The sequence below is a fragment of the Capra hircus genome, chromosome 23, assembly GCF_001704415.2.
Source record: "Capra hircus breed San Clemente chromosome 23, ASM170441v1, whole genome shotgun sequence".
Lineage (NCBI taxonomy): Eukaryota > Metazoa > Chordata > Mammalia > Artiodactyla > Bovidae > Capra > Capra hircus.
This window is the reverse complement of record NC_030830.1, coordinates 20,677,318-20,816,159: the sequence shown is the minus strand read 5'-3', so window position 1 is coordinate 20,816,159 and position 138,842 is coordinate 20,677,318. Positions and strand designations below refer to the sequence as shown.

Here is a 138,842-nt window from a genome sequence, read left to right as displayed (position 1 = left end):
TTAACTACTTGCTTGTTAATCTGTTTTCTTCACAAGACTGTGAGTCTTTCAAGGCACAGGCTGTGTTTCAGTACTTAGCTTAATGCCTGGCACATAGAAGGGGCTCAATAAATACCTACCCACCTACAGAGTCAGTATCCTCGTAACTGTTTTCACAAGGATCATGCCCCCATCCCATACATTCTCCATACTATGGTCTTTTCAAAACAGAAGATCTCATCATGTCACTTCATCGTTTAAAAAATGGATCTCTACATACAAATGGCCAGTAGGTGCATGTAAAGATGCTCAGCATTGCTAATTATTAGAGAAATGCAAATCAAAACTACAACGAGGTACCACCTTACATGAGTAAGAATGCCCACCATTAAAAAGTATACAAAATAATAAGTGCTGGATAGAACATGGAGCAAAAGCAACCCTCTTACACTGTTGGTGGGAATGTAAATTTTTGCATCCACTGTGGAAAACAATATGGAGGTTCCTCCAAAAACTAAAAGTAGAGTTGCCATATGACCCAGCAGTTTCACTTCTGGGCATGCTGCTAAGTCACTTCAGTTGTGTCCGACTCTGTGCAACCCCATAGACGGCAGCCCACCAGGCTCCCCTGTCCCTGGGATTCTCCAGGCAAGAACACTGGAGTCGGGAGCCATTTCCTTCTCCAATGCATGAAAGTGAAAAGTGAAAGTGAAGTCACTCAGTCATGTCCTACTCTTAGCGACCCCTTGGACTGCAGCCTACCAGGCTCCTCCGTCCATGGGATTTTCCAAGCAAGAGTACTGGAGTGGGGTGCCATTGCCTTCTCAGCACTTCTGGGCATATACCCAGACAAAACTATGATTAAAAAAGTCACATGTACCCTTATGTTCATAGCAACACTATTTACAATAACAAAGACATGGAAAAACCTAAATACTTATTGACAGATGAATGGGGAAAGAAGATGTAAACATGGAACACAATGGAATATTCAGTTCAGTTCAGTTCAGTCGCTCAGTCCAGTTCAGTCGCTCAGTTGTGTCTGACTCTTTGTGACCCCATGAATCGTAGCACGCCAGGACTCCCTGTCCATCACCAACTCCCGGAATTTACTCAAACTCATGTCCATCGAGTCAGTGATGCCATCCAGCCATCTCATCCTCTGTCGTCCCCTTCTCCTCCTGTCTCCAATCCCTCCCAGCATCAGGGTCTTTTCCAATGAGTCAACTCTTCGCATGAGGTGGCCAAAGTATTGAAGTTTCAGCTTTAGCATCAGCCCTTCCACTGAACACCCAGGACTGGTCTCCTTTAGAATGGACTGGTTGGATCTCCTTGCAGTCCAAGGGACTCTCAAGAGTCTTCTCCAACACCACAGTTCAAAAGCATCAATTCTTTGGTGCTCAGCTTTCTTCACAGTCCAACTCTCACATCCATACATGACCACTGGAAAAACCGTAGCCTTGACTAGATGGACCTTTGTCAGCAAAGTAATGTCTCTGCTTTTGAATATGCTATCTAGGTTGGTCATAACTTTCCTTCCAAGGAGTAAGCATCTTTTAATTTCATGGCTGCAGTCACCATCTGCAGTGATTTTGGAGCCCCCCAAAATAAAGTCTGCCACTGTTTCCCTATCTATTTCCCGTGAAGTGATGGGACCAGATGCCATGATCTTCATTTTCTGAATGTTTAGCTTTAAGCCAACTTTTTCACTCTCCTCTTTCACTTTCCTCAAGAGGCTTTTTAGTTCCTCTTCCCTTTCTGCCATAAGGGTGGTGTCATCTGCATATCTGAGGTTATTGCAATGGAATATTACTCAGTCATTAAAAAAAGAAATAATGCTATTTGCAGCAACATAGAATGACCTAGAGATGATCATACTAAGTGAAGTAAATCAGAAAGGGAAAGATGAATACCATATGATATCAGTTATATGTGGAATCTAAAAAATGGCACAAATGAACGTATCTATGAAACAGAAACAGACTCACAGAACTAGAGAACAAGCTTGTGGGAGTTCCCTGGCAGCCCGGTCGTTAGGACTCATTGCTCTCACTGCCTGCCATGGCTGGGGATCAATCCCTGGTCAGGGAAGTAAAAAGAGCAGACTTGTGGTTGCCAAGGGGGAGGGGGAAGAGGAGGAAACAGGTGGAGGAGGTAAGTATTGGGCATTTAGGATTAGCAAAGCAAAGTATTATGTATAGGATGGATAAACAGCAAGATCCTACTTATATGGCACATGGAACATATTCAATATTCTCTGATAAACCATAATGGAAAAGAACATGAAAAATAGAAGATGTATAACTGAGTCACTATTTTGTACAGCAGAAATTAAAACAATACTGTAAATCAACCGTACTTCAATTAAATTAAAAAAAAAAAGAATCTCCAGAGAACCATTGCTGTTATGAAAAATACCTTGTCACGTCTAGAAAGCTCATTTGGTTTTGACCTCGAGGTGTCTCACTGTCCACTCATCGTCTGTTCCCCAGCAACACTGGCTGCACCTTACATACAGCATGTTCATTCTCTGCTTCAAGTCAGTTCTTGCTCATCCTTCTAACCTCTAACTTTCTTAGGAAAAGTCCTCCATTGCCTCTTTGTCTAAGACAATGCTTCCTTTTCTGTGTTCTCATGGCACTTTGGTAGTTTACTGCAATTGTAATATGGAGGATGTAATCATATTTATTCAAATATTGAAGTTATTTAGTTAATGTTGGTCTCCCTAACAAAATGCTATGATCATTATGGTTGAGATTGGATCAGGTTTTCCTCTCCAGTGCTTGGAATACAAAGTATGATATATGTCAGATAATGAAATAAATGGTAAGTGAAGGTAGGAGAGGATGATGGGTTGTCTTCCCCTAAAAGTATTTCTCCATTTCAAGAATAAAATTTCTTTCCTACAAAAACTGTCCTGGTAACATGGGTTGGAAACATTGATTCATCTAATTCCTTCACCAAGTTGAGACCAAGTATGGTGAGTTTTATTTCCTATGAAATGTCCTTCACTTCAGACTCTTTCTCACTTTTAAAAATTGGCATTCTTTTTGAGCTTTCTCTAGTCAACTCATTCCTGGTTAGTTTCACCAGCAGCTAACAGGCTTCACTGTCTCTACCTCTAGTTGCTAAGTTCCAAGCTGTTAGCATCTGCCATAAATTTTAGGGCTTTCTTCTTTGGGCCTGACTCTCCCTGGTTTACATCTTTCTAATATCTTGTTTTGTGTTGCATCACATATCCACTGGCCTCTTTATCAAGAACTTCTGTGTCTGCATCCTCCTATCAGTAAGATAGGATTTTCCATTACTCAGCAGCATTCATTCTCCTTTTCTCAATTATAGTATAAATTCCTGGGAGCAGGGACCATGCATGAGTGCATGCATTCTAAGTCGCTCAGTCGTGTCTGACTCTTTGCAGTCCTATGGATTGTAGCCTGCCAGGCTCCTCTGTCCATGGGATTCTCCAGGTAAGAATACCAGAGTGGGTTGTCATGCCCTCCAGGAGGTCTTCCTGACCTAGGGATTGAAGATACATTATATCTTCTGCATTTGCAGGCAGGTTCTTTACTACTAGTGTCCCCTGGGAAGCCCAGTAGGGATGACGGTTCTTTACACTATTTTAAGCACCACCTAGGTCATGAGTATATGGTTGTTTCCCAGGATTGTTGTTCAGTAGTTGCTCTCAAAACATGAGGACATCTATGTATTTCTCATGTGTGAGTAGAGGAGAAAATGCCCTTTGTGTCAACTACCCTGAAGAGATGAACGGTACTCTGCTTCTTGGAAACAATCAATTACACCTGAATAAAAGTTTTATTTGTGTCTGCTAATAATGAGTTGTGTAAGGTAGATGCTCTTCAACATTTTTGCAGTGTGTGGCATCCATAATCAAAGCCTTATAAGGAATCTTGTGATAGGCACAGTTACATTTTCTTTTCCACTGATAGCATCATTTCTCCCTTGTTTCTAACAAACTTTAAATGTTCCAATGTTAACTGACTCAGGATAAAGAGACTTAACACTTTCCTTTTTCAAGCCAAGCATTTTTAAATACGTGAGAACAGAGATTCTGAAACCTTAGCATGCTTAAGGATCATTTGCTGAGTCAGTGAAGTCCCAGATTCCTAGGATCCACCCAGAGGTTCTGATTGAAGAGTTCTGAGGTGGGACATGAGAATTTGCTTTTCTATCATTTTCCAATGTCAGATGATGTGGATGTCATTAATGTGCTGTGTAGAATTCAAATATAGCAAAATATATTCTTTTATCATCTGTATTGCTCTTTTTTGCTTTCATTTTCTCTATCCTTTTTCATTGAGAACTGAAAGAGATCCCACTTTTTACAAGATTAAGTCTTCCTGTACTCCTTTATCTCTTTCAGTTCAGTCACTCAGTTGTGTCCTACTCTTTGGGACCCCATGGACTCTAGCCCGCCAGGTTCCTCTGTCCATGGCATTTTCCAGGCAAGAATACAGGAGTGGGTTGCCATTACCCTCTCCACTTACTGCTTTAGAATATTACTTATTCAGCTCAGACAGGGCTGTAATTCTCACATTCCAAATCTCTCAGGTTATGCCTCCTTGACTATTACTGAATAGCCTCACTGTTACTATACCCACCTCTAGGTTTATATTTTATATCCATCTCTCAATTATAGTATAAATGATAGAATTATACTATTATATATATGTACATTTATTTAGAACTCTAGAGAATATATGGTTTACCTTAGGTCTCAAGACAAGTGTGGCTCAATATTGAAATTACCTAAATACTGTTTTAACACCTCAAAGTAATGAGGGTTTTCTAACCATCTTTAAAAGTTTAGCCTCAGATAGAGCATACCCGAAACCTGGTGAGTTCCTGTAGCCTTCTCCAGATGATGGCCCTCTTCTCTGATTTTAGAGCAAAGTCATCAAAAGCTCAGTGTCTCCATTCAGTTCAGTTCAGTCGCTCAGTTGTGTCCGACTCTTTGTGACCCCATGAATCGCAGCACGCCAGGTCTCCACTACTTATTGCCAATTACTTTTCAAACCGTTTGCCTTTAATCTTCTCTTGAACTGAGTTCAATCAAACGTTTGGTCTTACCATTCCACTGAATTCACTCTTGTCAATGTCAAAGTTCAATTCTCAGTCTTTAAATTACTTGACCTCTCAGTAACACTTAACAGGCTTGATGCTTTTTTTTCTTACCTCAAACATTAAAAAAAAGAAAAAACCCAAAACAAAAAAACCTTGCTTTCAGAATACCCTCCCAGCTCTCACTTTCCAGTGCAGACTTGTTTTCAGCCTGATTGACTGCTTGCTGCTCTTCCTTCTTCTTATTCACTTTCGTACCTCTCCTCTGTTCTGTCTTTTATGCTTCACATATCTATAAACACATAGCTCTCAAATTATACCTTTAATTTCAACTTATATTTCTAACTCTAGACATATATATTTAATTTCCAACTAAACATTTCTACCATAGCAGTTTTACCATTTAAGATATGCTCTTTCAGCTGGTTTGATTTATATACTGCCTTGGAAACGGATACACAAATCAAAAGAGACTTTCTACGTTATGTAGCCCACAAGTACAGAACTTGAAATCTCTAGGTCCACTTTGAAAGCTGATCCCATTACTCCATTTGGCACATGACATCTTCAACCCATGCCTCTGATTTCTCTAATCTTTACTCCGTAAGTGATGACGTTAGAAATATTTGTTCTATCCAATGTCATTGGTAGGTGGATGGGAAAGAACAAAGAATTTGAGGGCCTTGGAATATTCTGATGTACCAGCTAAAGACAATGCATTTAGGAGCTGAGCATTATCAGTCTTCATTTCTCTTGGGACCAGAAAGTGTTTGGCTACAAAATAAATCTTTCTGGCCTTAGAGACTCAGTTCCCATAGTTACTCATTAGTGAAAAACCTAGAGGAATTTTCTGTTGAGAAAGTTTCCTATAGATAGGGTTGAGGATGGAAATTAACAATTAAACTGAAGCCTAACATTGATTTGGAAGTAACTTAGAAAAATTACTTAAAACGCAAAACTTTTACTATTCACTGGTCTGTCTCCTTATATAAGAGTAACTTGAAGAGACTAAAATACAGCTACAATATGTCATATGTGTCCTTTTATTTTTAGTACTCTGAACTTTTGTCATAAAACATATTGAGTTTATAAAATTATTTTCATACATCTATTGATAAAGTCATCTCAGTTGAGACCTGAAATATATTAAATGGAGTTAGTACCTCCCTACTGTACTCTTCCCAATTTTTGAACCACAGAATAATGCAGCTTAATTAAATGTATCTAAACGTCTGTGTTTTCGGTAACAGTGTGTCATGCAGTGGTAGGTAACCATGTGCTCCTCTATAGTTTAGTTTCCATGAAGGTTAGATTATGTAAAAAATTCTGATCCATAGAAATTCTGGTCTGAGGTAGTTCAGGGTTAAGATGCCTTCTCCGATACACTTTCTTTTATAAACAAAACTGGAATTTTTTTTTTCTATTGTTCCCTTCTGATGCCAACGAAACATACTAATTTTTTTTAATGTATAACCTATTTTAAAAGGTCTTTACTAAATGGAACTTAAAGCTAATAAGATTTTACCTAGCCATTTTTTAAATTTTTATTTTTTTTATTTTTTATTTTTTTAATTTTAAAATCTTTAATTCTTACATGCGTTCCCAAACATGAACCCCCCTCCCACCTCCCTCCCCATAACATCTCTCTGGGTCATCCCCATGCACCAGCCCCAAGCATGCTGTATCCTGCGTCAGACATAGACTGGCGATTCGATTCTTACATGATAGTATACATGTTAGAATGCCATTCTCCCAAATCATCCCATCCTCTCCCTCTTCCTCTGAATCCAAAAGTTCGTTATACACATCTGTGTCTTTTTTCCTGTCTTGCATACAGGGTCGTCATTGCCATCTTTCTAAATTCCATATATATGTGTTAGTATACTGTATTGGTGTTTTTCTTTCTGGCTTACTTCACTCTGTATGATCGGCTCCAGTTTCATCCATCTCATCAGAACTGATTCAAATGAATTCTTTTTAATGGCTGAGTAATACTCCATTGTGTATATGTACCACAGCTTTCTTATCCATTCATCTGCTGATGGACATCTAGGTTGTTTCCATGCCCTGGCTATTATAAACAGTGCTGCGATGAACATTGGGGTACATGTGTCTCTTTCACTTCTGGTTTCCTCGGTGTGTATGCCTAGCAGTGGGATTGCTGGGTCATAAGGTAGTTCTATTTGCAATTTTTTAAGGAATCTCCACACTGTTCTCCATAGTGGTTGTACTAGTTTGCATTCCCACAAACAATGTAGGAGGGTTCCCTTTTCTCCACACCCTCTCCAGCATTTATTGCTTGCAGATTTTTGGATTGCAGACATTCTGACTGGTGTGAAGTGGTACCTCATTGTGGTTTTGATTTGCATTTTTCTAATAATGAGTGATGTTGAGCATCTTTTCATGTGTTTGTTAGCCATCCGTATGTCTTCTTTGGAGAAATGTCTATTTAGTTCTTTGGCCCATTTTTTGATTGGGTCGTTTATTTTTCTGGAATTGAGTTGCATAAGTTCCTTGTATATTTTTGGGATTAGTTGTTTGTCAGTTGCTTCATTTGCTATTATTTTCTCCCATTCAGAAGGCTGTCTTTTCACCTTGCTTATATTTTCCTTTGTTGTGCAGGAGCTTTTAATTTTAATTAGATCCCATTTGTTTATTTTTGCTTTTATTTCCAGAATTCTGGGAGGTGGATCATAGAGGATCCTGCTGTGATTTATGTCTGAGAGTGTTTTGCCTATGTTCTCCTCTAGGAGTTTTATAGTTTCTGGTCTTACATTTAGATCTTTAATCCATTTTGAGTTTATTTTTGTATGCGGTGTTAGAAAGTGATCTAGTTTCATTCTTTTACAAGTGGTTGACTAGTTTTCCCAGCACCACTTGTTAAAGAGATTGTCTTTACTCCATTGTATATTCTTGCCTCCTTTGTCAAAGATAAGGTGTCCATATGTGTGTGGATTTATCTCTGGGCTTTCTATTTTGTTCCATTGATCTATATGTCTGTCTTTGTGCCAGTACCATACTGTTTTGATGACTGTGGCTTTGTAGTAGAGCCTGAAGTCAGGCAAGTTGATTCCTCCAGTTCCATTCTTCTTTCTCAAGATTGCTTTGGCAATTCGAGGTTTTTTGTATTTCCATACAAATCTTGAAATTATTTGTTCTAGTTCTGTGAAAAATATGGCTTGATAGGGATTGCATTGAATTTGTAAATTGCTTTGGGTAGTATACTCATGTTCACTATATTGATTCTTCTGATCCATGAACATGGTATATTTCTCCATTTATTAGTGTCCTCTTTGATTTCTTTCATCAATGTTTTATAGTTTTCTATATATAGGTCTTTAGTTTCTTTATGTAGATATATTCCTAAGTATTTTATTCTTTTCGTTGCAATGGTGAATAGAATTGTTTCCTTAATTTCTTTTTCTATTTTCTCATTATTAGTGTATAGGAATGCAAGGGATTTCTGTGTGTTGATTTTATATCCTGCAACTTTACTATATTCGTGGATTAGCTCTAGTAATTTTCTGGTGGAGTCTTTAGGGTTTTCCATGTAGAGGATCATGTCATCTGCAAACAGTGAGAGTTTTACTTCTTTTCCAAATTGGATTCCGTTTATTTCTTTTTCTGGTCTTATTTCTGTGGCCAAAACTTCCAGAACTATGTTGAATAGTAGCAGTGAAAGTGGACACCCTTGTCTTGTTCCTGACTTTAGCGGAAATGCTTTCAATTTTTCACCATTGAGGATAATGTTTGCTGTGGGTTTGTCATAGATAGCTTTTATTATGTTGAGGTATGTTCCTTCTATTCCTGCTTTCTGGAGAGTTTTTATCATAAATGGATGTTGAATTTTGTCAAAGGCCTTCTCTGCATCTATTGAGATAAGCATATGGTTTTCATTTTTCAATTTGTTAATGTGGTGAATTACATTGATTGATTTGCGGATATTGAAGAATCCTTGCATCCCTGGGATAAAGCCCACTTGGTCATGGTGTATGATCTTTTTAATGTGTTGTTGGATTCTGATTGCTAGAATTTTGTTGAGGATTTTTGCATCTATGTTCATCAGTGATATTGGCCTGTAGTTTTCTTTTTTGTGGCATCTTTGTCAGGTTTTGGTATTAGGGTGATGGTGGCCTCATAGAATGAGTTTGGAAGTTTACCTTCCTCTGCAATTTTCTGGAAGAGTTTGAGTAGGATAGGTGTTAGCTCTTCTCAAAATTTTTGGTAGAATTCAGCTGTGAAGCTGTCTGGACCTGGGCTTTTGTTTGCTGGAAGATTTCTGATTACAGTTTCAATTTCCATGCTTGTGATGGGTCTGTTAAGATTTTCTATTTCTTCCTGGTTCAATTTTGGAATATTGTACTTTTCTAAGAATTTGTCCATTTCTTCCACGTTGTCCATCTTATTGGCATACAACTGCTGATAGTAGTCTCTTATGATCCTTTGTATTTCTGTGTTGTCTGTTGTGATCTCTCCATTTTCATTTCTAATTTTATTGATTTGATTTTTCTCTCTTTGCTTCTTGATGAGTCTGGTTAATGGTTTGTCAATTTTACTTATCCTTTCAAAGAACCAGCTTTTGGCTTTGTTGATTTTTGCTATGGTCTCTTTTGTTTGTTTTGCATTTATTTCTGCCCTAATTTTTAAGATTTCTTTCCTTCTACTAACTCTGGGGTTCTCCAGTTCTTCCTTTTCTAGTTGCTTTAGTTGTAGAGTTAGGTTGTTTATTTGACTTTTTTCTTGTTTCTTGAGGTATGCCTGTATTGCTATGAACTTGCCTCTTAGCATTGCTTTTATAGTGTCCCACAGGTTTTGGGTTGTTGTGTTTTCATTTTCATTAGTTTCTATGCATACTTTGATTTCTTTTTTGATTTCTTCTGTGATTTGTTGGTTATTCAGAAGTGTTTTGTTCAACCTCCATATGTTGGAATTTTTAATAGTTTTTCTCCTGTAATTGAGATCTAATTTTAATGCATTATGGTCAGAAAAGATGCTTGGAATGATTTCGATTTTTTTGAATTTATCAAGGTTAGATTTATGGCCCAGGATGTGATCTATCCTGGAGAAGGTTCCATGAGCACTTGAGAAAAAGGTGAAATTCATTGTTTTGGGGTGAAATGTCCTATAGATATCAATTAGGTCTAACTGATCTAATGTATCATTTAAAGTTTGCATTTCTTTGTCAATTTTCTGTTTAGTTGATCTGTCCATAGGTGTGAGTGGGGTATTAAAGTCTCCCACTATTATTGTGTTATTGTTGATTTCCCCTTTCATACTTGTTAGCATATGTCTCACATATTGTGGTGCTCCTATATTGGGTGCATATATATTTATAATTGTTATATCTTCTTCTTGGATTGATCCTTTGATCATTATGTAGTGGCCTTCCTTGTCTCTTTTCACAGCCTTTGTTTTAAAGTCTATTTTATCGGATATGAGTATTGCCACTCCTGCTTTCTTTTGGTCTCTATTTGCGTGGTATATCTTTTTCCAGCCCTTCACTTTCAGTCTGTATCTGTCCCTTGTTTTGAGGTGGGTCTCTTGTAAGCAGCATATAGAGGGGTCTTGTTTTTATATCCATTCGGCCACTCTTTGCCTTTTGGTTGGGGCGTTCAACCCATTTACATTTATGGTAATTATTGATAAATATGATCCCATTACCATTTACATTATTGTTTTGGGTTCGGGTTTATACACCCTTTTCGTGTTTCCCGTCTAGAGAATATCCTTTAGAATTTGTTGGAGAGCTGATTTGGTGGTGCTGAATTCTCTCAGGTTTTGCTTGTCTGTAAAGCTTTTGATTTCTCCTTCGTATTTGAATGAGATCCTTGCTGGGTACAGTAATCTGGGCTGTAGGTTATTGTCTTTCATCACTTTAAGTATGTCTTGCCATTCCCTCCTGGCCTGAAGAGTTTCTATTGAAAGATCAGCTGTTATCCTTATGGGAATCCCCTTGTGTGTTATTTGTTGTTTTTCCCTTGCTGCTTTTAATATTTGTTCTTTGTGTTTGATCTTTGTTAATTTGATTAATATGTGTCTTGGGGTGTTTCGCCTTGGGTTCATCCTATTTGGAACTCTCTGTGTTTCTTGGACTTGGGTGATTATTTCCTTCCCCATATTAGGGAAGTTTTCAACTATTATCTCCTCAAGGATTTTCTCATGATCTTTCTTTCTGTCTTCTTCTTCTGGGACTCCTATAATTTGAATGTTGGAGTGTTTCATATTGTCCTGGAGGTCTCTGAGATTGTCCTCGTTTCTTTTAATTTGTTTCTCTTGTTTCCTCTCTGATTCACTTATTTCTACCATTGTATCTTCTATTTCACTAATCCTGTCTTCTGCCTCCATTATTCTACTGTTTGTTGCCTCCAGAGTGTTTCTGATCTCATTTATTGCATTATTCATTATATTCTGACTCTTTTTTATTTCTTCTAGGTCCTTGTTAAAGCTTTCTTGCATCTTCTCAATCCTTGTCTCTAGGCTATTTATCTGTGATTCCATTTTGATTTCAAGATTTTGGATCATTTTCACTATCAAAATTCGGAATTCCTTCTCAGGTAGATTTCCTACTTCTTCCTCTTCTGTTTGGTTTGGTGGGCAACTCTCCTGTTCCTTTACCTGCTGAGTATTCCTCTGTCTCTTCATCTTGGTTATATTGCTGCGTTTGGGGTGGTCTTTTTATATTCTGGTAATTTGTGGAGTTCTCTTTATTATGGAGCTTCCTCACTGTGGATGGGGTTGTATCAGTGACTTGTCAAGGTTTCCTGGTTAGGAAGGCTTGTGTTGGAGTTCTGGTGGGTGGAGCTGGGTTTCTTCTCTCTGGAGTGCAGTGGAGTGACCCGTAATGGGTTATGAGACATCAAAGGTTTGGGGATAATTTTGAGCTGCCTGTATATTGAAGCTGAGGGGAGTGTTCCTGTGTTGCTGGAGAATTTGCATGGTATGTCTTGTTTTGGAACTTGTTGGCCCTTGGGTGGAGCTTGGTTTTGGTGTATGTATGAAGGCATTTGATGAGCTCCTATTGCTTAATGTTCCCTGAATTCAGGAGTTCTCTAATGTTTTCAGGCTTTGGATTTAAGCCTCCTGCTTCTGGTTTTCAGTTTTATTTTTACAGTAGCCTCTAGACTTCTCCATCTATACAGCACCAATGATAAAACTTCTAGGTTAAAGATGAAAAGTTTCTCCATATTGAGGGACACTCAGAGAGGTTCACTGAGTTACAAGAAGAGAAGATGGAGGGGGTAGTTAGAGGTAACTGGAATGAGATGCAGTGAGATCAAAAGAGGAGAGAACAAGCTATCCAGTAGTCACTTCCTCACGTGCGCTGTATAGTCTGGACCGCTCAGAGGTATTTACGGAGTTATATGGGGAAGAGAAGAGGGAGGAAGTAGACAGAGGTGGCCAGGAGGATAAGAGAGAGCAATGAGAAGGAGAGAGACAAATCCTGCCAGTAACCAGTTCCTTAGGTGTTCTCCACCGTCTGGAACACCCAGAGATTCACAGAGTTGGATAGAGAAGAGATGGGGGAGAAAAGAGACAGAGGCCACCTGGTGGGGAAAAAGGAGAGTCTAAAGGAGGAGAGAGTGGTCAAGCCAGTAATCTCGCTCTCAGGTAAACTTGGGTAGTGAAGTTTGGGTTTTTAAATGTACAAAATTGACAACAAATACCTAAGAGCAAAGATTAAAAATCTAGATTAGAGGTTGGATTTTCAAAAATACAATATTAAAGAAAAGAAGAAGGAAAAAGGAAGAAAGAAAAAAAACAAACAAGAATTATAAAAAAAAAAAAAAAAAACACAACACCAGCAACCATCCAAAGACTATATATGATGTTTGGCTTAAAAAAAAAAAGTCTTTTTTTAAAAAAAATAGTAATAGTAGGTTATAGAAATAAAAATTAGAGGAGAAATAGAAGACTTAACAAATAAAAAAAAGTTAGAAAAAAAAAGAAAAAAGAAAAAAAGAAAACAAACAAAAAAAGGAATGATTTTAAAAATAGTAGAAATATATCTGGCCCTTCTCTGATGTTGCGGGCCATGTGGGATCACTTCCAAGGTGGTTCCCTCTGTTTAACTTCTTCTTTTTGCTGGTTTTTTAGGCTCACTAGTTCAGTCACGCTGTGGGGAGGGGGGATGCTGCAAACAAATAGCACTGTCATGTGCACACAGTGTCTCAGCCCCGCTGGACCTGTCCCTTCTCGCGGCGCACAAACCGCTCTGGCTCTAGGATGCTCAGCCGGGAACCGTCTGGGGCCGGCCCTAGGCTGCGTGCACTTCCCCGGTCCAAGCCGCTCAGGTTTGGCGCTCAGGCAGCCCTCAGAGGCACAGATTCAGTTGGGACTATGCTTTGTGCCCTTCCCAGGTCCGAGTAGCTCAGGAGTTTGGCGAGCGCGATCGCTGCGGCTTGTCACCTTTTCTGCCGCTGCTGCTCAGCTTTCTGGGTGGACCGCTGGCGCCCCCCCGTGAGGCAGATTGTGACTGTCCAGCACCCCCAGAAGTCTTAGCAAAGAAGCCTGCTTGCAGTTAGGTAAGTAAAGTCTCTCTGGGTCTGCAATTGCCCCTTTCCAGTCCTTACGGCTCTGGCTGCCTCTCCCCGGTGGGGGATGGTCAGCAGCCGGCTTTTTCCGTTCCGTCCTTTGTTCTGTGCTCGGTCCTGGCGGTGTCTTATGTTCGAGCTTTTCGTGCGGTAGCTATCCCACAGTCTGGTTTGCTAGCTCAAGTTAGATCGTTCTGGTTGCGCGTGGGGTGTTCCTGCCCGATTCTTACAAAGCCCTGCAGCCCGCGCCTCCCGCGCGTCCCTGCCATGCCCCCCGCTTCCCAGTGGCAGATGCAGGCGTCTGTGCTGCTTTTCCGCTGGGGGCGTTACTGTTGGGCTTGTAATCTCTTGGTTTTAATTATTTCTTTATTTTTCCTTCCTATTATGTTGCCCTCTGTGTTTCCAAGGCTTGCCACCGACTTGGCAGGGAGAGTGTTTCCTGGTGTTTGGAAACCTCTCTTCTTAAAATTCCCTTCCTGGGACGGGCTTCCCTTCCCGGGACAGAGCTCCCTCCCCACCTCCTTTGTCTCCTTTTCCGTCTTTTATATTTTTCCTCAAAATATCCTCCTATATTCTTACCTGTATATATCTCTGTTTTACTTATTTATTATTACTATTAATTATCTGTGGTTGTGCTGCCCAGCTTGTGGAATCTTAGTTCCCTAACCAGGGATTGAACCCCAGCCCTTGGCAGTGGAAGTGCATAGCCCTAACCACTGCAGGGACACCAGGGAATCCTGTATCTCTAATAGTTGTAAGTGCTGGCACTCCCCATGGTTTCAGGTCCAGTGACACTTCCAAGAACTTAGAAAGTGAGGAACATAGTAATTCTTATCTATTAACTCCAAAAATACTTTAGCAGTTACTGTGTAATAGTTTTCACTTAGTATAAGCTTGATGACAGGTAAGGAAAACAAGAGAAATTTTGGATGAGTTCTTCATATTTCACTGATATTACATGATATTATATCACACTGTAATCTGTGAAAGTAAATATAGAAATAAAAAGAAAATATATTAAAAGGAAAAGTCTTGAAACTGAATTTTCAAGAGACCCAAAATTGAGGATAAAATATACCAATGGGCAAGAAAGGTATTCCTGAGATTTTTTTTTAAAGCTGCCTCCACTTATAACAATATTTTACAACTATCTTTGACAGATAGTTCAATTGACTTATAAAACATATTTGGAGTCAGAGTTCACAAAATTCTTTAGATAAACCATTGGTTATTTTATCTCTGTTAATTAATACTCAAAATATTTTTTGCTTTAATTACTTACTTGCTTCCAGATTGGAGAAAAACAAATCATGACATATATTATTTATCCCTTAAAAATATCCCTTAGCTCATATGTAAGTTACCATTTATTTTTCCAGTTGAGTAATCAGGGCCATTAATTAAATACCTTTAAATATTACAGCATAAGATTTTATTGTTCATATTTTAATATATAAACTTACAGGGAACACACACGTAAACAGACCTAAATACTATTCAATTACAGAGTTCATGGGTAACTAAGACAAATTTCTGTATCTAATTTTATTCAAGAACACAAAAGAATACATAACAAATCAGTTTCATCAATTGATATCCCCCAACAGATTCAGCATTAAGATTCCATGTCTGTTTGTTTAAGTTTCCATTATATTATCTAGAAATGCATTATTTAACAAAATATACTGGACTTACCCACTTACATTTCCTTTATATACTTCCTTCTATTTTTACAAATGGTAAACAATTAGAAAAGCAGTATGACTTCACATGTCAATTTTCTCTTTGCCCCTTTATGCCTCAGAAGAATTCTCTCGACTTCAGGTCAGAGTCTTCTCCTGATCCCTCTCCTCAAGGCCCCCTTCACTTCCTTGTTCCTCAAAGTATAGATCAGTGGATTTAGTACAGGGGTGACCACGCTGTACATAATGGCAATGATCCATTCCTGCTCCACAGAGCTACCTGTGGCAGGATGAATATAAGTGAAAACTACGGGAGTGTAGAAAAGAACAACTACCATGAAGTGGGAGACACAAGTAGACAGTGCTTTATGGAGCATGCTGCAAGAGTGGGTCTTGAAAAAAAGATAGATAATAATGTAGGCATAGGATAGAAGTGTTAGAAAAAATGGGCCAATGGCGAATGTCCCCGTGACAGTATTGAGCAGCCACTCATTGAGCTCAGTGCTCCCACAGGCCAACTCCAACAATGGCTTAACATCACAGAAGAAGTGTTGGATATGGTTGGAACCACAGAAGTTTAAGCGAGAGGTCATTACTGAGTGCAGCAGGGCATGGAAAAACCCAATGATCCAGATAGTGACAGCCATCTGGACACAGACCTGATGACTCATGATAAGAGGGTAATGAAGTAGTTTGCAGATAGCCACAAAGGGGTCAAAGGCCATCACGGTCAGCAACAGGGACTCTGTGCTGCCCAGGAAGTGGAAGAAATGAAGCTGGCTTATGCATCCCAAGAAAGAAATTGCTTTGTGTGTAGAGAGGAAGTTCTCCAGCATCTTTGGCAGAGTCACCGTGGAGTAGCAGATATCTAGCCATGACAGGTTTCCCAGGAAAAAATACATAGGAGAATGGAGTCTTGGATCAGAGATGACAATCATCAGGATGGCTGCATTCCCAGCCACATTGACAATGTAAGTTGCAAGGAAAACCACAAAGAGAACAGGCTGCAATACTTGGATGTCTATCACTCCCAGGAGGAGAAATTCAGTGACTGAGGTTTGATTCAGCATCACTTGAAAGAAAAGACAAAATAACATATGGAATGCAATCTCTGATGGGAACAGAGTCCCACAGCTGAGGATTTTCCCATCTAGACAATAATATTTTGAGGAACATTGCTATTTAAATAAGGTCACGTGTTGGTTATGGACTGTTACTGAAACATTTTAAGAATTAGATTTATCATTAATATTTGTCTTTCTTCCAGGATTTAGCCAGATTATCATCTTCTCTGATACAAGTTGCCCTTTATCATCCTAAATCAACTCCAAAAGCAGGGAAATTTTTAAGCACTCCACCACAGTGCTATCTCTTGACCTAGGAAGAAACCATCTGAAGTTTTTACTTAAGAAAAATAGATAATGAGAGAATAATAAGAGCTATAAGAAAATCTGAATAGAGAGGCAGACATTGGAGCACTTGCTATAAAAAGGAATCATTCAAAGTCTGGGAAATCTATGAAATGAGAAAGATTTGATTTGACTAGAATAAAAAAGTGAATCATTTCCAGATTCCCAGGGAACATTCCCAGAAAATGTCTAGGGAACATTTCCAGAGATCCCATGGGATTATCACTTTTGTAGCTAGAGAAAATTTTGCGAAATTATCTAACCTTGATTACATCTTTGTTACAGCCTGGCAAGGCAGGGATCAGAACCTGCCCCATGACAGGAGTGTGCAGCAAACCGCACCCCCTGAGATTGTCCTAGTAAGCATGCCCAACGGGCATACGTGGAGCTGAACTTGCTGTCTGTCAGCTTCACTGGCTGCCCCTGTGTCCGTCCTCATGGAAACAAAGCAAGATGTTCCTGATTAACAACAGAGCCTTAATCTTGATGGTGCGCTGATCAAACTCCCCAGTATAGCTATTTCCTAATGATCTCATGGACTGCAAGGAGATCCAACCAGTCCATTCTGAAGGAGATCAGCCCTGGGATTTCTTTGGAGGAAATGATGCTGAAGCTGAAACTCCAGTACTTTGGCCACCTCATGCGAAGAGTTGACTCATTGGCAAAGACTCTGATGCTGGGAGGGATTGGGGGCAGGAGGAGAAGGGGACGACAGAGGATGAGATGGCTGGATGGCATCACTGACTCGATGGACGTGAGCCTGAGTGAACTCAGGGAGTTGGTGATGGACAGGAAAGCCTGGCGTGCTGCGTTTCATGGGGTCGCAAAGAGTCGGACACGACTGAGCAACCGAACTGAACTGAACTGAACTGAATGAGCTGATGTGACTTCTGCCAATAAAAGTGAGGACTGAAAGGAGCCATTTTGTCTTCCTGCTATGGCGAGCAAGAAGGTCCCCTGACTTCACGCTTGCCAAATTATGTATATCTATGTTTCATTACGAGCCCCCCTCAACCCCTGGGTTTCAGGTCTTTCTCACCGGCTGTGCTCGACGCTGCACATCTTTTTTGTAAATATGGCTTCAGGAATTCAGGGTTGCCTTCCTTGATAGCCATGTCTATTTTGTATACTGTTAAACTTTATCACTCCTGATCAAGATACACATATATCAAACATCGTTTTTGGTTCTCTACTTGCAAAACAAAATTACATTTAAAAAATTCACTTGGGGACAAAATCTTTCCCTAACATCTAAAGAAAATGACAATGAGATTTTCTGTACCAAATATTTATTTCATTGCATCTTGAATATTTATTGATTACTTATTTACTTTGGAGACTATCTAGAGATATGGCAATAAAAATGTAGGCAACAAAGAGTCTTCATAATCCACAAAGACAAGGTTCATGGTAAGATAGGAAACAGGTCTAAATCCTTGACTTGTACATTGAATACAGGCAAGAAGACAGAGGATATGGGCAACTCCCCAGCCTGTCTCCTGGTTCATTCTCCTACCTGACTATTGAGTGTTCAAATTCATAGCTAAGAAGACTTATCAGATTGACACTTCTGAAAAGTAAATAGTAGAAAAATTTTTGAAAAATAAAGAGTAGAAAAATATTTGATGTGATAGTTTATACTGGAATTACAGCATAAGCTCTTCATCTTCTGAAGCTTCTTCTTTTTGAAATTCTGCCTGTCTGTTATGATCCACAGATCTTTAGATATTCAAAGCTTGAGAGAGAGTGTCCCTGGGGTTTGGGAGGATTATTGAAAGAATAAACAAGTTACCTTTCTATACCTGCAATATAAGAGAATTCTCCTTGGGGAATTTCTATCTTGAGTTCCAGGTTTTCCTTTATTTTCCTTCCTTACTCTGTTTCTTTCTTAGTTTCATAACCACAGACAGTACAGTTGTCAAGGGCCTCAGGATTTCTTTAATTACCTTTCATTTGCTGGGACAGAGATTTGGATGCACTTCCTCATGTTGAGGACTTCCATGGAAAAATGGAAGGAAATCGGGCAAGGACAGTTAAGGAATGAGGGCCAGTCGTATCCCATTGATCCATACAGAAAATTGATCATCATTAAAATAGTATACTCATTTATTACTGTGATTTTATGGAAAACAAAAAAGAGGACTAGGAAGAAGTAGTATTGCTTTGGTGCCTTCTAAATCTGACTATTCACCTCTGGTAGTAACATTTAAATATTTTCTTTAATTTTGGGATCCTCAAAGCTCACATTTATCTCTAGGAGACTGAGGCTGGTCTCTCCAATGTGTATCTTCACTTATTGCTGTACCCTTATGGCACCCCACCCCAGTACTCTTGCTTGGAAGATTCCATGGACAGAGGAGTCTTGTAGGCTGCAGTCCATGGGGTCGCGAAGAGTCGGACACGACTGAGCGAGTTCCCTTTCACTTTTCACTTTCATGCATTGGAGAAGGAAATGGCAACCCACTCCAGTGTTCTTGCCTGGAGAAACCCAGGGATGGGGGAGCCTGGTGGGCTGCCATCTATGGGATCACACACAGTTGGACATGACTGAAGTGACTTAGCAGCAGCAGCAGCAGTTAGGTAACAATATTCTTTCTGCTTCATCCAAGGAATACCTATATGCAATCTGACATGGATCCAAGCATTCTAATTATTGTTGTAAATGCCATATACTTTGTCCATCTATCACAGTTCATTTTTGTTGCATTGCAGTTCATTATATATTCATCACAATAATTGCTTGTTATAGTATGCTATGAATATAATATAAATTGAAGTGTTAATGCGGCCACAATAGGGAAAGTGGAGATGTGCTGCTTGCAAACAGGATGTTCTGCCAAGGAGATGGACACAGCCTTGAGATTAATGGTCCCTTGCAAATAAGGGAACATTCCCTTCTTGTGATAAGGGCTCTGGACAGACTCTGCAGTAGGCCGGAACTTCACTCCCTTTTGCTGTACGATAATATTTGTGCACATGCGCTGTACTGAACAAGTTTGGTCATACAGTCTGGAATTCTGCCCAGAGGGGATATATATAAATAAACCGCGAGCTCGCTGGCGCACACAGTTCTTATCCCTCTGGCCAGAGTGTATGTCTCTTGTGTGCATCTCGTATGTCTCGTATGTTCCGTGTCATTTCACTCGTAGTAACCAACATAAATAATTAATTATTGTGTACTCATTGTTTAAGTTATTGTTCTGATTTCACATGTTCATATTTCTGTCCTTCCTTGACAATCTCTACATCTTGAAAGGGATGCCAAATTTGCTGGAAGACTTCCTCTCTACTCACAAAGTTTCTTCAGATGCATAAGCCAGCTTCATTTCTTCCACTCCCCAGTGGCATGGGGACTTCAGGTAGGTGGCAAAGACCGAGATGTAGAAGAGGATGACCATGGAGAGGTGGGAGGTGCATGTGGCCAGGGCTTTCTGTTTCCCCTGTGCTGATGGGACCTGAGCTACAGCAAGGAAAATATGGGCATAAGAGCTTATGATGCAGAAGAGAGGGCTGATTCCTGAGTCCTGTCAGAACCATCATCAGGTCCTCACTGAGGTGGGCATCAGAGCAGGAAACCCTCAAGAGAGGTTTAAAATCACACAAAAAGTGAGGCATCTCTAGATTAGTATAGAATGATAAGTTAGCATCAAGCTTTGGGTCAAAGAGTCAGAGTGGGCCTCTCCCCATGACCCACCCACCAGCAGTCCACATCTGCAAGGAGTCATTAGGAGTGTATAGTGCAGAGGATGGCAGATGGCAGCATAGCAGTCAATAGCCATGGCAGTCAAAAGCAGGTTGTCCATATCAGCAAACTGCAAAGAAATATAACTGGGCCAGACAGAGAGAGAGACTGATCTCTACCACATGGATCGCTGCTCAGTGTTACGTGGTAGCCTGAATGGGAGGAGAGTTTGGGGAAGAATGAATACAGATATATGTATGGCTGAGTCCCTTTGCTGTCTACCTGAAATCTACATAACATTGTTAGTCGGCTATACTCCAATAAAAATAAAACTTAAAAAAAAAAAAAGTGAAAGTTGCTCAGTCGTGTCCGACTCTTTGCGACCCCATGGACTGTATAGTCCATGGAATTCTCCAGGCCAGAATACTGGAGTGGGTAGCCTTTCTCTTCTCCAGAGGATCTTCCCCAACCCGGAGATTGAACCCTGGTCTCCTGCATCATTTGCAGATTGTTTACCAGCTGAGCTACAAGCGAAGCCTGAGAATATTGGAGTGAGTAGCCTATCCCTTCTCCAGCAGATCTTCCCAACCCAAGGGTAAAACCAGGGTCTCCTGCATTGCAGGCACATTCTTTACCAACTGAGCTATGAAGGAAGCCTTAAAAAAATAAAAAATAAATAGAAGTAAATAAAAAGAAAAAGGAAAGGTATATAATAATATATTTCTCTGTCTATACAATGTATCCCCGTTGCTTATCCGTTAAAAAAGAAAAGAGATAAGCAACAAGGATACACTGTGTAGCAGATAGAATTATAGCCATTATCCTGTAATAACTTTTAACAGAGCATGATCTGTAAAAATAATGAGTGACTATGCTGTACACTTGATAGTAGGATAATTTTGTAGATAAACCATAATTAAATTTAAAAAAGAAAAAATTTATTACACTTGCTAAGAAACTAGATCTCAATTGTTCCCACAGTTACCCATTAGAGAAAAACCTGGAGAAAATTTTTCTTGAGAAAATTTACTATAGATAGGGTTGAGGAATAAAATCAACAATTAAGCAGAAGCTGAATAATGATTTGGAAATAAAATTAGAAAGATTCCTTAAAACTTCACAAATTTTTCCTCATTATTGCCCTGTTTCCTTAAGTAAGAATAGTTGGAAGAGGCATAAACTGTTACATATGTCCTTTCATTTTTATTGTTTTGAGAATTTCTGTCATGAAAATATATTGCAGTTGATTAAATTATTTTCATACATCTATAAATAGAGTCATCTCAGTTGAGACCTGTAACATCATTAAACAAAGTCAGTGTTTCCCTGCTGTACTCTTTCCAATTTCTGGATCACAAAATAATGCAGTTTAATTAAATAAGTGTTTAACCTTCTGTGTGTAGGGTGACAGTGTATCATGCAGCTATAGGTAATCATGTGCTTCTCTATAGTTTACAGTCTCTATGTAGGTTGGATTATGTCAAAAAGTTTGTTCAACAGAAATTCTGAGACAGTCCAGGGTGTAAGATATCTTCCCCCCACGTATATTCTTTTATTAACAAAATTGAAATTAAGAGGCCAAAAAGGTAGAGTCAGAAGATAGAAGAAACATGTGAATAAGATAAGAACCAAATCCTTTGGATTTACAAAAGTGAATGTAAACAATTTGAACAGTCTATCAGCTCAAAAGATTCTTTTACAGGCTTATTTGTCTGTACTCTATTTACAGTATTTACTTATTGGCTGTGCTGCCTGGCTTGTGGGATCTTAGTTTCCCAACCAGTGATGGAGCCCGGACCCTCGAGAGGGAAAGTGCAGGCTCCTCACCGCTGAACTGCTGCATCATTCTGCATCTCTCAGTAGTTTTAGGTGCTGCCCCACCATGGTTTCAGGTCCAGTGGCATTGCTAGGACTTTAGAAAGGGAGGAAAATAGTAATTCTTGTCAGTTAGCTCCAAAAATACTTCTGCAACTACTATTTAATAGTTTTTCCTTGGTATAATTTTGGTGACAGATAAGAAAAACAAGACAAAAAATGTTTATGAATTCTTCATATTTCATCAGAGGAGGCAATGGCACCCTACTCCAGTACTCCTGCCTGGAAAATCCCATGGATGGAGGAGCCTGGTAGGCTGCAGTCCTTGGGGTCACTGAGAGTTGAACATGACTGAGCGGCTTCATTTTCCCTTTTCGCTTTCATGCATTGGAGAAGGAAATGGCAACCCACTCCAGCGTTCTTGCCTGGAGAATCCCAGGGATGGGGGATCCTGGTGGGTCACCGTCTATGGGGTTGCACAGAGTCGGACACGACTCAAGCGACTTAGCAGCAGCAACTGCAGCATATTTCATTGGTATTACATCATAATATATCATGTTACAGTCTGTGAAAATAAGTGTAGAAATAAAAAAACTAAATAAAAAGGAAGAATTTTGAAACTCAATTTTCCATGACCAGAAATTGAAGGGAAAATCACATAATAATGAACTAGAAAGGTATTCCTGAGATTTTTTTCAAGCTGACTCCACTTTGAACAATATTTTACAGTAATCTTTGACAGGTTGTTTAATTGAATTATTAAATATCCTTGGGGTTAGAATTCACAAAACTCTTTAGCTAAACCATTAGTTACACTATCTGTATTAATTAGAACTCAGACTACTATTTATTTTAATTACTTGCCTCTCTGCTTAGAGAAAAAGAAATCATGACATACTGCTTAAAAATGTCCTTTAACTCATATGTGAGTTTACATTGACTTTCTTGTGGAGTCCATGACCCTAAATTAAAATCCTTAAAGTGTAGCAGTTTAAGGAAACAGTTTAATTTAAAGTGTAATAATTTTTAAAAATCAATTTATATTTTGGCTGTTCCATGCAACATGTGGGATCATAGTTTCTGACTAGGGACTGAACCTGTATTTTCTGCACTAGAAGCTTGGAGTCTTAACCACTGGGCCACCAGAGAAGTCCTTGAAACAGTGTATTGTTATTATTCACATTATGATATGTTAACTTGCAGGGAACACATAGGTAAACATACTTTAGTACTATCCAATATACAATGTATGAGTAATTGAGGCAAATTTCTGTATCTGATTTTATTCAAGAACACAAAAAATAGATAACAAATCATTTTTATCAACTGATATCTCCAAAACAAATTGAACAATAAAATTCAATGGGCAGTGTCCCATTTATTCAAGCTTTCCTTATATTAGGTAGGAATGCATTATTTAACATGACTTACTGAACTTTTCCATTTATTATTTTTTAATACATTTCCTTTTGTTTCACAGATAGTAAACACTCTGACAAGCAGTATAATTGCATATCTCCAGTTTCTCATTGCCTGTTGATTTATGCTGAGAAGAGTTCTCTAGACTTCTTCAAGTCATTGACTCCTTGAAATCACCCTCCTCAAGGCCCTCTTTACTTCTTTTTCCTCAAAGTATAGATCAGTGGATTTAGCATAGGAGTGACCACATTGTACATAATGGCACTGATCTGATCCTGGTCCATGGAGCTCCTTGAGGCAGGATGAATGTAAACAAAAACACCAGGGACGTGGAAAAGAACAACTGCCAAGTAGTGGGAGGCACACGTAGACAGTGCTTTATGAAGCATGCTGCAAGCATGGGTCTTGAAGAAAAGATAGATAATAATATAGAAATAGGACAGGAATGTTAGAAAGCATGAACCCGTGGCAATGGTGCCTGTGACAGTATTGACCAGCCACTGGTTGAGCTCAGTGTTCCCACAGGCCAACTCCAGCAACGGCTTAACATCACAGAGGAAGTGCTGGATATGGTTGGAACCACAGCAGTTTAAGCCAGAGGTCATTACTGAGTGCAGCAGGGCATGGAAAAAACCAATGATCCAGACAGTGAGAGCCATCTGGACACAGACTTGAGGATTCATGATAAGAGTATAATGAAGTGGTTTGCAGATAGCCACAAAGCGGTCAAAACCCATCACAGCCAGTAACATGGCCTCTGTGCTGCCCATGAAGTGGAAGAAGTGAAGCTGGCTTATGCATCCCGAGAAAGAAATTGCTTTGTGTGTGGAGAGGAAGTTCTCCATCATCTTTGGCAGACTTGCTGTGGAGAAGCAGATATCCACACATGACAGGTTTCCCAGGAAAAAATACATAGGAGAATGGAGTCTTGGATCAGAGACGACAACCCTCAGGACGGCTCCAGTCGCAGCCAGATTGACAATGTAAACTGCAAGGAAAACCACAAAGAGAACAGGTTGCAGTACTTGGACGTCTATCACTGGCAGAAGGAGAAATTCAGTGACTGATGTTCAATTCAGCATCACTTGAAAGAAAAGACAAAATAATATATGGAATGCGATGTCTGATGGGAACTGGAGTCTTCCTGCTGAGAATTTTCTCACCCAGACAATAATATTTTGAGAGAGAGCATTGCTATTTAAATAGTCCCAGCATCACAGGTTGTACAATATTTGGACCACTAGATTATTAAATATTATTATTTTTTCTTTAAAAATTTTTTATTTTTACTTCACAATACTGTATTGGTTTTGCCATACACTGACATGAATCTGCCATGGGTGTACATGAGTTCCCAAACCTGCACCCCCCTCCCGCCTCCCACCGCATATCATCTCTCTGGATCATCCCCGTGCACCTGCCCCAAGCGTCCTGTATCCTGTATCAGACATAGACTGGCGATTTGTTTCTTACATGATAGTATACATATTTCGATGCCATTCTCCCAAATCATCCCTCCCTCTCCCTCTCCCTCAGAGTCCAAAAGTCCTTTCTATACATCTGTGTCTCTTTTGCTGTCTCGCATACAGGGTTATCATTACCATCTTTCTAAATTCCGCATATATGTGTTAGTATACTGTATTGGTGTTTTTCTTTCTGGCTTACTTCACTCTGTATGATCGGCTCCAGTTTCATCCATCTCATTAGAACTGATTCAGATGTATTCTTTTCAATGGCTGAGTAATACTCCATTGTGTATATGTACCACAGCTTTCTTATCCATTCATCTGCTGATGGACATCTAGGTTGTTTCCATGTCCTGGCTATTATAAACAGTGCTGCAATGAACATTGGGGTACATGTGTCTCTTTCAGTTCTGGTTTCCTCGGTGTGTATGCCCAGCAGTGGGATTGCTGGGTCATAAGGCAGTTCTATTTGCAGTTTTTTAAGGAATCTCCACACTGTTCTCCATAGTGGCTGTACTAGTTTGCATTCCCTCCAACAGTGTAAGAGGGTTCCCTTTTCTCCACACCCTCTCCAGCATTTATTGCTTGTAGACTTTTGGATTGCAGCCATTCTGATTGGTGTGAAATGGTACCTCTTTGTGGTCTTGATTTGCATTTCTCTGCTAATGATTGATGTTGAGCATCTTTTCATGTGCTTGTTAGCTATCTGTATGTCTTCTTTGGAGAAATGTCTATTTAGTTCTTTGGCCCATTTTTTGATTGGGTCGTTTATTTTTTCTGGAATTGAGCTGCATAAGTTGCTTGTATACTTTTGAGATTAGTTGTTTGTCAGTTGCTTCATTTGCTATTATTTTCTCCCATTCAGAAGACTGTCTTTTCACCTTGCTTATAGTTTCCTTTGTTGTGCAGAAGCTTTTAATTTTAATTAGATCCCATTTGTTTATTTTTGCTTTTATTTCCAGTATTCTCGAAGGTGGATCATAGAAGATCCTGCTGTGATTTATGTTGGAGAGTGTTTTGCCTATGTTCTCCTCTAGGAGTTTTATAGTTTCTGGTCTTATAGTTACTGGTCTTACTCTGATCTTTAATCCATTTTCAGGTTATTTTTTTGGGTGACGTTAGAAAGTGATCTAGTTTTACAAGTGGTTGACCAGTTTTCCCAGCACCACTTGGTAAAGAGATTGTCTTTACTCCATTGTATATTCTTGCCTCCTTTGTCGAAGATAAGGTGTCCATAGCTGTGTGGATTTATCTCTGGGCTTTCTATTTTGTTCCATTGATCTATATGTCTGTCTTTGTGCCAGTACCATACTGTCTTGATGAATGTGGCTTTGTAGTAGAGCCTGAAGTCAGGCAAGTTGATTCCTCCAGTTCCATTCTTCTTTCTCAAGATTTGGCTATTTGAGGTTTTTTGTATTTCCATACAAATCTTGAAATTATTTGTTCTAGTTCTGTGAAAAATACCACTGGAAGCTTGATAGGGATTGCATTGAATCTATAGATTGCTTTGGGTAGTATACTCATGTTCACTATATTGATTCTTCCAATCCATGAACATGGTATATCTCCATCAATTAGTGTCCTCTTTGATTTCTTTCATCAGTGTTTTATAGTTTTCTATATATAGGTCTTTAGTTTCTTTATGTAGATATATTCCTAAGTATTTTATTCTTTTCGTTGCAATGGTGAATGGAATTGTTTCCTTAATTTTTTTTCTACTTTCTCATTATTCATGTATAGGAATGTAAGATATTTCTGAGTGTTGATTTTATATCCTGCAACTTTACTATATTCATTGATTAGTTCTAGCAATTTTCTGGTGGAGTCTTTAGGGTTGTCTATGGAGAGGATCATGTCATCTGCAAACAGTGAGAGTTTTACACCACTAGATTATTAAATATTAAAGTTACATGGTGTTTGTGGACTGTTACTCAAACACTTTTTAAAAATTAGATCTATCAATATTTTTCTTTCTTCCAGGGATTCAAAGCATGTTGCTAGCCTATCATCTTCTCTAATAACACTTGTGTTTTATCATCTCAAGATCTAAAAGAGAGTAAATTTTTAAATACTCCACTGTGCTGCTTTAACTTAACAAAGTAAGAACTCATTTGATTTACTTGAGAGAAATCAATGTATGCCAAAACCAATACAGTATTGTAAAGTAAAATAACATAAAAATTAAAATTAAAAAATAAAAGATTAAAATGATGTATCACACACACACAATAAGAGAAATCGACAATGAGAGAACAGTAAGAGCCCTAAGGATATTGAAATAGAGATGCAAACCGTGGAATGCTTTCTATAAAAAGGAAACATTTTAAGTTTGGGAAATCCTTGAAAGGAGAAGAAAACGATTTGATGTGACTAGAATTAAAAGTGAATTCAGTAGGGAACATTTGTAGCAATCCCCTGGGATTCTCACCCTTATAGCCAGAAAAAATTTGAGTAAATATCTAGCCATTATTTCACCTTTATTGAAGGCTGTTTTCCAGGTATTCAGAGTAGCTTTCCTGGATAACCATGTATGGTTTTTTTTTTTTTTTCCTTAAGCAGTTTTTTTTTTTTTTTTTGAGTTTTTTTAAATTATTTTTTATTTTTTAAATTTTAAAATCTTTAATTCTTACATGTGTGTATGTTTTGTATATTATTAAACTTTATCACTCCTGGTTAAGAGAGGCATGATATGCCAAACATCATTTTTGGTTCGCTACCCTCAAAACAAAACTGTTTAAAAAATCCTTGAGGAAAAGAACCATTTCCTAACATTTATTTATTTTATTTTATTTTTTCCTGCCAGACAACCTTTTATTACATCAAAAAAGCAACACTAGGCACTAGATTTTGCAAAACATGTTCTGACCAACTCTAAATTTCCTGAAATTAAATATGCATAACCACTGTAAGGTTTTTAATGAACAAAACAGTTAAATACAAACTTTCATATGCAAAATAGATTACTGTAGAACTGGCAACCTCAGAACCAAGTACTAAATTTTCTTGCACAGATTTCAGTAGGGGTGGAATGGGGAGATGTAATGCTAATGAGTATAAAACTTAATTTTGACTTCATATAAAGGAAAAAAAAACATTAAGAAAAAAACAGCTTTAAATTGAATAGTATCCTTTGAAATCAACAGCTCAGGCCAGCCCTTACATATCTGAGGTTAATACACAACCAGATTTGGGATCAAAATGAAGATTTAGGGTTTACAATGACTTCAAATCCAGTTTTAAGAGTAGCCAAGTCACCTCATTTCCAGAAAGGGAAGTCTCTTTAGGATGACTCCAACGCTCTTTTGCAGATACTTAGCTGGCCAGAGTTCCTGGGCCATAGTCCCACTTTTCCACGACACCATGCCAATGCTGTAGTGTGGACTTCCTCTGAAAGGCAACCAGAGCCCTAAACCACGGTGCCTCTCCTGGCACTGTCAAGCCTCAAAAGAAAAAAGACCTCCTGCTTCAAGTAGGCAGTTACTGCTCTAGCTGTAGAGGTTAATTAACTCTTCCTTCTTCCCCCCACTGACTTCCCTCAGGATCTTTAGCAGGGAACGGCAGCTTGATCAACATTCCTTTCAGAAATAAATAGTTCAAACAAGTAATTTAGAGTTAACTTTAAAAGAGCAGCAGAAAACAGCCACTGCCCATCATGTTTGCAAATGAGTGAGTGAATGAATACACGTGAACAAACACAAAGAAAAAACAAATCATAAAATAAAATCTGCACTTCCCACGTTCATAGGGAAAAAAAAATCTTAAAAAAAAAGTATTAATTAGCATATGTTCTTGTGTGGATTGATAGTCCAGGGCTCTGAGCAGGCACAGCCTTATAAACAGGGTTGCAACCAGCCCGCTGCACACCAAGTCAGGACCAGGGTGCAGAGAGAGGCCTTCATGCACTTCTGACAGCTCAGTACCTGTGAGAGAACAGAGGTGATGCAGGGACTTCTTAACCCACAATGCATGAGGTATATGGAAACGTCCATCCATGAAAGAACCACCAGCAGCTGGAGAGACGAGGCGGGGCATTCTCACAGCAACTGCTGATGAAGGATTTCCCACACCATCTTCTTCCGGAACAGAGGCATCTGGTGCTGAGTAAATGTGATAGGTTTATCCCTGGAGATATAATCTGCATATTTACAAGTAAACATTCCACAATTACTCCCGTTCAACTGTTGAAGAATCTCCTGTGGCTTCATGCTGTAGTGGGTCCATTCTAAAAGATTCAGGTCAATATTTCTTTTGGTCTTACTTTCATCCTGTAAATACTGAAGGAGAATCTCACAGATCCTGTGGCCTTTTTGTCCCATAGAATCCAGATATTTAAGACACCTTTTTCTTAGGTCTATAGCCACCAGGCTCCAATGTACCTTCTAATGAATAGGCACCAGAATAAGTTCCTGTTCAAAGAGACTGACCCCTTTTTCCATCTTTTCACTGCTTGGTAACCCCCAGACTTTAATTTTGGATAGAAGAAAGTACTGAATGCATAAAGTGCTGGATACCCTTGCCTTTTATTTCTTTCCACCAGGAGATTCATGTAAAAATTAATGACTTCATCATTGAGCCAGTGATAGTTCCTCAAGGTCTGGATATCTCCTCGAGTGATTCGTAATTTGAAAGCACTACTTAGGATCTCATCCTGTGGGCCATGGCCTAGAGCATTACTGATTTCCTTTTCCATGTCCTCTGTAAGTTCAAGAAGATCATCTGTCCTTTTATGTACCAAATGATTTATTTCACTGCATCCTGACTATTTAAAAATCACATATTTACTCTGGAGAACACTTAGAGAAAGGCAATAAAAATGTAGATAGTAAAGAGCCTTCATAATCCACAAACTCAATGGGGAGTCCATCATAAAATAGGAAACTAGCCCCGAATCCTGGGCATTCAACTTTAATACTAGCAAGAAGATAGACAATGAGCGCAACACCCCAGCTTTTCTCCTGACTCATTCTCCTACCTGTTTGAGTGTTCAAATTCACCGCTAAGAAAGCTTACCAGGTGGACACTCCTGTAAGTAAATAATAGAAAAACATCAAGAAAAATAAAGAGTAAAAATATATTTGAAGTGACAACTTATATTGGGACTAAGTATATAAGCTCTTCATCTTCCAAAACCTCTTCTTTCTGAAATTTTGCCTGTCTTTTATGTTCCACAGATCTTCAGACAAACCCTGAGAGAGAATGTCCCTGGGGTTTGGGAAGATCTTTCTATACCTGCACTATGACAGAATTCTCCTTGGGGAAGTCCTATCTTCAGTTCTATTTTTGTTTTTCCCATCATTCCTATTTTCTTTCCTTACTGTACTTGTTTCTTAGTTTAAGAATCACAGACAGTATAGGTCTCAATGGCCTACATTTTCTTTTTTTCCCCCAAACTTTAAACTTTCTATTTTAAATTGGAGTATAGCCAATTAACATTATGGTGGTAGTTTCACATGGAGAGTGAAGGGACTCAGGTCATACATGTAAATGTATCCATTCTTCCCTTCCAAATTCCCCTCGCATCCTGGCCAGCACATAACCCTGAGAGAATTCCATGAGCTATACATTGGGTTCTTGTTGGTTATACATTTTAAATATAGCAGTGTGTACACGACCATGCCAAAGTCCCTAACTATCCCTTCCCCTGGCACCCATAAGTTCATTTTCCAAGTCTATGAGTCTTTTTCTGTCACACAAGTAAGTTCATTTGTATCATTTCCTTTAAGAGTCCACATACAAAGGATGTCATATGATATTTCTCCTCTGACTGACTTCACAGTATTGCACTCTCTAAAATTATCTTTCACTTCCTGGGACAGAGGTATGGATACACTTTCTCATCTTGGGGACTGCTCTGGGAGATTCTATATAAAATGGAAGGAAATTGGGCAATGACAGTTAAGGAATGAGCACCAGTCACATCCTATTGATCTGCACAGAGAGATGATTATTGTTTAGGTATTCTACTCATTTATTACTGTGGTTCTATGGAATACTAAAGAGAGGAATGAGGAGAAGCAGTATTGCTTTTGTTCCTTCTGAGTCTGACACTTCACTGTTGGTGTTTTTTTTTTTTTAATTTAATTTTATTTGTTTATGTTTGGCCACACTGAGTCTTCACTGCTATGCACGGCCTTTCTCCAGCTGTGGTGAGCCCAGGCTACTCCCTAATTGTGGTGCACGGGCTTCTCATTGTGGTGGTGTCTCGGGTTGCAGAGCATGGACTCTGGAGGATGGGGGCTTCAGTAGTTGTGGTTCGCAGGCTCTAGAGCTTGGAATCAAGAGTTGTGGTGCACAGGATTAGCTGCTCAGCAGCATATAAGATCTTCCCGGACCAGTAATCAAACCTGTGTCCCCTGCATTGGCAGGCAGATTCTTAACCACTGGACCACCAGGACTCTCCTACTGTTGGTATTAACACTCAAATATTTTCTTTTATTTTGGTATCCCAGACCTCACACTTCTCCCTAGGAGAATGAGGCTGATATCTCCAATGTGTGTCTTCTTCACTTCTTGCTCTCTGCTTTAGTAGTAGTATTGTATCTGCTTCATCCAAGGGATATCTATATGCAATCCAACATCTATCCAAGCTTTCTAATTACCATTACAAATGCAATGTACTTTGTCCACCTTTCAATTGTGTTTCATTTTTGCTGAAGTTCATAATATATTCATCACATTAATAATTTCTTAATTATTAATTTTATCAGCAGCTTAACAGGCTCACTGTCTCTACCCTCTATTACTAACGCCCATGCCATCAGCATCCATGCCATCAGCATCTGAAACAAAGTTTGAAAAGATAAATATATACATGTAGCTGATTCTTGTTGCTGTACAGCAGAAACTAACACAACATTGTAAAGCAATTATACTCCAATTAAAAAATAAACTGCATTCAGGAGAGCCACCATGTTGACTCCTTTCCTGTCTCCTTGGCTGTTTACTGCTCTTCCTCCTTATTATCTACTTTTGTGCATCTCCTCTTCTCTGTCTTCTAGTTCTGTACTTTATATATCTATAAACAGATAACTCTCAACTTATACTTTTAATTTCAACTTATTTTCCTAACTCTGGCTTATCTATTAACTTCCAACTAGAGAGTTCTACAGTAGCTGTCTTAACCATTTAGATATTTTCTTTTAGCTGTCTTGATTTACATACTGCATTGGAACCAGATACACAAATCAAATAGACTGTCAACCTTATGCAGTCCCCCAAGTGCAGAACTTGAACTCTCTATAGTCCACTTTGAAAGCTGATCCCATTACTCCATTTGCCAAATGACATCTTCAACCCTTGCCTCTGGCTACCCCAATCTCTATAAACAATTACCTTGGGAGTATCCATTCTATCCAGTGATATTGGTGAGTAGATGGGAAAGAGCAAAGAAGCCAGGGACTTGGAATACACTGATGAGACCAGGTAAAAATAATGTCACATTATCAATCTTTATCTCTCTTGTGACCAGAAGGATTTTGAGGAAGAAATCATTTTGGCCTTAGAGATCAGTTCCCAGAGTTACTCATTAGAGAAAAACCTGGAGGAATTTTTTCTTGAGAAAATTTCCTATAACTAGGGCTGAGGAATAAACTCAATAAACAGAAGTCTAACACTGATTTGCACATAAAATCAGGAAGATTACTTAAAATGCACAATTTCTGTTTAGTCACTGCCCTGTCTCCTTATATAAGACTAGCTTGAAGAGACTGCCATTACAGTCATAACACATTATATGTGTCTTTTTATTTTTATTGTTCTGAGAATATTTGTCATACAGATACATTGAAGTTTAACAAATTATTTCATTCATCTGTTGATAAAGTCATCTCAGTTGAGACCTGAAACATTAAAAAGAGTCAGTGCTTTTCTGTTGTACTTTCCCCAATTTCTGAATCACCGAATAATGCAGTTTAATTACATAGGTGTTTAAGCATCTGTGTTTAGGGTGACAGCGTGTCATAAAGCAATAGGTAACCATGTGCTCCTCTACAGGTTACAGCCTCCATGAAGCTTGGATTATTTCAAAAATTCTGTTCAATAGACATTCTGTCTGAGATATTGGAGAATGTAAGATGTCTTCTCCCACACACATTCTTTTATAAACAAAACTGGAATTAAGTGACCAAAGAAAGTAGAGTTGGAAGATGGAAGAACCGTGTGAGTAAGGTTAGAACCAAATTTCTTGGGTTTACAAAAGTGAATGTAAAAAATTTGAGCAGTCCGTCTGTGACCTCAAAATATTCTTTTGTAGTCTTGTCTTATCTGTCTATATCTCTATTTTATTTATTTATTATTCCTATTTTTAATTTATTGACTGTGTTACCTGTTTTGTGGGATCTTAGTTCCCCAACCAGGAATTGAACCTGTGCCTTCGACGGGGAAAATATGGAGTCCTAAACACTGGACACAAAGGAATTCTGTATCTCTAAATAGTTGTAAGTATATGCACCCACCATGGTTTCAGATTCAGTAGCACATCTAGGAATTTAGAAAGTGAGGAACATAGTATTTCTTGTCTACACAGGTAGGCTTACTGTACCTCTGTGAACTAAAACTAACAGCAGTATTTGTTGTAATTACTTGCCTACTTGCTTAGCCTCCAAACATGCTTCAGCAATTACGGTTTAATAACTTTCACTTAGTATAGCTTGGTGACAGGTAAGGAAAGCAAGACAAAGTTTTGATGAATTCTTTATATTTCACTGGAATTACATCATATTATATCACATTACAATCTGTGAAAATAAATATAGAAATCAAAGAATAAAATAAATGATAGGGAAAGTTTAGAAACTCAATATTCATGACCAAAAATTGAGGGGAAAATAACATGCTAAAAGCTAAAAATGTATTCCTGAGATTTTTTTCAAACTGACTATACTTTTGACAATATTTTACAATAATTTTGACAGGTTGTCAGTTGACTTATAATACATCTTTGCAGTCAGAGTTCACAAAACTCTTTAGACAAACCATTGGTTACTGTACCTCTGTGAACTAAAACTAATAGCAATATTTGTTTTAATTACTTGTCTACCTGCTTAGAGAAAAATAAATCATGACATACTGATTAAAAATGTCCTTTCACTCATGTGTAAGTTAATATTTACTTTTCCATTTGTGCCCATGATCCTAAATTCAAATCTTTAAAATATAATGGCATAATAATTTTATTGTTCACATTATAATATGTTAACTTGCAGGAAACACACAGATAAACTGGCCTAAGCACTTTCCAGTGATACAATGTATGAGTAACTGAGGCAAATTTCTGTACCTGATTTTATTTAAGAGCACAAACATGACAGATCAGTTGTATCAACCAATATCTCCCAAACAAATTCAACTTTAAGATTCCATGAATAGTGTACATTTATTCAAATTTCCCTTATATTCCCTAGGAATGCACTGTTGAACACAACTTAACTGGACTTTTTCATTTGTTTTTTCTTTATACTATTCCTTCTGTTTCATAGGCTTCTCAAGTGGGACCAGTGGTAAAGAACCCACCTGCTAATGCAGGAGACATAAGAGACGTGAGTTCAATCCCTGAGTCAGGAAGACCCCGTGGAGGAGGAAATGGCTACCCACTCCAGTATTCTTGCCTGGAGAATCCCATGGACAAAGGAGCCTGATAAGCTACAGTCCACGTGTCGCAAAGAGTCAGACACAACTGAAGCAACTTAGCACATGTGCACTCTGTTTTACAAAGAGTAAACAATTTGAGAAGCAGTATAAACTCACTATCTCCAGTTTCTCATTACCTATTTATTTATGCCTCTGAAGAGTTCTTCAGATATCTTCAAGTCAAAGCCTCCTTCACATCACCCTCCTCAAGGCCCCTTTTACTTCCTTGTTCCTCAAAGTATAGATCAGTGGATTTAGTATGGGAGTGACCACACTGTACATAATGGCAATGACCTGATCCTGGTCCATGGAGCTGCTTGAGGCAGGATGAATGTAAACAAAAACAACAGGGATAAAGAAAAGAACAACTACCAAGAAATGGGAGACACAAGTAGACAGTGCTTTATGAAGCATGCTGCAAGAATGGGTCTTGAAGAAAAGATAGGTAATAATATAGAAATAGGACAGAAATGTTAGAAAGAATGAGCCCATGGCAATGGTGCCTGTGACAGTATTGAGCAGCCACTCATTGAGCTCAACGTTCCCACAGGCCAACTCTAGCAATGGCTTAACATCACAGAAGAAGTGATGAATATGGTTGGAACCACAGAAGTTTAAGTGAGAGGTCATTACTGAGTGCAGCAGGGCATGGAAAAAACCAATGATCCAGACAGTGAGAGCCATCTGGATACAGACTTTAGGATTCATGATCAGAGTATAATGAAGTGGTTTGCAGATAGCCACAAAGCGGTCAAAGCCCATCACGGCCAGCAACATGGACTCAGTGCTGCCCAGGAAATGGAAGAAATGAAGCTGGCTTATGCATCCCAAGAAAGAAATTGCTTTGTTTGTAGAGAGGAAGTTCTCCAGCACCTTTGGAAGAGTCACTGTGGAGTAGCAGATATCTAGACATGACAGGTTTCCCAGGAAAAAATACATAGGAGAATGGAGTCTTGAATCAGAGATGACAACCATCAAGATGGCTCCATTTCCAGCCAAGCTGACAATGTAAATTGCAAGGAAAACCACAAAGAGAACAGGTTGCAGTACTTGGATGTCTGTCACTCCCAGGAGGAGAAATTCAGTGACTGAGGTTTGATTCAGCATCACTTGAAAGAAAAGAGAAAATAACATATGGAATGCTATCTCTGATGGGAACCAGTGTCCCGCTGCTGAGGATTTTCCCATCTAGACAATAATATTTTGAGGTAGAACAGTGGTGTGTTAAATAGTCTCAGCAGCACAGATTATATAATATTTGGACCACTAGATTATTAAATATTAACATTATATGCCATTTATGGACTGTTACTCAAACACTTTTGTTTTTTATTTGACATATCTTTTCATATATATATATATATGCTTATATATATATAAACATCTTTTCAAGAGAAAATCTTTTCTTTTTTCCAGGGATTCAGAGCAAATTGTCAGCCTACCATCTTTTCTGATAAAGACTTGTCTTTTATCATCATAAGATCTAACAGAGGGTAAATTATTAAGCTCTCCACCACACTACTGTCTCTTGAGTTAGTACAAAATCATTTGAAGCGTTTTTAACCTAAGAAAAATTAACAGTGATGGAATCATAAGAGCTATAAAGAACTCTGAATGGAGATGTAAACATTAGAGTGTTTGCTATTATAAGGAATCATTCAATATTTGGGAAACTCATGAAAGGAGAAGGCAAAGATATGCTGTGACTAGAATAAAAAAGTGAATTTAGTTGGGAACATTTCTAGAAATTCCATGAGATTATCACCTTTAAATGCAGTGAGGATTTTGAGAAATTATTTAATGTTAATGCATGTTTATTGAAGGCTGGCTTTAAGGAATTAAGAGTAACTTTCCTTGATAGCCATGTATTTATTGTATATAGTTAAACTTAACCATTCTTGCTTATGATACACATATGCCAAGCATTACTTTTGGTTCTCTACTTACAAAACAAAATTGTATCAGAAATTCACTTGGGGTAAAAAACTTTTTCCTAACATTTAAAGAAAAGAGCAATGAGACTTTCTGTGCTAAATACTTATTCCACTGCATCCTAATATTTATCAACTATATATTTACTTTGAAAAATATCTGGATATATGGCAATAAAAATGTAGCTAGTAAAAAGTCTTCATAATCCACAAACATAATATGCATCATAAGATAGGAATTCAGCTCTAAATCCTTGGCATGTAAATTTAATACAGGGAGGAAGATGGAGAATATGGGAAACTCTCCAGCCTGTCTCCTGTTCTCCTACCTGATTGACTGTTCAAATCCACAGTTAAGAAGGCTTCTCAGGTTGATATTCCTGAAAAGTAGATAGTAGAAAAAATTTTGAATGAATAGAGTAGAAAAGTATTTGACATGATAGTTTATATTGGAATTACAGTATAAGATCTTCATCTGCCGAAACCTCTTCTTTCTAAAATTTTGCCTGTCTTTCATGATTCACAGGTCTTTAGATACACAAACCCTGTGAGAGAGTGTCCCTGGGGTTTGGGAAGATTATTGAAAGAATAAACAAGTTACCTTTCTATACTTGCAATATAAGAAAATTCTCCTTGGAGAATTCCTATCTTGAGTTCTATTTTTTCATTGGTCCTATTTTCTTTCCTTATTATGTTTCTTTCTCAGTTTCAGAACCGTAGACAGTACAGTTTCAAGAGCCTCAGGAATTCTTAAATTACCTTTCTTTTCCTGGGGCAGAGGGATATACTTTCTCGCCTTGGGGACTTCCCTGGAAAACTGTATAAAATGCTAGGAAATTGGGCAATGACAGTTAAGGAATGAGGGCCAGTCATATCCCATGGATCCATACAGAAAGATGATTATCTTTTAAATATTCTACTAATTTATTACTGTGGTTCTATGGAAAAAAAAAAAAGAAAAAGGGAGAAGTAGTATTGCTAAATCTGACTCTTCACAGTAATAACATTAAAATATTTTCTTTAATTTTGAAATCCCAAAAATTCATACTTCTCTCTAGGAGAATGAGACTTGTCTCTCCAAAGTATCTTCGCTTCTTGCTGTATCATTTGTGTTCAGTTGCTTAAGTCACGTCTGGCCCTTCAGGCCCCAATGGACCCAGCAGTCTCCTCTGTCCATGGGGTTTTCCCAACAAGAACACTGGAGTGCGTTGTCATGCCCTCCTCCAGGGGTCTCCCCCACCTAGGGGTCAAACCTGCATTTCCTGCATTGCAGGCAGTTTCCTTACCTGCTGGGCCATTGGGGAAGCCCTGCTGTATCTTTGGTGCCAAAATAATTGCGGTTTTTGCATTGTTGTTTGATATTGTAATGCATTATTAAATTAGTGTCCTCAGCTGGTAAAGAATCCACCTGCAATGTGGGAGACCTGGGTTTGATCCTTGGGTTGGGAAGATACCCTGGAGAAGGGAAAGGCTACCCACTCCAATAATGATAGCAGCAACCAGCTCCCCAGAGACATGAGAGGCTGACAGGGACTTCAGGTAGGTGGCAAAGACTGAGCTGTAAAAGAGGATGACTATGGAGAGGTGGGAGCTGCATGTGGCCAGGGCTCTCTTTTTCCCCTGTGCTGATAGAACCTGAGCTACAGCAAGGAAAATATGGGCATAGGAGCTTATGATGCAGAGGAGAGGGCTAATTCCTAAGAGTCCTGTCAGAGCCATCATCAGGTCCTCATTGAGGTGGGTATCAGAGCAGGAAAGTCTAAAGAGTGGTCCAAAATCACAAAAAAAGTGGGGAATTTCTTGATTACTATAGAATGAGAACTGGGATAGCAATAGGGCATGGACAAGAGAGACAGAGTGGGCCACTCCCCGTGACCCACCCACCAGCAGTGCACATCTGCAAGGAATCATTAGGAGTGCATAGTGCAGGGGATGGCAGATGGCAGTATAGTGGCTGATAGCTGTGGCCGTCAAAAGCAGATTGTCCATATCAGCAAAAACTGCAAAGAAATTTAATTGGGCCAGACACTCAGAGAAGGAGATCAATCTGTTGCTGGTCCACAAAGTCTCCAGCATTTTGGGGGCTGTGGTGGTAGTGAAGCAGAGGTCGACCAGGGAGAGCTGGCTGAGGAAGAAGTACATGGGGGTGTGGAGGTGGATGTCAGCGCCAATAGCCAACAGCAGGTGAGTTTCCTAAAAGACTCAGCAAGTAGAGGTCTAGGAAGAGATCAAAGAGGATCTGTGGCTTGTCTGGGTTACTGGACAGTCCTGAGAGGACAAAGTCAGGGTTCTTGCTGCAGTTCATTTCAGGTCTTGATGGGCTACAGGAAAAGAATCAGCATGAAGAGGATGCACTGCAGTTAGCTAGAACCTTGGATCCTTTCTCTTGGCAATGGGTTTTACTTATACCACCAATGGCAGGAATGGGTAAACAACTAAAATAGGAATGGGGAGGACAAGGGTTGTACCTCACAAAGATGGTCAAATTAAGCAGACATTAAGGTAAGAGAAGGAAAGAAACAACAGAGATTTCCTGGAGTTATGGAAGCGTAAGTGAGTTTTCTTAATAAAATTTTGTGATTGGTATTTAACTACTTGCTTGTGAATCTGTTTTCTTCACAAGACCATGAGTCTTTCAAGGCAGAGGTGACATTTCAGTACTTAGCTCAGTGCCTGGCACAAAAAAGGGGCTCAATAAATACTCCCACCCACCCTCACAGTGACTATTCTAGTTCAAGGTTTGTGATTTGCTGGAGAACTGTTATTCTCCTAACTATTTTAACATGGATCTTGCCCCATCCAATATGTTCTCCATACTGTGGTCAGAGTGATCTTTTTTTTTATAAAAAATAAAATCTCATCATGTCACTTCTTTATTTAAAAATTGGTTTCTACACATGGAACTCGGCTCAATATTTGGCAGCCTGGATGGGATGAGAATTTGGGGAAGAACACACCAAAGTGTATGTATGGCTGAGTCTGTTTACTGTCTATCTTAGACTATTACAACATTGTTAGTAGGCTATAGTCCAACATACAATAAAAAGTTTAAAAAAGAAAAGAAAGAAAATAAAATAGATAAGCAACAAGCATATATTGCGTAGCACAAAGAATTACATTACCCTGTAATAACTTTTAATGAAGCATAATCTGTAAAAATACTGAATTACTATGCTATACACCTGAAACTACTATAATTATTAGAGGAATGCAGATCAAAACTATAATGAGGTATCACCTCACACTGGTCAGAATGGCCATCATTAAAAAGTCTACAAATAACAAATTCTGAGGAGGGTATGGGGAAAACAGAATTGTCCTACATTGCAGATGGGAATGTAAGCTGGTATAACCACTATGAAAACAATACAAAGGTTTCTCAAAAAATTAAAAATCGAGCTGCTATAGCATGTATGATTCAGCATTCCCACTCCTGGGCATATACTCAGACAAAACTATGATTCAAAAAGATACATGCAACCCTATGTTCATAGCAGCAGCACTATTTACAACAGCCAAAATATAGACACAACCTAAAAGTCCACGGACAGATGAATGGATAAAGATGTGTTATATATATTATCATACTAGGTGAAGTAAGGATCGCCGAAGAATTGATGCTTTTGAACTGTGGTGTTGGAGAAGACTCTTGAGAGTCCCTTGGACTGCAAGGAGATCCAACCAGTCCATTCTGAAGGAGATCAACCCTGGGGTTTCTTTGGAAGGAATGATGCTAAAGCTGAAACTCCAGTACTTTGGCCACCTCATGAGGAGAGTTGACTCATTGGAAAAAACTCTGATGCTGGGAGGGATTGAGGGCAGGAGGAGAAGGGGACGACCGAGGATGAGATGGCTGGATGGCATCATGTACTCGATGGACGTGAGTCCGAGTGAACTCTGGGAAATGGTGGTGAACAGGGAGGCCTGGCTTGCTGTGATTCATGGGGTCGCAAAGAGTTGGACACGACTGTGCGACTGAACTGAACTGAACTGAAGTAAGGATGAGATGGTTGGATGGCATCACTGACTCAATGGACGTAAGTATGAGTGGACTCTGGGACACAGTGAAGGACAGGGAAGCCTGGCCTGCTGCAGTTCATGGAGTTGCAAAGAGTCAGACACAATTGTGAGACTAAACAGCAACAAAAGTGAAGTAAATCAGAAAGAGATAGATACCATATGATATCAATTATATAGGAAAAACCCTACCATATCTGACAAAGCTCATTTGGTTTTGAGCTTCATGTCACCAGCTTCATCTCACACCACAGTCCATTATCATCTGCTCCCAGCAACACTGTCTGCACTGCATTTCCTTGTATGGTCCATGTTCCTTCTCATCGCTCTGAGTCAGCTCTTGCTCATCCTTCTAACTTTGGCTCTATTGGTGACTTTCTTAGGAAAGTCTTCCATGGCTTCTTTGACAAAGACAACCCTTCCTTTCTAGGCTCTCATGGCACCTTGGTCAATTGCTGAAGTTGTAATATGGAGGATGTAATCACATTTATTTTGTTTAAATATTTGAGTTATTTAGTTAATGTTGGTTTCCCTAACAATGTTTTCCTCTCTTGTGTATTTCTAGTACTTGGAATGCTAAATCCAGTATCTGTCAGAAAATAAATAAATTGGATAATGAAAAGTGAAGGCAGGAGAGGATGATACATTGTCTTCCCCCAAAAGTCCTCTTCCATTTTAAGAATAAAACTTTTACTAACAAAATATTGTCCTAGTAACATGGGTTGGGAATATTGATCCATTTAATTCCTTCATCCATCAAGTTTAGACCAATGGCTAGAACTTTTATTTCCTATAAAATGTCCTTCATTTTCAACTGTTTCTCACCTTTTAAATTGTCATCCGTTTTGAGCTTTCTCTAATCAACTCACTACATTAGTTTCACATTTCATCAGCAGCTTAACATGGTTCACTGTTTCTACTCTCTAGTAACTAAAATTCACTCCGTTGGCATCCATGCCATCAGCATCTGAAACAAAGTTTGAGGGGATATGTGCATACATATAGCTTATTCACATTTGTGAACAGAAGAAACTAACACAACATTGTGAAAGAAAGTGAAAGTGAAGTTGCTCAGTCATGTCGGACTCTTTGCAGCCCTGTGGACTGTAGCTTACCAGGCTCCTCCATCCATCAGATTCTCCAGGCAAGAATACTGGAGTGGGTTGCCATTTCCTTCTCTGTGGAATCTTCCCGACCCAGGGATTGAACCTGGATCTGCTGCATTACAGGCAGATGCTTTACCCTCTGAGCCACCAGGGAAGTCCATTGTAAAGCAATTATATTCTAATTAAAAAAAAATCTGCATTCAGGAGACCCACCATGTAGACTCCTTTCCAGTCTTCTTGGCTGGTTACAGCCCTTCTTCCTTATTATGCACTTCTGGCTGTCTCCTCTTCTCTGTCTTCTAGTTCTGGGCTTTTTATATCTATAAACATATAATTCTCCAATTATACCTTTACTTTCAACTTATTTTCCTAACTCTAGACTTACATATTTAACTTCCAACTAGACAGTTCTACAGTAGCAATCTAATGCTTTAATGTATTTTCTTACAGATAGCTTGATTTATGTATTGCATTGGAAACAGATACACAAAATGTTATGCAGTCCATCAAGTGCAGAACTTGAACTCTCTATGGTCCACTTGGAAGGCTGATCCCATTACTCCATTTGCCAAATGAAGTCTTCAGCTCCTGCCTCTGGCTTCCCTAATCTCTATAAATGGTGACCTTAGAAATATTCATTCTATCCAATGATATTGATAGATGGGAAAGAACAAAGAATCCAGGATCTTGGCATACATTGATGAGACCAGGCAAAGAAAATGTAGTTTAGAAGCTGAGCGTTACCAATATTTATCTCTTTTGGGTTCAGATTTTGGCAGCAGAAGAAATCATTTTGGCCTTAGAGAGAGTTTCCAAAGTTAGAAAAAAACCTGGAGGAATTTTCTGTTGAGAAAATTTCCTATACATAGGGTTGAGGAATGACATCAACAATTAAACAGAAGTCTAACATTGATTTGGACATGGAATTAGAAAGATGACTTAAAACTCACAATTTTGTCTAGTCACTGCCCTCTCTCCTTATATGAGAATAGTTTGAAAACACTAACATACAGCCATCCATAATATGTTATATGTGTCTTTTTGTTTTTATTTTTCTGAGAACTTTTGTCCTACAAATATACTGAATGAAATTTAACAAATTGTTTCATACATCTGTTGATAAAGTCATCTCAGTTGAGACTTGAAACATTAAACAGTGTCAGTGCTTCTCTGCTGTACTCTTACCAATTTCTGAATCACTGAATAATGCAATTTAATTAAATAAGTGTTTAACCATCTGTGTTATAGTGTGGCAGGCAGCAATAGGTAACCGTGTGCTCTTCTATAATTTACAGCCTCCATGTATGTTCAGTCAGTCAGTTCAGTTGCTCCATCATGTCCGACTGTTTGCAATCCCATGTACTGCAGGACGCCAGGCTTCCCTGTCAGTCACCAACTCCTGAAGCTTACTCAAACTCATGTCCATCCAGTCTGTGATGCCATCCAACCATTTCATCCTCTGTTGTCCACTTCTCTTCCTGCCTTCAATCTTTCTCAGCATCAGAGTCTTTTCCAATGAGTCAGTTCTTCGCATCAGGTGGCCAAAGTATTGGAGTTTCAGCTTCAGCATCAATCTTTCCAATGAATATTCAGGACTGATTTCCCCTAGTATTGACATGCTTGATCTCCCTGCAGTCACAGGGACTCTCAAGGGTCTTCTTCAACACCACATTTTAAAAGCATCAGTTCTTTGATGCTCAGGTTTCTTTATAGTCCAGCTCTCACATGACTACTGGAAAAACCATAGCTTTGACTAGACGGACCTTTGTTGGCAAAGTAGTGTCTCTGATTTTTAATAAGCTGCCTAGGTTGGTAATAGGTTTTCTTCCAAGAAGCAAGTGTCTTCTAATTTCATGGCTGCAGTCACCATGTGCAGTGATTTTGGAGGCCCTCAAAATAAAATCTTTTACTGTTTCCATTGTTTCTCCATCTATTTGCCATGAAGCAACAGGACCGGATGCCATGATCTTAGTTTTTTGAATGTTGAGTTTTAAGCCAAGTTTCCCACTCTCTGCTTTCACTTTAATCAAGAGGCTCTTTAGTTCTTCTTCACTTTCTGCTATAAGGGTGGTGTCATATACGCATCTGAGGTTATTGATATTTCTCCCAGAAATCTTGATTCCAGCTTGTTCTTCATCCAGTCCAGCATTTCGCATGATGTACTCTGCATATAAGTTGAATAAGCAGGGTGACAATATCCATGTATGTTGGATTACATGAAAAATTCTGATCAATAGAAATTCTAGTCTGAGGTAGTTCAGGGTATAACACGCTTTCTCCCCACACATTCTTTTATAAACAAAACTGGAATTAAGAGACCAAAGAAGATAGAGTAGGAAGATGGAAGAACTATGTGAGCTAGGTTAGAACTAAATTCTTTGCTTTACAAAAGTGGACATAAACAATTTGAATAGTCTGTTCATGAACCCAAAATATCCTTTTATAACTTTTCAGTCTGTATCTGTATTATTTATTTAGTAGTCTTATTTATTTATGTATTGGTTGCACTGCCTGGCTTGTGGGATCTTAGTTCTCCAACCGGGGGTTGAACCTAGGCCCTTGGCAGTGAAAGTGCAGAATGCTAACCACTGGACACCAGAGAATCCTATATCTCTAAATAGTTGGGAATGCTTGTACCCACCATGGTTTCATGTCGGGAGCTGTGTTAGGCATTACTGACAAAATGGAGGCATGGCCCTAATCCCTTCCCTTTGTTCCACAGGCACAGACTGGAATGAAGGAGTTAGGCTTTATGATTCTGACTTGTTTCTTCCTTTCCTCGACTGAGTTGACTGAAAAGAATATTAAGGTGCTTATTGTTTTTGAGAGGAGCATGAAAAGGCACAAAGCCTTCTACAGCTGTGCTCAAAAAATAATTCATAAAGTTAATCACTGACATTTGTTCAAAGACTTTTACAAAAGAATGTTCCACAATGAGCACGCAAGCCGCAGCTTGAGGCCATGGGAGGATTGCTATCTGAAGCCTATTTGTGAGGAAAGTGTTTATGGCAAAAAAGTTTGCTAAATTTAGGTCTTAAAAATAATTAAAATAGTTAAAGTCTCTAATATAAAGATTAGAGACTTTAGAGATATTTATAGCTAGAAGCCCCTTCTTAGAAATAGTGAGCTTAGGATACTAGGAGCAAACAAGACTTAAAAAGATCAGAATTAAACTGAAAAATGTGGTATGCAGCCCAGACATTAGCATGAGTTATAGTGTATTCACAGGGACACATGAGAAAAAGTAGATAGGAGACTCGCTGAGGTAGGAACTCCTTTTGAGGGACAACAGTGATTTTTGGAGACAAAAAATCTGGGTCAGTGGGAACTGAAAATATCAAATCTCTGATCTAATGCTTTTGTAAAAATATAAAAGAGAATCTTAGCTTGAAATAAACAGGCAGTCCAAGAAAACTGAGAGGCTGCCTCATTCTTCTCACCGACGACACCGTTCATCTCTTCAGGTTGAATCCCTGGCTGCTGGAGCTGGACTCTGGCAGTTTCAGGTCCAGTGACACTTCATGGAGCATAGAAAGTGAGGAACATAGTAATTCTTGTCTATTAGCTCCAAAAATACTTCAGCAAAGAAAGCTGAGTGCCAAAGAATTGATGATTTTGAACTGTGGTGTTGGAGAAGACTCTTGAGTGTCCCTTGGACTGCAAGGAGATCCAATCAGTCAATCCTAAAGGAAATCAGTCCTGAATATTCATTGGAAGGAATGATGCTGAAGCTGAAACTCCAATACTTTGGCCACCTGATGCGAAGAACTGACTCATTGGAAAAGATCCTGATGCTGGGAAAGATTGAAGGCAGGAGGAGAAGGGGATGTTAGAGGATGAAATGGTTGGATGGCATCACTGACTCGATGGACATGAGTTTGAGTAAGCTTTGGGAGTTGGAGATGGACAGGGAAGCCTGGCGTGCTGCATTCCATGGGGTTGCAAAGTGTTGGATATGACTGAGCGACTGAACCAAACTAAATTACTACTCAATAGCTTTCACTTTGTATAAATTTGATGATAGGTAAGGAAAATCCCATGGACGGAGGCGCATGGTAGGCTGCAGTCCATGGGGTCGCTAAGAGTAGGACACGACTGAGCGAGTTCACTTTCACTTTTCACTTTCATGCATTGGAGAAGGAAATGGCAACCCACTCCAGTGTTCTTGCTTGGAGAATCCTAGGGATGGGGGAGCCTGGTGGGCGCCGTCTATGGGGTTGCACAGAGTCAGACACAACTGAAGCCACTTAGCAGCAGCAGCAGCAGCAAGGAAAATGAACTTGATGAATTCTTCATATTTCATTGGTATTTTATCATATTCTATCACATTACAATCTGAGAAAATAAATATAGAAATGAAAAACAAAATAAGTAATAGGGAAGATTTTGAAGCTCAATTTTCTATGACCAGAAATTGAGGGGAAAATAACATATCAGTGAGCAAGAAAGATATTTCTGAGATTTTTTTTCACACTGCCTCCATTTTTAGCAATATTTTACGGTAATCTTTGACAGGTTGTCCATTTGAATTATAAAGTATCTTTGGAATCAGAGTTCCAATTTATCTCTGTTAATTAGTACTCAAAGCATTACTTGTTTTAATTACTTACTTGCTTCTTTGTTTGGAGAAAAAGAAATCATGACATACTGCTTAAAAATTTCCCTTAACTCATATATGAGTTAACATTTGTTTTTCTAGTTGAGTAACCATAGCCCTACACTCAAATTCTTAAAACAAAACAGCATAATAACTTTATTGTTCACAGTATAGCATGTTAATTTACAGGAAACATGCAGATTAACAAGCCTTAGTATTATCCAACAATACAATATATGCATATTTGAGGCAAATTTTTGTACCTGATTTTATTGAAGAACACACAAGAATATGTAAACAAATAGTTTTATCAACTTATATCCCCCATACAAATTCAACATTAAGATTCCAAGGGGGCTTCGCTAGTGGCTCAGTGGTAAAGAATCTGCCTGCCAATGCAGTGATACCAGTTTGATCCCTGGCCGATTTGTCACAGTAGGAGAAGCCACAGCACTGAGATACCTGAGCACGTGAATGAAAGCTCCCAGTCGTCAAAACCAGAGGAAAGGCTGCCACAGCAATGAAGACTCAGCACAGCCAAAAAAAAAAAAAAGATTTTGTGGATAGTGTCCTATTTGTTCAAGTTTCCCTTACATTACCTAGTCACACACTGTTAACACAACTAGACTGGACTTTCCCATTTATTTTTCTTTATATAATGCCTTCTGTTTCACAAAAAGTAAGCAATTAGAAAAGCAGTATAATTTCACATCTCAACTTTCTCATAGCCTTTTTACTGATGGCTTGGAAGAATTCTCTAGATTTCTTATGGTCAGAGTCTCCTTCTGATCGCTCTCCTCAAAGCCCCCCTACTTCCTTGTTCCTCAGAGTATAGATCAGTGGGTTTAGTACAGGAGTGACCACACTGTACATAATGGCAATGATCCGTTCCTGGTCCATGGAGCTACCTGAGGCAGGACGGATGTAAGTGAAGATAACAGGAGCATAGAAAAGAACAACTACCATGAAGTGGGAGGACACGTAGACAGTGCTTTATGGAGCATGCTGCAAGAATGGGTCTTGAAGAAAAGATAGATAATGATATAGAAATAGGAGAGAAGGGTTAGAGAGAAAGGGACCATGGCAATGGTCCCTGTCACAGAATGAAGTAGCCATTCATTGAGGTCAGTGTTTCCACAGGCCAACTCCATCAATGGCTTAACATCACAGAAGACGTGATGGATATGGTTGGAACCACAGAAGTTTAAGTGAGAGGTCATTACTGAGCACAGTAGGGCATGGAAAAACCCAGTGATCCAGATAGTGACAGCTACCTGGGTACAGACCTGATGATTCATGATAAGAGTATAATGAAGTGGTTTGCAGATAGCCACAAAGCAGTCAAAGCCCATCACGGCCAACAACATGGTCTCTGTGCTCCTAAGAAGTGGAAGAAATGAAGCTGGCTTATGCATCCCAAGAAAGAAATTGTTTTGTGGGTAGACAGGAAGTTCTCCAGCATCTTTGGCAGCATCACCGTGGAGTAGCAGATATCTAGACATGACAGGTTTCCCAGGAAAAAATACATAGGAGAATGGAGTCTTGGATCAGAGTTCACAACCATCAGGATGACTGCATTCCCAGCCACATTGACAATGTAAATTGCAAGGAAAACCCCAAAGAGAACAGGCGGCAGTACTTGGATGTCTGTCACTCCTAGGAGGAGAAATTCAGTGACTGAGGTTTGATTCAGCATCACTTGAAAGAAAAGACAAAATAAGATATGGAATGATATCTCTCATGGGAACCAGAATCCTGCAGCTGAGGATTTCCCATCTAGACAACAATATTTTGAGGGAGAGCATTGTTGTTTTGGGGTTTACCTGGTGGCTCAGTGGTGAAGAAAGAATCTATAAATGCAAGAGACATGGATTCTCCCAGGAGCCACCATAGTGAATCCCACCCGTGGGAAAGGTTATGGGGAAGGGGGCCTGGCAAAAAGCAAAGGTTGAGATCAAGCCTCAGGGGTACACCTGGATTTTCCTGAGTATCTACCCCCAAACCAGAGTCTTCCTGCTGTATTGCGCTATGCTTTCCACCTACTCTTCTGACATAACAGGGTGCTATCCCTGACCACCTTTCTCTGGAAAGAGTTAACTTAGAGCTCCAGTTAACCGTCTCCTGCATATAAAAGGAGTGTCTCAGCTCAAACCCCTCTGATGGCTCTCTAACTGGCCTGAAAGTTAGAGACTTTTACAGCTTGTGATTGTTTACATCCCTTCAACCGCGTGAGGCATGCAGCTTAAAACATCTTAAAGATATAGAGCATTTTCTAAAGAGCTGAGAATTATTGGTGATGGGTTTTCATTGTTGAGTCAATGACTGCTGCCAGGCCTCCATATTATTTATCTTTTAGGCACCTGGAGGATATTAATCAATGTAATTGGGATATAGAGAAAGGAATATAGTTGTTTTGATGTTAGCAACAGTAGACTTTTGAGTTAGTGAACTTTCTCTTTGTTATAAATCACTGTACTCCTCTTTCCTTGTTATAAAATGTTGTGTCCTTGCTATGTAAGAATGTAACCTTAATTAGTGCTTTCTGAGAGTGGCACCGGGCTTTAGTAAGAACAACACTTTTAAGGCAAATAAGTTTCCTGGTTGACGGACCCTTATCAGAAAAGGGCCATAAATGCTAATAGGCCTCCTGGCCAGCAGATGATGTAAATCACCTGAGACCTGATATACAGATGGGTATGCAGAGAGAAAGCCTGGGTCAGAGCTGCTGACCCTGCATGACTTTACTTTTTACATTTATCTCTATGTACAACTAAAAGTATAAAAGTTTTTCTGGACAATAAAGGATGGGCCAGTTCCTGGAAAGACTGGTTCCCCCGTGTCTTTTCTTTCTTACCCTATTTTCTGGCTGCTTCCTGTCTGGGGCATAGAGGCTAGCTGTGTCTACTTATTTGCCCGGGCTTCTAAGGCCCACACGAGAGGGAGCCCAAGGTGGGGCACCCTCTGCTATTCAAGCGGGTGCCTGTGGCCCTATGTAGACAGTTTAAGTCCCTTGTCCCGGGGCTTTATTGGCTTTCTATGTAAACCAAGGAATACAGCCTCTTTCTCTCCTCTATTTTCTTAACTGCAAACTCTTTCCTTCTCTCTCTCTAAATCTATATATCTCTCTCGCCACACCATCCCTGCTTCGAATTACCCTGGATCCACTGGGGCTGGATCCTGGCAGATTCAACTCCTGGGTCAGGAAGAATCCCTGGAGGAGGAAATGGCAACTCTTTCCAGTATTCTTACCTGGAAAATTCTGTGAACAGGGGAGTTTAAGAGGGCTACTGTCTATGGGGTTGCAAAGAGTTGGACATAACTGAGCACATCCACAAAGTTTGGGAAACCCGTGAATGGAGAAGAAAAAGATTTGATGTGACCTCAAAAAAAAAGTGAATTAACTTGGAAACATTTCTAGGGATCCCATGGGACATTCACCTTTATAGCTAGAGAATATTTTGAGTAATTATCTCACCTTTATTACACCTTGACTGAAGGCTGGCACCAAGGAATTCAGAGTAGCTTTCCTTAATAACCATGTGCATTTTGTATATTGTTAAACATTATACTCCTGCTTAAGATACACATGGCATGCCAAAGGTTATTTTAGGTCCTTTACCCACAAAAGAAAATTGTATCAAAAATTCATTTGGGGGAAAAAACCTTTTCTTAACGTTTAAAGAAAACAGCAGTCAGACTTTCTGTACTAAATAATTTATTTCACTGCATCTTTAGAGATTACTCATTTACTTTGATGAATATATAGAGGTATAGCACTAAAATTTAGGCAGTAGAGAGCCTTCATAATCCACCAATACAATGTCCATCATTAAATAGGAAACCAACTCTATGTTCTTGGTATGTACATTTAACACTAACAAGAAATCAGAGACTATGGGCAACTTTGAGCCTGTTTTATTCTCTTACCTGATTCAGTGTTCAAATTTATAGTTAAGAAAGTTGACCAGGTTTACACTTCTGAAAAATAAACAGTAGAAAACTATGAAAAATAAAGAGTAGAAAAATGTTTGAAGTGATAGTTTATATTGGGATTATAGTATAAGCTCTTCATATTCCAAAACCTCTTCTTTCTGAAATGCTTCCTTTTGTTTATGATCCATGGTTCTCTAGATATATAAACTCTCAGAGAGGGTGTCCCCTCGGTTTGAGAGGAGTATTGCAAGAATAAACAAGATACCTTTCTATACCTGCAATAGAAGAGAATTCTCCTTGGGGATTTCCTATCTTGAGTTCCATTTGTCTCATTTTTCCTCTTTTCTTTCCTGTTTCTTTCTTAGTTTCAGAACCACAGGCAGTACAATTCTCAGTGGCCTCAAATTTTCTTAAATTATCTTTCATTTCCTGGGACAGAGGTATGGATACACTTTCTCGTCTTGGGACATTCCTTGGAAAAACTATAAAATGGAAGGAAATTGGGCTATGACATTTAAGGCATGAGGGTCAGTCATATTTCTTTACTCCATACAGAAAGATGATTATCTTTCAATATTCCCCTCCTTTATTACTGTGGCTCTGTGTAAAATAGAGGAATAGGGGAAAATAGTAGTGTTTTGTTTCTTTTCAATCTGACTTTTCGCTGTTGGTGTTAACACTAAATTATTTCCTTTAATTTTGGAATTCTCAAGCTCACATTTCCCTCTAGGAGAATGAAGCTGGTCTCTCATTGTGTATCTTTACTTCTTGCTATACCCTTTAGGTAAAAATATTTTATCTGCCTTATGCAAAGGATATCTATATGTGTTCTGACATCTATCCAAGGTTTAATTCCAATTGTAAATTCCATGTCCTTTGTCCATCTTTCTATGGCAAATCACTTTTTTTTTTGCTATGCAGAAGTTCATTGTATATCATCACATTAATAATTTCTTGTTCTAGTATATGCTATGAATATAATACAAATGAATAGCAATGATTGTGTGCTCATTGTGTAAGTGATGTTTCTGAGTCTGTGTATTTGTATTTCCATCCTTTCTTCTATATGTTTAAAGTGATGCCAAAAGTGTTGGAGGACTTCCTGCAGAAGGCATTCATCTCTATGACTGGTTCCTTGACCCAGTTCTTTATCTTTGGCTCTCTAGGGACAACTGGATGCTCCTGACTGGTGGTCAAGGAATATAATCACTACTGAATAATTTTTACCCTCGCTACCACTCACTCCCAGACGGTACTTGGGGCTGGTGGGCATAGCCTGGCTCTTTGGCTTCATGGTATATGGCTAGGTTGTGGCCCTGATGGCCCAGTAGAGGTCAAGTGGCACAACCACATTAACCAATTTTACTGTGACTTCATGCCTTTGTCGAGACTGGCCTGCTCAGATCCTGGAGTGAGTGGTCCAGGTGACAACACTCATTCATTCATTGTGTGGTTATCTCACTATTCCTTTTGGACTGATTCTGATATCTTATGCCTGGATTGTAGTGATGGTATTGGCAGATCTTGCTGTGGTCAGCAAGAGAAAGGCTCACCCACATGGTGAGAAGTCTTCCAAGAATGTTTGAAAAAGCATATCTTTGTCTATTCTCTTGTTCCCTCTAATCTTTCTATGGTTCCTCTGAAAGTGAGGCAAGTATGGCAATTTTTAAGTGTTAGATTAAATTTTTTTATTTTAAATTCTATTATTTCTCTATTAAATAGGTCATGAATATTTTATATAAAAAAACACAAATAGCATCACTAAAAGAAACCTAGAAATACTGTTTATTTATAGCATTGTTTTATGACATCAGAATTGCATTCTATGCCTATGTATAAATAACAGAAGTTGGATCATTAAGTTTATAATCAGATCTTCCAGTGAAATGTGTTAGGACAATTCTTTTTCAAGATCAACAAATACATACTGGCTTGGCAGAAAAAAAACTGAATGAACTTTGTGGCCAATTCAATGTTTTATTCTTTGGGGCTTTATAATATGGCTAAACATGACATTCTTAAATATTCTTTTGTCATTGGGAATTTTTAGTTGTATTCCACTCTTTCACTGTTGTATTCCATTCTTTCACAAGCATTGTCTATTTCCAGAATTTACTTTAATGTGTTATTTGGGGTTTGATTGCAATGTCTAAGTATACGGATATTTTAAAAATATTTAAAGCTGAATACACTTCACTTATTCATTTTAACTTTTTCCTTTATTTTTATCTTTTTACTGTAGGTCTTTGTTGGTTATCTATTTTAAATATAGCGTTGTGTACATGTCAATCCCATCTGTCCATTGACTGATGAATGGATAAAGGTGAAGTGAAACATACATTCAATGGAATATTACCCAGTCACTGAAAGGAATGAAATAATGCCATTGGCAGCAAAATGGATGGCTCTGGGGATTATCATACTGAGTGAAGTAAGTCAGAAAAGACAAATATCATATAATATCGCATACAACCTAAAAAAGATGCGAATGAACTTATTTACAAAACAGGAAGAAACTCACAGACTTAGAGAATGTATTTATGGTTATCAGAGGGGGAAAATAAGGAGGAGGAATAGATGGGGAGCTTGGGATTGCCATTTTAACTTTTTATTGTAGAAAATGTCAAACATTCAGAGAAGTAGAGTTGGTAATGTAATAGACCCTTATGTACCTATCATCCAGCTTTGATGTCAATGTTTTGCCAATATTGTGCCTACTATCTACAATTCCTTTTTTTTTCCTGGAAAATTTTAAAGAAAATTTTAGACATTGTGTATATATTGTGCAGGCAGATTCTTTACTACTGCACCACCTAGGGAGCCCACATATATTGTGCTGTATAAGTTATGTAATCTTGTATTCCCAGGGCAAATATTTATTATGCTTTCAAATTTATGAAGACATTTTTATCCACCATGCCATGATGATATTTCCCACAATTATCAAGATAGCACAAAAACACAAATTACTAGAACATTCTGAAAAAAAGGGGAAAAAGTGCATAGGACCAGTTTCTATTCTCTTACTTATGATGATGATACTGGTGTTACTGATGGGGACAGAACTGAAGATGGTAATTTGTAAGGTGACACTGACGACAAAAGATGATATTGACTAAAGCTGATGGTGATGATCTTCATTATTAAACTGGTGATAGAAATGGCAATAGTGATCAAAATGTTGGTAATGATGGGAATAGATGATCACGTCTCAATAGTGTTATCATTACAAGGAAACTTAAAGAGCAGCTCATCCAATCAACTCTAAAGAATATTATATATACATAATATACTTAATTATATAATATAATATAATGTGTATTATACTTCCTTTGACTTCCCTGGTGGCTCAGATGGTAAAGCATCTGCCTACAATTCGGGAGACCCGGCTTCAATCCCTGGGTCAGCAAGATCTCCTGGAGAAGGAAATGGCAACCCACTCCAGTATTCTTGCCTGGAATATACCATGGATGAAGAAGCCTGGTAGGCTACAGTCCATGGGGTCGCAAAGAGTTGGACATGACTTCACTTTCATTTTGAGATATTACTGATATAATGTTTTGAGATAATAATATAGATAACCAATAATATAGATACTTGTAGCTGAAATACATATAGAAGCTTGCCCCTAGAGTGGGACCTGGAAGCTAGTCCTCCAAATTTCTATGTAATGTTATATCCAATATACCTTATCATACAGTGTGACATGTGAAAGCCTTGGTGTTAACTGGCTCAGTTTATCAGTGCGGTGGTAAAGAGTGTGATTTTTCTTTTCCCCCAAACACTTGTTTCTTGGAATTATTCCTAATGCCATGAACTCTCTTGAGGAAGGCAATGTACCCCACTCCAGTACTCTTGCCTGGAAAATCCCAAGGACAGAGGAGTCTGGTAGGCTGCAGTCCATCGGGTCGCTGAGAGTTGGACATGACTTAGTGACTTCACTTTTCACTTTCATGCATTGCAGAGAGAGATGGCCACCCACTCCTGTGTTCTTGCCTGGAGAATCCCAGGGACGGCAGAGCCTGGTGGGCTGCCGTCTATGGGGTCGCACAGAGTCGGACACGACTGAAGCAACTTAGCAGTAGCAGCAGCCATGAACTCTTTATGTCCAGAATCGTTTTCGGGATCTCTTCACTTCCTTATTTCTTAGGCTATAAATGAAATGATTGAGAGTGGGGGTTACCAGGGCATACATGATAGAAGCACCCAACTACCCAGAGGCATGAGAAGCTGACGGGGACTTCAGGTAGGTGGCAAAGACGGAGCTATAGAAGAGGATGACCTTGGAGAGGAGAGGTGGGAGCTGCATGTGTCCAGGGCATTGTTTTTTCCCCTGTGCTGATAGAACCCGAGCTACAGCAAGGAAAATATGGGCATAGGAGTTTATGATGCAGAGGAGAGGGCTGATTCCTAAGAGTCCTGTCAGAACCATCATCAGGTCCTCATTGAGGTGGGTATCAGAGCAGGAAAGTCTAAAGAGTGGTCCAAAATCACAGAAAAAGTGGGGAATTTATTAATTAGTATAGAATGAGAGCTGAGATAGCAACAGGGCAAGGACAAGAGGGATAGAGTGGGTCACTCCTTATGACCCACCCACCAGCAGTGCACATCTGCGAGGAGTCATTAGGAGTGCATAGTGCAGGGGATGGCAGATGGCAGCATAGCGGTCGATAGCCATGGCAGTCAAAAGCTGGTTGTCCATGTTAGCAAAAACTGCGAGGAAATTTAATTGGGCCAGACATTCAGAGAAGGAGATCGATACGTTGCTGGTCCACAAAGTCTCCAGCATTTTGAGGGCTGTGGTGGCAGTGGAGCAGAGGTTGACCAGGGAGAACTGGCTGAGGAAGAAGTACATGGGGGTATGGAGGTGGATGTTAGCGCCAATAGCCAGCAGCAGTAGTGAGTTTCCTAAGAGACTCAGCAAGTAGAGGACCAGGAAGAGACCAAAGAGGAGCTGTGGCTTGTCTGGGTCACGGGACAGTCCTGAGAGGACAAAGTCAGGGTTCTTGCTGCAGTTCATTTCAGGTCTTGATGGGCTACAGGAAAAGAATCAGCGTAAAGAGGATTCACTCAGTTAGCTACAGATGGATAAAACCGTGGATCCTTTCTCTTGGAAATGTTTTACTTATACCACCAATGGGAAGAATGGATAAACAAAATACCATTGGGGAAGACAAGAGGTGTACCTCACAAAAGATGGTCAAATTAAGGAAAAGTCAAGGGAAGCGAATGAGAGAAACAACAGAGATTTCCTGGAGGTCTTAAAATGTAAAGAGTTTTCTTAATGATACTTTGTATAATTGGTGATTTAACTACTTGCTTGTTAATTTGTTTTCTTCACAAGACCATGAGTCTTTCAAGGCACAGGCTGTGTTTCAGTACTTAGCTTAAAGCCTGGCACATAGAAGGGGCTCAATAAATACCTACCCACCTACACAGTCAGTATCTTCCTAACTGTTTTCACAAGGATCATGCCCCCATCCAATACATTCTCCATACTATGGTCTTTTCAAAACAGAAGATCTCATCATGTCACTTCATTGTTTAAAAAATGGGTCTCTACATACAAATGGCCAGTAGGTGCATGAAAAGATGCTCAGCATTGCTAATTATTAGAGAAATGCTAATCAAAACTGCAATCAAGTACCACCTTACATGAGTAAGAATGCCCACCATTAAAAAGTATACAAAATAATAAATGCTGGGTAGAACATGAAGCAAAAGCTACCCTCTTACACTACTGGTGAGAATGTAAATGGTTGCATCCACTGTGGAAAACAGTATGGAGGTTCCTCCAAAAACTAAAATTAGAGTTGCCATATGACCCAGCAGTTTAACTTCTGGGCATATACCCAGACAAAACAATGATGAAAAATGTCACATGTACCCCTACGTTAATAGAAACACTATTTACAATAACAAAGACATGGAAAAACCTAAATACCTAGTGACAGATGAATGGAGAAAGAAGATGTTGCAAACATAGAACACAATGGAATATTCAGTTCAGTCCAGTTTAGTCACTCAGTCGTGTCTGACTCTTTGGCGACCCCATGAATCGTAGCACGCCAGGCCTCCCTGTCCATCACCAGCTCCTGGAATTTACTCAAACTCATGTCCATCGAGTTGGTGATGCCATCCAGCCATCTCATCCTCTGTCATCCCCTTTTCCTCCTGCCCCCAATCCTTCCCAGCATCAGAGTCTTTTCCAATGAGTCAACTCTCCGCGTGAGGTGGCCAAAGTATTGGAGTTTCAGCTTTAACATCAGTCCTTCCAAAGAACACCCAGGACTGATCTCCTTTAGAATGGACTGATTGGATCTCCTTGCAGTCCAAAGGACTCTCAAGAGTCTTCTCCAACCACAATTCAGAAGCATCAATTCTTCAGTGCTCAGGTTTCTTTACAGTCCAACTCTCACATCCATACATGACCCTGGGAAAACCATAGCCTTGACTATACGGACCTTTGTTGGCAAAGTAATGTCTCTGCTTTTGAATATACTATCTAGGTTGGTCATAACTTTCCTTCTGGGAGCAAGCATCTTTTAATTTCATGGCTGCAATCACCATCTGCAGTAATTTTGGAGCCCAGAAAAATAAAGTCTGCCACTGTTTCCACTGTTTCTCCATATGTTTCCCATGAAGTGACGGGACCAGATGCCATGATCTTCGTTTTCTGAATGTTGAGCTTTAAGCCAACTTTTTCACTCTCCTCTTTCACTTTCATCAAGAGGCTCTTTAGTTCCTGTTCACTTGCTGCCATAAGGGTGGTGTCATGGTAGTTTGCTGCAATTGTAATATGGAGGATGTAGTCACATTTGTTTAAATATTTAGGTTATTTAGTTAATGTTGGTCTCTCTAACAAAATGATAGGATCATTATGTCTGAGATTGAATCAGATTTTCCTCTCCAGTGCTTGGAAATCAAAGTATGGTGTATGTCAGAAAATGAAATAAATGGTAAGTGAAGGTAGGAGAGGACGATGGGTTGTCTTCCCCTAAAAGTATTTCTCCATTTTGAGAATAAAATTTCTTTCCTACAAAAACTGTCCTCATAACATAGGTTGGAAACATAGATTCATCTAATTCCTTCATCAAGTTGAGACCAAGTACGGTAAGTTTTATTTCCTATGAAACGTCCTTCATTTCAGACTGTTTCTCACTTTTTAAATTGTCATTCGTTTTGAGCTTTCTCTAGTCAACTCATTCCCAGTTAGTTTCACCGGCAGCTAACAGACTTTACTGTCTCTACCTCTAGTTGCTAAGTTCCAAGCTGTTAGCATCTGCCTTAAATTTTAGGGCTTCCTTCTTTGGGCTTGACTCTCCCTGGTTTACATCTTTCTAATATCTTGTTTTGTGTTGCATCACATATCCACTGGTGCCTCTGTTTATCAAGAACTTCTGCATCTTCATCCTCCTATCAGTAAGATAGGATTTTCCATTATTCAGCAGCATTCATTCTCCTTTTCTCAATTATAGTATAAATTCCTGGGAGTAGGGACCATGCATGAGTACATGTGTGCTAAGTCACTCAGTCGTGTCTGACTCTTTGCAATCCTATGGATTGTAGCCTGCCAGGCTCCTCTGTCCATGGGATTCTCCAGGCAAGAATACCAGAGTGGGTTGTCATGCCCTCCTCCCGGAGGTCTTCCTGACCTAGGGATTGAAGATACATTGTATCTTCTGCATTTGCAGGCAGGTTCTTTACTACTAGTGTCCCCTGGGAAGCCCAGTAGGGATGACGGTTCTTTACACTATTTTAAGCACCACCTAGGTCATGAGTATATGGTTGTTTTCAAGGATTATTGTTCAGTAGTTGCTCTCAAAACATGAGGACATCTATGTATTTCTCATGTGTGAGTAGAGGAGAAAATGCCCTTTGTGTCAACTACCCTGAAGAGATGAACGGTACTCTGCTTCTTGGAAATAATCAATTACACCTGAATAAAAGTTTTATTTGTGTCTGCTAATAATGAGTTGTGTAAGGTAGATGCTCTTCAACATTTTTGCAGTGTGTGGCATCCATAATCAAAGCCTTATAAGGAATCTTGTGATAGGCACAGTTACATTTTCTTTTCCACTGATAGCATCATTTCTCCCTTGTTTCAACAAACTTTAAATGTTCCAGTGTTAACTGACTCAGGATAAAGAGACTTAACACTTTCCTTTTTCAAGCCGAGCATTTTTAAATATGTTAGAACAGAGATTCTGAAACCTTAGCATGCTTAAGGATCATTTGCTGAGTCAGTGAAGTCCCAGATTCCTAGGATCCACTCGAAGGTTCTGATTGAAGAGTTCTGAGGTGGGACATGAGAATTTGCTTTTCCATCATTCTCCAACATCAGATGATGTGGATGTTATTAATGTGCTGTGTAGAATTCAAATAAAGCAAAATATATTCTTTTATCATCTGTATTGCTCTTTTTTGCTTCATTTTCTCTATCCTTTTTCATTGAGAACTGAAAGATTTCCCACTTTTTACAAGATTAAGTCTTCCTGTACTCCTTTATCTCTTTCAGTTCAGTCACTCAGTTGTGTCCTACTCTTTGGGACCCCATGGACTCTAGCCCGCCAGGTTCCTCTGTCCATGGCATTTTCCAGGCAAGAATACAGGAGTGGGGTGCCATTTCCTTCTCCACTTACCGCTTTAGAATATTACTTCTTCAGCTCAGACAGGGCTATAATTCTCACATTCCAAATCTCTCAGGTTATGCCTTCTTGACTATTACTGAATAGTCTCACTGTTATCATATCCACCTCTAGGTTTATATTATATCCATCTCTCAATTATAGTATAAATGAGAGAATTATACTATTATATATATGTATATATATTTAAAACTCTAGAGAATATATGGGTTGCCTTAGGTCTCAAGACAAGTGTGGCTCAGTACTGAAATTACCCTAATACTGTTTTAACATCTCAAAGTAATGAGGGTTTTCTAACCATCTTTAAAATTTTGGCCTCAGATAGAGCATACCCTCAACCTAGTGAGTCCCTGTAGTCTTCTCCAGATGATGGCCCACTTCTCTGGTTTTAAAGCAAAGTCTTCAAAAAGCTCAGTGTCTCCACTACTTACTGGCAATTACTTTTCAAACCGTTTGCCTTTAATCTTCTCTTGAACTGAGTTCAATCAAACTTTTGGTCTTCCCATTCCACTGAATTCACTCTTGTCAATGTCAAAGTTCAATTCTCAGTCTTTAAATTACTTGACCTCTCAGTAACACTTAACAGACTTGATGCTTTTTTTCTTACCTCAAACATTAAAAAAAAAAACCCCAAACCAAAAAAACCTTGCTTTCAGAATACCCACCCAGCTCTCACTTTCCAGTGCAGACTTGTTTTCAGCCTCATTGGCTGCTTGCTGCTCCTCCTTCTTCTTATTCACTTTGGTACCTCTCCTCTGTTCTGTCTTTTATGCTTCACATATCTATAAACACATAGCTCTCAAATTATACCTTTAATTTCAACTTATTTTTCTAACTCTAGACGTATATATTTAATTTCCAACTAAACATTTCTACCATAGCAGTTTTACCATTTAAGATATGCTCTTTCAGCTAGTTTGATTTATATACTGCCCTGGAAACAGATACACAAATCAAAAGAGACTTTCTATGTTATGTAGCCCACCAAGTACAGAACTTGACCTCTCTATCGTCCACTTTGAAAGCTGATCCCATTACTCCATTTGGCACATGACATCTTCAACCCCTGCCTCTGGTTTCTCTAATCTTTACTCCGTAAGTGATGACCTTAGAAATATTCATTCTATCCAATGTCATTGGTAGGTGGATGGAAAAGAACAAAGAATTTTAGGGCCTTGGAATACTCTGATGTACTAGCTAAAGACAACACATTTAGGAGCTGAGCATTATCAATCTTCATTTCTCTTGGGACCAGAAAGAGTTTGGCCACAAAGGAAATCTTGCTGGCCTTAGAGACTCAGTTCCCATAGTTACTCATTAGTGAAAAACCTAGAGGAATTTTCTGTTGAGAAAGTTTCCTATAGATAGGGTTGAGGATGAAAATTAACAATTAAACTGAAGCCTAACATTGATTTGGAAGTAACTTAGAAAAATTACTTAAAATGCCAAACTTCTACTATTCACTGCTCTGTCTCCTTATGTAAGAGTAACTTGAAGAGACTGATAAGCAGCTACAATAGATCATATATGTCCTTTCATTTTTAGTGCTCTGAACTTTTGTCATAAAATATATTGATGTTTATAAAATTATTTTCATACATCTATTGATAAAGTCATCTCAGTTGAGATCTGAAATATATTAAATGGAGTTAGTGCCTCTCTACTGTACTTTTCCCAATTTCTGAACCACAGAATAATGCAGCTTAATTAAATGTGTTTAAACGTCTGTGTTTTGGGTAACAGTGTGTCATACAGCGGTAGGTAACTATGTGCTCCTCTATAGTTTAGTCTCTATGAAGGTTAGATTATGTAAAAAATTCTGATCCATAGAAATTCTGGTCTGAGATAGTTCAGGGTTAAGATGCCTTCTCCCCATACTCTTTCTTTTGTAAACAAAACTGGAATTGTCACTGTTTAGTCACTAGAACAAAACTGGATCAAAGAAGGTAGAGTTGGAGAACCATGTGAGTAAGATTAGGACCAAATTCTTTGGATCTACAAAAGTGTAAATAGTGTGAATGATCAGTCCATAACCTCAAAATATCCTCCTATATTCTTAGCTGTATATATCTCTATTTTACTTATTTATTATTACTATTATTTATCTGTGATTGTGCTGCCCAGCTTGTGGAATCTTAGTTCCCTAACCAGGGATTGAACCCCGGCCCTTGGCAGTGGAAGTGCATAGTCCTAACCACTGCAGGGACACCAGGGAATCCTGTATCTCTAATAGTTGTAAGTGCTGGCACTCCCCATGGTTTCAGGTCCAGCGACACTTCCAAGAACTTAGAAAGTGAGGAACACAGTAATTCTTGTCTATTAACTCCAAAAATACTTCAGCAATTACTATTTAATAGCTTTTACTTAGTATAAGCTTGATGACAGGTAAGGAAAACGAAAAATTTTGGATGAGTTCTTCATATTTCACCGATATTACATGATATTATATCACACTGTAATATGTGAAAGTAAATATAGAAATAAAAAAGAAAATATATTAAAAGGAAAAGTCTTGAAACTCAATTTTCAAGAGACCCAAAATTGAGGATAAAATATACCAATGGGCAAGAAAGGTATTCCTGAGATTTTTTTTAAAGCTGCCTCCACTTATAACAATATTTTACAGCCATCTTTGACAGGTGGTCCAATTGACTTATAAAACACATTTGGAGTCAGAGTTCACAAAATTCTTTAGATAAACCATTGGTTATTTTATCTCTGTTAATTAATACTTAAAATATTTTTTGCTTTAATTACTTACTTGCTTCCAGATTGGAGAAAAACAAATCATGACATATATGATTTATCACTTAAGAATATCCTTTGGCTCGTATGTGAGTTACCATTTATTTTTCCAATTAAGTAATCAGGGCCATTAATTCAATACCATAAAATATTACAGCATAAGACTTTCATTGTTCACATTTTGATATATAAACTTACAGGGAACACACAAGTAAATACACCTAAATACTATTCAATTACAGAGTTCATGGGTAACTAAGACAAATTTCTGTATCTAATTTTATTCAAGAGCACGAAAGAATACATAACAAATCAGTTTCATCAGTTGATATCCCGCAAACAGATTCAGCATTAAGATTTCATGTCTGTTTGTTTAAGTTTCCATTATATTATCTAGAAATGCATTATTTAACAAAATATACTGGACTTACCCTCTTACATTTCCTTTATACACTTCGTTCTGTTTTTACAATTAGTAAACAATTAGAAAAGCAGTATGACTTCACATGTCAATTTTCTCTTTGCCCCTTTATGCCTCAGAAGAATTCTCTGGACTTCAAGTCAGAGTCTTCTACTGATCCCTCTCCTCAAGGCCCCCTTCACTTCCTTATTCCTCAAAGTATAGATCAGTGGATTTAGTACAGGGGTGACCACGCTGTACATAATGGCAATGATCCATTCCTGCTCCACAGAGCTACCTATGGCAGGATGAATTTAAGTGAAAACTATGGGAGCGTAGAAAAGAACAACTACCATGAAGTGGGAGACACAAGTAGACAGTGCTTTATGGAGCATGCTGCAAGAGTGGGTCTTGAAAAAAAGATAGATAATAATGTAGGAATAGTATAGAAGTGTTAGAAAAAATGGGCCAATGGCAAAGGTCCCGTGACAGTATTGAGCAGCCACTCATTAAGGTCAGTGCTCCTGCAGGCCAACTCCAACAATGGCTTAACATCACAGAAGAAGTGTTGGATATGGTTGGAACCACAGAAGTTTAAGCAAGAGGTCATTACTGAGTGCAGCAGGGCATGGAAAAACCCAATAACCCAGACAATGACAGCCATCTGGACAAAGACCTGATGACTCATGATAAGAAGGTAACGAAGTGGTTTGCACATAGCCACAAAGTGGTCAAAAACCATCAGTGCCAGCAACAGGGACTCTGTGCTGCCCAGGAAGTGGAAGAAATGAAGCTGGCTTATGCATCCCAAGAAAGAAATTGCTTTGTGTGTAGAGAGGAAGTTCTCCAGCATCTTTGGCAGAGTCACCGTGGAGTTGCAGATATCTAGACATGACAGGTTTCCCAGGAAAAAATACATAGGAGAATGGAGTCTTGGATCAGAGATGACAACCATCAGGGTGGCTGCATTCCCAGCCACATTGACAATGTAATTTGCAAGGAAGACCACAAAGAGAACAGGCTGCAGTACTTGAATATCTGTCACTCCTAGGAGGAGAAATTCAGTGACTGAGGTTTGATTCAGCATCACTTGAAAGAAAAGACAAAATAACATATGGAATGCAATCTCTGATGGGAACAGAGTCCCACAGCTGAGGATTTTCCCATCTAGACAATAATATTTGGGGGAACATTGCTATTTAAATAAGGTCATGTGTTGGTTATGGACTGTTACTCAAATATTTTAAGAATTAGATTTATCATTAATATTTTTCTTTCTTCCAGGATTTCGCTAGACTATCATCTTCTCAGATACAACTTGCCTTTTATTGTCCTAAATCAACTCCAAAAGCAGGGAAATTTTTAAGCACTCCACCACAGTGCTATCTCTTGACCTAGGAAGAAACCATCTGAAGTTTTAACTTAAGAAAAATAGACAATGAGAGAATAATAAGAGCTATAAGGAAATCTGAATAGAGAGGCAGACATTGGAGCACTTGCTATAAAAAGGAATCATTCAAAATCTGGGAAATCTATGAAAGGAGAAAGATTTGATTTGACTAGAATAAAAATGTGTATCAAGTAGGGAACATTTCCAGAGATCCCATGGTATTATCACTTTTGTAGCTAGAGAAAATTTTGAGAAATTATCTAACCTTTATTACATCTTTGTTGCAGCCTGGCAGGGCAGGGATCAGAACCTGCCCCATGACAGGAGTGTGAGGCAACCCGCCTCCGCCCCCCCCCCCCCCCCCCCCCCCCCGCCATTGTCCTAGTAAGCATGCCCAAAGGGCATATGTGGAGCTGGACGTGCTCTCTGCTCCGCTTCACTGGCTGCCCCTGTGTCCGTCCTCATGGAAACAAAGCAAGATGTTCCCGATTAACAGCAGAGCCTTAATTTTACTCCCTCTTGATGGTGCACTGATCAAACCCCCCAGTATAGCTATTTCCTAATGATCTCATGTGCCTTCTGCCAATAAAAGTGCGGGCTGAAAGGAGCCATTTTGTCTTCCTGCCATGGAGAGCAGGAAGGCCCCCTGACTCCCAGCTTACCAAATTATATGTATCTGTCTTTTCATTACACGGCTCCCCACCCTCTGGTTTCAGGTCTTTCTCACCCGCTGTGCTGGACGCTGCACATCTTTTTTGTAAAGATGGCTTCAGGAATTCTGAGTAGCCTTCCTTGATAGCCATGTATATTTTGTATACTGTTAAACTTTATCACTCCTGATCAAGATACGAATGTCAAACATCGTTTTTGGTTCTCTACTTGCAAAAAAATTATATTAAAAAATTCACTTGGGGGCAAAATCTTTCCTTAACATTTAAAGAGAGATTTTCTGTACCAAACATTTATTTTATTGCATCTTAAATATTTATCGATTACATATTTACGTTGGAGACTATCTAGAGATATGGCAATAAAAATGTAGGCAACAGAGTCTTTATAATCCACAAAGACAAGGTTCATGGTAAGGTAGGAAACCGGTCTAAATCCTTGACTTGTGAATTTAATAGGGCAAGAAGACAGAGAATATGGGCAACTCCCCAGCCTGTCTCCTAGTTCATTCTTCTACCTGATTGAGTGTTCTAATTCACAGCTAAGAAGGCTTATCAGATTGACACTTCTGAAAAGTAAATAGTAGAAAAAAAATTTTTTTTTAAATTTTATTTTACTTTACAATACTGTATTGGTTTTGCCATACATTGACATGAATCCGCCACGGGTGTATACGAGCTCCCAATCCTGAACCCCCCCTCCCACCTCCCACCCCATATGCTCTCTCTGGATCATCCCCATGCACCAGCCCCAAGCATCCTGTATCCTGTATCAGACATAGACTGGCGCTTCCTTTCTTACGTGATAGTATACATATTTCAATGCCATTCTCCCAAATCATCCCTCCCTCTCCCTCTCCCTCAGAGTCCAAAAGTCCGTTCTATACATCTGTGTCTCTTTTGCTGTCTCACATACAGGGTCATCATTACCATCTTTCTAAATTCCATATATAAGTGTCAGTATACTGTACTGGTGTTTTTCTTTCTGGCTTACTTCACTCTGTATACTCAGCTCCAGTTTCATCCATCTCATTAGAACTGATTCAGATGTATTCTTTTTTTTTTTTTTTTTTTTTTGGAATTTCACTTTTGCTCCAGGGAGCATTTTAATTTATTTAATCTATTTTTATTTTTATTTTTTTTTAGTTTTTTATTATTTAAATGTTAAAATCTTTAATTCTCACATGCGTTCCCAAACATGAACCCCCCTCCCACCTCCCTCACCACAACATCTCTCTGGGTCATCCCCATGCACCAGCCCCAAGCATGCTGTATCCTGCGTCAGACATAGACTGGCGATTCAATTCTTACATGATAGTATACATGTTAAAATGCCATTCTCCCAAATCATCCCACCCTCTCCCTCTCCCTCTGAGTCCAAAAGTCCGTTATATACATCTGTGTCTTTTTTCCTGTCTTGCATACAGGGTCGTCATTACCATCTTTCTAAATTCCATATATATGTGTTAGTATACTGTATTGGTGTTTTTCTTTCTGGCTTACTTCACTCTGTATAATCGGCTCCAGTTTCATCCATCTCATCAGAACTGATTCAAATGAATTCTTTTTAATGGCTGAGTAATACTCCATTGTGTATATGTACCACTGCTTTCTTATCCATTCATCTGCTGATGGACATCTAGGTTGTTTCCATGTCCTGGCTATTATAAACAGTGCTGCGATGAACATTGGGGTACATGTGTCTCTTTCAATTCTGGTTTCCTCGGTGTGTATGCCCAGCAGTGGGATTGCTGGGTCATAAGGTAGTTCTATTTGCAATTTTTAAAGGAATCTCCACACTGTTTTCCATAGTGGCTGTACTAGTTTGCATTCCCACCAACAATGTAGGAGGGTTCCCTTTTCTCCACACCCTCTACAGCATTTATTGCTTGCAGATTTTTGGATCGCAGCCATTCTGACTGGTGTGAAGTGGTACCTCATTGTGGTTTTGATTTGCATTTCTCTAATAATGAGTGATGTTGAGCATCTTTTCATGTGTTTGTTAGCCATCCGTATGTCTTCTTTGGAGAAATGTCTATTTAGTTCTTTGGCCCATTTTTTGATTGGGTCATTTATTTTTCTGGAATTGAGCTGCATAAGTTGCTTGTATACTTTTAAGATTAGTTGTTTGTCAGTTGTTTCATTTGCTATTATTTTCTCCCATTCAGAAGGCTGTCTTTTCACCTTGCTTATATTTTCCTTTGTTGTGCAGAAGCTTTTAATTTTAATTAGATCCCATTTGTTTATTTTTGCTTTTATTTCCAGAATTCTGGGAGGTGGATCATAGAGGATCCTGCTGTGATTTATGTCTGAGAGTGTTTTGCCTATGTTCTCCTCTAGGAGTTTTATAGTTTCTGGTCTTACATTTAGATCTTTAATCCATTTTGAGTTTATTTTTGTGTGCGGTGTTAGAAAGTGATCTAGTTTCATTCTTTTACAAGTGGTTGACCAGTTTTCCCAGCACCACTTGTTAAAGAGATTGTCTTTACTCCATTGTATATTCTTGCCTCCTTTGTCAAAGATAAGGTGTCCATATGTGTGTGGATTTATCTCTGCGCTTTCTATTTTGTTCCATTGATCTATATGTCTGTCTTTGTGCCAGTACCATACTGTCTTGATGACTGTGGCTTTGTAGTAGAGCCTGAAGTCAGGCAAGTTGATTCCTCCAGTTCCATTCTTCTTTCTCAAGATTGCTTTGGCTAATTCGAGGTTTTTTGTATTTCCATACAAATCTTGAAATTATTTGTTCTAGTTCTGTGAAAAATGTGGCTGGTAGCTTGATAGGGATTGCATTGAATTTGTAAATTGCTTTGGGTAGTATACTCATTTTCACTATATTGATTCTTCCGATCCATGAACATGGTATATTTCTCCATCTATTAGTGTCCTCTTTGATTTCTTTCATCAGTGTTTTATAGTTTTCTATGTATAGGTCTTTAGTTTCTTTATGTAGATATATTCCTAAGTATTTTATTCTTTTCGTTGCAATGGTGAATGGAATTGTTTCCTTAATTTCTTTTTCTACTTTCTCATTATTCATGTATAGGAATGCAAGGGATTTCTGTGTGTTGATTTTATATCCTGCAACTTTACTATATTCATTGATGAGCTCTAGTAATTTTCTGGTGGAGTCTTTAGGGTTTTCCATGTAGAGGATCATGTCATCTGCAAACAGTGAGAGTTTTACTTCTTCTTTTCCAATTTGGATTCCTTTTATTTCTTTTTCTGGTCTTATTTCTGTGGCCAAAACTTCCAGAACTATGTTGAATAGTAGCGGTGAAAGTGGACACCCTTGTCTTGTTCCTGACTTTAGGGGGAATGCTTTCAATTTTTCACCATTGAGGATAATGTTTGCTGTGGGTTTGTCATATATAGCTTTTATTATGTTGAGGTATGTTCCTTCTATTCCTGCTTTCTGGAGAGTTTTAATCATAAATGGATGTTGAATTTTGTCAAAGGACTTCTCTGCATCTGTTGAGATAATCATATGGTTTTTATTTTTCAATTTGTTAATGTGGTGAATTACATTGATTGATTTGCGGATATTGAAGAATCCTTGCATCCCTGGGATAAAGCCCACTTGGTCATGGTGTATGATCTTTTTAATGTGTTGTTGGATTCTGATTGCTAGAATTTTGTTGAGGATTTTTGCATCTATGTTCATCAGTGATATTGGCCTGTAGTTTTCTTTTTTTGTGACATCTTTGTCAGGTTTTGGTACTAGGGTGATGGTGGCCTCATGGAATGAGTTTGGAAGTTTACCTTCCTCTGCAATTTTCTGGAAGAGTTTGAGGAGGATAGGTGTTAGCTCTTCTCGAAATTTTTGGTAGAATTCAGCTGTGAAGCCGTCTGGACCTGGGCTTTTGTTTGCTGGAAGATTTCTGATTACAGTTTCAATTTCCGTGCTTGTGATGAGTCTGTTAAGATTTTCTATTTCTTCCTGGTTCAGTTTTGGAAAATTGTACTTTTCTAAGAATTTGTCCATTTCTTCCACGTTGTCCATTTTATTGGCATACAACTGCTGATAGTAGTCTCTGATGATCCTTTGTATTTCTGTGTTGTCTGTTGTGATCTCTCCATTTTCATTTCTAATTTTATTGATTTGATTTTTCTCTCTTTGCTTCTTGATGAGTCTGGCTAATGGTTTGTCAATTTTATTTATCCTTTCAAAGAACCAGCTTTTGGCTTTGTTGATTTTTGCTATGGTCTCTTTTGTTTCTTTTGCATTTATTTCTGCCCTAATTTTTAAGATTTCTTTCCTTCTACTAACTCTGGGGTTCTCCAATTCTTCCTTTTTTAGTTGCTTTAGTTGTAGAGTTAGGTTATTTATTTGACTTTTTTCTTGTTTCTTGAGGTATGCCTGTATTGCTATGAACTTTCCTCTTAGCACTGCTTTCATAGTGCCCCACAGGTTTTGGGTTGTTGTGTTTTCATTTTCATTCGTTTCTATGCATATTTTGATTTCTTTTTTGATTTCTTCTGTGATTTGTTGGTTATTCAGAAGTGTGTTGTTCAACCTCCATATGTTGGAATTTTTAATAGTTTTTCTCCTGTAATTGAGATCTAATCTTAATGCATTATGGTCAGAAAAGATGCTTGGAATGATTTTGATTTTTTTGAATTTATCAAGGTTAGATTTATGGCCCAGGATGTGATCTATCCTGGAGAAGGTTCCATGAGCACTTGAGAAAAAGGTGAAATTCATTGTTTTGGGGTGAAATGTCCTATAGATATCAATTAGGTCTAACTGATCTAATGTATCATTTGAAGTTTGCGTTTCTTTGTTAATTTTCTGTTTAGTTGATCTGTCCATAGGTGTGAGTGGGGTATTAAAGTCTCCCACTATTATTGTGTTATTGTTGATTTCCCCTTTCATACTTGTCAGCATTTGTCTTACATATTGCCGTGCTCCTATATTGGGTGCATATATATTTATAATTGTTATATCTTCTTCTTGGATTGTTCCTTTGATCATTATGTAGTGGCCTTCCTTGTCTCTTTTCACAGCCTTTGTTTTAAAGTCTATTTTATCGGATATGAGTATTGCCACTCCCTCTTTCTTTTGGTCTCTATTTGCGTGGTATATCTTTTTCCAGCCCTTCACTTTCAGTCTGTATGTGTCCCTTGTTTTGAGGTGGGTCTCTTGTAAGCAGCATATAGAGGGGTCTTGTTTTTATATCCATTCAGCCAGTCTTTGTCTTTTGGTTGGGGCGTTCAACCCATTTACGTTTAAGGTAATTATTGATAAGTATGATCCCATTACCATTTACTTTATTGTTTTGGGTTCGGGTTTATACACCCTTTTCGTGTTTCCTGTCTAGAGAATATCCTTTTGAATTTGTTGGAGAGCTGGTTTGGTGGTGCTGAATTCTCTCAGGTTTTGCTTGTCTGTAAAGCTTTTGATTTCTCCTTCGTATATGAATGAGATCCTTGCTGGGTACAGTAATCTGGGCTGTAGGTTATTTTCTTTCATCGCTTTAAGTATGTCTTGCCATTCCCTCCTGGCCTGAAGAGTTTCTATTGAAAGATCAGCTGTTATCCTCATGGGAATCCCCTTGTGTGTTATTTGTTGTTTTTCCCTTGCTGCTTTTAATATTTCTTCTTTGTGTTTGATCTTTGTTAATTTGATTAATATGTGTCTTGGGGTGTTTCGCCTTGGGTTTATCCTATTTGGAACTCTCTGTGTTTCTTGGACTTGGGTGATTATTTCCTTCCCCATTTTAGGGAAGTTTTCAACTATTATCTCCTCAAGGATTTTCTCGTGATCTTTCTTTCTGTCTTCTTCTTCTGGGACTCCTATAATTCGAATGTTGGAGCGTTTCATATTGTCCTGGAGGTCTCTGAGATTGTCCTCATTTCTTTTAATTCGTTTTTCTTGTTTCCTCTCTGATTCATTTATTTCTACCATTCTATCTTCTATTTCACTAATCCTATCTTCTGCCTCCATTATTCTAATATTTGTTGCCTCCAGAGTGTTTCTGATCTCATTTATTGCATTATTCATTATATTTTGACTCTTTTTTATTTCTTCTAGTCCTTGTTAAAGCTTTCTTGCATCTTCTCAATCCTTGTCTCTAGGCTATTTATCTGTGATTCCATTTTGATTTCAAGATTTTGGGTCATTTTCACTATCAATATTCAGAATTCCTTCTCCGGTAGATTCCCTACTTCTTCCTCTTTTGTTTGGTTTGGTGGGCAACTCTCCTGTTCCTTTACCTGCTGAGTATTCCTCTGTCTCTTCATCTTGGTTATATTGCTGCGTTTGGGGTGGTCTTTTTATATTCTGGTAATTTGTGGAGTTCTCTTTATTATGGAGCTTCCTCACTTTGGGTGGGGTTCTATCAGTGGCTTGTCAAGGTTTCCTGGTTAGGGAGGCTTGTGTTGGAGTTTTGGTGGGTGGAGCTGGGTTTCTTCTCTCTGGAGTGCAGTGGAGTGACCCGTAATGGGTTATGAGACATCAAAGGTTTTGGGATAATTTTGAGCTGCCTGTATATTGAAGCTCAGGGGAATGTTCCTGTGTTGCTGGAGAATTTGAGTGGTATGTCTTGTTTTGGAACTTGTTGGCCCTTGGGTGGAGCTTGGTTTCGGTGTATGTATGAAGGCATTTGATGAGCTCCTATTGCTTAATGTTCCCTGAATTCAGAGTTCTCTAATGTTTTCAGGCTTTGGATTTAAGCCTCCTGCTTCTGGTTTTCAGTTTTATTTTTACAGTAGCCTCTAGACTTCTCCATCTGTACAGCACCAATGATAAAACTTCTAGGTTAAAGATGAAAAGTTTCTCCACATTGAGGGACACTCAGAGAGGTTCACTGTGTTACAAGAAGAAGAGAAGATGGAGGCGGTAGTTAGAGGTAACTGGAATGAGATGTGGTGAGATCAAAAGAGGAGAGAGCAAGCTAGCCAGTAGTCACTTCCTTATGTGTGCTCTATAGTCTGGACAGCTCAGAGGTATTTACAGAGTTATACGGGGAAGAGGAGAGAGAGGAAGTAGACAGAGGTGACCAGGAGGATAAGAGAGAGCAATGAGAAGGAGAGAGACAAATCCTGCCAGTAACCAGTTCCTTAGGTGTTCTCCACCGTCTGGAACACACAGAGATTCACAGAGTTGGATAGAGAAGAGATGGGGGAGAAAAGAGACAGAGGCCACCTGGTGGAGAAAAAGGAGAGTCCAGAGGAGGAGAGAGTGGTCAAGCCAGTAATCTCGCTCTCAGGTAAACTTGGGTAGTGAAGTTTGGGTTTTTAAATGTACAAAATTGACAACAAAAACCTAAGAGCAAAGATTAAAAATCTAGAGTAGAGGTTGGATTTTCAAAGATACAGTATTAAAGAAAAGAAGAAGGAAAAAGGAAGAAAGAAAAGAAAAAAAGAATTATTAACAAACAAACAAACAAACAAAAAACCACCAACAACCATCCAAAGACTATATATGGTGTTTGCCTTAGAAAAAAAAAAAGTCTTCCTTTTTTTAAATAGTAATAATAGGTTATATAAATAAAAATTAGAGGAGAAATAGAAGACTTAACAATTAAAAAAAGTTAGAAAAAAAAGAAAAAAAAAACAAAAAACAGAAAAAAAAAAAGAATAAAGGAAAAGGAATGATTTTAAAAATAGTAAAAATATAACTGGCCCTTCTCTGGTGTTATGGGCCATGTGGGATCACTTCCAAGGTGGTTCCCTCTGTTTAACTTCTTCTGTTCGCTGGTTTTTCAGGCTCACTAGTTCAGTCACGCTGTGGGGAGGGGGGATGCTGCAAACAAATAGCACTGTCATGTGCACAGTGTCTCAGCCCCGCTGGACCTGTCCCTTCTCATGGCGCACAAACCGCTCCGGCTCTAGGATGCTCAGCCGGGAACCGGCCCTAGGCTGCGTGCACTTCCCCGGTCCAAGCCGCTCAGGTTCGGCGCTCAGGCAGCCCTCAGAGGCACAGATTCGGCTGGGACTGCGCTTTGTGCCCTTCCCGGGTCCGGGTAGCTCAGGAGTTTGGCGAGCGCGATCGCTGCGGCTTGTCACCTTTTCTGCCGCTGCTGCTCAGCTTTCTGGGTGGACCGCTGGCGCCCCCTGTGAGGCAGATTGTGACTGTCCAGCACCCCCAGAAGTCTTAGCAAAGGAGCCTGCTTGCAGTTAGGTAAGTAAAGTCTCTCCGGGTCTGCAATTGCCCCTTTTAGTCCTTACGGCTCTGGCTGCCTGTCCCCGGCGGGGGATGGTCTGCAGCCGGCTTTTTCCGTTCCGTCCTTTGTTCTGTGCTCGGTCCTGGCGGTGTCTTATGTTCGAGCTTTTCGCGTGGTAGCTATCCCACAGTCTGGTTTGCTAGCCCAAGTTAGATCGTTCTGGTTGCGCGTGGGGCGTTCCTGCCCGATTCTTACAAAGCTCTGCAGCCCTCGCCTCCCGCGCGTCCCGGCCCTGCCCCCACTTCCCAATGGTGGATGCAGGCGTCTGTGCTGCTTTTCCGCTGGGGGAGTTACTGTTGGGCTTGTAATCTGTTGGTTTTAATTATTTATCTATTTTTCCTTCCTATTATGTTGCCCTCTGTGTTTCCAAGGCTCGCCACAGACTCAGCAGGGAGAGTGTTTCCTGGTGTTTGGAAACCTCTCTTCTTAAAATTCCCTTCCCGGGACGGGCTTCCCTTCCCAGGACGGAGCTCCCTCCCCACCTCCTTTGTCTCCTTTTTCATCTTTTATATTTTTCCCTACCTGTTTTTGAAGACAATGGTCTGCTTTTCTGGTTGCCTGATGTCCTCTGCCAGCCTACAGAAGTTGTTTTGTGGAGTTTGCTCAGCGTTGAAATGTTCCTTTGAGGAATTTGTGAGGGAGAAAGTGGTCTTCCCGTCCTATTCCTCCACCATCTTTCCCTAATTCCCTGGATGTATTCTTTTTAATGGCTGAGTAATACTCCATTGTGTATATGTACCACAGCTTTCTTATCCATTCATCTGCTGATGGACATCTAGGTTGTTTCCATGTCCTGGCTATTATAAACGGTGCTGCAATGAACATTGGGGTACATGTGTCTCTTTCAATTCTGGTTTCCTCAGTGTGTATGCCCAGAAGTGGGATTGCTGGGTCATAAGACAGTTCTATTTGCAATTTTTTAAGGAATCTCCACAGTGTTCTCCATAGTGGCTGTACTAGTTTGCATTCCCACCAACAGTGTAAGCAGATCATTGGCTTCAGAAACAGGTAGGAAAAAATATAAAAGACAAAAAAAGAGACAAAGGAGGTAGGGAGGGAGCTCCGTCCCGGGAAGGGAGTCCTGTCCTGGGAAGAGACTCTTAAGAAGAGAGGTTTCTAAACACCAGGAAACATTCTTGCTGCCGAGTCTGTGCCAAGCCTTGGAAGCACAGAGGGCAACATAACAGGAAGGAAAAATAAATAAATAATTAAAACCAACAGAAAAATTTTTGCAAAATAAAGAGTAGAAAAATATTTGATGTGATAGTTTATACTGGAATTACAGCATAAGCTCTTCATCTTCTGAAACCTCTTCTTTCTGAAATTCTGCCTGTCTTTTATGATCCACAGATCTTTATATATTCAAAGCCTGAGAGAGAGTGTCCCTGGGGTTTGGGAGGATTATTGAAAGAATAAACAAGTTACCTTTCTATACCTGCAATATAAGAGAATTCTCCTTGGGGAATTTCTATCTTGAGTTCCAGGTTTTCCTTTATTTTCCTTCCTTACTCTGTTTCTTTCTTAGTTTCATAACCACAGACAGTACAGTTGTCAAGGGCCTCAGGATTTCTTTAATTACCTTTCATTTGCTGGGACAGAGATTTGGATACACTTTCTCATGTTGAGGACTTCCATGGAAAAATGGAAGGAGATCGGGCAAGGACAGTTAAGGAATGAGGGCCAGTCATATCCCATTGATCCATACAGAAAATTGATCATCATTAAAATATTATACTCATTTATTACTGTGATTCTACGGAAAACAAAAAAGAGGACTAGGAAGAAGTAGTATTGCTTTGGTGCCTTCTAAATCTGACTATTCACCGCTGGTAGTAACATTTAAATATTTTCTTTAATTTTGGGATCCTCAAAGCTCACATTTATCTCTAGGAGACTGAGGCTGGTCTCTCCAATGTGTGTCTTCACTTATTGCTGTACCCTTTAGGTAACAATATTCTTTCTGCTTCATCCAAGGAATACCTATATGCAATCTGACATGGATCCAAGCATTCTAATTATTGTTGTAAATGCCATGTACTTTGTCCATCTATCACAGTTCATTTTTGTTGCATTGCAGTTCATTATATATTCATCACAACAATTGCTTGTTATAGTATGCCATGAATATAATATAAATAATTAATTATTGTGTGCTCATTGTTTAAGTTATTGTTCTGATTTCACATGTTCGTATTTCTGTCCTTCCTTGACAATCTCTGCATCTTTAAAGGGATGCCAAAATTGCCTGAAGACTCCCTCTCTACTCACAAAGTTTCTTCAGATGCATAAGCCAGCTTCATTTCTTCCACTCCCCAGTGGCCTGGGGACTTCAGGTAGGTGGCAAAGACCAAGCCATAGAAGAGGATGACCATGGAGAGGTGGGAGGTGCATGTGGTCAGGGCTTTCTTTTTGCCCTGTGCTGATGGGACCTGAGCTACAACAAGGAAAATATGGGCATAAGAGCTTATGAGGCAGAGGAGAGGGCTGATTCCTCAGAGTCCTGTCAGAACCATCATCAGGTCCTCACTGAGGTGGGCATCAGAGCAGGAAACCCTCAAGAGAGGTTTAAAATCACAAAAAAGTGAAGCATCTCTAGATTAGTATAGAATGATAAGTTAGCATCAAGCTTTGGGTCAAAGAGTCAGAGTGGGCCTCTCCCCATGACCCACCCACCAGCAGTCCACATCTGCAGGGAGTCATTAGGACTGTATAGTGCAGAGGATGGCCGATGGCAGTGTAGCAGTCGATAGCCATGGCAGTCAAAAGCAGTTTGTCCATGTCAGCAAACTGCAAAGAAATATAACTGGGCCAGACAGAGAGAGAGACTGATCTCTACCACATGGATCGCTGCTCAGTGCTATGTGGTAGCGTGAATGGGAGGAGAGTTTGGGGTAGAATGAATACAGATATATGTATGGCTGGGTCCCTTTGCTGTCTACCTGAAACCTACATAACATTGTTAGTCGGCTATACTCCAATAAAAATAAAACTTAAAAAAATAGTGAAAGTTGCTCAGTCGTGTCCGACTCTTTGTGACCCCATGGACTATATAGTCCATGGAATTCTCCAGGCCAGAATATTGGAGTTGGTAGCCTTTCCCTTCTCCAGGGGATCTTCCCCAACCCAGAGATTGAACCCTGGTCTCCTGCATCGTTTGCAGATTGTTTACCAGCTGAGCTACAATCGAAGCCTGAGAATATTGGAGTGGGTAGCCTATCCCTTCTCCAGCAGGTCTTCCCAACCCAAGGGTAAAACCAGGGTCTCCTGTGTTGCAGGCGCATTCTTTACCACCTGAGCTATGAAGGAAGCCTTAAAAAATAAAAAATAAATAGAAGTAAATAAAAAGAAAAAGGAAAGGTATATAATAATACAATTCTCTGTCTATACAATGTATCCTTGTTGCTTCTCCATTAAAAAAGAAAAGAGAGAAGCAACAAGGATACACTGTGTAGCAGACAGAATTATAGCCATTATCCTGTAATAACTTTTAATGGAGCATGGTCTGTAAGAATAATGATGACTATGCTGTACACTTGATAGTAGGATAATATTGTAAATAAACCATAATTCAATTTAAAAAAGAAAGAAGTTATTAAACTTGCTAAGAAACTAGATCTCAGTTGTTCCCACAGTTACTCATTAGAGAAAAACCTGGAGAAAATTTTTCTTGAGAAAATTTCCTATAGATAGGGTTGTGGAATAAAATCAACAATTAAGCAGAAGCTGAATATTGATTTGGAAATAAAAGTAGAAAGATTCCTTAAAACTTCACGAATTCTTCCTCATTACTGCCTTGTTTCCTTAAGTAAGAATAGTTGGAAGAGGCATAAACTGTTACATATGTCCTTTCATTTTTATTGTTCTGAGAATGTCTGTCATGAAAATATATTGCAGTTGATTAAATTATTTTCATACATCTATAAATAAGGTCATCTCGGTTGAGACCTGTAACATCATTAAACAGAGTCAGTACTTCCTTGCTGTACTCTTCCCAATTTCTGGATCACAAAATAATGCAGTTTAATTAAATAAGTGTTTAACCTTCTGTGTTTAGGGTGACAGTGTATCATGCAACCATAGCTAATCATGTGCTCCTCTATAGTTTACAGCCTCTATGTAGGTTGGATAATGTCAAAAAGTTTGTTCAACAGAAATTCTGAGAGAGTCCAGAGTGTAAGATATCTTCCCCCCGCATACATTCTTTTGATTAACAAAACTGAAATTAAGAGGCCAAAGAAGGTAGAGTTGGAAGATAGAAGAAATGTGAGTAAGATCAGAACCAAATCCTTTGGATTTACAAATGTGAATGTAAACAATTTGAATGGTATATCAGCTCAAAAGATTCTTTTACAGTCTTATTTGTCTGTACTCTGTTCACTGTATTTACTTATTGGCTGTGCTGCCTGGCTTGTGGGATCTTAGTGTCCCAACCAGTGACTGAGCCCGGACCCTCGAGAGGGAAAGTGCAGGCTCCTCACCGCTGAGCTGCTGCATCATTCTGCGTCTCTCAGTAGTTTTAGGCGCTGCCCCACCATGGTTTCAGGCCCAGTGGCATTGCTAGGAATTTACAAAGGGAGGAAAATAGTAATTCTTGTCAGTTAGCTCCAAAAATACTTCTGCAACTACTATTTAATAGTTTTTACTTGGTATAAGTTTGGTGACAGATAAGAAAAACAAGACAAAAAATGTTTATAAATTCTTCATATTTCATCAGAGGAGGCAATGGCACCCTACTCCAGTACTCCTGCCTGGAAAATCCCATGGATGGAGGAGCCTGTTGGGCTGCAGTCCTTGGGGTCGCTAAAAGTTGGACACGACTGAGTGGCTTCATTTTCCCTTTTCACTTTCATGTATTGGAGAAGGAAATGGCAACCCACTCCAGCGTTCTTGCCTGGAGAATCCCAGGGATGGGGGATCCTGGTGGGTCACCGTCTATGGGGTCGCACAGAGTCGGACATGACTCAAGCGACTTAGCAGCAGCTGCAGCATATTTCATTGGTATTGCATCATAATATACCATGTTACAGTCTGTGAAAATAAGTGTAGACATAAAAAAAACTAAATAAAAAGGAAGAATTTTGAAACTCAATTTTCCATGACCAGAAATTGAAGGGAAAATCACATAATAATGAACTAGAAAGGTATTCCTGAGATTTTTACAAGCGGACTCCACTTTGAACAATATTTTACAGTAATCTTTGACAGGTTATTCAATTGAATTATTAAATATCTTTGGGGTCAGAGTTCATAAAACTCTTTAGCTAAACCATTAGTTACACTATCTGTATTAATTAGAACTCAGACTACTATTTATTTTAATTACTTGCCTCTCTGCTTAGAGAAAAAGAAATCATGACATACTGCTTAAAAATGTCCTTTAACTCATATGTGAATTTACATTGACTTTCTTGTGGAGTCCATGACCATAAATTAAAGTCCTTAATGTGTACCAGTTTAAGAAAACAGTTTAAAGTGTAATAATTTTTAAAAATTATTTTATATTTTGGCTGTGCCATGCAACAAGTGGGATCATAGTTTCCTGACTAGGGCCTGAACCTGTATCTTCTGCACTAGAAGCTTGGAGTCTTAACCACTGGGCCACTAGAGAAGTCCCTGAAACAGTATAATTATATTATTCACATTATGATATGTTAACTTGCAGGGAACACATAGGTAAACATACTTAAGCATTATCCAAGTATACAATGTATGAGTACTTGAGGCAAATTTCTGTATCTGATTTTATTCAAGAACACAAAAAATAGATAACAAGTCATTTTTATCAACTGATATGTCCAAAACAAATTGAACAATAAAATTCAATGGACAGTGTCCCATTTATTCAAATTTTCCTTATATTATGTAGGAATGCATTGTTTAACATGACTTACTGGACTTTTCCATTTATTATTCTTTAATACAGTTCCTTTTGTTTCACAGATAGTAAACACTCTGACAAGCAGTATAATTCCATATCTCCAGTTCCTCATTGCCTGTTGATTTATGCCTGAGAAGAGTTCTCTAGACTTCTTCTAGTCACTGACTCCTTGAAATCACCCTCCTCAAGGCCCTCTTTACTTCTTTGTTCCTCAAAGTATAGATCAGTGGATTTAGCATCGGAGTGACCACATTGTACATAATGACACTGATCTGATCCTGGTCCATGGAGCTCCTTGAGGCAGGATGAATGCAAACAAAAACACCAGGGACGTGGAAAAGAACAACTACCAAGTAGTGGGAGGCACACGTAGACAGTGCTTTATGAAGCATGCTGCAAGAGTGGGTCTTGAAAAAAAGATAGATAATAATATAGAAATAGGACAGGAATGTTAGAAAGCATGAACCCATGGCAATGGTGCCTGTGACCGTATTGACCAGCCACTGGTTGAGCTCAGTGTTCCCACAGGCCAACTCCAGCAACGGCTTAACATCACAGAGGAAGTGATGGATACGGTTGGAACCACAGAAGTTTAAGCGAGAGGTCATTACTGAGTGCAGCAGAGTATGGTAAAAACCAATGATCCGGACAGTGAGAGCCATCTGGATACAGACTTGAGGATTCATGATCAGAGTATAATGAAGTGGTTTGCATATAGCCACAAAGCGGTCAAAGCCCATCACGGCCAGCAACATGGCCTCTGTGCTGCCCATGAAGTGGAAGAAATGAAGCTGGCTTATGCATCCCGAGAAAGAAATTGCTCTGTGTGTAGAGAGGAAGTTCTCCATCATCTTCGGCAGACTCGCTGTGGAGAAGCAGATATCCACACATGGCAGGTTTCCCAGGAAAAAATACATAGGAGAATGGAGTCTTGGATCAGAGATGACAACCCTCAGGATGGCTCCATTCGCAGCCAGATTGACAATGTAAATTGCAAGGAAAACCACAAAGAGAACAGGCTGCAGTACTTGGATGTCTGTCACTGGCAGGAGGAGAAATTCAGTGACTGGTGTTCGATTCAGCATCACTTGAAAGAAAAGAGCAAGTAAGGTATGGAATGCTATCTCTGATGGGAACCGGAGTCCTCCTGCTGAGAATTTTCTCACCCAGACAATAATATTTTGAGAGAGAGCATTGCTATTTAAATAATCCCAGCATCACAGGTTGTACGATATTTGGACCACTAGATTATTAAATATTAAAGTTACATGGTGTTTGTGGACCGTTACTCAAACACTTTTTAAAAGGTAGATTTATCAATATTTTTCTTTCTTCCAGGGATTCAGAGCATGTTGCCAGCCTATCATCTTCTCTAATAACACTTGTGTTTATCATCCTAAGATCTAACAGAGAGTAAATTTTTAAAAACTTCACTTTGCTGCTTTTTCTTAGCAAAGTAAGAATTCATTTGATTTACTTAAGAGCAATCAACAATGAGAGAACAGTAAGAGCTCTAAGGAAATTGAAATAGAGATGCAAACCGTGGAATGCTTTCTATAAAAAGGGAACATTTTACTTTACAATACTGTATTGGTTTTGTCATACATTGACATGAATCCACCACAGGTGTACATGAGTTCCTAATATACTAAAGTAAAAAAAAAAAAGAAGGTACATTCAAAAAAATAAATAAAGTCCCATTGTCAAAAAAAAAAAAAAAAGGAACATTTTAACTTTGGGAAATCCTTGAAAGGAGAAGAAAACGATTTGATGTGACTAGAATTAAAAAGTGAATTCAGTAGGGAACATTTCTAGCAATCCCCTGGGATTCTCACCTTATAGCTAGAAAAAATGTTGAGTAAATATCTAACCATTAATTCACCTTTATTGAAGGCTGGCTTCCAGGTATTCAGAGTAGCTTTCCTCGATAACCATGTATGTTTTGTATATTATTAAACTTTATCACTCCTGGTTAAGAGAGGCATGATATGCAAACATCATTTTTGGTTCTCTACCCTCAAAACAAAACTGTTTAAAAAATCCTTGGGGAAGAGAACCATTTCCTAACATCTAAAGATAATAGTAAACAGACTTTATGTACCAAATGATTTATTTCACTGCATCCTGAATATTTAAAAATCACATATTTACTCTGGAGAACACTTAGAGAAAGGCAATAAAAATGTACGTAGTAAAGAGCCTTCATAATCCAAAAACACAATGGGGAGTCTATCATAAGATAGGAAACTAGCCCTGAATCTTGGGCATTCAACTTGAATACTCGCAAGAAGATAGACAATAAGTGCAACTCTTGAGCTTGTCTCCTGGCTCATTCTCCTACCTGTTTGAGTGTTCAAATTCACCGCTAAGAAAGCTTACCAGGTGGACACTCCTATAGAGTAAATAATTGAAAAACATTAAGAAAAATAACGAGTAAAAATATATTTGAAGTGACAACTTATATTGGGGCTAAGTATATAAGCTCTTCATGTTCTCAAACCTCTTCTTTCTGAAATTCTGTCTTTCATGTTGCACAGATCTTCAGACAAACCCTGAGAGAGAATGTCCCTGGGGTTTGGGAGGATCTTTCTATACCTGCAGTATGAGAGAATTCTCCTTGGGGAAGTCCTATCTTGAGTTCTATTTTTGTTTTTCCCATCTTTCCTATTTTCTTTCCTTACTGTACTTCTTTCTTAGTTTAAGAATCACAGACAGTATAAATCTCAATGGCCTACATTTTCTTTTTTCCCCCAAACTTTAAACCTTCTATTTTTAATTGGAGTATAGCCAATTAACAATGTTGTGGTAGTTTCACAAGAAGAGTGAAGAGATTCAGGTAATAGATAGAAATGTATCCATCCTTCCCTTCCAAATTCCCCTTGCATCCTGGCCAGCACATAACACTGAGAGAGTTCCATGTGCTATACAGTGGGTTCTTGTTGGTTATACATTTTAAATATAGCAGTGTGTACATGACCATACCAAAGTCCCTAACTATCCCTTCCCCTGGCACCCATAAGTTCATTTTCTAAGTCTGTGAGTCTTTTTCTGTCCCACAATTAATTTCATGTGTATCATTTCCTTTGAGAGTCCACATACAAAGGATGTCATATGATATTGCTCCTTCTCTGACTGACTTCACTTAGTATTGCACTCTCTAAAATTATCTTTCACTTCCTGTGACAGAGGTATGGATACACTGTCTCACCATGGAGACTGCTATGGGAGAATTCTATATAAAATGGAAGGAAATTGGGCAATGACAGGTAAGGAATGAGCGCCAGTCACATCCTATTGATCTACACAGAGAGATGACTATTGTTTCGGTATTCTACTCATTTAGTACTGTGGTTCTATTGAATGCAAAAAAGAGGAATGAGAAGCGATATTGCTTTTGTTCCTTCTGAGTCTGACTCTTCACTGTTGTTGTTGTTTTTTTTAAATTTTATTTGTTTATGTTTGGCCGCACTGAGTCTTCACTGCTATGCACGGCCTTTCTCCAGCTGTGGTGAGCCCAGGCTACTCCCTAATTGTGGTGCATGGGCTTCTCATTGTGGTGGCATTTCGGGTTACAGAGCATGGACTCCCCAGAGGATGGGGGCTTCAGTAGTTGTGGTTTGCAGGCTCTAGAGCTTGGGATCAAGAGTTGCGGTGCATGGAATTAGCTGCTCAGCAGCATATAAGATCTTCCCAGACCAGTAATCAAACCTGTATCCCCTGCATTGGCAGGCAGATTCTTAACCACTGGACCACCAGGACTCTCCTACTGTTGGTATTAACACTCAAATATTTTCTTTTATTTTGGTATCCCAGACCTCACACTTCTCCCTAGGAGAATGAGGCTGATATCTCCAATATCTCCAGTGTGTGTCTTCTTCACTTCTTGCTCTCTGCTTTAGTAGTAGTATTGTATCTGCTTCATCCAAGGAATATCTATATGCAATCCAACATCTATCCAAGCTTTCTAATTACCATTACAATGCAATCTACTTTGTCCACCTTTCAATTGTGTGTTTTTTTTTTTACCAAAGGTCATAATATATCCATCACATTGATAATTTCTTAATTATTAATTTCATCAGCAGCTTAACAGGCTCACTGTGTCTACCTCTATTACTAACGTCCATGCCATCAGCATCCATGCCATCGGCATCTGAAACAAATTTTGAAAAGATAAGAGTATACGTATAGCTGATTCATGTTGCTGTACAGCAGAAACTAACACAACATTGTAAAGCAATTATACTCCAATAAAAAAAAAAAAACTGCATTCAGGAGAGCCACCATGTTGACTCCTTTCCTGTCCCCTTGGCTGGTTAGTGCTCTTCCTCCTTATTATCCACTTTTGTGCATCTCCTCTTCTCTGTCTTCTAGTTCTGTGCTTTATATATCTATAAACAGATAACTCTCAAATTATACTTTTAATTTCAACTTATTTTCCTAACTCTGGCTTATCTCTTTAACTTCCAACTAGACAGTTCTACAGTAACTGTCTTAACCATTTAGATATTTTCTTTCAGCTGGCTTGATTTACATACTACACTGGAAAGAGATACACAAATCAAATAGACTGTCAACCTTATGCAGTCCACCAAGTGCATAACTTGAACTCTCTATATTTCACTTTGAAAGCTGATCTCATTACTCCATTTGCCAAATGACATCTTCAGTACTTGATTCTGGCTACCCTAATCTCTATTAAACAATGACCTTGGAATTATCCATTCTCTCCAATGATATTGGTGAGTAGATGGGAAAGAGCAAAGAAGCCAGGGCTTTGGAATACACTGATGAGACCAGGTAAAAATAATGTAGCATTATCAATCTTTATCTGTCTTGTGACCAGAAAGATTTTGAGGAAGAAATCAGTTTGGCCTTAGAGATTAGTTTCCAGAGTTACTCATTAGCCGAAAACCTGGATGAATTTTTTCTTGAGAAAATTTCCTATAGATAGGGCTGAGGAATAAAAATCAATAAACAGAAATCTATCACTGATTTGAACATAAAATCAGGAAGATTACTTAAAACTCACAATTTCTGTTTCATCACTGCCCTGTCTCCTTATATAAGAATAGCTCGAAGAGACTGCCATACAGTCATAACACGTTATATGTGTCTTTTTATTTTCATTGTTCTGAGAACATTTGTCATACAAATACATTGAATTCTAACAGATTATTTCATTCATCTGTTGATAATGTCATCTCAGTTGAGACCTGAAACATTAAAAAGAGTCAGTGCTTTTCTGTTGTACTTTCCCCAATTTCTGAATTATCGAATAATGCAGTTTAATTAAATAGGTGTTTAACCATCTGTGTTTAGGGTGACAGTGTGTCACAAAGCAATAGGTAACCATGTGCTCCTCTACAGTTTACAGCCTCTATGAAGCTTGGATTATGTAAAAAATTCTGTTCAATAGAAATTCTGTCTGAGATAGTGCAGGATGTAAGATGCCTTCTCCCACACACATTCTTTTATAAACAAAATTGGAATCAAGAGACCAAAGAAGGTAGAGTTGGAAGATGGAAGAATCATGTGAGTAAAGTTAGAACGAAATTTCTTAGGTTTACAAAAGTGAATGTAAAAAATTTGAGCAGAACATGCGTGACCTCAAAATATTCTTTTATAGCCTTGTCTTATCTGTCTGTATCTCTACTTTATTTATTTATTATTCCTACTTTTAATTTATTGACTGTGTTACCTGTTTTGTGGGATCTTAGTTCCCCAACCAGGAATTGAACCTGTGCCTTTGAGAGGGAAAATATGGAGTCCTAAACACTAGACCCTGGGGAATTCTGTATCTCTAAACAGTTGTAAATATTGGCACCCACCATGGTTTCATATTCAGCGGCACATCTAGGAACTTAGAAAGTGAGGAACATAGTAATTCTTGTCTTTAGCCTCCAAACAACTTCAGCAATTATTATTTAATAACTTTCACTTAGCATAGCTTGGTGACAGGTAAGGAAAGCAAGACAAATTTTTGAGGAATTCTTTATATTTCACTAAAATTACATTATATTATTCACATTACAAACTGTGAAAATAAGTATAGAAATCAAAGAACAAAATAAATGATAGGGAAAGTTTAGAAACTCAATATTCATGACCAAAACTTGAGGGGAAAATAACATGCTAAGAGCTAGAAATGTATTCCTGAGATTTATTTCAAACTGACTATACTTTTGAAAATATTTTACAGGAATCGTTGACAGGTTGTCAGTTGACTTATAATACATCATTGCAGTCAGAGTTCACAAAACTCTTCAGATAAACCATTGGTTAATGTACCTCTGTTAACTATAACTAACAGCAATATTTGTTTTAATTACTTGCCTCCCTGCTGAGAGAAAAAGAAATCACGACATACTGATTAAAAATGTCCTTTCACTCATGTGTGAGTTAATATTTACTTTTCCATTTGTGCCCATGATCCTAAATTCAAATCCTTAAAATATAATGGCATAATAATTTTATTGTTCACATTATAATATGTTAACTTGCAGGAAACACACAGATAAACTGGCCTAAGCACTTTCCAGCTATACAATGTATGAGTAACTGAGGCAAATTTCTGTACCTGATTTTATTGAAGAGCACAAACATGACAGATCAGTTATATCAACCAATATGTCCCAAACAAATTCAACTTTAAGATTCCATGAATAGTGTACATTTATTCAAATTTCCCTTATATTCCCTAGAAATGCGCTGTTGAACACAACTTACTGGGCTTTTTCATTTATTTTTTCTTTATACTATTCCTTCTGTTTTATAGGCTTCTCAGGTGGGACTAGTGGTAAAGAACCCTCCTGCTTATGCAGAAGACATAAGAGACGTGGGTTCAATCCCTGAGTCAGGAGACCCCCTAGAGGAGGAAATGGCTACCCACTCCAGTATTCTTGCCTGGAGAATCCCATGGACAAAGGAGCCCAATAAGGTACAGTCTAAGCGTTGCAAAGAGTCAGACACAACTGAAGCAACTTAGCACACGTGCACTCTGTTTCACAAAGAGTAAAGAATTTGAGAAGTATAAACTCGCTATCTCCAGTTTCTCATTACCTGTTTATTCATGCCTCCGAAGAGTTCTTCAGATATCTTCAAGGAAGAGCCTCCTTCACATCGCCCTCCTCAAGGCCCCCTTTACTTCCTTGTTCCTCAAAGTATAGATCAGTGGGTTTAGCACAGGAGTGACCACACTGTACATAATGGCACTGATCTGATCCTGGTCCATGGAGCTGCTTGAGGCAGGATGAATGTAAACAAAGACACCAGGGACGAAGAAAGTAACAACTACCAAGAAGTGGGAGGCACAAGTAGACAGTGCTTTATGAAGCATGCTGCAAGAATGGGTGTTGAAGAAAAGATAGATAATAATATAGAAATAGGACAGGAATGTTAGAAAGCATGAACCCGTGGCAATGGTGCCTGTGACAGTGTTGACCAGCCACTGGTTGAGCTCAGTGTTCCCACAGGCCAACTCCAGCAACGGCTTAACATCACAGAGGATGTGATGAATATGGTTGGAACCACAGAAGTTTAACCGAGAGGTCATTACTGAGTGCAGCAGGGCATGGAAAAAACCAATGATCCAGACAGTGAGAGCCATCTGGATACAGACTTTAGGATTCATGATCAGAGTATAATGAAGTGGTTTGCAGATAGCCACAAAGCGGTCAAAGCCCATCAAGGCCAGCAACATGGACTCAGTGCTGCCCATGAAGTGGAAGAAATGAAGTTGGCTTATGCATCCTGAGAAAGAAATTGCTTTGTGTGTAGAGAGGATGTTCTCCATCATCTTTGGCAGACTCGCTGTGGAGAAGCAGATATCCAGACATGACAGGTTTCCTAGGAAAAAATACATAGGAGAATGGAGTCTTGGATCAGAGATGACAACCCTCAGGATGGCTCCATTCGCAGCCAGATTGACAATGTAAATTGCAAGGAAAACCACAAAGAGAACAGGCTGCAGTACTTGGATGTCTGTCACTGGCAGGAGGAGAAATTCAGTGACTGATGTTCGATTCAGCATCACTTGAAAGAAAAGACAAAATAATATATGTAATGCGATCTCTGATGGGAACCAGAGTTATCCTGCTGAGAATTTTTTCACCCAGACAATAATATTTTGAGAGAGAGCATTGCTATTTAAATAGTTCCAGCATCACAGGTTTTACAATATTTGGACAACTAGATTATTAAATATTAAAGTTACATGGTGTTTGTGGACCATTACTCAAACGCTTTTTAAAATTTTTTTTATTTTTTATTTTTTAAATTTTAAAATCTTTAATTCTTACATGCGTTCCCAAACATGAACCCCCCTCCCGCCCCCCTCCCCATAACATCTCTCTGGGTCATCCCCATGCACCAGCCCCAAGCATGCTGTATCCTGCGTCAGACATAGACTGGAGATTCAATTCTTACATGATAGTATACATGTTAGAATGCCATTCTCCCAAATCATCCCACCATCTCCCTCTCCCTCTGAGTCTAAAAGTCCGTTATACACATCTGTGTCTTTTTTCCTGTCTTGCATACAGGGTCGTCATTGCCATCTTCCTAAATTCCATATATATGTGTTAGTATACTGTATTGGTGTTTTTCTTTCTTGCTTACTTCACTCTGTATAATCGGCTCCAGTTTCATCCATCTCATCAGGACACTTTTTAAAAGTTAGATTTATCAATATTTTTCTTTCTTCCAGGGATTCAGAGCATGTTGCCAGCCTACCATCTTCTCTAATAACACTTGTGTTTTATCATCCTAAGATCTAACAGAAAGTAAATTTTTAAATACTCCACTTCGCTGCTTTATCTTAACAAAGTAAGAACTCATTTGATTTACCTAAGAGCAATCAACAAGGAGAGAACAGTAAGAGCTCTAAGGAAATTGAAATAGAGATGCAAACCGTGGAATGCTTTCTATAACAAGGAAACATTTTAAGTTTGGGAAATCCTTGAAAGGAGAAGAAAACGATTTGATGTGACTAGAATTCAAAAGTGAATTGAGTAGGGAACATTTCTAGCAATCCCCTGGGATTCTCACCCTTATAGCTAGAAAAAATGTTGAGTAAATATCTAACCATTAATTCACCTTTATTGAAGCCTGGCTTCCAGGTGTTCAGAGTAGCTTTCCTCGATAACCATGTATGTTTTGTATATTATTAAACTTTATCACTCCTGGTTAAGAGAGGCATGATATGCCAAACATCATTTTTGGTTCTCTACCCTCAAAACAAAACTGTTTAAAAAATCCTTGGGGAAGAGAACCATTTCCTAACATCTAAAGATAATAGTAAACAGACTTTATGTACCAAATGATTTATTTCACTGCATCCTGAATATTTAAAAATCACATATTTACTCTGGAGAACACTTAGAGAAAGGCAATAAAAATGTAGGTAGTAAAGAGCCTTCATATTCCACAAACACAAAGGAGGGGCCATCATAAGATAGGAAACTAGCCTTGAATCCTGGGCATTCAACTTGAATACTCGCAAGAAGATAGACAATAAGTGCAACTCTCGAGCTTGTCTCCTGGCTCATTCTCCTACCTGTTTGAGTGTTCAAATTCACCGCTAAGAAAGCTTACCAGGTGGACACTCCTATAGAGTAAATAATCGAAAAACATTAAGAAAAATAAAGAGTAAAAATATACTTGAAGTGACAACTTATATTGAGACTGAGTATATAAGCTCTTCATCTTCCCAAACCTCTTCTTTCTGAAATTCTGCCTGTCTTTTATGTTGCACAGATCTTCAGACAAACCCTGAGAGAGAATGTCCCTGGGGTTTGGGAGGATCTTTCTATACCTGCAGTATGAGAGAATTCTCCTTGGGGAAGTCCTATCTTGAGTTCTATTTTTGTTTTTCCCATCTTTCCTATTTTCTTTCCATACTGTTCTTCTTTCTTAGTTTAAGAATCACAGACAGTATAGGTCTCAATGGCCTACATTTTCTTTTTTTTTCCCCAAACTTTAAGCCTTCTATTTTTAATTGGCACATAGCCAATTAACAATGTTGTGTTAGTTTCACAAGAAGAGTGAAGAGACTCAGGTCATACATGGAAATGTATCCATTCTTCCCTTCCAAATTCCCCTTGCATCCTGGCCAGTACATAACACTGAGAGAGTTCCATGTGCTATACAATGGGTTCTTGTTGGTTATACATTTTTAAATATAGCAGTGTGTACATGACCATACCAAAGTCCTTAACTATCCCTTCCCCTGGTACCTGTAAGTTCACTTTCTAGGTTTGTGGGTCTTTTTCTGTCCCACAATTAAGTTCATGTGTATCATTTCCTTTGAGAGTCCACATACAAAGGATATCATGTGATATTTCTCCTTCTCTGACTTACTTCCCTTAGTATTGCACTCTCTAAAATTATCTTTCACTTCCTGGGACAGAGCTATGGATACACTTTCTCATCTTGGGGACTGTTCTGGGAGTATTCTATATAAAATGGAAGGAAATTGGGCAATGACAGTTAAGGAATGAGCGCCGGTCACATGCTATTGATCTGCACAGAAAGATGATTATCGTTTCGGTATTCTACTCATTTATTACTGTGGTTCTATGGAATACAAAAGAGAGGAATGACGAGAAGCGGTATTGCTTTTGTTCCTTCTGAGTCTGACACGTCACTGTTGGTGTTTTTTAAAAAAAATTTTATTTGTTTATTTTTGGCCGAAGTGAGTCTTCACTGCTATGCACGGCCTTTCTCCAGCTGTGGTGAGCCCAGGCTACTCCCTAATTGTGGTGCACGGGCTCCTCAATGTCATGGCGTCTCGGGTTACAGAGCATGGACTCTAGAGGATGGGGGCTTCAGTAGTTGTGGTTCGCAGGCTCTAGAGCTTGGGATCAAGAGTCGCGGTGCATGGGATTAGCTGCTCAGCAGCATATAAGATCTTCCCAGACCAGTAATCAAACCTGTGTCCCCTGCATTGGCAGGCAGATTCTTAACCACTGGACCACCAGGACTCTCCTACTGTTGGTATTAACACTCAAATATTTTCTTTTATTTTGGTATCCCAGACCTCACACTTCTCCCTAGGAGAATGAGGCTGATATCTCCAATATCTCCAGTGTGTGTCTTCTTCACTTCTTGCTCTCTGCTTTAGTAGTAGTATTGTATCTGCTTCATCCAAGGAATATCTATATGCAATCCAACATCTATCCAAGCTTTCTAATTACCATTACAATGCAATCTACTTTGTCCACCTTTCAACTGTGTTTCATTTTGCCGAAGTTCATAATATATTCATCACATTAATAATTTCTTAATTATTAATTTCATCAGCAGCTTAACAGGGTCACTGTGTCTACCCTCTATTACTAATGTCCATGCCATCAGCATCCATGCCATCGGCATCTGAAACAAATTTTGAAAAGATAAGTGTATACATGTAGCTGATTTATGTTGCTGTACAGCAGAAACTAACACAACATTGTAAAGCGATTATACTCCAATAAAAAAAAAAAAACTGCATTCAGGAGAGCCACCATGTTGACTCCTTTCCTGTCTCCTTGGCTGGTTAGTGCTCTTCCTCCTTATTATCTACTTTTGTGCATCTCCTCTTCTCTGTCTTCTAGTTCTGTGCTTTATATATCTATAAACAGATAACTCTCAAATTATACTTTTAATTTCAACTTATTTTCCTAACTCTGGCTTATATATTTAACTTCCAACTAGATAGTTCTACATACAGTAGCTGTCTTAACCATTTAGATATTTTCTTTCAGCTGGCTTAGTTTACATACTGAATTGGAAAGAGATACACAAATCAAATAGACTGTCAACCTTATGCAGTCCACCAACTGCAGAACTTGAACTCTCTATCGTACACTTTGAAAGCTGATCTCATTCTTCCATTTGCCAAATGACATCTTCAACACTTGCCTTTGGCTACCCCAATCTCTATAAACAATGACCTTGGAATTACCCATTCTATCCAGTGATATTGGTGAGTAGATGGGAAAGAGCAAAGAAGCCAGGGCCTTGGAATACATTGATGAGACCAGGTAAAAATAATGAACTTTAGAAGCCGAGCATTATCAATCTTTATCTGTCTTGTGACCAGAAGGATTTTGAGGAAGAAATCATTCTGGCCTTAGAGATCAGTTCCCAGAGTTACTCATTAGAGAAAAACCTGGAGGAATTTTTTCTTGAGAAAATTTCCTATAAATAGGGCTGAGGAATAATATCAATAAACAGAAGTCTATCACTGATTTGGACATAAAATCAGGAAGATTACTTAAAACTCACAATTCCTGTTTGTCACTGCCCTGCCTCCTAATATAAGAATAGCTCAAAGAGACTGCCATACAGTCATAACACATTATATGCGTCTTTTTATTTTTATTGTTCTGAGAACATTTGCCATACAAATACATTGAATTTTAACAAATTATTTCATTCATCTGTTGATAAAGTCATCTCAGTTGAGACCTGAAACGTTAAATAGAGTCATTGCTTTTCTGTTGTACTTTCCCCAATTTCTGAATCACTGAAAAATGCAGTTCAGTTAAATAGGTGTTTAACCATCTGTGTTTAGGGTGACAGTGTGTCACAAAGCAATAGGTAATCATGTGCTCCTCTACAGGTTACAGCCTCTATGAAGCTTGGATTATTTCAAAAATTCTGTTCAATAGAAATTCTGTCTGAGATAGTGCAGGATGTAAGATGCCTTCTCCCACACACATTCTTTTATAAACAAAATTGGAATCAAGAGACCAAAGAAGGTAGAGTTGGAAGATGTAAGGAAGGTTAGAATCAAATTTCTTGGGTTTACAAAAGTGAATGTAAAAAATTTGAGCAGTCCATGCATGACCTCAAAATATCATTTTATAGTCTTCTCTTATCTGTCTGTATCTCTATTTTATTTATTATTCCTATTTTTAATTTATTGACTGTGTTACCTGTTTTGTGGGATCTTAGTTCCCCAATAAGGAACTGAACTTGTGCTTTCGGCAGGGAATATATGGAGTCCTAAACACTGGATGGCGGGGAATTCTGTATCTCTAAATAGTTGTAAGTATTGGCAGCCACCATGGTTTCATATTCAGTGGCACATCTAGGAACTTAGAAAGTGAGGAACATAGTAATTCTTGTCTATTAGCCTCCAAACATACTTCAGCAATTATTATTTAATAACTTTCACTTAGTATAGCGTGGTGACAGGTAAGGAAAGCAAGACAAAGTTTTGATGAACTCTTTATATTTTACTGGAATTACATCATATTATATCACATTACAAACTTTGAAAACAAGTATAGAAATCAAAGAACAAAATAAATGATAGGGAAAGTTTAGAAGCTCAATATTAATGACCTAAAATTGAGGGGAAAATAACACGCTAAAAGCTAAAAATGTATTCCTGAGATTTATTTCAAACTGACTATACTTTTGACAATATTTTATAGGAATGTTTGACAGGTTGTCAGTTGACTTATAATACATCTTTGCAGTAGATTCACAAAACTCTTCAGATAAACCAGTGGTTACTTTACCTCTGTTAACTATAACTAACAGCAATATTTGTTTTAATTACTTGCCTCCCTGCTGAGAGAAAAAGAAATCATGACATACTGATTAAAAATGTCCTTTCACTCATGTGTGAGTTAATATTTACTTTTCCACTTGTGCTCATGATCCTAAACTCAAATCCTTAAAATATGATGGCATAATAATTTTATTGTTAACATTATAATATGTTAACTTGCAGGAAACACACAGATAAACTGGCCTAAGCACTTTCCAGCTATACAATGTATGAGCAACTGAGGCAAATTTCTGTACCTGATTTTTTTGAAGAGCACAAACATGACAGATCAGTTGTATCAACCAATATGTCCCAAACAAATTCAACTTTAAGATTCCATGAATAGTGTACATTTGTTCAAATTTCCCTTATATTCCCTAGGAATGCACTGTTGAACACAACTTACTGGGCTTTTTCGTGTACCTTTTCTTTGTACTATTCCTTCTGTTTCATAGGCTTCTCATGTGGAACTAGTGGTAAAGAACCCACCTGCTAATGCAGGAGACATAAGAGACGTGAGTTCAATCCCTGAGTCAGGAAGACCCCGTGGAGGAGGAAATGGCTACCCACTCCAGTATTCTTGCCTGGAGAATCCCATGGACAAAGGAGCCCAATAAGGTACAGTCCAAGGGTCGCAAAGAGTCAGACACAACTGAAGCAACTTAGCACATGTGCACTCTGTTTTACAAAGAGTAAACAATTTGAGAAGCAGTATAAACTCACTATCTCCAGTTTCTCTTTACCTATTTGTTTATGCCTCTGAAGAGTTCTTCAGATATCTTCAAGGAAGAGCCTCCTTCACATCACCCTCCTCAAGGCCCCTTTTACTTCCTTGTTCCTCAAAGTATAGATCAGTGGATTTAGCATCGGAGTGACCACACGGTACATAACGGCAATAATCTGATCCTGGTCCATGGAGCTGCTTGAGGCAGGATGAATGTAAACAAAAATACCAGGGATGTGGAAAAGAATAACTGCCAAGAAGTAGGAGGCACACGTAGACAGTGCTTTATGAAGCATGCTGCAAGAGTGGGTCTTAAAGAAAAGATAGATAATAATATAGAAATAGGACAGGAATGTTAGAAAGCATGAACCCGTGGCAATGGTGCCTGTGACAGTATTGAGCAGCCACTCATTGAGCTCAGTGTTCCCACAGGCCAACTCCAACAATGGCTTAACGTCACAGAAGAATTGATGAATACGGTTGGAACCACAGAAGTTTAAGCGAGAGGTCATTATTGAGTGCAGCAGGGCATGGAGAAAAACCAATGACACAGATAGTGACAGCCATCTGGATACAGAACTGATGACTCATGATAAGAGTATAATAAAATGGTTTGCAGATAGCCACAAAGCAGTCAAAGGCCATCATGGCTAGCAACATGGACTCAGTGCTGCCCAGGAAATGGAAGAAATGAAGCTGGCTTATGCATCCCAAGAAAGAAATTGTTTTGTGGGTAGAGAGGAAGTTCTCCAGCATCTTTGGCAGAGTCACTGTGGAATAGCAGATATCTAGACATGACAGGTTTCCCAGGAAATAATACATAGGAGAATGGAGTCTTGAATCAGAGATGACAACCATGAGGATGGCTCCATTTCCAGCCAAGCTGACAAAGTAAGTTGCAAGAAAAACCACAAAGAGAACAGGCTGCAGTTCTTGGATGTCTGTCACTCCCAGGAGAAATTCTGTGACTGATGTTTGACTCAGCATCACTTGAAAGAGAAAAAATAACATATGGAATGCTATCTCTGATGGGAACCAGTGTTCTGCAGCTGAGGATTTCCCATCTAGACAATTTAGAGGTAGAGCAGTCACGTTTTAAATAGTCTCAGAAGCGCAGTTTATACAATATTTGGACCACTAGATTATTAAATATTAACATTGTATGCTATTTATGGACTGTTACTCAAACACTTTTGTTTTTTATTTGACATATCTTTTCAAATGTATATATATGTATATATATACATATATATATACATCTTTTCAAGAGAAAATCTTTTCTTTTTTCCAGGGATTCAGAACAAATTGCCAGCCTACCACCTTCTCTGATAAAGACTTGTCTTTTATCATCCTAAGATCTAACAGAGGGTAAATTATTAAGCTCTCCACCACACTACTGTCTCTTGAGTTAGTACAAAATCATTTGAAGGGTTTTTAACCTAAGAAAAATGGACAGTGAGGAAATAATAAGAGCTATAAAGAACTCTGAATGAAGATGTTAACATTAGAGTGCTTGCTATTAAAAGGAATCATTCAATATTTGGGAAACTCATGAAAGAAGAAGACAAAGATATGCTGTGACTAGAATAAAAAAGTGAATTTAGTAGGGAACATTTCTAGAAATCCCAATTATTTAATGTTAATGCATGTTTATTGAAGGCTGGCTTTAAGGAATTAAGAGTAACTTTCCTTGATAGCCATGTATATATTGTATATAGTTAAACTTAATCATTCTTGCTTATGATACACATATGATAAGCACTGCTTTTGGTTCTCTACTTACAAAACAAAATTGTATCAAAAATTCACTTGGGGTAAAAAACTTTTTCCTAACATTTAAAGAAAAGAGCAATGAGACTTTCTGTACTAAATACTTATCCCACTGCATCCTGAATATTTATCAACTATATATTTACTTTGAAAAATATCTAGAGATATGGCAATAAAAATGTAGCTAGAAAAAAGTCTTCATAATCCACAAACACAATATCCATCATAAGATAGGAATTCAGCTCTAAATCCTTGGCATGTAAATTTAATATAGGCAGGAAAATGGAAAATATGGGCAACTCTCCAGCCTGTCTCCTGGTCTATTCTCCTGCCTGATTGTTCAAATCTACAGTTAAGAAGGCTTCTCAGGTTGACATTCCTGAAAAGTAAATAGTAGAAAAAACTTTGATTGAATAGAGTAGAAAAGTATTTGACATGATAGTTTATATTGGAATTACAGTATAAGGTCTTCATCTGCTGAAACCTCTTCTTTCTAAAATTTTGCCTGTCTTTCATGATCCACAGGTCTTTAGATACTCAAACCCTGTGAGAGGGTGTCCCTGGGGTTTGGGAGGATTATTGAAAGAATAAACAATTTACCTTTCTATACTTGCAATATAAGATAATTCTCCTCAGAGAATTCCTATCTTGAGTTCTATTTTTTTCATTGGTCCTATTTTCTTTCCTTATTTTGTTTCTTTCTCAGTTTCAGAACCATAGACAGTACAGTTTCAAGGGCCTCAGGAATTCTTAAATTACCTTTCATTTCCTGGGACAGAGATATGGATATACTTTCTCATCTTGGGGAATACCCTGGAAAAACTTTGTATAAAATGCTAGGAAATTGGGCAATGACAGTTAAGGAATGAGTGCCAGTCATATCCCATGGATCCATACAGAAAGATGATCATCTTTTAAATATTCTACTAATTTATTACTGTGGTTCTATGGAAAAAAAAAAAAAAGGAAGAGGGAGAAGTAGTATTGCTTTCGTTCTTTCTAAATCTGACTCTTCACGGTTAGTAATAACGTTAAAATATTTTCTTTAATTTTGGGGTCCCAAAAATTCATACTTCTCTCGAAGAGAATGAGACTTGTCTCTCCAAAGTATCTTCGCTTCTTGCTGTATCATTTGTGTTCAGTTGCTCAAGTCACGTCTGGCCCTTTAGGCCCCAATGGACCCAGCAGTCTCCTCTGTCCATGGGATTTTCCCAACAAGAACACTGGAGTGCGTTGTCATGCCCTCCTCCAGGGGTCTTTCCGACCTAGGGATCAAACCTGCATTTCCTGCTTTGTAGGCAGTTTCCTTACCTGCTGGGCCATTGGGGAAACTCTGCTGTATCTTTGGTGCCAAAATAATTGTGGTTTTTGCATTGTTGTTTGATATTGTAATGTATTATTAAATTAGTGTCCTCAGCTGGTAAAGAATCCACCTGCAATGTGGGAGACCTGGGTTTGATCCTTGGGTTGGGAAGATACCCTGGAGAAGGGAAAGCTTACCCACTCCAATAGTCTGGTCTGGAGAATTACAAAATAAACATTTATCATTGGGAATTTTTAGTTGTATTTAATTTTTTTCTATAAAAGCATTATTTATATTCAGAATTTACCTTGATACATTCTTTATGGATTGATTGCTGTGCCTAAAGACATTGATATTTAAAAAATATTTAAAGCTGAACACACTTTACTTTTTTAATGTTTAATGTAGAAAATTTTTAAACACTCAGAAAAATGCAGACAGTGGTGTAAAAACCCTCTTGTAGCTATCATCCTGCTTTGACATCAACATTTTGCCAATATTGTGCCAAATATCTATAATTCCTTTTTTTCTGGAATAATTTAAAGAAAGTTTTAGACATTGTGTATGTATTGTGTTATATAAACTATGCAATCATTTATTTAAAATGTAAATATTTATTATGCTCTCAAATTTATGAAGACATTTTTATAAAACATATCCACCATGCTATTATGATACTTCCCACAATTATCAACATAGCACAAAAACACAAATAAATAGAAGATTCTGAAAAATGAGGCATTAAAAATGAAAAAATGCATAGAACCAGTTTCCACTCTCTTATTCATGGTGATGATACTGGCAGTATTGATGGGGAAAGAGCTGAAGATAGAAATTTGTAACATAATTCTAATGACAAAAAGATGATACTGACTATAGTAAAGCTGATGGTGAGAATCTTCATTATTAAACCAGTGATAGCCATGGAAATGATGGTCAAAATGGTGGTAGTGATGAGAACAGATGACTAAGCTTCAATACTATTAGTGTTAGAAGTCAACTTTAAAGAACAGCTCATCCAATCCACTCTTAAGTATACTATTTTTAGCTAATATACCTAGTTATATATAATATTTATGGTATTCGTATATATTTGTATATATGAGAAGGAAATGGCAACCCACTCCAGTATTCTTGCCTGAAGAATATCACAGACAGAGGAGCCTGGAGGGCTACAGTCCATGGGGTTGCAACAGTCCTGCATGACTTAGTGACTAAACCACCACAACCTGAAGAGGGCTTCCCTAGTGGATCAGACTGCCTGCAAATGCAGGAGACCCAGATTCGATTCTTGAGTTAGAAAGATCCTCTGGAGAAGGGAATGGCAACTCACTCTAGTATTCTTGCCTGGAGAATTCCATGAACAAGAGAAGCTTGATGGGCTACAGTCCATGGGTCACAAAGAGTTGGCCATGACTGAGTGACTAACAATTTCACTTTGAGATATTACTGATACATTTTGATATAATAATATAGATAATACATAATATATAAACGTAGAGCTAGCAGTTAAAGTGGGTTCTAAAAAGTAGTTCTCCTATTTCTATTTAGTGTTCTTTATGCTATAGCATATCTGTACTGTGCAATAGCCTTGGTGTTAATTGACTCACTTTATCAGTGTGGTGGTGAAAAGTGTGATTTTTTTTCCCCAAAACACTTGTTTCTTGGAATTATTCCCAATGCTATGAACTCTATGCCCAGAACCTTTTTCAGGGAACTCTCCACATCCTTATTTCTTAGACTATAAATGAAAGGATTGAGAGTGGGGGTTACCAGGGCATACATGATAGCAGCACCAGCTCCCCAGAGGCATGAGAAGCTGACGGGGACTTCAGGTAGGTGGCAAAGACTGAGCTGTAGAAGAGGATGACAGTGGAGAGGTGGGAGCTGCATGTGGCCAGGTGCTGTTTGCCCTGTGCTGTTTGCCCTGTGCTGATGGATCCTGAGCTACAGCAAGGAAAATATGGGCATAGGAGCTTATGATGCAGAGGAGAGGAACAATTCCTAAGAGTCCTGTCAGAACCATCATCAGGTCCTCACTGAGGTGGGTATCAGAGCAGGAAAGTCTAAAGAGTGGTCCAAAAGCACAGAAAAAGTGGGGAATTTCTTGATTATTATAGAATGAGAACTGGGATAGCAACAGGGCATGGACAAGAGAGACAGAGTGGGCCACTCCCCATGACCCACCCACCAGCAGTGCACATCTGCAAGGAATCATTAGGAGTGGGTAGTGCAGGGGATGGCAGATGGCAGCATAGCGGCTGATAGCTGTGGCTGTCAAAAGCAGATTGTCCATATCAGCAAAAACTGCAAAGAAATTTAATTGGGCCAGACACTCAGAGAATGAGGTCGATCTGTTGCTGGTCCACAAAGTCTCCAGCATTTTGGGGGCTGTGGTGGTAGTGAAGCAGAGGTTGACCAGGGAGAGCTGGCTGAGGAAGAAGTACATGGGGCTGTGGAGGTGGATGTCAGCGCCAATAGCCAGCAGCAGTAGTGAGTTTCCTAAGAGACTCAGCAAGTAGAGGGCCAGGAAGAGACCAAAAAGGAGCTGTGGCTTGTCTGGGTCACGGGACAGTCCTGAGAGGACAAAGTCAGGGTTCTTGCTGCAGTTCATTTCAGGTCTTGATGGGCTACAGAAAAAGAATCAGCATGAAGAGGATTCACTACAGTTAGCTAGAACCTTGCATCCTTTCTCTTGGCAATGGGCTTTACTTATACTACCAATGTGAGGGATGGATAAACAACTAAAATAGCAATGGGGAGGACAAGGGCTGTACCTCACAAAGATGGTCCAATTAAGGAGACATCTAGGTAAGAGAACGAAAGAAACAACAGAGACGTCCTGTAGTTATGAGGCATGAAAGTTTCCTTAATAAAATTTTGTGTGATTGGTACTTAACTACTTGCTTGTGAATCTGTTTTCTTCTCAAGACCACGAGTCTTTCAAGGCAGAAAGAACATTTCAGTACTTAGCTCAGTGCCTGGCACAAAAAAGGGGCTCAATAAATACTCCCACCCCCCCTCACACTGACTATTCTAGTTCAAGGTTTGTGATTGGCTGGAGAAAAGTTATCCTCCTAACTATTTTAACATGGATCTTGCCCCATCCAATACGTTCTCCATACTGTGGTCAGAGTGATCTTTTTTTTATAATAAATAAAATCTCATCATGTCACTTCTTTATTTAAAAAATGGTTTCTACCCATGGAACTCTGTTCAATATGTGGCAGCCTGGATGTGATGAGAATTTGGGGGAGAATGGACACAAGGGTATTTATGGCTGAGTCTGTTTACTGTCCATTTTTACTATTACAACATTGTTAATAGGCTATAAAGTGAAGTCACTCAGTGGTGTCTGACTCTTTGCAACCCGTGAACTGTAGCCCACCAAGCTCCTCCGTCCATGGGATTCTCCAGGCAAGAATACTGGAGTGGGTTGCCATTTCTTAGTGCAACATAAAATAAAAAGTTTAAAAAAGAAAATGAAGAAAATAAAATAGGTAAGCAACAAGGATATATTGTGTAGCACAAAGAATTACATTATCCTGAAATAACTTTTAATGAAGCATAATCTGTAAAAATACTGAATTACTATGCTGTACACCTGAAACCACTATAATTATTAGAGGAATGTAGATTAAAACTACAATGAGGTATCACCTCACACTGGTCAGAATGGCCATTGTTAAAAAATCTACAAATAACAAATTTTGAGGAGGGTATGGGGAAAAGAGAATTGTCCTACATTGTAGATGGGAACGTAAGCTGGTATAACCACCATGAAAAACCATATGAAGGTTTCTCAAAAAACTAAAAATAGAGCTGCTATAGCATGTATGATTCAGCATTTCCACTCCTGGGCATATACTCAGACAAAACTCTGATTCAAAAAGATACATGCACCCCTATGTTCATAGCAGCAGCACTATTTACAACAGTCAAAACATAGACACAACCTAAAAGTCCACGGACAGATGAATGGGTAAAGAAGATGTGTTATATAAACTTATATATATCATCATACTAGGTGAAGTAAGGATGAGATGGTTGGATGGCATCACCGACACAATGGACATAAGTATGAGTGAACTCTGGGAGATAGTGAAGGACAGGGAAGCCTGGCATGCTGCAGTTCATGGGGCTGCAAAGAGTCAGACACGACTGAGTGACTAAACAGCAAAAAAGGTGAAGTAAATCAGAAAGAGATAAATACCATATCATATCACTTATATATGAAAAACCCTACCATATCTGACAAAGCTCATTTGGTTTTGAGCTTCATGTCACCAGCTTCATCTCACACCACAGTCCGTTATCATCTGCTCCCAGCAACACTGTCTGCAGTGCATTGCCTCGTATGGACCATGTTCCTTCTCATTGCTGAGTCAGCTCTTGCTCATCCTTCTAACCTTGGCTCTATTGGTGACTTTCTTAGGAAAGTCTTCCATGGCCTCTTTGACAAAGACAACCCTTCCTTTCTAGGCTTTCATGGCACCTTGGTCAATTGCTGAAGTTGTAATATGGAGGATGTAATCACATTTATTTTGTTTAAATATTTAAGTTATTTAGTTAATGTTGGTCTCCCTAACAATGTTTTCCCCTCTTACGTATCTCTAGTACTTGGAATGCTAAATACGGTATTTGTCAGAAAATGAATAAATTGATTATTGAAAAGTGAAGGCAGGAGAGGACGATACATTGTCTTCCCCTAGAAGTCCTCTCCATTTTAAGAATAAAAGTTTTTACCAACAAAATATTGCCCTAGCAACATGGGTTGGAAACATTGATCCGTCTAATTCCTTCATCCATCAACTTTAGACCCACGGCTAGAAATTTTATTTCCTATAAAATGTCCTTCATTTCAGACCCTTTCTCACCTTTTAAATTGTTATCCTTTTTGAGATTTCTCTAATCAACTCACTTCCGGTTAGTTTCATGTTTCATCAGCAGATTAACGTGCTTCACTGTTCCTATTCTCTAGTAACTAAAATCCACGTCATTGTCATCCATGCCATCAGCATCTGAAACAAAGTTTGAGGGGATATGTGCATACATATAGCTTATTCACATTTGTGTACAGCAGAAACTAACACAACATTGTGAAAGAAAGTGAAAGTGAAGTTGCTCAGTCATGTCCGACTCTTTGCAACCCCGTGGACTGTAGCCTACCAGGCTCCTCCATCCATCGGAGTTCCAGGCAAGAATACTGGAGTGGGTTGCCATTTCCTTCTCCAGGGGATCTTCCCAACCCAGGGATTGAACCCGGGTCTGCTACATTGCAGGCAGATGCTTTACTCTTTGAGCCACCAGGGAAGTCCATTGTAAAGCAATTATATTCTAATTAAAACACATTTAAAGCAATTATATTTTAATTTTAAAAAATCTGCATTCAGGAGACCCACCATGTTGACTCCTTTCCAATCTGCTTGGCTGGTTACTGCTCTTCCTCCTTATTATCCACTTTTGTGCATCTCCTCTTCTCTGTCTTCTAGTTCTTCTTTTATTTATAGATATATAAAGATATAATTCTCTAACTATACCTTTAATTTCAACTTATTTTCCTAACTCTAGACTTACATATTTAACTCCCAACTACACAGTTCTACAGTAGCACTTTAACATTTTAATATATTCTACAGATGGTTTGATTTATGTACCACATTGGAAACAGATACACAAAACGTTATGCAGTCCATCAAGTGCAGAACTTGAACTCTCTATGGTCCACTTGGAAGGCTGATCCCATTACTCCATTTGCCAAATGATGTCTTCAGCTCCTGCTTCTGGCTTCCCTAATCTCTATAAACGGTGACCTTAGAAATATTCATTCTATCCAGTGCTATTGCTGAGTAGATGGGAAAGAACAAAGAATCCAGGGCCTTGGCATACATTGATGAGACCAGGGAAAGAAAATGTAGTTTAGAAGCTGAGTGTTATCAATATTTATCTCTTTTGGGATCAGAAATATTTTAGCAGCAGAAGAAATCATTTTGGCCTTAGAGACAGTGCCCAAAGTTACTCATTAGAAAAAAACCTGGAGGAATTTTCTGTTGAGAAAATTTCCTATAGATAGGGTTGAGGAATGAAATCAACAATTAAACAGAAGTCTAACATTGATTTGGACGTGGAATTAGAAAGATGACTTAAAACTCACAATTTTGTCTAGTCACTGCCCTTTCTCCTTATATGAGAATAGTTTGCAAAGACTAACATACAGCCATCCATAATATGTTATGTGTGTCCTTTTGTTTTTATTTTTCTGAGAACGTTTGACATACAAATATACTGAAATTTAACGAATTGTTTCATACATCTGTTGATAAAGTCATCTTAGTTGAGACTTGAAACATTAAACAGTGTCAGTGTTTCTCTGCTGTACTCTTGCCAATTTCTGAATCACTGAATAATGCAATTTAATTAAATAAATGTTTAACCATCTGTGTTATAGTGTGTCATGCAGCAATAGGTAACCGTGTACTCTTCTATAATTTACAGCCTCCAAGTATGTTCAGTCAGTCAGTTCAGTTGCCCTATCATGTCCGACTGTTTGCAACCCCATGCACTGCAGGACGCCAGGCTTCCCTGTCCATCACCAGCTCCCAGAGCTTACTCAAACTCATGTCCATCCAGTCTGTGATGCCTTCCAACCATTTCATCCTCTGTCATCCCCTTCTCCTCCTGCCTTCAATCTTGCTCACCATCAGGGTCTTTCCCAATGAGTCAATTCTTTGCATCAGGTGGCCAAAGTATCGGAATTTCAGTTTCAGCATCAGTCCTTCCAATGAATATTCAGGACTGATTTCCTCTAGTATTGACAGGCTTGATCTCCCTGCAGTCACAGGGACTCTCAAGGGTCTTCTTCAACACCACAGTTTAAAAGCATCAATTCTTTGACATTCAGCTTTCTTTATGGTCCAACTCTCACATTCATACATGACTACTGGAAAAACCATAGCTTTGACTAGACAGACCTTTGTTGGCAAAGTAGTGTCTGTGATTTTTAATATGCTGCCTAGATTGGTAATAGATTTTCTTCCAAGAAGCAAGTGTCTTTTAACTTCATGGCTGCAGTCACCATGTGCAGTGATTTTGGAGGCCCTCAAAATAAAATCTTTTACTGTTTCCATTGTTTCCCCATCTATTTGCCATGAAGCGATGGGACCAGATGCCATGATCTTAGTTTTTTGAATGTTGAGTTTTAAGCCAAGTTTCCCACTCTCCGCTTTCACTTTCATCAAGAGGCTCTTTAGTTCTTCTTCACTTTCTGCTATAAGGGTGGTGTCATATACGCATCTGAGGTTATTGATATTTCTCCCAGAAATCTTGATTCCAGCTTGTGCTTCATCCATCCCAGCATTTTGCATGATGTACTCTGCATATAAGTTGAATAAGCAGGGTGACAATATCTATGTATGTTGGATTACAGGAAAAATTCTGATCAATAGAAATTCTAGTCTGAGATAATTCAGGGTATAAAATGCCATCTCCCCATACATTCTTTTATAAACAAAACTGGAATTAAGAGACCAAAGAAGATAGAGTAGGAAGATGGAAGAACTATGTGAGCTAGTTTAAAACCAAATTCTTTGCTTTACAAAAGTGGACATAAACAGTTTGAATAGTTTGTTCATGAACTCAAAATATCCTTTTATAACTTTTCAGTCTGTATCTGTATTGTTTATTTAGTAGTCTTATTTATTTATTTATGTGTTTTTTGCACTGCCTGGCTTGTGGGATCTTAGTTCTCCAACCAGGGGTTGAACCTAGGCCCTTGGCAGCAAAAGTGCAGAATGCTAACCACTGGACACCAGGGAATCCTATATCTCTAAATAGTTGGAAATGCTGTTTCAGGTCAGTGACACTTCATAGAACATAGAAAGTGAGGAACATAGTAATTCTTGTCTATTAGCTCCAAAAATACTTCCGCAAAGAAAGCTGAGTGCTGAAGAATTGATGCTTTTGAACTGTGATGTTGGAGAAGAATCTTGAGAGTACCTTGGAATGCAAGGAAATCCAACCAGTCAATCCTAAAGGAAATCAGTCCTGCATATTCATTGGAAGGAATGATGTTAAAGCTGAAAGTCCGATACTTTGGCCACCTGATGCAAAGAACTGACTCACTGGAAAACCTACTGATGCTGGGAGAGATTGAAGCCAGTAGGATGGGACGACAGTGGATGAGATGATTGGATGGCATCACTGAATCCACGTACATGAGTTTGAGTAGGCTTCGGGAATTGGTGATGGACAGGGAAGCCTGGTGTGCTGAAGTTCATGAGGTTGCAAAGAATCGGATAAGAGTGAATGACTGAACTGAATTGAATTACTATTTGATAGCTTTCACTTAGTATAAATTTGGTGATAGGTAAGGAAAACAAACTTGATAAATTCTTCATATTTCACTGGTATTATATCATATTATATCACAGTACAATCTGTGAAAATAAGTATCGAAATAAAAAACAAAATAAATAATAAGGAAGAATTTTGAAGCTCAATTTTCTATGACCAGAAATTGAAGGGAAAATAACATATCGAGCAAGAGAGATATTCCTGAGATTTTTTTTTTCACTCTGCCTCCATTTTTAGCAATATTTTAAAGTAATGTTTGACAGGTTGTCCATTTGAATTATAAAGTATCTTTGGAATCAGAGTTCACAATTTATCTCTGTTAATTAGTACTCAAAGCATTATTTGCTTTAATTACTTACTTGCTTCCTTGTTTGGAGAAAAAGAAGTCATGATATACTGCTTAAAAATTTCCCTTAACTCATATATGAGTTAACATTAGTTTTTCTAGTTGAGTAACCATAGCCCTACACTCAAATTCTTAAAATAAAACAACATAATAACTTTATTGTTCACATTATAATATGTTAATTTACGGGGAAACATGCAGATTAACAAGCCTTAGTATTATCCAACTATACAATATATGCATATTTGAGGCAAATTTCTGTATCTGATTTTATTCAAGAACACACAAGAATATGTAAACAAATAGTTCTATCAACTTATATCCCCCACACAAATTCAACATTAAAATTCCAAGGGGGCTTCCCTAGTGCCTCAGTGGTAAAGAATCTGCCTCCCAATGCAGGAGACACCAGTTTGATCCCTGATCCGGGAAGATCCCACATTCCATGGAGCGGTTAAGCCCACTTGCCACAACAGGAGAAGCCACTGCACGGAGACACCTGAGCACCATGAATGAAAGCTCCCAGTTGCCGAAACCAGAGGAAAGGCTGCCACAGCAATGAAGACTCAGCACAGCCAAAAAAAAAAAAAAAGGTTTTGTGGATAATGTCCTATTTGTTCAAGTTTCCCTTACATTACCTAGTCCCACACTGTTAACACAACCAAACTGGACTTTCCCGTTTATTTTTCTTTATATAATGCCTTCTGCTTCACAAACAGTAAACAATTAGAAAAGCAGTATAATTTCACATCTCAACTTTCTCATAGCCTTTTTACTGATGGCTTGGAAGAATTCTCTAGATTTCTTAGGGTCAGAGTCTCCTTCTGATCGCCCTCCTCAAAGCCCCCTCTACTTCCTTGTTCCTCAAAGTATAGATCAGTGGGTTTAGTACAGGAGTGACCACACTGTACATAATGGCAATGATCCGTTCCTGGTCCATGGAGCTACCTGTGGCAGGAGGAATGTAAGTGAAGATAACAGGAGCATAGAAAAGAACAACTACCATGAAGTGGGAGGCACATGTAGACAGTGCTTTATGGAGCATGCTGCAAGAATGGGTCTTGAAGAAAAGATAGATAATGATATAGAAATAGGAGAGAAGGGTTAGAGAGAATGAGCCCATGGCAATGGTCCCTGTCACAGAATGAAGTAGCCATTCATTGAGGTCAGTGTTTCCACAGGCCAACTCTAGCAATGGCTTAATATCACAGAAGAAGTGATGGATATGGTTGGAACCACAGAAGTTTAAGCGAGAGGTCATTACTGAGTGCAGTAGGGCATGGAAAAACCCAGTGATCCAGATAGTGACAGCCATCTGGGTACAGACCTGATGATTCATGATGAGAGTGTAACGAAGTGGTTTGCAGATAGCCACAAAGCGGTCAAAGCCCATCACGGCCAACAACATGGTTTCTGTGCTGCCTAGGAAGTGGAAGAAATGAAGCTGGCTTATGCATCCCAAGAAAGAAATTGTTTTGTGGGTAGAGAGGAAGTTCTCCAGCATCTTTGGCAGAGTCACCGTGGAGTAGCAGATATCTAGACATGACAGGTTTCCCAGGAAAAAATACATAGGAGAATGGAGTCTTGAATCAGAGATGACAACCATCAGGATGACTCCATTCCCAGCCACATTGACAATGTAAATTGCAAGGAAAACCACAAAGAGAACAGGCTGCAGTACTCGGATGTCTGTCACTCCTAGGAGGAGAAATTCAGTGACTGAGGTTTGATTCAGCATCACTTGAAAGAAAAGACAAAATAAGATATGAAATGATATCTCTCATGGGAACCAGAATCCTGTAGCTGAGGATTTCCCATCTAGTCAATAATATTTTGAGGGAGAGCACTGTTGTTTTGGGGCTTACCTGGTGGCTCAATGGTAAAGAAGCAACCTATAAATGTAAGAGACATGGATTCAACTCCTGGGTCAGGAAGATCACCTGGAGGAGGAAATGGCAACTCTCTCCAATATTCTTGCTTGGAAAATTCTGTGAACAGGGGAGTCTAGAGGGCTACTGTCTGTGGGGTTGCAAAGAGTTGGACATAACTGAGCACATACACGAAATTTGGGAAACCCATGAGTGGAGAAGGAAAAGATTTGATGTGACCTCAATAAAAAAGTGAAGTAACTAGGAAACATTTCTAGGGATCCCATGGGACATTCATCTTTATAGCTAGAGAATATTTTGAGTAATTATCTAACCTTTATTATACCTTGACTGAAGGCTGACACCAAAGAATTCAGAGTAGCTTTCCTTAATATCCATGTGTAGCCAGGAAACTCTTGCCTTCTGTGAAGGGACAGTGCTGTGCAGATTTGATATTTCAAGTAATTGATGTTTTTAAAAAAATGCACAAAAAATGCCTGTTGGCTTTTCAGTCTATATTTGAGATAATAGGTTAACAGGCTGTTGTTTACTTGTGGTTTGCTGCACTATTGCGATTTCCAAGGGGCTTTGGAGCAGTTTTTATAGGATTCTTCTAAGGGTGGGTCTCAAGGGAGCCATAGGAGGACACACCATCTGTGTGTTGAACCCGTAGTCTGTCCAGTTTAGACTGCTCTCCAGGTCTGTCAGTTAGAAATTCTACTTTATATAAAAAGGCCTTTTAAAACTGCAGGATCTTCAATTTTTTAAAAAACTAGTAAAGAGGATCTACTTTCCATGAAAAAAATAATTTTTTTATTTTCCAGAACATAGAAAGCTGGACCAGTCTTGCACTGAAGCGAACTGCCATGCTACCTCTTAGCACGTGGACGTCCTGTTGAAAGTGCTGTCCTCTGGGACAGGACGATCAGATCCCGGAGAGACTGTGAGTGAGTCAGCTCCCTCCCCGTAGCTGGTAGCTGTCTTCTCTCTGCTATATATTTGTATCTCCAGAGAGAAGGGGCTTTCTGATTCGTGGACCCCAGATAGCTTGTTAACTGTTACTCCTCCAGAGCTTGCGTTTCATACTTAGGAAACCCTGCTCAGCTCGGACACTTACGGAATATGTAAGTGACTTCCGGTCTAAGGCACCACCTTGTCCCCCAGCAGCTGGTGTGAGCTCCCTGGTTAATTCCGCCTTGCAGTGTGAGAAGGCGCAAGTGAAGGCACCAGTGAAGGCTGATGCAGTCTAAGCGATAGGAACTGAGGTCTGGAGTCCTGAGTGCTGTGAACTCTGGGGCACGGTCTTCACTGGCTCTAGGCTTAAAGTCTTCCCCACCCCAACTGAACGAGGGGGCCACGTGCCACCGCGGCCACCGCAGAGACTGGTGTGGCTCAGGAACAAAGGGGCAGAGTCACTTCTAGGAGAAATAACGCAGGAGTATTTAGAGACACGGAGCGTCCTCGTCACTTGGTCATGCTGGAGAGCCACCCGAGTTTGAACAACGAGGGTGTGGCCCAGTCTTTCTCGTCGTCGACCAGCTGCCTGAACAGGGAGCCGGCCTGCCTGGGGTCGTCTGCTCGAGAGAGCGCGGGGGCAGGGGTGGGCGGGGGTGGGGTGGGGGTTCCTGCGGCTGTGTGGAGAGGAAAGTGCCTTAGTGTCCACCCGGACCCCGGCCGCCCGCCCCCGACTCCACTCGGGGGTCCACGCGGCATGCACATGGCGGGTCTGAGCAGCACGGCCAGCTCCCGAAGGGCACTGCTTAGTCCAGATGGAAAAGGACACTTGGCAGACTGAGGGGCTGTGGCGGGACAGCTGACACCAGAAGCGAGGACTGGAGGAAGAGGAGCGTGTGCCTCGGGGGCAGAGCGTGTTCCCCTCAGGGGCAGAGCTGAACGGTCAGCTACCAGAAGGAAAGTGGACAGCTGTGGGGAAATCTCAGAGCACAGGTCTGGGCTCAGGAGGGGGGGCTTGTGCACAAACCTTTTTGTCCCCCCCTTATTCCCATCTCCCAAGTTTTAAAACCCGGTGTTGATTGAGGATTTTGGACCTGACTGGGTTTGATGGCAGGAAATATGGAAAGGAGACATTGCGAGTACTTTTATTCAACCAGAGAGCAAATGAGGACTATACGCTGGAAGGAAAGGAGTTGTGTGAGCTCTCAGACACACTTGTACACAACGCACTTCAGAGACTCCCGGAGGACTCCCGCAGCTATCCTAGCAGATGGCAGCCTACTGAGACAAAAGGTCTATCAACAAGAACAGGTGAAACTCGAGGAAGCAGACTCCCTACCCGCCTAAGAGAAATGAGAGACGAAACCATCGCTGAAACAGAGCCGGGTTGTTTTTTTTTTTTTCCCCAAATAAGTACAGTCGTAGTGCTGGGTTAGCAGTTAACTCTCCTACCCCCTAATCTTAAACACAAGCTGTAGTCTCGCTCCCTCCTGCACATTTTCTGCAACCGTGGCAGCCTGAGAGTCATTCCTGCCGTCAGGCCACGTGATAGTGTCAGTGGGCATCTTTAAAACCTCTCTTAGCTCAAGCTTATCTTGTACTTCCTTATTGCACCGCCATTAAAAGAAGCATTAGTGTACCTTGAAAAAAAAAAGAAAGTTGACCAGATTTACTTCTTACCTTTTTCGGAAGAAAAATAAACAGTAGAAAACTATGAAAAATAAAGAGTAGAAAAATGTTGAAGTGATAGTTTATATTGGGATTATAGTATAAGCTCTTCATATTCCAAAACCTCTTCTTTCCGAAATTCTTCCTTTTGTTTATGAGCCATGGTTCTCTAGATATATAAACTCTGAGAGAGGGTGTCCCCTGGGTTTGAGAGGAGTATTGCAAGAATAAACAAGATACCTTTCTATACCTGCAATTTAAGAGAATTCTCCTTGGGGAATTCCTATCTTGAGTTCCATTTTTCTCATTTTTCCTCTTTTCTTTCCTGTTTCTTTCTTAGTTTCAGAACCACAGGCAGTACAATTCTCAGTGGCCTCAAATTTTCTTAAATTATCTTTCATTTCCTGGGACAGAGGTATGGATATACTTTCTCATCTTGGGACCTTCCTTGGAAAAACTATAAAATGGAAGGAAATTGGGCTATGACATTTAAGGCATGAGGGTCAGTCATATTTCTTTAATCCGTACGGAAACATGATCATCTTTCAATATTCCCCTCCTTTATTACTGTGGCTTTGTGGAAAATAGAGGACTAGGGAAAAATATTCGTGCTTTGTTTCTTTTCAATCTGACTTTTCAATGTTGGTGTTAACACTAAATTATTTCCTTTAATTTTGGAATTCCCAAGCTCACATTTCCCTCTAGGAGAATGAAGCTGGTCTCTCATTGTGTATCTTTGCTTCTTGCTATACCCTTTAGGTACAAATATACTATCTGCCTCATCCAAAGGATATTTATATGTGTTCTGACATCTATCCAAGCTTTAATTCCAATGTAAATGCCGTGTCCTTTGTCCATCTTTCTATTGCAAATCACTTTTATTTTTGCTATGCAGCAGTCACATTAATAATTTCTTGTTCTAGTATATGCTATGAATATAATACAAGTGAATAGCAATTATTGTGTGCTCATTGTGTAAGCGATGTTTCTGAGTCTATGTATTTGTAATTCCATCCTTTCTTCTCTATGTTTAAAGTGATGCCAAAAGTGCTGGAGGACTTCCTGCAGAAGGCATTCATCTCTATGACTGGTTACTTGACCCAGTTCTTTATCTTTGGCTCTCTAGGGACAACTGGATGCTCCTGACTGGTGGTCAAGGAATATAATCAGTACTGAATAATTGTTACTCTTGCTGCCACGCACTCCCAGACAGTACTTGGGGCTGGTGGGCATAGCCTGGCTCTTTGGCTTCATGGTGTATGGCTAGGTTGTGGCCCTGATGGCCCAGCAGAGGTCCAGCGGCACAACCACATTAACCAATTTTACTGTGACTTTAGAGCCTTTGTTATGACTGGCCTGCTCAGATCCTGGAGTGAGTGGTCCAGATGACAACACTCATTCATTCATTGTGTGGTTATCTCACTATTCCTTTTGAACTGATTCTGATATCTTATGCCTGGATTGTAGTGATTGTATTGGCAGTTCTTGCTGTGGTCAGCAAGAGAAAGGCTCACCCACATGGTGAGAAGTCTTCCAAGAATGTTTGAAAAAGCATATCTTTGTCTATTCTCTTGTTCCCCTCTAATCTTTCTATGGTTCCTCTAAAAGTGAGGCAAGTATGGTAATTTTAAGTGTTAGATTAAATTTTTTTATTTTAAATTCTATTATTTCTGTATTAAATAGGTCATGAATATTTTATATAAAAAACAAACACAAATAGCGTCACTAAAAGAAACCTAGAAATACTGTTTATTTATAGCAGTGTTTTATGACATCAGAATTGCATTTTATGCATATGTATAAATAACAGAAGTTGGATCATTAAGTTTATAATCCGATTTTCCAGTGAAATCTTTTAGGACAATTCTTTTTCAAGATCAACAAATACATACTGGCTTGGCAGAAAAAAAACTGAATGAACTTTGTGGCCAATTCAATGTTTTATTCTTTGGGGCTTTATAATATGGCTATACATGACATTCTTAAATATTCTTTTGTCACTGGGAATTTTTAGTTGTATTCCATTCTTTCACTGTTGTAGTCCATTCTTTCACAAGCATTGTCTATTTCTAGAATTTACTTTAATGTGTTCTTTGTGGTTTGATTGCAATGTCTAAGTATACGGATATTTTAAAAATATTTAAAGCTGAATGCACTTCACTTATTCAATTTAACTTTTTGCTTTATTTTTTATCTTTTTACTGTAGGTCTTTGTTGGTTATCTATTTTAAATATAGCAGAATGTACATGTCAATCCCATCTGTCCATTGACTGATGAATGGATAAAGGTGAAGTGGAACATACATTCAGTGGAATATTACCCAGTCATTCAAAAGAATAAAATAATGCCAATTGCAGCAAAATGGATGGATCTGGGGATTATCATACTGAGTGAAGTAAGTCAGCAAAGACAAATATCATATAATATCACATACAGCCTAAAAGGATGCTAATGAACTTATTTACAAAACAGAAAGAACTCACAGACTTAGAGAATGAACTTATGGTTATCAGAGGGGGCAAGTAAGGGGGAGGAATAGATGAGGAGCTTGGGATTGTCATTTTAACTTTTTATTGTAGAAAATGTCAAACATTCAGAGAAGTAGAGTTGGTAGTGTAATAGACCCTTATGTACCTATCATCCAGCTTTGATGTCAATGTTTTGCCAATATTGTGCCTACTATCTACCATTCCTTTTTTTTTCCTGGATAATTTTAAAGAAAATTTTAGACATTGTGTATATATTGTGCAGGCAGATTCTTTACTACTGCACCACCTAGGGAGCCCATATATATTGTGCTGTGTAAGTTATGTAATCTTGTATTCCCAGGGCAAATATTTATTATGCTTTCAAATTTATGAAGACATTTTTATCCACCATGCCATGATGATATTTCCCACAATTATCAAGATAGTACAAAAACACAAATTAATAGAACATTCTGAAAAATAAGGCATTAAAAGGGGAAAAAGTGCATAGGACCAGTTTCTATTCTTTTACTTATGATGATGATGCTGGTGTTACTGATGGGGAGAGAACTGAAGAAGGTAATTTGTAAGGTGACTCTGCTGACAAAAAGATGATATTGACTAAAGCTGATGGTGATGATCTTCAGTATTAAACTGCTGATAGAAATGGCAATAGTGATCAAAATGTTGGTAATGATGGGAATAGATGATGACGTCTCAATAGTATTTTATTTACAAAGCAATTTAAAGAGCAGCTCATCCAATCAACTCTAAAGAATATTATATATATAATATACTTAATTATATAATATAATGTAATGTATATTATACTTCCTTTGACTTCCCTGGTGGCTCAGATGGTAAAGCGTCTGCCTACAATTTGGGAGACCCGGCTTCCATCCCTGGGTCAGGAAGATCTCCTGGTGAAGGAAATTGCAACCCACTCCATTATTCTTGCCTGGAAAATCCCATGGATGAAGAAGCCTGGTAGGCTATAGTCCATGGGGTCGCAAAGAGTCAAACATGACTTCACTTTCACTTTGACATATTACTGATATAACGTTTTGAGATAATAATATAGATAACAAATAATATAGATACTTATAGCTGGAATACATATACAAGCTTGCACCTAGAGTGGGACCTGGAAGCTAGTTCTCCAAATTTCTATGTAATGTTATATCCAATATACCTTATCATACAGTGTGACATGTGAAAGCCTTGGTGTTATCAGTGTGGTGGTGAAGAGTGTGATTTTTCTTTTCCCTAAAACACTTGTTTCTTGGAATTATTCCTAATATCATGAACTCTCTTGAGGAAGGCAATGGCACCCCACTCCAGTACTCTTGCCTGGAAAATCCCATGGACAGAGAAGCCTGGTAGCTGTAGTCCATGGGATCGCTGAGAGTTGGACACGACTCAGTGACCTCACTTTCACTTTTCACTTTCATGCATTGGAGAGGGCGATGGCAACCCACTCCGGTGTTCTTGCCTGGAGAATCCCAGGGACAGCAGAGCCTGGTGGGCTGCCGTCTATGCGATCACACAGAGTCGGACACGACTGAAGCAACTTAGCAGTAGCAGCAGCCATGAACTCTCTATGTCCAGAATCCTGTTCAGGGAACTCTCCACATCCTTATTTCTTAGACTATAAATGAAAGGATTGAGAGTGAGGGTTACCTGGGCATACATGACAGCAGCACCCAGCCCCCAGAGGCATCAGGAGCTGACAGGGACTTCAGGTAGGTGGAAAAGACCGAGCTATAGAAGAGGATGACTGTGGAGAGGTGGGAGCTGCATGTAGCCAGGGCTTTGTTTTTTCCCCTGTGCTGCTGGATCCTGAGCTACAGCAAGGAAAATATGGGCATAGGAGCTTATGATGCAGAGGAGAGGGCTGATTCCTAAGAGTCCTGTCAGAACCATCATCAGGTCCTCACTGAGGTGGGTATCAGAGCAGAAAGGCCAAAGAGTGGTCCGAAATCACAGACAAAGTGGGGAATTTTTTGATTAGTATAGAATGAGAGCTGGCATAGCAACAGGGCAAGGACAAGAGAGATAGAATGGGCCACTCCCCATGCCCCACCCACCAGCAGTGCACATCTGCAAGGAGTCATTAGGAGTGCATAGTGCAGGAGATGGCAGATGGTAGCGTAGCAGTCGATAGCCATGGCAGTCAAAAGCAGGTTGTCCATGTTGGCAAAAACTACGAAGAAACATAATTGGGCCAGACACTCAGAGAAGGAGATCAATCTGTTGCTGGTCCACAAAGTCTCCAGCATTTTGGGGGCTGTGGTGGTAGTGAAGCAGAGGTCGACCAGGGAGAGCTGGCTGAGGAAGAAGTACATGGGGATGTGGAGGTGAATGTCAGCGCCAATAGCCAGCAACAGTAGCAAGTTTCCTAAGAGACTCAGCAAGTAGAGGACCAGGAAGAGACCAAAGAGGAGCTGTGGCTTGTCAGGTCACTGGACATTCCTGAGAGGACAAAGTCAGGGTTCTTGCTGTAGTTCATTTCAGGTCTTGATGGACTACAGGAAAAGAAGCAGCATGGATAGGATTCACTTAGTTAGCTACAGATGGATAAAACCTTGGATCCTTTCTCTTGGCAATGAGTTTTACTTATACCACCAATGGGAAGAATGGATAAACAAAATAACAGTGGGGAATTCAAGAGGTGTACCTCACAAAAGATGGTCAAATTAAGGAAATATCAAGGGAAGAGAATGAGAGAAACAAAGATTTCCTGGAGGTATTAAAGTGTAAAGAGTTTTCTTAATGATACTTTGTATAATTGGTGATTTAACTACTTGCTTGTTAATCTGTTTTCTTCACAAGACCATGAGTCTTTCAAGGCACAGGCTGTGTTTCAATACTTAGCTTAAAGCCTGGCACATAGAAGGGGCTCAATAAATACCTACCCACCTACACAGTCAGTGTCGTCCTTACTGTTTTCACAAGGATCATGCCCCCATCCAATACATTCTCCATACTATGGTCTTTTCAAAATAGAAGATCTCATCATGTCACTTCATTGTTTAAAAAATGGGTCTCTACAAACAAATGGCCAGTAGGTGCATGTAAAGATGCTCAGCATTGCTAATTATTAGAGAAATGCAAATCAAAACTACAATGAGGTACCACCTTACATGAGTAAGAATGCCCACCATTAAAAAGTATACAAAGTGATAAATGCTGGGTAGAACATGGAGCAAAAGCTACCCTCTTACACTGTTGGTGGGAATGTAAATTGTTGCATCCACTGTGGAAAACAGTATGGAGGTTCCTCCAAAAACTAAAAGTAGAGTTGCCATATGACCCAGCAGTTTCACTTCTGGGCATATACCCAGTCAAAACTATGATGAAAAAAGTCACATGTACCCCTATGTTCACAGAAACGCTATCTACAATAACAAAGCCATGGAAAAACCTAAATACCTAGTGACAGATGAATGGAGAAAGATGATGTTGTAAACATGGAACACAATGGAATATTTAGTTCAATTCAGTTCAGTCGCTCAGTCGTGCGTGACTCTTTGTGACCCCAAGAATCGTAACACGCCAGGCCTCCCTTCCAATGAGTCAACTCTCCGCATGAGGTGGCGAAAGTATTGGAGTTTCAGCTTTAGCATCGGTCCTTCCAGAACACCCAGGACTGATCTCCTTTAGAATAGAGTGGTTGGATCTCCTTGCAGTCCGAGGGACTCTCAAGAGTCTTCTCCAACACCACAGTTCAGAAGCATCAATTCTTCAGTGCTCAGGTTTCTTTACAGTCCAACTCTCACATCCATACATGACCACTGGGAAAACCATAGCCTTGACTAGACGGACCTTAGTCGGCAAAGTAATGTCTCTGCTTTTGAATATGCTATCTAGGTTGGTCATCACTTTCCTTCCAGGAGCAAGCATCTTTTAATTTCATGGCTGCAATCACCATCTGCAGTAATTGTGGAGCCCAGAAAAATAAAGTCTGCCACTGTTTCCACTGTTTCCCCATCTATTTCCCATGAAGTGATGGGACCAGATGCCATGATCTTTGTTTTCTGAATGTTGAGCTTTAAGCCAACTTTTTCACTCTCCTCTTTCACTTTCATCAAGAGGCTCTTTAGTTCCTGTTCACTTTCTGCCATAAGGGTGGTGTCATGGTAGTTTACTGCAATTGTAATATGGAGGATGTAATCACATTTATTTAAATATTTAGGTTGTTTAGTTAATGTTGGTCTCTCTAACAAAATGATAGGATCATTATGTCTGAGATTGAATCAGATTTTCCTCTCCAAAGCTTGGAGATCAAAGTATGGTGTATGTCAGAAAATGAAATAAATGGTAAGTGAAGGTAGGAGAGGACAATGGGTTGTCTTCCCCTAAAAGTATTTCTCCATTTCAAGAATAAAATTTCTTTCCTACAAAAACTGTCCTGGTAACATGGGGTGGAAACATAGATTCATCTAATTCCTTCATCAAGTTGAGACCAAGTACAATAAGTTTTATTTCCTATGAAACGTCCTTCATTTCAGACTCTTTCTCACTTTTAAAATTGTCATTCGTTTTGAGCTTTCTCTAGTCAACTCATTCCCAGTTAGTTTCACCAGCAGCTAACAGGCTTCACTGTCTCTACCTCTAGTTGCTAAGATCCAAGCTGTCAGCATCTGCCATAAATTTTAGGGCTTTCTTCTTTGGGCCTGACTCTCCCTGGTTTACATCTTTCTAATATCTTGTTTTGTGTTGCATCACATATCCACTGGTGCCTCTCTTTATCAAGAACTTCTGCGTCTGCATCCTCCTATCAGTAAGATAGGATTTTCCATTACTCAGCAGCATTCATTCTCCTTTTCTCAATTATAGTATAAATTCCTGGGAGCAGGGACCATGCATGAGTGCATGTGTGCTAAGTTGCTCAGTCGTGTCTGACTCTTTGCAATCATATGGATTGTAGCCTGCCAGACGCCTCTGTCCATGGGATTCTCCAGGCAGGAATACCAGAATGGGTTGTCATGCCCTCCAGGAGGTCTTCCTGATCTAGGGATTGAAGATACATTATATCTTCTGCATTTGCAGGCAGATTCTTTACTACTAGTGTCCCCTGAGAAGCCCAGTAGGGATGAGGGTTCTTTAAACTATTTTAAGCACCACCTAGGTCATGAGTATATGGTTGTTTCCAAGGATTATTGTTCAGTAGTTGCTCTCAAAACATGAGGACATCTATGTCTTTCTCATGTGTGAGTAGAGGAGAAAATGCCCTTTGTGTCAACCACTGTGAAGAGATGAACTATACTCTTTTTCTTGGAAATAATCAATTACATCTGAATAAAAGTTTTATTTGTGTCTGTTAATAATGAGTTGTGTAAGGCAGATGCTCTTCAACATTTTTGCAGTGTGTGGCATCCATAATCAAAGCCTTATAAGGAATCTTGTGATAGGCACAGTTACATTTTCTTTTCCACTGATATATCATTTCTCCCTTGTTTCTTTAAATGTAAACTTTAAATGTTCCAGTGTTAACTGACTCAGGATAAAGAGACTTAACACTTTTCTTCTTCAAGCCAAGCATTTTTAAATGGGGGCTTCCCTGGTGGCTCAGATGGTAAAGCGTCACTTGCAGTGCAGGAGACCAGGGTTCAATCCCTGGGTTGGGATGATCCCCTGGAGAAGGAAATGGCAACCCACTCCAGTACTCTTGTCTGGAAAATTCCATGAGCTGAGGAGCCTGGTAGGCTACAGCCCATGGGATCACAAAGAGTCAGACACGACTGAGCGACTTTTCCACTGATATATCATTTCTCCCTTGTTACTTTAAATGTAAACTTTAAATGTTCCAATGTTAACTGACTCAGGATAAAGAGACTTAACACTTTCCTTCTTCAAGCCCAGCATTTTAAAATACGTAACACCAGAGATTCTGAAACCTTAGCATGCTTAAGGATCAGAGGTTCTGATTTAAGAGTTCTGAGGGGGGACATGAGAATTTGCTTTTCTATCATTCTCCAACATCAGATGATGCGGATATCCTTAATGTGCTGTGTAGAATTCAAATATAGCAAAATATATTCTTTTGTCATCTGTATTGCTCTTTTTTGCTTTCATTTTCTCTATCATTTTTATTGAGAACTGAAAGATTTCCCACTTTTTACAAGATTAAGTCTTCCTGTACTCCTTTATCTCTTTCAGTTCAGTCACTCAGTTGTGTCCTACTCTTTGGGACCCCATGGACTCTAGCCCGCCAGGTTCCTCTGTCCATGGCATTTTCCAGGCAAGAATACAGGAGTGGGTTGCCATTACCTTCTCCACTTACTGCTTTAGAATATTACTTCTTCAGCTCAGACAGGGCTGTAATTCTCACATTCCAAATCTCTCAGGTTATGCCTTCTTGACTATTACTGAATAGTCTCACTGTTATTATACCCACCTGTAGGTTTATATTGTATCCATCTCTCAATTATAGTATAAATGAGAGAATTATACTATTATATGTATGTATATATATTTAAAACTCTAGAGAATATGTGGTTTACCTGAGGTCTCAAGACAAATTACCTGAATACTGCTTTAACATCTCAAAGTAATGAGGGTTTTCTAACCATCTTTAAAATTTTGGCCTCAGATAGAGCATACCCGAAACCTGGTGAGTTCCTGTAGCCTTCTCCAGATGATGGCCCACTTTTCTGATTTTAAAGCAAAGTCTTCAAAAAGCTCAGTGTCTCCACTACTTGTTGCCAATTACTTTTCAAACCGTTTGCCTTTAATCTTCTCTTGAACTGAGTTAAATGAAACTTTTGGTCTCACCATTCCACTGAATTCATTCTTGTCAATGTCAAGTTCAATTCTCAGTCTTTAAATTACTTGACCTCTCAGTAACACTTAACAGACTTGATCTTTTTTTTCTTACCTTAAATACTTAAAAACAAAAACAAAAACACCTGCTTTCAGAATACCCACCCAGCTCTCACTTTCCAGTGCAGACTTGTTTTCAGCCTCATTGGCTGCTTGCTGCTCCTCCTTCTTCTTATTCACTTTTGTACTTCTCCTCTTTCGGTCTTTTATGCTTCACATATCTATAAACACATAGCTCTCAAATTATACCTTTAATTTCAACTTATATTTCTAACTCTAGACATATATATTTAATTTCCAACTAAACATTTCTACCATAGCAGTTTTACCATTTAAGATATGCTCTTTCAGCTGGTTTGATTTATATACTGTCCTGGAAACAGATACACAAATCAAAAGAGACTTTCTATGTTATATAGCCCACCAAGTACAGAACTTGACCTCTCTATGGTCCACTTTGAAAGCTGATCCCATTACTCCATTTGGCACATGGTATCTTCAACCCCTGCCTCTGGTTTCTCTAATCTTTACTCTGTAAATGATGACCTTAGAAATATTCATTCTATCCAATGTTATTGGTAGGCGGATGGGAGAGAACAAAGAATTTTAGGGCCTTGGAATATTCTGATGTACCAGCTAAAGACAATGCATTTAGGAGCTGAGCATTATCAATCTTCATTTCTCTTGGGACCAGAAAGAGTTTGCCTCAAAATAAATCTTTCTGGCCTTGGAGACTCAGTTCCCAAAGTTACTCATTAGTGAAAAACCTAGAGGAATTTTCTGTTGAGAAAGTTTCCTATAGACAGGGTTGAGGATGAAAATTAACAATTAAACAGAAGCCTAACATTGATTTGGAAGTAACTTAGAAAAATTACTTAAAACGCAAAACTTCTGCTATTCACTACTCTGTCTCCTGATGTAAGAATAACTTGAAGAGACTGATATACAGCTACAATATATCATATGTGTCCTTTTATTTTCAGTGCTCTGAACTTTTGTCATAAAATATATTGAAGTTTATAAAATTATTTTCATACATCTATTGATAAAGTCATCTTAGTTGAGATCTGAAATATATTAAATGGAGTTAATGCCTCCCTACTGTATTCTTCCCAATTTCTGAACCACAGAATAATGCAGCTTAATTAAATGTGTTTAAACGTCTGTGTTTTGGGTAACAGTGTGTTATGCAGCAGTAGGTAACCATGTGCTCCTCTATAGTTTAGTCTCTATGAAGGTTAGATTATGTAAAAAATTCTGATCCATAGAAATTCTGGTCTGAGATAGTTCAGGGTTAAGATGCCTTCTCCCATACACTTTCTTTTATAAACAAAACTGGAATTGTCACTGTTTTGTCACTAGAACAAAACTGGACCAAAGAAGGTAGAGTTGGAGAACCATGTGAGTAAATTAGGACCAAATTCTTTGGATCTACAAAAGTGAATGTAAACAGTGTGAATGATCAGTCCATAACCTCAAAATATCCTCCTATATTCTTAGCTGTATATATCTCTATTTTACTTATTTATTATTATTACTATTATTTATCTGTGGTTGTGCTGCCCAGCTTGTGGAATCTTAGTTCCCTAACCAGGGATTGAACCCCAGCCCTTGGCAGTGGAAGTGCATAGTCTTAACCACTGCAGGGACACCAGGGCATCCTGTATCTCTAATAGTTGTACGTGCTGGCACTTCCCATGGTTTCAGGTCCAGTGACACTTCTAAGAACTTAGAAAGTGAGGAACATAGTAATTGTTGCCTATTACCTCCAAAAATACTTCAGCAGTTACTGTTTAATAGTTTTCACTTAGTATAAGCTTGATGACAGGTAAGGAAAACAAGAGAAATTTTGGATGAATTCTTCATATTTCACCAATATTACATCATACTACATCATACTGTAATCTGTGAAAGTAAATATAGAAATAAAAAAGAAAATATATTAAAAGGAAAAGTCATGAAACTCAATTTTCAAGATCCCAATAATTGAGGGGAAAATATACCAATGGGCAAGAAAGGTATTCCTGAGTTTTTTTTTTTTTTTTAAGAATTGTCACCCCAATCCAGGACTCTTGCCTGGAAAATCCCATGGATGGAGGAGCCTGGTAGGCTGCAGTCCATGCTAAGGGTTGGACACGACTGAGCGACTTCACTTTCACTTTTCACTTTCATGCACTGAAGAAGGAAATGGCAACCCACTCCAGTGTTCTTGCCACTGGAGAATCCCAGGGACGGAGGAGCCTGGTGGGCTTCCGTCTATGGGGTCACACAGAGTCGGACATGACTGAAGTGACTTAGCAGCAGCCACTTATAAGAATATTTTACAACTATCTTTGACAGGTGGTCCAATTGACTTATAAAACATATTTGGAGTCAGAGTTCAAAAAATTCTTTAGATAAACCATTGGTTATTTTATCTCTTAATTAATACTCAAAATATTTTTTGCTTTAATTACTTACTTGCTTCCAGATTGGAGAAAAACAAATCATGACATATTGATTTATCACTTAAAAATATCCTTTGGCTCATATGTGAGTTACCATTTATTTTTCCAATTAAGTAATCAGGGCCATTAATTCAATACCTTAAAATATTACAGCATAAGATTTTATTGTTCACATTTTGATATATAAACTTACAGGGAACACACAGGTAAACAGACCTAAATACTATTCAATTACAGAGTTCATGGGTAACTAAGACAAATTTCTGTATCTAATTTTATTCAAGAACACAAAGAATACATAACAAATCAGGTTTATCAATTGATATTCCCCAAACAGATTCAGCATTAAGATTCCATGTAGTTTGTTCAAGTTTCCATTATATTATCTAGAAATGCATTATTTAACAAAATATACTGGACTTACCCACCTACATTTCCTTTATACACTTCCTTCTGTTTTTACAAATGGTAAACAATTAGAAAAGCAGTATGACTGCACATGTCAGTTTTCTCTTTGCCCCTTTATGCCTCAGAAGAATTCTCTAGACTTCAGGTCAGAGTCTTCTCCTGATCCCTCTCCTGAAGGCCCCCTTCACTTCCTTATTCCTCAAAGTATAGATCAGTGGATTTAGTACAGGAGTGACCACGCTGTACATAATGGCAATGATCCGTTCCTGCTCCACAGAGCTCCCTGTGGCAGGACGAATATAAGTGAAAACTACGGGAGCGTAGAAAAGAAAAACTACGATGAAGTGGGAGACACAAGTAGACAGTGCTTTACGGAGCATGCTGCAAGAGTGGGTCTTGAAATAAAGATAGATAATAATGTAGGAATAAGATAGAAGTGTTAGAAAAAATGGGCCAATGGCAAAGGTCCCCATGACAGTATGAGCAGCCACTCATTGAGGTAAGTGCTCCGCAGGCCAACTCCAACAATGGCTTAATATCACAGAAGAAGTGATGGATATGGTTGGAACCACAGAAGTTTAAGTGAGAGGTCATTACTGAGTACAACAGGGCATGGAAAAACCCAATAACCCAGACAAAGATAGCCATCTGGACACAGACCTGATGACTCATGATAAGAGGGTAACCAAGCGGTTTGCAGATAGCCACAAAGCGGTCAAAACCCATCACGGCCAGCAACATGGACTCTGTGCTGCCCAGGAAGTGGAAGTAATGAAGTTGGCTTATGCATCCCAAGAAAGAAATTGCTTTGTGTGTAGAGAGGAAGTTCTCCAGCATCTTTGGCAGAGTCACCGTGGAGTAGCAGATATCTAGACATGACAGGTTTCCCAGGAAAAAATACATAGGAGAATGGAGTCTTGAATCAGAGATGACAACCATCAGGGTGGCTGCATTCCCAGCCACATTGACAATGTAAGTTGCAAGGAAAACCACAAAGAGAACAGACTACAGTACTTGGATGTCTGTCACTCCCAGTAGGAGAAATTCAGTGACTGAGGTTTGATTCAGCATCACTTGAAAGAAAAGACAAAATAACATATGGAATGCAATCTCTGATGGGAACAGAGTCCCACAGCTGAGGATTTTCCCATCTAGACAATAATATTTGGAAAAACATTGCTATTTAAATAAGGTCACGTGTTGGTTATGGACTGTTACTAAACATTTTAAGAATTAGATTTATCATTAATATTTGTCTTTCTTCCAGGATTTAGCCAGATTATCACCTTCTCTGATACAAGTTGCCCTTTATCATCCTAAATCAACTCCAAAAGCAGGGAAATCTTTAAGCACTCCACCACAGTGCTATCTCTTGACCTAGGAAGAAACCATCTGAAGTTTTTACTTAGGAAAAACAGACAATGAGAGAATAATAAGAGCTATAAGGAAATCTGAATAGAGATGCAGACATTGGAGCACTTGCTATAAAAAGGAATCATTCAAAGTCTGGGAAATCTATGAAAGGAGAAAGATTTGATTTGACTAGAATAAAAAAGTGTATCAAGTAGGGAACATTTCCAGAGATCCCATGGGATTATCACTTTGGTAGCTAGAGAAAATTTTGAGAAATTATCTAACCTTTATTACATCTTTGTTGCAGCCTGGCAGGGCAGAGATCAGAACCTGCCCCATGACAGAAGTGTGCGGCAAACCGCGCCCCCGCCGCCCCCTTCCCCCCCCCCCCCACGAGATTGTCCTAGTAAGCATGCCCAACGGGCATACGTGGATACGTGGAGCTGGACGTGCTCTCTGCTCCGCTTCACTGACTGACCCTGTGTCCGTCCTCATGGAAACAAATCCAGATTTTCCGATTAACAGCAGAGCCTTAATTTTACCCCCTCTTGATGGTGCGCTGATCAACCCCCCCAGTATAACTATTTCTTAAAGATCTCATGTGACTTCTGCCAATAAAAGTGAGGGCTGAAAGGAGCCATTTTGTCTTCCTGCCATGGAGAGCAGGAAGGCCCCCTGACTCCCCGCTTACCCAATCATATGTATCTGTCTTTTCATTACACGGCTCCCCATCCCCGGGTTTCAGGTCTTTCTCGCCCGCTGTGCTGGACCCTGCACATCTTTTTTGTAAAGATGGCTTCAGGAATTCTGAGTAGCCTTCCTTGATAGCCATGTATATTTTGTATACTGTCAAACTTTCACTCCTGATCAAGATACGCATATGTCAAACATCGTTTTTGGTTCCCTACTTGCAAAACAAAATTATATTAAACAATTCATTTGGGGGCAAAATCTTTCCCTAACATCTAAAGAAAATAACATGAGATTTTCTGTACCAAATATTTATTTCACTGCATCTTGAATATTTATTGGTAACTTATTTACTTTGGAGACTACCTAGAGATATGGCAATAAAAATGTAGGCAACAGAGTCTTCATAATCCACAAAGACAAGGTTCATGGTAAGATAGGAAACAGGTCTCAATCCTTGACTTGTGAATTTAATACAGGCAAGAAGGCAGAGGATATGGGCAACTCCCCAGCCTGTCTCCTGGTTCATTCTCCTACCTGATTGAGTGTTCAAATTCACAGCTAAGAAGGCTTATCAGATTGACACTTCTGAAAAGTAAATAGTAGAAAAAAATTTTTTTAATTTTATTTTTTTTCTTATTTTACTTTACAATACTGTATTGGTTTTGCCATACATTGACATGAATCCGCCACAGGTGTATAGGAGCTCCCAATCCTGAACCCCCCTCCCACCTCCTACCCTATCCCTCTCTCTAGATCATCCCCGTGCACCAGCCCCAAGCATCCTGTATCCTGTATCGAACATAGACTGGCGCTTTGTTTCTTACATGATAGTATACATGTTTCAATGCCATTCTCCCAAATCATCCCAACCTGTCCCTCTCCTTCAGAGTCCAAAAGTCCGTTCTATAAATCTGTGTCTCTTTTGCTGTCTCCCAAACAGGGTCATCATTATCATCTTTCTAAATTCCATATATATGTGTCAGTATACTGTACTGGTGTTTTTCTCCCTGGCTTACTTCACTCTGTATAATCTTCTCCAGTTTCATCCATCTCATTAGAACTGATTCAAATGTATTGTTTTTAATGGCTGAGTAATACTCCATTGTGTATATGTACCACAGCTTTCTTATCCATTCATCTGCTGATGGACATCTAGGTTGTTTCCGTGTCCTGGCTATTATAAGCAGTGCTGCAATGAACATTGGGGTACATGTGTCTCTTTCAATTCTGGTTTCCTCTGTGTATGCCCAGCAGTGGGATTGCTAGGTCATAAGGCAATTCTATTTGCAATTTTTTAAGGAATCTCCACACTGTTCTCCATAGTGGCTGTACTAGTTTGCATTCCTACCAACAGTGTAAGCAGGTCATTGGCTTCAAAAACAGGTAGGAAAAAATACAAAAGACAAAAAAAGAGACAAAGGAGGTAGGGAGGGAGCTCCGTCCCGGGAAGGGAGTCCCGTCCCGGGAAGAGACTCATAAGAAGAGAGGTTTCCAAACACCAGGAAACATTCTCGCTGCTAAGTCTGTGCCGAGCCTTGGAAGCACTGAGGGCAACATAACAGGAAGGAAAAATAAATAAATATTTAAAACCAACAGAAAAGTTTTTGAAAAATAAGGAGTAGAAGATATTTGATGTGATAGTTTATACTGGAATTACAGCATAAGTTCTTCATCTTCTGAAACCTCTTCTTTCTGAAATTCTGCCTGTCTTTAGGATCCACAGATCTTTAGATATTCAAAGTTTGAGAGAGAGTGTCCTTGGGGTTTGGGAGGATTACTGAAAGAATAAAGAAGTTACTTTTCTATACCTGCAATATAAGAGAATTCTCCTTGGGGAATTTCTATCTTGAGTTCCAGGTTTTCCTTTATTTTCCTTCCTTACTCTGTTTCTTTCTTAGTTTCATAACCATAGACAGTACAGTTGTCAAGGGCCTCAGGATTTCTTTAATTACCTTTCATTTGCTGGGACAGAGATTTGGATGCACTTCCTCATGTTGAGGACTTGCATGGAAAAATGGAAGGAAATCGGGCAATGACAGTTACAGAATGAGGGCCAGTCATATCCCATTGATCCATACAGAAAATTGATCATCATTAAAATATACTCATATATTGCTGTGATTCTATGGAAAACAAAAAAGAGGAATAGGAAGAAGTAATATTGCTTTGGTGCCTTCTAAATCTGACTATTCACCGCTGGTAGTAACATTTAAATATTTTCTTTAATTTTGGGATTCCCAAAGCTCACATTTATCTCTAGGAGACTGAGGCTGGTCTCTCCAATGTGTGTCTTCACTTATTGCTGTACCCTTTAGGTAACAATATTCTTTCTGCTTCATCCAAAGAATACCTATATGCAATCTGACATGGATCCAAGCATTCTAATTATTGTTGTAAATGCCATGTACTTTGTCCATCTATCACAGTTCATTTTTGTTGCATTGCAGTCCATTATATATTCATCACAATAATTGCTTGTTATAGTATGCCATGAATATAATATAAATAAATAATTATTGTGTACTCATTGTTTAAGTTATTGTTCTGATTTCACATGTTCGTATTTCTGTCCTTCCTTGACAATCTCTACATCTTGAAAGGGATGCCAAAATTGCCGGAAGACTCCCTCTCTACTCACAAAGTTTCTTCAGATGCATAAGCCAGCTTCATTTCTTCCACTTCCCAGTGGCATGGGGACTTCAGGTAGGTGGCAAAGACCGAGCCATAGAAGAGGATGACCATGGAGAGGTGGGAGCTGCATGTGGCCAGGGCTTTCTTTTTGCCCTGTGCTGATGGGACCTGAGCTACAGCAAGGGAAGTATGGGCATAAGGGCTTATGATGCAGAGGAGAGGGCCGATTCCTCAGAGTCCTGTCAGAACCATCATCAGGTCCTCACTGAGGTGGGCATCAGAGCAGGAAAGCCTTAAGAGAGGTTTAAAATCACACAGAAAGTGAGGTATCTCTAGATTATTATAGAATGATAAGTTAGCATCAAGCTTTGGGTCAAAGAGTCAGAGTGGGCCTCTCCCCATGACCCACCCACCAGCAGTCCACATCTGCAAGGAGTCATTAGGAGTGTATAGTGCAGAGGATGGCCGATGGCAGCATAGCAGTCGATAGCCATGGCAGTCAAAAGCAGGTTGTCCATGTCAGCAAACTGCAAAGAAATATAACTGGGCCAGACAGAGAGAGAGACTGATCTCTACCACATGGATCGCTGCTCAGTGTTACGTGGTAGCCTGAATGGGAGGAGAATTTGGGGAAGAATGAATACAGATATATGTATGGCTGAGTCCCTTTGCTGTCTACCTGAAACCTACATAACATTGTTAGTCAGCTATACTCCAATAAAAATAAAACTTAAAAAAACAAAAAAGTGAAAGTTGCTCAGTCGTGTCCGACTCTTTGCGACCCCATGGACTATATAGTCCATGGAATTCTCCAGGCCAGAATACTGAAGTGGGTAGCCTTTCCCTTCTTCAGGGGATCTTTCCCAACCTAGAGATTGAACCCTGATTTCCCGCATTGTGGGCAGATTGTTTACCAGCTGAGCTACAAGCGAAGCCTGAGAATATTGGAGTGGGTAGCCTATCCCTTCTCCAGCAGATCTTCCCAACCCAGGGGTAAAACCAGGGTCTCCTGCATTGCAGGCGCATTCTTTACCAACTGAGCTATGAAGGAAGCCTTAAAAAAATAATAAACAAATAGAAATAAATAAAAAGAAAAAGGAAAGGTATACAATAATTCTCTGTGCTATACAATGTATCCTTGTTGCTTATCCATTAAAAAAGAAAAGAGATAAGCAACAAGGATACACTGTATAGCAGATAGAATTATAGCCATTATCCTGTAATAACTTTTAATGGAGCATGGTCTGTAAAAATAATGAATGACTATGCTGTACACTTGATAGTAGGATAATATTGTAAATAAACCATAATTCAATTTAGAAAAGAAAAAAGTTATTAAACTTGCTAAGAAACTAGACCTCAATTGTTCCCACAGTTACTCATTAGAGAAAAACCTGGAGAAAATTTTTCTTGAGAAAATTTCCTATAGATAGGGTTGAAGAATAAAATCAACAATTAAGCAGAAGCTGAATATTGATCTGGAAATAAAATTAGAAAGATTCCTTAAAACTTCACAACTTCTGCCTCATTACTGCCCTATCTCCTTAAGTAAGAATAGTTGAAAGAGACTGACATACAGGCATAAACTGTTATATATGTCCTTTCATTTTTATTGTTCTGAGAATGTCATGAAAATATATTGCAGTTGATTAAATTATTTTCATACATCTATAAACAAAGTCATCTCAGTTGAGACCTGTAACATCATTAAACAGAGTCAGTGCTTCCCTGCTGTACTCTTCCCAATTTCTGGATCACAAAATAATGCAGTTTCATTAAATAAGTGTTTAACCTTCTGTATGTAGGGTGACAGTGTATCATGAGCTATAGGTAATCATGTGCTCCTCTACAGTTTACAGCCTCTATGTAGGTTGGATTATGTCAAAAAGTTTGTTCAACAGAAATTCTGAGACAGTCCAGAGTGTAAGATATCTTCCCCCACATACATTCTTTTACTAACAAAACTGAAATTAAGAGGCCAAAGAAGGTAGAGTTGGAAGACAAAAGAAACGTGAGTAAGATCAGAACCAAATCCTTTGGATTTACAAATGTGAATGTAAACAATTTGAATAGTCTGTCTATCAGCTCAAAAGATTCTTTTCCAGTCTTATTTGTCTGTACTCTATTTACGGTATTTACTTATTTCCTGTGCTGCCTGGCTTGTGGGATCTTAGTTTCCCAACCAGTGACTGAGCCTGGACCCTCAAGAGGGAAAGTGCAGGCTCTTCACTGCTGAGCTGCTGCATCATTCTGTGTCTCTCAGTAGTTTTAGGCGCTGCCCCACCATGGTTTCAGGTCCAGTGGCATTGCTAGGAATTTAGAAAGGGAAGAACATAGTAATTCTTGTCAGTTAGCTCCAAAAATACTCCTGCAATTACTATTTAATAGTTTTCACTTGGTATAAGGTTGGTGACAGATAAGAGAAACAAGACAAAAAATGTTTATGAATTCTTCATATTTCATCAGAGGAGGCAATGGCAACCCACTCCAGTACTCCTGCCTCGAAAATCCAATGGATGGAGGAGCCTGGTGGGCTGCAGTCCTTGGGGTCGCTAAGAGTTGGACACAACTGAGCGGCTTCATTTTTCCTGTTCACTTCATGCATTGGAGAAGGAAATGGCAACCCACTCCAGCATTCTTGCCTGGAGAATCCCAGGGATGGGGGATCCTGGTGGGCCACCGTCTATGGGGTCACACAGAGTCGGACATGACTCAAGCGACTTAGCAGCAGCAGCTGCAGCATATTTCATTGGTATTACATCATAATATACCATGTTACAGTCTGTGAAAATAAGTGTAGACATAAAAAAAACTAAATAAAAAGGAAGAACTTTGAAACTCAATTTTCCATGATCAGAAATTAAAGGGAAAATAACATAATAATGAACCAGAAAGGTATTCCTGAGATTTTTTTCAAGCTGACTCCACTTTGAACAATATTTTATAGTAATCCTGGACAGGTTATTCAATTGAATTATTAAATATCTTTGGAGTCAGAGTTCATAAACTCTTTAGCTAAACCATTAGTTACACTATCTGTATTAATTAGAATTCAGACTACTATTTATTTTAATTACTTGCCTCTCTGCTTAGAGAAAAAGAAATCATGACATATTGCTTAAAAATGTCCTTTAACTCATATGTGACTTTACATTGACTTTCTTGTGGAGTTCATGCCCTAAATTAAGATGCTTAAAGTGTAGCAGTTTAAGAAAACAGTTTAATTTAAAGTGTAATAATTTTAAAAAATTATTTATTTTTTGGCTGTGCCATGCAACATGTGGGATCATATTTTCCTGACTAGGGACTGAACCTGTATCTTCTGCACTAGAAGCTTGGAGTCTTAATCACTGGGCCACTAGAGAAGTCCCTAAAACAGTATAATTATATTATTCACATTATGATATGTTAACTTGCAGGGAACACATAGGTAAACATACTTAAGTACTATCCAACTATACAGTGTATGAGTACTTGAGGCAAATTTCTATATCTGATTTTATTCAAGAACACAAAAAATAGATAACAAGTCATTTTTATCAACTGATATGTCCAAAACAAATTGAACAATAAAATTCAATGGACAGTGTCCCATTTATTCAAGTTTTCCTTATATTATGTAAGAATGCATTGTTTAACATGACTTACTGGGCTTTTCCATTTATTATTCTTTTATACAGTTCCTTTGGTTTCACAGATAGTAAACACTTTGACAAGCAGTATAAAGCCACATCTCCAGTTTCTCATTGCCTGTTGATTTATGCCTGAGAAGAGTTTGCTAGACTTCTTCAAGTCATTGACTCCTTGAAATCACCCTCCTCAAGGCCCCCTTTACTTCCTTGTTCCTCAAAGTATAGATCAGTGGATTTAGCATAGGAGTGACCACATTGTACATAATGGCACTGATCTGATCCTGGTCCATGGAGCTACTTGAGGCAGGATGAATGTAAACAAAAACACCAGGGACGTGGAAAAGAACAACTACCAAGAAATGGGAGGCACACGTAGACAGTGCTTTATGTAGCGTGCTGCAAGAGTGGGTCTTGAAGAAAAGATAGATAATAATATAGAAATAGGACAGGAATGTTAGAAAGCATGAACCCGTGGCAATGGTGCCTGTGACAGTATTGACCAGCCACTGGTTGAGCTCAGTGTTCCCACAGGCCAACTCCAGCAATGGCTTCATATCACAGATGAAGTGATGGATATGGTTGGAACCACAGAAGTTTAAGCCAGAGGTCATTACTGAGTGCAGCAGGGCATGGAAAAAACCAATGATCCAGACAGTGAGAGCCATCTGGATACAGACTTGAGGATTCATGATCAGAGTATAATGAAGTGGTTTGCAGATAGCCACAAAGCGATCAAAGCCCATCACGGCCAGCAACATGGCCTCTGTGCTGCCCATGAAGTGGAAGAAATGAAGCTGGCTTATGCATCCCGAGAAAGAAATTGCTCTGTGTGTAGAGAGGACGTTCTCCATCATCTTCGGCAGACTCGCTGTGGAGAAGCAGATATCCACACATGACAGGTTTCCCAGGAAAAAATACATAGGAGAATGGAGTCTTGGATCAGAGATGACAACCCTCAGGATGGCTCCATTCGCAGCCAGATTGACAATGTAAATTGCAAGGAAAACCACAAAGAGAACAGGCTGCAGTACTTGGATGTCTGTCACTGGCAGGAGGAGAAATTCAGTGACTGAGGTTTGATTCAGCATCACTTGAAAGAAAAGACAAAATAACATGGAATGTGATCTCTGATGGGAACCGGAGTCCTCCTGCTGAGAATTTTCTCACCCAGACAATAATATTTTGAGTGAGAGCATTGCTATTTAAATAGTCCCAGCATCACAGGTTGTACAATATTTGGACCACTAGATTATTAAATATTAAAGTTACATGGTGTTTGCGGACTGCTCAAACACTTTTCAAAAATTAATCAATGTTTTTCTTTCTTCCACGAATTCAGAGCATGTTGCCAGCCTACCATCTTCTCTAATAACACTTGTGTTTTATCATCCTAAGATCTAACAGAAAGTAAATTTTTAAATACTCCACTTCGCTGCTTTAACTTAGCAAAGTAAGAACTCATTTGATTTACTTAAGAGCAATCAACAATGAGAGAATAGTAAGAGCTCTAAGGAAATTGAAACAGATATGCAAACCATGGAATGCTTTCTATAAAAAGGAAACATTTTAAGTTTCGGGAAATCCTTGAAAGGAGAAGAAAAAGATTTGATGTGACTAGAATTCAAAAGTGAATTGAGTAGGGAACATTTCTAGCAATCCCCTGGGATTCTCACCCTTATAGCTAGAAAAAATTTTGAGTAAATATCTAACCATTAATTGACCTTTTTTGAAGCCTGGCTTCCAGGTATTCCAAGTAGCTTTCCTGGATAACCATGTATGTTTTGTATATTATTAAACTTTATCACTCCTGGTTAAGAGAGGCATGATATGCCAAACATCATTTTTGGTTCTCTACCCTCAAAGCAAAGCTGTTTAAAAAATCCTTGGGGAAGAGAACCATTTCCTAACATCTAAAGATAATAGTAATCAGACTTTATGTACCAAATGATTTATTTCACTGCATCCTGAATATTTAAAAATCACATATTTACTCTGGAGAACACTTAGAGAAAGGCAATAAAAATGTAGGTAGTAAAGAGCCTTCATAATCCACAAACACAATGGGGAGTGTTTCCTATCATAAGATAGGAAACTAGCCCTGAATCCTGGGCATTCAACTTGAATACTAGCAAGAAGATCGACAATAAGTGCAACTCCCCAGCTTGTCTCCTGGCTCATTCTCCTACCTGTTTGAGTGTTCAAATTCACTGCTAAGAAAGCTTACTAGGTTGGCACTCCGGTAAAGTAAATAATAGAAAAACATTAAGAGAAATAAAGAGTAAAAATGTATTTGAAGTGACAACTTATATTGGGACTGAGTATATAAGCTCTTCATCTTCCCAAACCTCTTCTTTCTGAAATTCTGCCTGTCTTTTATGTTGTGCAGATCTTCAGACAAACCCTGAGAGAGAATGTCCCTGGGGTTTGGGAGGATCTTTCTATACCTGCAGTATGACAGAATTCTCCTTGGGGAAGTCCTATCTTGAGTTCTATTTTTGTTTTTCCCATCTTTCCTATTTTCTTTCCTTACTGTACTTCTTTCTTAGTTTAAGAATCACAGACTGTACAGGTCTCAATGGCCTGCATTTTCTTATTTTCCCCCAAACTTTAAACTTTCTATTTTTAATTGGAGTATAGCCAATAGTTTCACATGAAGAGTGAAGGGACTCAGGTCATACATGGAAATGTATCCGTTCTTCCCATCCAAATTCCCCTCGCATCCTTGCCAGTACATAACACTGAGAGAGTTCCATGTGATATACAATGGGTTCTTGTTGGTTATACATTTTAAATATTGCAGTGTGTACACGGCAATACCAAAGTCCCTAAGTACCCCTTCCCCTGGCACCTGTAAGTTCATTTTCTAACTCTGTGAGCTTTTTTCTGTGCCACAAGTAAGTTCATTTGTACCATTTCCTTTGAGAGTCCACAAACAAAGGATGTCATGTGATAGTTCTCCTTCTCTGACTGACTTCACTTAGTATTGCACTCTCTAAAATTATCTTTCATTTCCTGGGACAGAGATATGGATACCAAAGTTCTCACCTTGGGGGCTGCACTCTGAAAATTCTATATACAATGGAAGGAAATTGGGCAATGACAGTTAAAGAATGAGCGCCAGTCACATCCTATTGATCTACACAGAGAGATGATTATCATTTAGGTATTCTACTCATTTATTACTGTGGTTCTATGGAATACCAAAGAGAGGAATGAGGAGAAGCGGTATTGCTTTTGTTCCTTCTGAGTCTGACATTTCACTATTGGTGTTTTTTTAAAAAAATTTTATTTGTTTATTTTTGGCCGCACTGAGTCTTCACTGCTATGCACAGCCTTTCTCCAGCTGTGGTGAGCCCAGGCTACTCCCTAATTGTGGTGCATGGGCTTCTCATTGTGGTGGCGTCTCGGGTTGCAGAGCATGGACTCTAGAGGATAGGGGCTTCAGTAGTTGTGGTTCGCAGGCTCTAGAGCTTGGGATCAAGAGTTGCGGCACACGGGATTAGCTTCTCAGCAGCATATATATTCCTGGACCAGTAATCAAACCTGTGTCCCCTGCATTGGCAGGCAGATTCTTAACCACTGGACCACCAGGACTCTCCTACTGTTGGTATTAACACTCAAATATTTTCTTTTATTTTGGTATCCCAGACCTCACACTTCTCCCTAGGAGAATGAGGCTGATATCTCCAATGTGTGTCTTCTTCACTTCTTGCTCTCTGCTTTAGTAGTAGTATTGCATCTGCTTCATCCAAGGGATATCTATATGCAACCCAACATCTATCCAAGCTTTCTAATTACCATTACAAATGCAATGTACTTTGTCCACCTTTCAATTGTGTTTCATTTTTGCTGAAGTTCATAATATATTCATCACATTAATAATTTCTTAATTATTAATTTCATCAGCAGCTTAACAGGCTCACTGTCTCTACCCTCTGTTACTAATGCCCATGCCATCAGCATCCATGCAGTTTAATTAAATAGGAATTTAACCATCTGTGTTTAGGGTGACAGCATGTCATAAAGCAATAGGTAACCATGTGCTCCTCTGTAGTTTACAGCCTCTATGAAGCTTGGATTATGTCAAAAATTCTGTTCAATAGAAATTCTGTCTGAGATAGTGCAGGATGTAAGATGCCTTCTCCCACACACATTCTTTTATAAACAAAATTGGAATCAAGAGACCGAAGAAGGTAGAGTGGGAAGATGGAAGAACCATGTGAGTAAGATTAGAACCAAATTTCTTGGGTTTACAAAAGTGAATGTAAAAAATTTCAGGAGTCCATCTGTGACCTCAAAATATCCTTTTATAGTCTTGTCTTATCTGTCTGTATCTCTCTTTTATTTATTTATTATTCCTGCTTTTTATTTATTGACTGTTACCTGTTTTGTGGGATATTAGTTCCCCAACCAGGGATTGAACCTGTGCCTTAAGCAGGGAAAATATGGAGTCCTAAACACTGGACACCAGGGAGTTCTGTATCTCTAAATAGTTGTAAATATTGGCATCCACCATGGTTTCAGATTCAGTGGCACTTAGAAAGTGAGGAACATAGTAATTCTTCTCTGTTAGCCTCCAAATATACTTCAGCAATTACTATTTAATAACTTTCACTTAGTATAGCTTGGTGACAGGTAAGGAAAGCAAGACAAATTTTTGAGGAATTCTGTATATTTCACTGGAATTACATCATATTATATCACATTACAAACTGTGAAAATAAGTATAGAAATCAAAGAACAAAATAAATGATAGGGAAAGTTTAGAAACTCAATATTCATGACCAAATATTGAGGGGAAAATAACATGCTAAAGCTAAAAATGTATTCCTGAGATTTTTTTCAAACTGACTATACTTTTGACAATATTTTACAGGAATCTTTGACAGGTTGTCAGTTGACTTATAATATATCTTTGCAGTCAGAATTCACAAAACTCTTTAGATAAACCATTGGTTACTGTATCTCTGTTAACTAGAACTAATGGCAATATTTGTTTTAATTTCTTGCCTCCTTGCTGAGAGAAAAAGAAATCAATACATACTGATTAAAAATGTCCTTTCACTCATGTGTGAGTAAATATTTACTTTTCCATTTGTGCCCATGATCCTAAATTCAAATCCTTAAAACATAATGGCATAATAATTTTATTGTTCACATTATAATATGTTAACTTGCAGGAAACACACAGATAAACTGGCCTAAGCACTTTCCAGCTATACAATGTATGAGTAACCGAGGCAAATTTCTGTACCTGATTTTATTCAAGAGCACAAACATGACAGATCAGTTGTATCAACCAATATCTCCCAAACAAATTCAACTTTAAGATTCCATGAATAGTGTACATTTGTTCAAATTTCCCTTATATTCCCTAGAAATGAACTGTTGAACACAACTTACTGGGCTTTTTCATTTATTTTTTCTTTATACCATTCTCTCTGTTTTATAAGCTTCTCAGGTGGGGCTAGTGGTAAAGAACCCACCTGCTAATGCAGGAGACATAAGAGACGTGGGTTCAATCCCTGAGTGAGGAAGACCCCCAGAGGAGGAAATGGCTACCCACTCCAGTATTCTTGCCTGGAGAATCCCATGGACAAAGGAGCCCGATAAGCTAGAGTCCTAGGGTCGCAAAGAGTCAGACATGATTGAAGCAACTTAGCACACGTGGATTCTGTTTTACAAAGAGTAAACAATTTCAGAAGCAGTATAAACTCGCTATCTCCAGTTTTCACTACCTATTTATTTGTGCCTCCGAAGAGTTCTTCAGATATCTTTAAGTCAGAGCCTCCTTCACATCACCCTCCTCAAGGCCCCTTTTACTTCCTTGTTCCTCAAAGTATACATCAGTGGATTTAGCATAGGAGTGACCACATTGTACATAATGGCACTGGTCTGATCCTGGTCCCTGGAGCTACTTGAGGCAGGATGAATGTAAACAAAAACAACAGAAAAGAACAACTACCAAGAAGTGGGAGGCACACGTAGACAGTGCTTTATGAAGCATGCTGCAAGAGTGGGTCTTGAACTAAGATAGATAATAATATAGAAATAGCGCAGGAATGTTAGAAAGAATGAGCCCATGGCAATGGTGCCTGTGACAGTATTAAGCAGCCACTCACTGAGCTCAACGTTCCCACAGGCCAACTCCAGCAATGGCTTAACATCACAGAAGAAGTGGATATGGTTGGAACCACAGAAGTTTAAGCGAGAGGTCATTACTGAGTGCAGCAGGGCATGGAAAAAACCAATGATCCAGACAGTGAGAGCCATCTGGATACAGACTTGAGGATTCATGATAAGAATATAATGAAATGGTTTGCAGATAGCCACAAAGCGGTTAAAGCCCATCATGGCTAGCAACATGAACTCTGTGCTGCCTAGGAAATGGGAGAAATGAAGCTGGCTTATGCATCCCAAGAAAGAAATTGCTTTGTGGGTAGAGAGGAATTTCTCCAGCTGGAATACAGATATCCAGACTTGACAGGTTTCCCAGGAAAAAATACATAGGAGAATGGAGTCTTGAATCAGAGATGACAACCATCAGGATGGCTCCTTTTCCAGCCAAGCTGACAATGTAAGTTGCAAGGAAAATCACAAAGAGAACAGGCTGCAGTTCTTGCATGTCTGTCACTCCCAGGAGAAGAAATTCAGTGACTGAGGTTTGATTCAGCATCACTTGAAAGAAGAGACAAAATAACATATGGAATGCTATCTCTGATGGGAACCAGTGTCCCACAACTGAGGATTTTCCCATCTAGATAATAATATTTTGAGGTAGAGCAGTGGTGTTTTAAATAGTCTCAGCAGCACAGATTATACAATATTTGGACCACTGGATTATTAAATATTAACATTATATGCCATTTATGGACTGTTACTCAAACACTTTTGTTTTTATTTGACATATCTTTTCAAATATATATATACATCTTTTCAAGAGAAAATCTTTTCTTTTTTCCAGGGATTCAGAGCAAATTGCCAGCCTACCAATCTTATCTGGTAAAGACTTGTCTTTTATAATCCTAAGATATAACAGAGGGTAAATTATTAAGCTCTGCACCACACTACTGTCTCCTGACTTAGTAAAAAATCATTTGAAGGGTTTTTAACCTAAGAAAAATTGACTGTGAGGGAATAATAAGAACTATAAAGAACTCTGAATGGAGATGTAAACATTAGAGTGCTTTCTATTAAAAGGAATCATTCAATATTTGGGAAACTCTTGAAAGGAGAAGACAAAGATATGATGTGACTAGAATAAAAAAGTGAATTTAGTAGGGAACATTTCTAGAAATCCCATGAGATTATCACCTTTAAATGTAGTGAGGATTTTGAGAAATTATTTAATGTTAATATGGTGTTGGAGAAGACTCTTGAGAGTCCCTTGGACTGGAAGGAGATCCAACCAGTTCATGCTGAAGGAGATCAGACCTGGGATTTTTTTGGAAGGAATGATGCTAAAGCTGAAACTCCAGTACTTTGGCCACCTCATGCAAAGAGTTGACTCATTGGAAAAGACTCTGATGCTGGGAGGGATTGGGGGCAGGAGGAGAAGGGGATGACAGAGGATGAGATGGCTAGATGGCATCACTGACTCGATGGGCATGGGTCTGAGTGAACTCCCGGAGTTGGTGATGGACAGGGAGGGCTGGTGTGCTGCAATTCATGGGTCGCAAAGAGTCGGACATGACTGAGCGACTGAACTGAAGTGAATGCACGTTTATTGAAGGCTGGCTTAAAGGAATTAAAAGTAACTTTCCTTGATAGCCATGTATATATTATATATAGTTAAAATCTAAAGAGTGGTCCAAAATCACAGAAAAAGTGGGGAATTTCTTGATTAGTATACAATGAGAGCTGGGATAGCTTTACCCTCTGAGCCACCAAGGAAGTCCATTGTAAAGCAATGATATTCTAATTAAAACACACTGTAAAGCAATTACATGAGTCAGTGATGCTATCCAGCCATCTCATCCTCTGTCCTCCCCTTCTCCTCCTGCCTTCAATCTTGCTCACCATCAGGGTCTTTTCCAATGACTCAGTTCTTTGCATCAGGTGGCCAAAGTATTGGAGTTTCAGCTTCAGCATCAGTCCTTCCAATGAATATTCAGGACTGATTTCCTTTAGGATTGACAAGCTTGATCTCCCTGCAGTCACAGGGACTCTCAAGGGTCTTCTTCAATGCCACAGTTTAAAAGCATCAATTCTTTGGTGCTCAGCTTTCTTTATATTCCAACTCTCACATCCATACATGACTACTGGAAAAACCATGGCTTTGACTAGACAGACCTTTGTTGGCAAAGTAATGTCTCTGATTTTTAATATGCTGCCTAAGTTGATCATAGCTTTTCTTGCAAGAAGCAAGTGTCTTTTAATTTCATGGTTGCGGTCACCATCTGCAGTGATTTTGGAGGCCCACAAAATAAAATCTTTTACTGTTTCCATTGTTTCCCCATCTATTTGCCATGAAGCAATGGGACCGGATGCCATGATCTTAGTTTTTCGAGTGTTGAGTTTTAAACCAAGTTTCTCACTCTCCTCTTTCACTTTCATCAAGAGGCTCTTTAGTTTTTCTTCACTTTCTGCTATAAGTGTGGTGTCATATACATATCTGAGGTTATTGATATTTCTCCTGGAAATCTTGATTCCAGCTTGTGCTTCATCCAGCCCACCATTTCATATGATGTACTCTGCATATAAGTTGAATAGGCAGGGTGACAATATCCATGTATGTTGGATTACATTAAAAAATCTGATTAATAGTAATTCTAGTCTGAGATAGTTCAGGGTATAAAATGCTTTCTCCCCACACATTTTTTTATAAACAAAACTGGAACTGTGGCAAAACCAATACAAAACTGTAAAGTAATTAACCTCCAATTAAATAAATTTATATTAAAAAAAAAGAGAGAGAGACCAAAGAAAGTAGAGTCGGGAGATGGAAGAACTATGTGAGCCAAGTTAGAATCAAATTCTTTGCTTTACAAAAGTTGATGTAAACAATTTGAATAGTCTGTTTATGAACTCAAATTATTCTTTTATAACTTTTCAGTCTGTATCTCTATTATTTATTTAGTAGTCTTATTTATTTATTTGTTGGTTGCACTGCGTGGCTTGTGGGATCAGAGTTCCTCGACAAGGGCTTGAACCTAGGCCCTTAGCAGCAAAAGTGCAGAATGCTAACCACTGGACACGTGAGAATCCTATATCTTTAAATAGTTGGAAATGCCAGTATCCATTATGGTTTCAGGTCCAGTGACACTTCATGGAACATAGAAAGTGAGGAACATAGTAATTCTTGTCTATTAGCTCCAAAAATACTTCAGCAAAGAAAGCTGGGCACTGAAGAATTGATACTTTTGAACTGTTGTGTTGGAGAAGACTCTTGAGAGTCCCTTGGACTGCTAGGAGATCCAACTAGTCCATCCTAAAGGAAATCAGCCCTGAATATTCATTGGAAGGACTGATGTTGAAGCTAAAAGTCCAATACTTTGGCCACCCGATGTGAAGAACCGACTCATTAGAAAAGACCCTGAAGCTGGGAAAGAATGAGGGCAGGAGGAGAAGGGGACGACAGAGGATGAGATGGTTGGATGGCATCACTGACCCAATGGACATGAGTTTGAGCAAGCTTCGGGAGTTGGTGATGGACAGGGAAGCCTAGCTTGCTGCAGTCCACGGGG

The 138,842-nt window shown here is 39.0% G+C and overlaps 6 protein-coding genes and 11 pseudogenes across 6 annotated transcripts; all 17 read right to left on the bottom strand.

Annotated features, from left to right (window-relative positions):
• On the bottom strand, nucleotides 15,415-16,341 carry LOC108633452 (olfactory receptor 12D2-like). Its single transcript, XM_018038740.1, has one exon. The coding sequence runs from the start codon at nucleotides 16,339-16,341 to the stop codon at nucleotides 15,415-15,417; it is 927 nt and encodes a 308-aa protein (XP_017894229.1).
• Nucleotides 23,753-24,678, bottom strand: LOC108633430 (annotated as a pseudogene).
• Nucleotides 34,882-35,796, bottom strand: LOC102187907 (olfactory receptor 12D2-like). Its single transcript, XM_013974032.1, has one exon. It carries the CDS (start codon nucleotides 35,794-35,796, stop codon nucleotides 34,882-34,884), a length of 915 nt encoding a protein of 304 aa, XP_013829486.1.
• On the bottom strand, nucleotides 36,974-38,925 carry LOC102190366 (annotated as a pseudogene).
• Nucleotides 47,113-48,036, bottom strand: LOC102190651 (annotated as a pseudogene).
• LOC102190920 lies at nucleotides 54,376-55,293 on the bottom strand (annotated as a pseudogene).
• On the bottom strand, nucleotides 62,228-63,153 carry LOC108633451 (annotated as a pseudogene).
• Nucleotides 74,557-76,789, bottom strand: LOC102189809 (annotated as a pseudogene).
• On the bottom strand, nucleotides 78,329-79,255 carry LOC102190086 (olfactory receptor 12D2-like). The gene has a single exon (XM_018038650.1). The coding sequence runs from the start codon at nucleotides 79,253-79,255 to the stop codon at nucleotides 78,329-78,331; it is 927 nt and encodes a 308-aa protein (XP_017894139.1).
• Nucleotides 85,288-86,202, bottom strand: LOC108633453 (olfactory receptor 12D2-like). Its single transcript, XM_018038741.1, has one exon. The coding sequence runs from the start codon at nucleotides 86,200-86,202 to the stop codon at nucleotides 85,288-85,290; it is 915 nt and encodes a 304-aa protein (XP_017894230.1).
• LOC108633429 lies at nucleotides 92,485-93,424 on the bottom strand (annotated as a pseudogene).
• Nucleotides 97,125-98,124, bottom strand: LOC102168718 (annotated as a pseudogene).
• On the bottom strand, nucleotides 105,020-105,946 carry LOC108633450 (olfactory receptor 12D2-like). Its single transcript, XM_018038739.1, has one exon. The coding sequence runs from the start codon at nucleotides 105,944-105,946 to the stop codon at nucleotides 105,020-105,022; it is 927 nt and encodes a 308-aa protein (XP_017894228.1).
• Nucleotides 107,541-113,676, bottom strand: LOC102168444 (annotated as a pseudogene).
• Nucleotides 120,994-121,918, bottom strand: LOC102191791 (annotated as a pseudogene).
• Nucleotides 129,318-130,244, bottom strand: LOC102191517 (olfactory receptor 12D2-like). The gene has a single exon (XM_013977029.2). It carries the CDS (start codon nucleotides 130,242-130,244, stop codon nucleotides 129,318-129,320), a length of 927 nt encoding a protein of 308 aa, XP_013832483.2.
• Nucleotides 134,938-135,832, bottom strand: LOC102189029 (annotated as a pseudogene).

Coding starts and splice junctions, on each gene's coding strand:
- LOC108633453 (XM_018038741.1), bottom strand. CDS start 86,202: ATGCTGAATCGAACATCAGTCACTGAATTTCTCCTCCTGCCAGTGACA.
- LOC108633450 (XM_018038739.1), bottom strand. CDS start 105,946: ATGCTGAATCAAACCTCAGTCACTGAATTTCTCCTCCTAGGAGTGACA.
- LOC102187907 (XM_013974032.1), bottom strand. CDS start 35,796: ATGCTGAATCAAACCTCAGTCACTGAATTTCTCCTCCTGGGAGTGACA.
- LOC102191517 (XM_013977029.2), bottom strand. CDS start 130,244: ATGCTGAATCAAACCTCAGTCACTGAATTTCTCCTCCTGCCAGTGACA.
- LOC102190086 (XM_018038650.1), bottom strand. CDS start 79,255: ATGCTGAATCGAACACCAGTCACTGAATTTCTCCTCCTGCCAGTGACA.
- LOC108633452 (XM_018038740.1), bottom strand. CDS start 16,341: ATGCTGAATCAAACCTCAGTCACTGAATTTCTCCTCCTGGGAGTGATA.